At 41.8% G+C, this 114,691-nt stretch overlaps 4 protein-coding genes and 1 long non-coding RNA gene across 10 annotated transcripts; 3 read left to right on the top strand and 2 right to left on the bottom strand.

Annotated features, from left to right (window-relative positions):
• Positions 1-4,424: 4,424 nt before the first annotated feature.
• On the bottom strand, positions 4,425-8,731 carry pomk (protein O-mannose kinase). 2 transcript variants are annotated; one of them, XM_015974368.3, is made up of 5 exons: positions 8,638-8,731; positions 7,836-7,906; positions 7,672-7,750; positions 6,896-7,153; positions 4,425-5,412 (listed from the first exon to the last, which is right to left on the bottom strand). In XM_015974368.3, the coding sequence occupies exons 4-5, from the start codon at positions 7,145-7,147 to the stop codon at positions 4,642-4,644; spliced, it is 1,023 nt and encodes a 340-aa protein (XP_015829854.1). In that variant the 5' UTR covers positions 7,148-7,153; positions 7,672-7,750; positions 7,836-7,906; positions 8,638-8,731; the 3' UTR covers positions 4,425-4,641. The 2 variants fall into 2 exon arrangements, with proteins under 2 accessions (XP_015829854.1, XP_015829847.1); XM_015974361.3 differs by having other exon boundaries at positions 6,896-7,192.
• A 4,911-nt stretch (positions 8,732-13,642) lies between these two features.
• On the top strand, positions 13,643-56,524 carry pam (peptidylglycine alpha-amidating monooxygenase). 5 transcript variants are annotated; one of them, XM_015974340.3, is made up of 27 exons: positions 13,674-13,772; positions 16,098-16,212; positions 16,316-16,358; positions 16,634-16,681; positions 19,483-19,607; positions 21,573-21,690; positions 23,853-23,910; positions 26,555-26,642; positions 30,632-30,723; positions 30,978-31,061; positions 36,187-36,235; positions 36,538-36,605; positions 37,915-37,995; positions 38,079-38,155; positions 40,219-40,322; positions 42,141-42,328; positions 42,818-42,868; positions 46,927-47,056; positions 47,300-47,416; positions 47,507-47,579; positions 48,319-48,529; positions 51,788-51,991; positions 53,091-53,206; positions 53,416-53,512; positions 53,613-53,663; positions 54,182-54,424; positions 56,135-56,524. In XM_015974340.3, the coding sequence occupies exons 5-27, from the start codon at positions 19,516-19,518 to the stop codon at positions 56,311-56,313; spliced, it is 2,571 nt and encodes an 856-aa protein (XP_015829826.3). In that variant the 5' UTR covers positions 13,674-13,772; positions 16,098-16,212; positions 16,316-16,358; positions 16,634-16,681; positions 19,483-19,515; the 3' UTR covers positions 56,314-56,524. The 5 variants fall into 5 exon arrangements, with proteins under 5 accessions (XP_015829820.3, XP_015829826.3, XP_015829835.3 ...); XM_054744063.2 differs by lacking the exon at positions 13,674-13,772 and adding an exon at positions 15,887-15,924; XM_015974349.3 differs by lacking the exon at positions 16,098-16,212 and having other exon boundaries at positions 13,689-13,772.
• Positions 56,525-62,550: 6,026 nt separating this feature from the next.
• LOC107395051 (uncharacterized) lies at positions 62,551-64,084 on the bottom strand. The gene is made up of 4 exons (XR_001574080.3): positions 63,883-64,084; positions 63,517-63,676; positions 63,274-63,394; positions 62,551-62,775 (listed from the first exon to the last, which is right to left on the bottom strand). It is a non-coding gene; the product is annotated as an uncharacterized lncRNA (long non-coding RNA).
• A 2,408-nt stretch (positions 64,085-66,492) lies between these two features.
• On the top strand, positions 66,493-71,379 carry nfil3 (nuclear factor, interleukin 3 regulated). Its single transcript, XM_015974314.3, has 2 exons — positions 66,493-66,690; positions 69,680-71,379. Exon 2 carries the CDS (start codon positions 69,784-69,786, stop codon positions 70,906-70,908), a length of 1,125 nt encoding a protein of 374 aa, XP_015829800.1. The 5' UTR covers positions 66,493-66,690; positions 69,680-69,783; the 3' UTR covers positions 70,909-71,379.
• A 1,425-nt stretch (positions 71,380-72,804) lies between these two features.
• On the top strand, positions 72,805-89,103 carry auh (AU RNA binding protein/enoyl-CoA hydratase). Its single transcript, XM_015974302.3, has 10 exons — positions 72,805-73,365; positions 75,505-75,572; positions 80,182-80,269; positions 80,865-80,951; positions 81,217-81,309; positions 82,040-82,096; positions 82,570-82,757; positions 82,901-82,951; positions 83,550-83,597; positions 88,359-89,103. The coding sequence occupies exons 1-10, from the start codon at positions 73,038-73,040 to the stop codon at positions 88,434-88,436; spliced, it is 1,086 nt and encodes a 361-aa protein (XP_015829788.2). The 5' UTR covers positions 72,805-73,037; the 3' UTR covers positions 88,437-89,103.
• The last annotated feature ends 25,588 nt before the right edge of the window (positions 89,104-114,691 follow it).

The raw sequence follows: 114,691 nt of genomic DNA on the forward strand, positions 1-114,691 counted from the left end.
AATAATCTGTGCTTAAATCAATGAAGTTGAAATGAATATTGCTCTTACACTGATCCATTGCAGATCTTATGATCAGTGTGTGTTTGATTTAACAAGTTGATATTTATCTACTCTCATTCACATCTTCATAAGATACAAATTAAGTTTAAGATTCACCTCACATAGGTGTTTCAAGACATTCTCATTCACAGTGATAAAAACATCTTTGTAGCTGTAGAGGACTTAACTTTCTGAGGGATGTTGGTAAATACTCAGATACTTGTCAAATTCTGATTGGCCAAACTTGGCCAGAAATCATAACAAGGTAGTTTAATAAAACAAGAATTACTTCTCGAGTAATTCAGTTTCTGGCGGAGTTCCGAACCGGCCAAGTATAATCATTAGTTTAGAAAAGAATACAGTACTGAAAAATAAACAATTGATAAAGCAAGAAACCTCGTTAAATTACAAACGAGATAGATCATTTAGAGCATGGGAAGCGCTAAAGAAGGATCTTGAAATGCAGAATTGGGAGGAAGTATATGTAAGGGATGTCAACACTGCATATAAGTCCTTCATGAAAAAATTGATGAAATTATATAATAATAACTGTAAATTATTCAAAAGTAGTGGTAAAAGGGTAGATCAACCATGGATGACTAAAGGAATAAGAAATGCATGTGCAAAACAAACCTGCTGTATAGGAATTTTTTTAAATCACAGACAAGAGTAACAGAAGACCGATATAAAAAATAAAAAAATAAATTAATAGCAATAATTAGGAAAAGGAAAAAAGATTATTATGGTGAATTATTGGAAAAGAATAAGGCTAATACAAAGGCTACATGGGGAATAATAAATAGTGTGACGAACAGAAATAAAACTACATCTAAGGTACCAAATTACTTTGTCAAGGACAATGTAGACATTTATGATGTAAAAGAAATCTCTAATGAATTCAATGATTTTTTTGTAAATTTAGGGAGGAGTTTGATGGGTCATGACACTTTAATTGATGACAATTTGAATACAGTAGTAAATAATGTCAGTAGTAATTTCCTTTGCAAAGTAGAAAAAGAGGAAATATGAGAAATTGTAAAAAACTGTGGAAATAAGCGATCAACTGATTGTGAGGATTTGGACATGATGACTGTAAAGACCATAATAGAATCTGTTATTGATCCTTTTACTTATATATGTAATTTGTCACTTTCTACTGGAGTCTTCCCTGATGCTATGAAAATAGCAAAAGTGGTTCCACTGTTTAAGAATGGTGATAAACATAATTTCACAAATTATAGGCCAGTGTCACTACTTCCACAGTTTTCCAAAATACTAGAAAAAGTCTTTGCATCACGGTTGGATACATTTATTGAAAAAAATATGATTTTACATAATGAACAGTATGGATTCAGGACCCAACATTCAACAACAATGGCAATAATGGATTTAACAGAGAAAATATATGAAGCGATAGACAATAGAGAATACTTTATTAGTGTTTTTATTGACTTAAAGAAAGCTTTTGACGTTATCGATCATTCAAGGTTACTGCAAAAATTATATCAGTATGGAATACGAGGGGTTGCTCATCAATGGGTTAGAAGTTATTTAGATAACAGAAAGCAATATGTTCAGATAAATGGCATTACATCAGAGCTACGAAATATTGCTTATGGAGTGCCACAAGGGTCAGTCCTTGGACCAAAATTGTTCAACCTGTATATCAATGATTTGGTAAATGTGTCTGACAAACTAGGTTCTGTTTTGTTTGCAGATGATACAACATTGTTTTATTCAGGGTCTGATATAAATGAAGTAACTCATGTGATAAATATTGAACTGATAAAAGTTAAAAACTGGTTTGATATAAATAAATTAACACTTAATCTTAAAAAAACTAATTTCATTCTATTTAATGATAAAGAAAATATAGACGTAATATTAGAAATAGATAACATGGAAATTCAAAGGGTAAAAGAAATCAAATTTTTGGGAGTAATGATTGATGAAGCTCTAAGCTGGAAATCACATATAGGCTATATAAAAGGTAAAATGGCCAAAGCCATTGCAGTATTATATAGCGTAAAGTTTTTACTAAATAGTGAAGGATTGTTATTACTATACAATGCACTGATTCTGCCATACTTAAATTATTGTGTAGAAATCTGGGGAACTGCATATAGAACGTATACACAACCTTTGTTTGTTTTGCAGAAAAGAGCAATGAGAATTATAGACAACACTCATAGTACAGCTTCATCTAACCCATTATTTATAAAATATAAAGTAATTAAATTTCATGATTTGGTCAACTGGAGAATATTGCATATAATGTATAAAGCAAATAAAGGTACATTGCCAAAGAATATTCAGCATATATTTGAAAAGAGAGATAGCAGTTATTCGTTGAAGGGATTTGAAATCTTCAAAAAACCTAGATTTAGAACAATAATGAAGGAAATGGGCATATCTGTGAATGGTGTGAAGTTGTGGAATTGCCTGGACAGAGAATGGAAAGAGTCAAGAACTCTAAAAGTGTTCAGTCTACACATTAAATCACGTGTGTTGAGTGGATATGACAACGGACAATTGATGTGGACATAATAATTAACAAAAGTGAACAGTTACGGGACTGAAAGAACTGGTGAGGGACTGCACAAATATAAATTGATATTTAAGTTTAAAAAGGGGGCAGAAATAATAAGATTTTTCTTCCATCTGCTCCCTTTCATTCAAATATATTGTGTTTTCATGAATATTGTTTAGTATCTGTTGTGTTATTTTTTTTTGAATGAAATAAAGATTTTTAAAAAATTCCTTTTTAACTATTTACCTGACTGTCTGAATTAATGTGAAGTGTGTTTATAGTCCCTGAACAAGTAAAAGTAACTTTAATCTTCTGATTAAACATTCAGTGATCAATCAGATTGATATTTCATATTTATATGGAATCATCACATCGTATTGGTCATAATTAATTTGCAGTTGTCACGCTATAAAGTGTGACCGCTACAGTACCATGTTTTAGCTTAAAGCCAAACTGATTATCCAAGGAAATAATATACACAGTGATCCTGTCAAGTAGGATTTTTTTTCTATAACCTCGGATAAAATACTGGCTAGTGCAGATGCACTATAATAATAATCCAAGCAGGTCACCTTCCCAGATTTGTTCTTGATAACTTGGACAAGCAGAATTCCCATCGAGTCTGGTAGGATGCCATGAATCATAAAACGCGTAAAACAAAGAACTAAAAGGGGAGCTAGTCTTCGACTAGCACATTCCAAATATTCTACACTAATGCATTCATCAGGGAAGGGAAAATTACATAAACAGCTAATAAAATCAAATCCAAGTTTCTTTACCTCCTGCATCTGTCAGGGTCTGTGCAAATAGATGCTGATGCAACACTAACAAAAGCGCACTTATGTAGACACTCACTACTCCACAGACCTTTTGAGTATCAGACTGTAAAATGTTGCTGCTTCTACCTACTTAAAAGAATATTTTGCCATCATGATAACAGCTGTTTACACCCCACCGTAACCTACCACTGCTACAGCCCTGGGCTACTTGCTACCAGTAAACACTGACCTGGATGCAGTGGTGGTAGTTGCTGGTTATCTTATCCAGGCAAACCTGGAAGAATGTGCTCCACAAATGTTACCAAGAGGTGAGACTGATAGGGATTTAAAGCAACAGCACCGACTGGTCCATATTCAAGGATGGAAACGCGGATACCCACTCTTCCTCTGCCCTTTTATACATCAGATGCTGCAAGGATATGGTTTCCACAAAAATAACATGCACAACTTTCTTAACAATGACCCACGAATGAACTATAGCATCAGACACTTGCTCAAGGTCTGGTGCCACCCAACCGCCCTGTGTTGCTAGGTCAGACCACAAGAGGGGATTAGAGACCAGGTCAGTCTGTAGGAAGATTGAAAGCTACTTGACCAGCTCTGCTCCTGTCCTCTCTTTGACTCTTAAAACCTACAAAAAGTAAAATAAAAATACAGCAAAGTGTGATCCTTTCAAAAGATGTTTTATTTGTTTACAGAGAGAAAAGTCAGTGGTTCTGGACAGTGTTACCCTCTACAGAAGGCTTGTTGGAATATGCGGCCCTCCACTTCTTCTACAATAGTGCAATTTTGTCTCCTCAGCAGGCTGCTGAAGTAGAGTAACAATTTTAACATGTTTTTTTTATCAAAATGATGTTAAAATTTGAGCAGTGCAAATAAAAAAAATCACAATAAACTTTAGTTTGCATTTTTTCATGACAAAAATTAGGGCTGTCAAAGTTAACATGTTATTGCATTAACACATTCATTAATTCATGCAGACAAATATTACATCTTACTTAGAGCATGTCAACATGAAAGGAGGGAGAAAGTTTTAAACTCTTAAGTGTAAAAGAAGGCATGTCTGCTCTGTGAGTAAAACAGGCGTTACTGTCAACCAGACCGTGCACGCATCTCCAGGCTCCACCGTGACCAGTGCACAAAGTTACAAGTTAACTATGAAACTCATGTGATTAACAACTATTAAAACCTTCGGCCAACTGACAGCCCTAAAAATAATCATGTTTGTGGCCCATGAGAACTTCTACCTTGATGAATCTGGCCCTCCTACTGAAAGGTTTGTATAACCCTGCTCTAAAGCATCTCCCGAACACCAGAAGCGTCTTGCACCATGGCCCTGTAAACTGATCTGTACACTTTCAACACATCAAGAGCTGAAGGACGGAGTTTAGGGTCTTCCTTCTTGCAATCGTTGTGAATCTGAAAAAGGTGAAAGCGAACCAATTCTCCTTCGGGTGCCCTTCCCAATATGAACTGTGTCACATCTGGAATTTTCCAGATATCGGTCTTTTCATCATATGCAGGCATGGAATCATCTGAAAATAGCGTCCCATCATTTCTGACAGGCCAAAGCTGCTCTGGGGCAACAAAGTCCCCAGTGAGCTCTCGATGGCCACATTTTACCAGTAAACCTTTGGACCAGTTGACTTCGGGCAGCGCGTCCAGGTCGTTCACCACCACATGGAAGTCATTCGTTAGCAGGAACTGTGAGAGCGTTTTCTCCAGGCTGTTTGAGTCACACATTACTCGCCGCCCAGCTGGGCTGTTGTGAAGGTAATGAAGGATGGTGACATAATCTGTGGCTAGTCTCAGTCGTAAGGACCACGTGTTGTACTGCTGGTACTGCTGTTGTCTGAAAACATGTTCTAAGTTGAGCAGTGAGCCATGTGGGTGGTGCTGGGTAACAATAGAATAGTCTTCGAGGCAAAACCCCACCAACTGCACAACTAGTGAGCCCTGCAAGGCCTGCAGCATTGACAATCCATGAAGAAAGTCTTCCAGGTAATCCAGAGAGGCCAGCTTAGACAGAGCCACCTTGTGACCTGTCCACTCTGCAAGATAAACCTGAGGAGGAAAAAAAGGGGGGGTTGGTGAGCTCATAACATATACACCTCTAGACAGGATATGGGATAAATTTAACATGTGAGCTTTGTCAGATGATGAGCTTGTAGGGGCTGTGGCCATGTACAGGTGCATCTCAATAACAGGGACTTCTTTAGAATGAATTGCTACATCAAAGCTGCGTGAAATGAAGGCGATCAGACTGCAGCCCTGCTATGATGTCTTATGGCATTTTGACATCTGGACTGGCGCGGTCCGGTCTTGGTAGCATTGGCCCACCCCTGCGCGGCCAGGTTCTGTTTGCTTATTATTCTCAGGAAGGCGGATGTCTCCAAACATTTGGGCGGGGCAAAAGACGTGTGGAAAAGTCTGTGGTGTTTTCCTTTGTTAGTAAACAAAAGGAGGCCGTGAGCAGTGTTACTTTTGGAGACTCCGAAATGAAGCACACAGCTTCCTATTCTCTTACTGAGTGCTCCTCACAACAGTCTGTCCTCCTGGCTGGAGCTAGCCTAGTGAACTAGACCAAATTCTTGCTTTGCAAAGTTTGGTCTAGGCACGCTCCATTGGAACCTCCGCAGCTCCTAACAGGACTCTGGCTAGCCAATCACAGCTCTCTAGAGGGGTTTCAAACACATAAAGAGCTGTGATTGGTCCATAATGGTGGGCCAATCATAGCGCTCTATCTGCTTAGTGAACAAATCACAGAGCTTTATCCGCTTTGTGGGCCAATCACGGCACTCTGTATGCCTGGTGGGTGGGATGATGCAACAGAGTGAAACAAGAGTATGCCACATTCTCTGTCCAGTGGAATGCGGAGATCATTTGAAAGACAACGGTAGAACCCGCCCCACAACCGAGAGCCGTCAATGGAGCATGGCCAGACTAAATAATACATTTATTTAGTCTGGCTTGCCAGGCTAGGCTGGAGCAGAAGATCCCAGCAGCAGTGACAGAAGATGTTTACTCCACCACATGCAGACTGAAAATGAATCGCACATGCAGGAAGGCTCTGAGGGCTCATTCTACCCGCCAGTCAGAAGCTCCCGCTATAGATAGGCATGAACTTCAGCTGGCCAATCAGTCCGTAGAGGGTGTGTTGGGCTTAGCACAAAGCGGACCACTAGAGAGCAGGTTTAAAAAATGGTCAGCTGAGAACGAAAACCACACAGATTACCCAGATGTGAACACAATATACCTGACCAGGGCTGGGCCGTGCCGAACCAGATGTGAAAGCACCATTATAGACACCCTGGCTGCTTTTGAATTAGAAATGAGCTTATCCGACTGTTGGCTCTGGTGAGTCTCTCAATCAGATTCCGTTACATTATCAATCCCACAGGGAAAATAAAGGCTAGCTAATATAAATTACAAGTTCACGGTCATAGCTCACACTTTGTCTAATGCTTTCTGAGGTAACATATTGTCTGTGGCTGTGATAGATCCTAAAACATCCATAGCCTTTATACTCGAGTACAACTCCACCTACCTTCTTAACGGCTCCCTGGCCAATCACCTTTAGCTTGTGCACTTCTGCACGTATCTGTGAACACTGGAGCCAGGGAGTACAGTTCCTCATGGTAGTCAGTTTAAAATGTTGAGGGAGACAGCCTGCATGGGTGTGTCGCTGCTGCTTGTCCTGACTCAGATAAATCACTGCAGCACACAGAAGCAAAGCAGCGAGGCACAGCGCGAGTCCCGGGGCGTTGTGGGAGAAAACACCACTGCTGTGCTGACCCATGGTGATCTACTTCACATGGAAAGTGTTAGTTTGTGAAGGCACAATCTGCAGGTGGAAAAAACATTTAACATTTTACCTGCACAAAAATAAAATATAAAAAAATACAAGTGCAAAGTACTTTTATTTACATGCATTTTTTTTTCATAAAAGCAAACAGCAGATTTGACATGTCAATTTCAAACACTTTGTATGTGAATAAAAAGTAAAATAGTTATTTTACCAAGAAGTGAAGAACAGAATAAGTCTATGCCATGCACTCTTTGGAGTTTTATATTCAGGTGAGTTTTTTAAAAAAATCCAGGTTATCCAGTCAGTGATTCAGGCTGCTTCTAATGACCATCAACTAATTGATTTGATTATTAATTAATTAAAATTATGAATGTTTCATAAAAGAACCAAATAAAATGTTTCATTTGAGTTCATTTCCATTTCAACAACAAATTGTGTGATTTAGGATCTACCACAGACAGACAGGTGCATAAATAATAAAATGTTTTATTCCCAGTCATGGTAGTGTTCATCACCTTTCTTTCAGTTGACTTTACTCTGCGGAGGTTGAGAGCCGGGAGCAGAGGGAAACCATGGGCCAGCCTTCAGCAACCGCTGTGAAGAATAAAATCGTTATGCTGCTTTAGAGAAATAACTGTGAGTGTTAAAAGAGCGTGCATGTAAGAACAATTCAATTCACCAGGTAATCTGGGTCCAGACAGAACCTCATTTGGGTCTGGCTTCAGACTGCAGTCCATCATTTAGGGACCCCTGAGTTAGAAGGAAACATAAAGCTACAAAGGTCAGGAATGGTTTTAACTCAACTTGTAGAAACTATCAGCATGTACTTTCAGAAAAAAGAAAGAAGCTCGTCAGCACTGCAGCTCAGCTGCTGATCATCTCTGGCATGCAGATACTAAGGCTGAGTTGTGTATTTTTATTTTTTATTTTTTTTACCACGCTGAGAATAAGAGACTCGAAAGTTATGTCAGCAAAGACTCAGCGTTCTACTGATTCAGGAACTGGACCTCTGGTGCTGCACGCAGCTTCTACCTACAGCATCCTCACTTTCACAGCACAGCCTTTTCAGGTGGGGGCAATCTAATGCATCGTCATGTGTTTGTAGCGTTTTCCTCTGCACCAGTGTGCTCTGATGCACTGACCACATTTTAGCCCCTCTAATCTAATCTAATCTAATCCTACATTTTTACCCGGAGTCTTGACATCGTTTCGTGAGATCGAAGGAGCCAATCTCTCCAACGTATTAGAGTAAAACAGGGTAGAACCTATTTAGGGTTTTTAATCGAACAAACCTTTATTTATGATCCAGAAATCCTAAAGAAAACGTTTCATCCGGAGCTAAATCTGTTAAGACCTGGTTGTTTTGCAGCAGAAATATATATATAAACGTTATGCCCTAAGAACAAGCTTGAACATGGGTCTCCATCTATTGTGGAGACTAGAAATGTTTTATAATATAAATTTATGAAATTAAAGCTTACATGAGCAGACTTTACATGACATCTTTCTTCTTCGTCGGTTTTCTTCTTCGTTGGTGCGGATTGTAAGCAGTCTACTTCAGTGTTACCGTCACCTACTGGACTGGAATCTGGGACATAAATGGGTCGTCTTCCGAACTTAAATAATTTTCACCTTTATTTATACACGTGAATCTCATTGAGACACGAGCGACCTGACTAGTTTTTACTCAGTAAACAAAATGCCTCAGAGGGGCCTCTCCTCTCCTGACTGCATCTAATACAGTTATTGAACCGATTGCAGTATAAACATAACCCAGCTGGACATTTTGTTATTTTATGAAGTGTATGATTTAATACCTTGTATTGTGCCAAACCTTTTTGACTTGTACTTTATTTAATGTTACCTTTTTATGCTGTTTGGCCTATAAATCCCCTTCATGTCCTATCTACATGGGCAGGAATTAGAAAGGTTAAAAACTTCACTTTGTCATGTAGACCATAAACTGATACATTTAATTTTTCTATGTGATGGCTTTTGTGTTTTATCCTGTCAAGAGAAGAAAACTGTTATTATCAAGGATTTAGCCTAACCGTAACCATACTTCTCACTAAATATGCACATTAAATTTTTCCAAACAATTTGTAAGAAACACTTGAAACAGTGACAGTTCAGTCATGTGTGATGTATTACTCTGTTGGGATTGTGTAAATGGTTCCTGCTGCTAACTATTCAGTCAGAAAATTGTCTATAGAAAGAAAAATAGATAGGAAACACTGGTACTCACATCAGAGTTACCAAGTCAGTTGTTACTGATGCTTGGTGAAGGAGAAAAATAACATCTGTATTAAGAAGTATAAATATTTTTTAAAACGATAGATTTTTCTATGGTAGACAGAGTGTGACAAGGCAATGTGACAAGGCAATATTTCTCTAGATTAACATTTTAAAACGAATAAAAAACAGAAGTTAATCAGTGCTTTCAGAGCAGTAGGCCTATGCATTGAGATGAAAGACTGATTCATAACCTTTGGACAAGAAGCATGAATGGGGTAAAGCAACAAAAATAGATTTTAAAATAAATATTTTAATTATGATTTTGTAATAATTAAAAAGGGACAGATCAAGAACGAGGATAATTCTAATGACAAACTCTAAACATATCTTAGATAAATAATCCTCAAACAATTTCAATGATCTACAGATAATATCCTTTCCCACAATCCTGAGTAACTAGAGCCACATAAGAAATGAGTTGCACCCGAGCGTAAATGTGTAGCCGCCAAATTGGGTGGGTCTCCTCGTTCTCCAAATCCAGAGTGAGCAACTATGGGGAGCCTAAGTCTCCTCTCTTTCCAGTCGGCTCATGGGTCCCCGGAAGAACAAAAAAAAAAATGAATGCAAGTCAATGTGGCTAAAAGAGCTATTTTCAAATCCGCTTTGCCTTATGCGCTGGATCGCACATATGTTAGTAAGTAAATTAAGTAAGTAAATTTTATTTATATAGCACTTCTCACAGACATAGAATCACAAAGTGCTTCACATAGATCAAAACAAAATAAAACAAAGTCATAAAATCATAAATAGATTAACATCATAAAATCAAAATGATCTCAAAGCAGAATTAGATTAACATCAGAAAAAATAAAGCCATAAAATTATAAAATTTCATAAACAGATTAAAGAATAAAATCTGAGTTAAAAATAAGGAAATAAAGGGTTTAGTTAAAAGCAGCTTTAAATAAAAGGGTCTTCAGCTGTTTTTTAAAAGTGTTCAGACTGTCAACGCTGCGTAAAGATAAAGGAAGATCATTCCAGAGTCGGGATGCAACAGTCTGGAAGGTGTGATCACCTCCACTTTTGATCTGGACTTTGGAACTTGTAGAAGGTTCTGGTGTGTGGACCTGAGGGCTCGGGTTGGAGCATAAGGCTTTAACTGTTCAGTAAGGGTTAGCAGTAAGGGTTATAAGGAGGAGCTTGACCACGTAGAGCATTGAAAGTTATAGTCAGGATTCTAAAATGAACTCTAAAGTTAACGGGTAACCAGTGCAGAGACATTAGAAAAGGAGTGATGTTTGCCCTTCTGTTTGCTCCAGTTAGGAGCCTCGCTGCAGAGTTCTGGACCAACTGATGGCGGTCAAGGGCTTTTTTGTTAAAACATGTGAAAGGTGTGTTCCAGTAATCTAGACAGGAGGAAATAAAGGCATGGATAACCATTTCAAGTTCATGTTTTGACACCAAGCTTCACAGTTTGGAGATATTTCTTAAATGATAAAAACAGTTTCGGACCAAAGTTTTTGAGTGACCTTCAAGAGACATTGGTCAAAAACAACACCCAAATTCCTTAAGTTTGTCTTGACGGCAGAGGATAAATGACTACGTTTTAGACTAATCAGGGGAACCATGTTCTCAGGGGAAATGATCAGACATTCAGTCTTTTCAGAGTTTAACTGATGGAAGTTATCTTCTAGCCAGCTGGTGATAGCTGAAAGACACTCTAGTAATTCAGACAGTTTATAGAACTCAGAATCCTTAAAGGAACAGTACAGCTGAATATCATCTGCATATAGGTGATAAGAGACATTATGAAAAGAATCAAGATTCTGTCCAACAGGGTGTCTGTACAGCAGAAACAACAGTGGACCCAAAACAGAGCCTTGAGGTACCCCACAGAACAAATCAGTAGAATCTGACATAATTTGGTTTATACAGACACTGTAACTTCTGTTAGAAAGGTACGATTTAAACCAGTCCAGAACAGTTCCAGAGACCCCCACTGAGTCACCAAGTTTGTTACTTAAGGTGTTGTGATCAACAGTGTCAAACGCTGCAGAAAGATCCAACAATACTAACACTGTGACCTCCCCGTTGTCTGCATTCATCATGATGTCACTGGAAACTTTAAGCAAAGCTGTTTCTATTGAATGCTTTTTTACAAAAACCAGACTGGAATTTATCAAAATGGTTGTGTAGTTCCAGAAAAGTAATCAGTTGATCTGCCACAACCTTTTCCAATATTTTAGAGATAAAGGGTAATTTAGAAATGGGTCTGTAATTTTTAGGCTGAGATGAGTCCATACTTGGTTTTTTAAGCATTGGTTCAATAACTGCATGTTTGAAAACAGATGGTACAGAGCCAGATTGTAGGGATAAATTAATAAAATCTACAATGCATTGTCATGGTCCGTGGTGAGCTGCCTGCCTGTAACTCTGTTTTCTGCTGAGCATTGTCCACAGGCGGGCGTGTCTGAGAGCTACCAGCTGCAGCTGATCCCATCATCAAGGCCCAGGGAATTTAAGGAGCAGTGTGACACTTCACCACGCCGGATGATTTCTCTGTTTGGATAGCTCTAGCCTCTAACCTGCCTCGTATCTGTATCTGTATCTGTATCTGTATCTGTATCTGTATCTGTATCTGTATCTGTATCTCGTTCCAGTTAACCTGCCGCCTGAAATCCCTGAATGTCTTTCCCTGCTCTCCTTCAGGTTTCTCTCCACATTCCATCATCTCCAGAACCAACCTGGACTCCTGCATTCCAGACCACACTGCCTCCTCCCCTGGCTGCCCGCTCTCAGCCGCTCACCTGCCCTCATCAACCTCCGCTCCTCCATCTCTGGATAAATCAATTCTCTCACCTTCTGGATATCCTCTGCTCACCTGGACCTGACCAAAACCCTCCCTGTACATTCCACCGCTACCAAGAAACGGTAAGCTTAGCCTCAAGATAAAATCTCCATTATTCCACCGGTTATTCACTCTGTCTCCCTCCTCAGAACCTCCTCCTGGAATCCTGCTGCCAGTACTGAGCATCTTTGGTTCCCGTCCCTCCTTTAGCTCCTCATTTAAAAATAAACCATTTACACACTTGTTTCTGTGAAGTGATTCTGCATGTCGTGGGTCAAGAAATTGCCACCCAGCATGACATGCATGAGCCAATTTGGTTAACCATCCTGATTAAGGTAGTAGGAATGAAATCAGCAGGGCATGAGGTTGGTTTCATGTGTTTCTGAATGAGGCACATGTTCTGGAAATCTACAGGACTAAAGACAGACCAAGATTGAGGGAGGGGTTGGATGGGGGTAGGAAGTAGATGGGGTAGAAAAACTTGCCCTGATATTTCTGATATTATTCTTAAAGAATGCTAGAAAGTTGTTAGTCAGACCTTGAGTAAACTAGTTGTACTTCTATTTAAATTAAAAGTAATGAAGTGTGTTTCGACCACCCCAGTCATGTACTTTGAGATTCATCAGCTTATAAATGTTTGTAATTAGCATGACTACAAATCAGATGTCAGTATGACGCATATATGACATCACCACAGAATCTCCTCTGCTCTAGCGTAGCTGCTACTTACGAAATAGCCATATTTATGGTGTTTCTTTCCTTCCTGAAGTAATGATTTGAAGTTCGCTGAACTTACAGCCATTTTCTCTCTTTTTCTGTCTGGTTCGATGACGTCCCTTTAGTAGAGCACATTTGTAGTCCTGGACATATTTTCACACAAAACCTAAAATAACATTTCCCCCCCATTTGGAAAAAAAGCACTTTCTTTGTATCAAAACAATTCTTTTAAATTCCCGACACATGTGAAATCCATGGCACATAACAAACAGAATGAGAAAATAGCTCTTTTAGCCCCATTGACTTGAATAAATTTTTTTTGTTCTTCTGTGGACGGACCCATGGTCCAGAACTAGACCCGTTTTCTTCTGCAGCTTATGGTTGCACAACTGGCAGAAACAGATCACATGGTATTATTGACTTTTCTAGTCTACCTGTTGAGATTTTAGATTTTCATTTATTTAGTTTAAGTATATCAATAGTTTAATTGTCATGCCATATACCATATGTCTGACTTTATGAAAAAACATTGTAAAGTGGTATTTTTTTTTTAGTTGGGTAAGCAACCACCCACTGGAGGCGAATGGGGACCCATCCAGATGGCGACCCGCTGCTATGCCATCCCTTGTCCTCCACGCGTGTACGAACCATGGACCATATGACCGTCAAAAAATTTTTTAATTTCCGGTATTGGTCCACTGATGAAGGAAATGAGTCACCCTGCTTTTACTTTGAAAAGTTGGAGTGGTGACGTCACAGCTCCTCACCGACAAAACCCAGGCATCAGCAACAAAGACGTGAAACAGCCAACAACAGGTACGTCTTTGTTGTTATCATGCTATTATTACTAAACACACTTTTATTATTTTGTCTCCTAGTTTTAAATGCAGCCTGTGTTTATGTAATGGGCGCTGAGTCGCGTCCTTCAGTCTTTGAAACGAGGAAAAAACAAACCCGCAAAATAGCTAAAATTAGCTTATCGATACAGTATCAGCTACGCAGTAAATGAACACGATGGAAGCCCATTCATTAGCTGCGGGTTATAGCTCAGTAAGAACAGGTATTTTGTTACAGTTGTCTGTAAGTTTATTTGCTTCAGGCGTGTCGGGGTTGATGTGCATGTCTTCTGTTAAGACAAGCAGGAAACCCTCTGCTTTGAACACATCGAAGGGGTTAAAAAGAAACATATACAGCATATTTGGACCATTTTGTCTCTTTATTTAACACATTCAGATCTTATCTTATTTTGTACTCGTGCCACTTTGTCACCTGGATGAATGAAACCAAGAGACAGTCGTGACCACAGAGGTAGAGCAAATTATACATTTGTTCTTGACTGATTGCGCAATTCTTAATATTGCGTGAAGGCTCATAGCGGTGCTTGGGTTGAGCACGTACTCCCGAATGGAGGTGCCTTGTTTCCATAGTATCCTTTCTGCTCCTCAGAGGGTTGCTATGTTTGCACAGTACTGACCTTCGTCCTCTTTTTCTCTCTGGCATCTGCTTCTGTTAGCGGCGATGAGTCATCAGACGAGCAGATCTTTTTCATACATCCTCACTGATCTGCTGGCTTCACGTTTATATGCGACATGCAGCAAGTCCCAAATAAAAGAAAGAAGGTTTCGGCGTGAGCTTTTTGAATCAGAGGTCCCACCATCCTGCACACTTGCTCAGGTTCCTGCTCCAGCACACCTGCTCTAAAGACTGTAATTACTGTAGAATACAGCATGGTGAGGAGGTGATAAAGTTTCATCCATTCAGGTGTGCTGGAACATGACATGAAAAACTGGGCTTGGTGGCACCTGCTTTAAATGATATCAAGAACTGGGAAACTATTTGTACATCGTCTAGACTTTGGTAGTGTGTTTCTTTTCAATGGCACATTTGCAGGGCTGGTCAGCTCTACACTTCTGACATGATGTCAATGAATTTTACGATTTGATTTTGTGAGTTGAAATTTTAGTTGTGTAAATTTCTGGGTGGAAAAGTCAGCCCACTACTCATTATCTAAATAACAATCAATATCTTTAAACCTTTTAGATTGGGAAGATTATGTCTTATGTTAAAATCCCCAACATGATGCCCAATCGATGCCCAACCCTACAGGTGAGGCCGAAAACTTCTAGATATCGGCCTTGAAAGTCGGCTGCACATATAGGCCATTTGCAGACTGTGACCTCTACATAGTGGCATCAGTGTCTGCATTGGGAAAACCCATATTGGTCAATCTGTATAACTGTTAAAGTGTCCGGTTTCCCCCAGAAATGAGTTAAGTCTGGTGGCTTCGGCTGTCCTGGGGTGAGGGGTTGGGGGGATGGGGTGGCAACGTGTGTGTGTGTGTGTGTGTGTGTGTGTGTGTGTGTGGTGGTGGTGGTGGTGGTGGGGTGGGGGTGGGGTGGGGGATTTGCACACGTTTCGCTGCTGTTTATCAGCTGATGGAGGGCTCTAGTTTCGCGGCACCGTTCATGTCAGCGGACACGGTAGGGTCAGGGAGGGGGCGGGGCATGATGCCTAGCCTAGCGGGTGGGCAAGCAAAGCCTGGCGGGCCGCCAGGCTTATAAAGCGCTGGGGGAAACCCTGCTGTCATGTAAATGTGATAAATATTGCGAACCTTATATAATTTCTTCGATTTGAAACAGGTGGTTTAGTATGTAAGGGTAAGAAGTATTCGGAGCAGCTTACTGACTGGTTCCAAGTTGTTCTCCCAGAGTGTCTGGTGTGGAAATGCAAACATCTGCAACATTTGCATCAAGACCTTACGTGTCTTGTGATGTCTAACTTCTACTTGAATGTTTTTACGGATTTGTTCACACAAACCTCTGATCATCAACACAAAGTTATTCATCTGGAGTCTCAAATAACATTTAATTGCATTAATTTGTATAGTCACTCATGTTCTCTGACACACACTTCCTGTGTTTTTAGTTGTGAGTGTATGACGAACACCATCTCTATCGCTGAGAAACATGTGAGCATCAACTGTGGTCTGCTCTGAAAATCTGAAAGTAACATTTAGAAGTTGATCGAAGAGCGAATCACATAAGTAAAATGTGAAAACTAAATCACTTTAGGTACTGCATAACAACTGATGCTGGTTAATAGATATTTAGTTGGTTCATATAAATATTTCTGCCTTTTCAGGTAAGGTGGTAAAGAGAAAGTAAATGACAGAGCACCAGTCTGTGTGTCTGGATTCAATGAAGGACCGCAGCACATTAAAAGGATCTAAGTCCAGAATGTTTCATGTGGATAAAAGGTGCAGGCCAGTTTAGTTTCTGTTTATTCATTTCACCAAATGAACATGTTCATGTGTAACTTCTTCTTAAAGGTGACTGGACATCTTTTTTCTTGTTTTTAAGGATGTTTCAGTTCTCATCAGGAACTTCTTCAATTCTAACTAACGTAAGTCAACATTTAGGATTAAAGAAGCTCCTGGGATGAGAAGCAAAGCATCAACAACAAAGAATTAAGCTTCTCATCTTTAAATTAAAGTCTTACTCATCAACAGAACCATTTATTTCACACCAGTTTTTTCTTAAATAGCAACAAATAGCCAAGGTGGTCATACAGCAACACAAAACACACAACAGGTGTGGCAGAATTGATTAAAGTATTTCATGTAAAAATAAAATACTGCTCTTACTAATGTTGGTGCCATGTTTGTTTGATCATTTCAGTGTTAATGCACAGAAGAAGAGAGCAAGAAGGAGAAAAGGGGAACAGAAGTAAGTTTGGAAATATGTTCACATGCGTGTGTGTGACACAGCAAAACTGCACCCCAGAGCATCTTAGAAATAGTAATTATATTAATAAAACATCATTTAAAAATCCTGTTTGCTGTTCTCAGCCTAGTCAAACGTGTCTGACGGTGCCAGTTCCTGTCAGTAGGGATTTGTTTATCTTAGGAAATCATCAACCTGCTCTGACACTTGACATTGCATCGTGCACCAGTCAGCTGCTGACAGCGGAGAGAGTTGGTTCTATTTTGAACATAAAGAAATCTTTTGCAGTACCAGAATCAGAACCAGGGTAGGTGCTCTTCTGCCTGGATTGGCCTGGCGTTGAGAGGGAAGAAAGCAAACAATTAAAGGACAGGGCCAGTTGTCATTTCAGCGGTAAGGAAACCCGTTCACTCAAAAACCAAGCAAACAAGTTGAAGTTGAAGATTAAGACATGATAATAATCTGGATAGTAACCTGTGATGTTCTCAGTCATCCTTGTTGTGGTTTTTGTTGTTTTGCTCTGAGTCAACTCTTAAAGGCACAGTGTGTGATATTTTTACCTGTTTACTATCAAATCCTGTGTTTCCAGTTCACAAACTTGTCCTTTTTTACTAATATTTCTCACCAACATCAATTCTAAATATTCCTCTCAACTTCAAATTATACATTTTTATATACATAAATTGTGGTCGACGCTCCATGGTCATCCACCATCTTAAAATACAGTAGCTGTTTAGGGACATACAAGCGCCACGTTACTCGTTTGGACTATGACTGTAACCTGAAAGAACCAGCAGTGGGCAGCAGTGCGCCCTGGAAGCATGGAGTCTGCTAATTCAACTAAGAAATAGAAAAGGATAGCTACACTGTTGCTTTACATGTTAATTTGAATAAAAAAATTAAATCAAAAGACACATAAAATTTGTCAGTTCGTTATCATGTCCAACACAAGGAAGCCGCATATGTTCAGACCCCCGCCCGCTGGACGCTAGCCTCTGGTTAGTGTGTCTCTAACTCCCAAACTCACCTCAAGTTGTTCACCCGTCTTTTCCTAGTACCAGAACTCCCGATCCAGATCCAGTATGTCCGTACCAGAACTCCTGATCCAGTCACAACGTGTCAGTACCAGAACTCCCGATCCAGTCACAACGTGTCAGTACCAGAACTCCCGACCCGGTCCCAACGTGTCCGTTCCAAAATACTTCTACTCAGGTCTCCTCTCTTCCTGCAGCCTGCTGTCTTTCCCAACACGCTCCAGCGTTAGCCAGTGGCTAGTCAGCGTTGTTTACTTTATCTCCACAACACCTTACTAATGGCGATGTAGTTCTGCACGCGTTACAGAGACACTTCGGCACAGAGGGCTTCTTCTCAAACGTTACCTTTAGACTTTGGTCTCCTTTTGCTGGTAATCCGTGGGAGTTTACACACAGCATACACAGCGTCTCCCCAGCTCTAGCCATGGCTAACAAGTAGCTCGGTAGCTCGTGACGCCGATCTCCACCACGCCAGCCGTAAGCCACGATTAGCTGGTGGACAAGTCAGCAATGTTTACTTGATGTCCACAACGTGTCCCCGGCTCACCAACACTCCTTCACCAGCCATAGTTAACGATCAGCCAGTGATCGCTCCATATCCATATAAGCTGGTAGCGGCAGCCAGTTTGTTTACATCGAGCGGTCCGTGATCCACATGAAACGGGTGTTGTGGGAAATTATGTTCCCCTGAAATATTCTGTTTCCCTTAGGCAGTCAAGAGCAAATATTTCCAAATCCACAGAACTTATTGTCCATTATGAGGACTAAACTACCTCAAATAAAAGGTGGTTAAACTGAGTTAGATCACATAATTTTACATAACTTTCAAAAATGATGAATAAGCTTGCTGCAAAAGAGTGAACAAGAATGTTTTTACTGTATCTTTTTTATTTTTAGGAGGAAATACAGATAAGAAATCACAAGCATAACATTATTACATTACATTACATCATTTTCCCGTTAAAGTTTTTCACAAATGTTGTGAAAATAGCCAGAAGTGCGATCTCCCGACAGGGGAGGACAGAATATTTCCGGCAAACACATTTTCTCACAACACCTGACCTCCCGGCTGACGTCACCCCTCCTCCGTGTGTGAATCGTGACCGCTTCAATAACAGAACTAGCTTGCTTCCTTCAGGACCGGTAGGCTGATAAAACAGTCATAATTATAAATGCCTTTTTAAAGAGGTCGAGTAGCTTGTTTTAAGCTTTGTGTGGGTTAGGCTACACAGGTTGGAAATTGATTATACAGTCAAACTCATGAGTGGGCCACCGTAGCTGCAATACTTTCTCTGAACTGCACGGTGCTAAAGAGTCACATTTTTTCATCATGATTTCAATGGATTTCACACACGGGGCCTTTAAACTTCCTTCAGAGAGAGACAGTTTAATAGAAGTTTAACGCAAATTATTTTGTTTTATTTTCCGGATAACGGAGTTACTTATGCAACATCCGATTTCAGGCACTTAGCGGCGTGTTTTCTGTTTTCAAACCCCTAAAAGAGGTCGGGCCTGAAATTACACAAACTATTAAATTAGACAGATGGAGTTAGCTGGTTTCCCTGGTTGTTTTCTTGTTTGTCCAGCTTGGTGACTTTCAGTCAGTTTCTCCTGCTAGAGATTAGATTCATTTGATCATCTCAGTAAACGTAAACGTTCATGGGGGCTAATCTGGAATAGAGCTAAGAGAACAACTCTCAGACTCTGTTGTTTTCCTCTCGTTTTTCCATTTAAGTCTTGAAAGTTAAAGTTGTTGTTTCTCCTTTGCAGCCTTGAAGCAGACAAGCGATATCCACAAGTGTAATGGGAGACTCCATGTTGTATATGGTGCTGTTAGCGTTCATCCATCTCAGTCAGAGCCTAGATGTACAGAAAACCCTGTATGGGTCCAAATGGTAAGTAAAAGGCTTATTTCCTTCCATTGAGCAGTTAATAATATATGTTTATTTAAGATAATTTACTGCCCTAAGGGGGCATTTATTCATACTTCCTGGTTTAGTCACCATTTGTTAGCCTTAACAGTGAAACAGGAAGCGTCTGTTTCCATTCTTCTTAAACAGTAAAATTACAGGTCTTCTCCCACCCAGTCTCACTTAACTCAGTAACAAAGACATCACACTCTCAGTAGAACACACACGCACGCACGCACGCACGCACGCACACACACACACACACACACACACACACACACACACACACACACACACACACACACACACACACACACACACACACACACACACACACACAGTGTCCTCAGGGACACATATGATCCACCAGGTGCAGGGGGACCTGCCTGATTCCAACCACCACCCTCAGCAGCAGACCACACTGACTAGGATCAAACCGGTCTGATGTGGGTTTTCAGTGTAATTTATGTTTTGTTTGGTCTGCTTTTGTTAAACAAGTGCATTGATGTGAAAAGGAATTTCTCCTTGAGGACAAAATGTCTAATCAAATCAAATTAAAGTCAAAGTAAAGCCAACTACTGCAGCGAGCGAGCCGTTTCATCCCTCTTTAGCACTTCCTTTGTTTGAGCTTTTCTTGTGTTGTGTTACACCCCTGTGCTAACCACCATCAGATATGAAAACAGTGCAACACATGCACAATTACCATCAGATTACCACAAGACATATTTCATAAGAAAGCCATTTAATTACGAAACTCTTTGGAAAGTATCTTGTCAAAATTGACTTCTTGAAACCATATGAAATGTTAGCCTGGCAAGCCCTTTTATATATGAGAATAAAGGGCTGGGTGATATGGCTTTTTATTTATTTGTTTATTTATTTTATTTATGATTTGTTTTCTAAAACCCCCCCTAATTATTAAGAAAAGCAATAAGTACAAATGGAAAACAACTTAAAGCAAATTTTGAATTTATTTAATCAAAAGCATACCTTTGGCTATGTGCAAAGCACTTTGGTGATTATTCTCCACCGTGCCCCTTTCCTGTCATATGCGGTGCCTTGTGCAAAAGATTTGGATACAGTTAGCTGTTTTTTAGCTAAGGTGTGTTGGTCACTACAATTTAGTTTGTCTTGGAGTGACAGGCATTCTTCATATTCGGCTGGATGCCTCTGTTTCCGCTGTAGGAATAGGTTTGTGGTGTTGCTGCCTTTGACGGCGATGGGATTTAGGCAATTGTTGCAGCGTGAGGTCTCCGGCTCCATGTCTGTCGCAGCAAACCCTTACCAGTTCCAAACAACAGTTTTGTGTGTGCTATGATGTTGTTGCTTGCCATACTGCGATGTGAAACTAACCCTACGGAAGTGCCAAGGAGCCAAAAAGGCACCGTTACATAAAAACTAAATTTACTTATTTTTAAATCGCCCGCAACAAAAAAACTCTAATTAATTAATTAATTAATCGATTTATTGCCCAGGCCTATGAGAATATATAGTCTGGCCACGGTCTATTGACAGATCTCAGTCGTGGGGAATAATCTACGGTTGTCTTTCAAACTGTCTCCACATGCTATTGGACAATGTGACATACTCACCGCTACAGATGTCAGTCACGAGGCAGTCCACCATACACCGTCAAAGTACATGCAACAACATCCTTTTTTAAAATAAACTTTAGTACCTCTAACTGCTTTTGACTCAAAGGAAAGCTCAAGTCAAATACTGTATATGCCATAGCCCTCTCACACTACTGATAAGATATCACCCTAACCCACGCTAAAAGATCTGGTCTATTTTTTTTTAAGTTTTCTACATTTCATCATGTTTCTAGGAAGGTTTAGTAAATGTTGTTCTTATATTTAGCTACTAAATATTTGTTGTATTCTGTCAACTACTCAGTGTTTCCCTGTAAACCACGAAGCACCCCTCATTGTTTATCTGTTCCTCCCTAAGGTTTCAGGAAAATGTCCTAAAACTTAGTGATTTGGCATCCAGAAGCAACTCACAGCAGCTCCCAAATTCTCACAACTTCTCTGTGGATATTCGAATGCCTGGTGTTTTGCCAACTCAGGTGAGGCTTTTATTAAATTAAATGATATTACTTTGGGCAAACTGGGATGTTAAACGTCAGAAGTTCACTACAAAAAGTAAACTAATCCACTCAGTCCTGAATTACCGACAGAAGTGTTCATCTATTGTGAGTTCATGTTGGGCTTTTGTGTCTCCATATGTTAAAAAGAAAAACCTCCCAAGAGGCATTTTCTCATCATACTGCTCTGCTGACAAACAGAATCTGAATGTGGTTCTGCACTGCAGTTATAAGAAAGCCAGCTCATGTTTATGTAAATCATCCGGTCTGTTTTTAAAAATTGAGCTGTTTGCATCACATTTAGCAGGAAACATCAACATCTCCTAAGGGGTGTGGGTACTAAGCCTGGTTAGGACTCCAGACTTGTGGTCACTAGGTGTGACAGCGGATCATGAATGTTGAAACAGTGGGTCTGAAGTTGTTTTTTAGGTACCACGCCCTTCCTACAAAGCTCCATGCATTAGGCCTAATTTCTAAACCCTGACCCAGTTTGTTGTTCATTCCTTTTAAAGCAGCCGATATACTAAAAGACAGAAATACATCCCACAAACATCAGTAAGTTCTCAGATTGGCTTTTATGTTTGTTAAAATAATAATATTAATTGGTGCAAATCAAATTATTTTTAACAACACAATGAGTGATTTTACAGCAGCCTTGTTTTTTGACATTTCACCTTGTCGTTTGGTATAAAAAGAAAAAAAAATCTTATGTACAAAAAAAAGCACAACTTGCAATAAGGTGAAAGTTCTTAAATATAATCAAATTTTATCTGCCAGTGCGTTAAACAAAAGTTGCTTGGCTAGTTTTCGTAAAACTGGCAATTAAATCTAACATTAGACTTCTCTTTTTTTAATTGCTCATCCCATTAGTAGATTCCTTTACTCAAAACAAGAACATGTGATCACATTAAAGCTTATTTTAAGGACTTGCTGTTTTTTGTACATAAGAACATTTTTCCTTTTAGAATAAAAATACAGTAAAATGTCTAAAAACAAGGCCATCTCCTTGAAAACTATTTTTTGCTGTGTATCACATTGACAGTCTGTTTTTTCGATGTTGACTGTAGAAAGTATTGATTTCAACAGCCATAATAAAAACATAGATATACGTTTGGGTTATTTATGACAAAATGCTTTAGCCATTTATAAATAACTAGTTTTCCTTCTTACTGTCTGAACTTAAATAAACAAACATTGTGATGTTGTACCATTATCCCTTGTTTCTGTCGCACTTCTTTTGTTATTTTATTTTCAGTGTAATCAGACTTCATGTGCTTTACATTTACAATCATTTAGTTGTAGATGATGATAGTTTATGTGTTACTTTGGTTTTGTAACAACAAAATCAGCTAGCTACACTCAGATTCCATTTACAATAAAGCACTCCAGCGCCTCCATCTCATCAGGAAATTAAGGGATTTTAATGTCAGGAAAAACATTTTAACTAGGGTCTACCGGTCAATCATAGAATCCATTTTAATGTTTAACATTACATCCTGGTACATCTATCTCACTTGTAAACACAACAATAAACTGCAACGGATCACACATCAAGCAGGCTAAATAATTAGTTCACCACAAACCCCCTCTTTCCCTGCTGCATGAGCTCTCTGTGAGCAGGAAAGCCACGCTGACCACAGAGGAACCTTCTCATCCCCCCCACCAGTCCTTCAGTCTTCTCCCATCAGGCAGGAGATACAGAATCCCACTGTCCAAAAAAACTATCCATAAGAAAGCATTCATCCCATCAGCAATCACAGCCCTCAACAGACACAGAACTTCAATAACCCGCAAATGATTTTATGTGTTTTAGGCATATAGTTGCATCTTTGGTTTTATGGCTTTAAAGCTCATATTTGTGTTTTTAGTTTTTTTATGATTTTTTATTGTATTTACTGTTCTATGAAAGTGTGAATGATGAGATGATGATGAGCCATGTTGAAAGACAAATTTATGTAGCCACTTGGTGTCAGACAATAAAGTCATTCTATTCTATTCTAGCATAAATGACAACATCACAGTGCCAGCCTGCTGACTAAATAGATGCATAGCAGGAAACTGACATGTTTCTATGCTGTATTGTAGTTGATGGCTGCTCTGTATAACACTGTAATTATCATCGTGGTGTTGTTTTTGTATTTCAGTCAGACACTTACCTTTGTACCGCATTTCCTGTACCAACCAGTCAAGATGCATATATTGGTGAGTAAATCTGTTGTAGGGTTGTCACGGTATGAAAATTTAACCTCACGGTTATTGTGACCAAAATTATCACGGTTTTCGGTATTATCGCGGTATTTTTTAAACGGTGTTGCATATGTTCAGAAAGCATTGATAGTCCTGTTCTACACAAACTGAAATAGTTTTGAAAAGGTTTAACAGTGTTTATTAAACCTAAAATAACACAAAGCCTTAGCAAAAGTGCAACTTTTCACAAGTAAAGGAACACATAGCTTATTTTTCTGGAACATGTTACAGTAGTCAGTGCAGGTTTAAATTATACAAATCCAAACATTCAAAACATAAACAATATGTAAACAAATCAAAGAAACACCACTTGTTTTCTCATATACTTGTTTTCTTCATTATCAAAATGAAAATCTAAAACTCCAGTCCACACTTGACTTGAGCGCTGTACAAGTCAACCTTAAAAAATATGTATTTAAAATAAATAGCCACTTTAAACAAATTACTAAAATAACTACTACACTATGTAATCAAATCCAAATGTTCAAGTATAAATGGCATTGAATAAGTAAACAAATCAATGACAAGGAACTAATTGTATATTTCTCTTCATCATCAACAAATAAGATGCTTCATCCAGCAACAGGGTGTCCGTGACACGGTTTAAATGCTGGCAGAGGACGCTGTGGCTGCAGTATATAGTGACTCGTTGCATTCTCTCTCAACCAAAAGTCCTCACGTCATGCATTTCAGCTAAAATGCTAATGTTATCTTACCTTGCACTGGCTGTAGAGACGTGGGTGATCGTCACGCAGATGTGCCATTAGATTCGAAGTGTTGCTGCCTTTTGCAGACACTTGTTTCCTGCACGTTCTGCAAACGGGATAGCCGTCTTCCATTAACTGTCCCTCAGCGTTTTTCAGAAATCCAAAATATGCCCATACTTCCGATTTAGTCTTCTTTGAGGGTTGATGGATGTCCTGGGCGCTGCCGTCTCCTCCTTCGGCCATTATTTCAGCTTCAAAGTTTTGGTGCCGTTGCAAACTAAAAAGTGCGTGTGCGCGCCGCGGGAACTTCAGCTGAAGCGACGGTGGCTGGTAAGGGTCACCGCGCCGAAACCCCGGCCACGGTAAACCCACCGAGATAATTTAGTTTTTTAAAAACTGGACGGTTATTTTTATTGTCAACTTTTTTACCGGGTTTTACCGCTATACCGGTTACCGTGACAACCCTAATCTGTTGTATCATGTTCACTGTAATGTACAAACACCTGACATGTAGGACTAAAACATGTGCATTTATTTTAAAGAGCAAGTCACTCCCAAATAAACTTTTTTGCTGACAAACTTTATTATTATTATTATTATTATTATTGTTGTTGTTGTTGTTGTTGTTATTATTGTGTGTCTAAAAGTGTTGTAGACTTGTGTAGTCATTATTTAGGCATTTTACTGCATGTTATTCAAAATTTAAAAAATTCTGCCTAAAGCAGTCATTATCGTACCCTCTTCAGGTTAAAGCTCTGCACCACATTGAATCGGCCATTGCTGTTGGCTTAAGCCTAGTTTATGCTTCAGCTTCGGTACAGAGACACGCAACGCCATTATCGAGTCGAGCCCACTTTCTAAACGCCCGTCAAACGAGACGAAGAACGCAAGCTTGTGATTGGTCAGGATGCCGCTTTCGTCAACAGCACCCTCAAAAACAAAGAAAGTGGAAGATATCTAGCGGCAGACATGGAGCAGATTGAAGAATACCTCACAGAAAAACTCTAAGAATATGAACATTTTATTCAGCTGTGACTGGAGGAGTGTATGATGTGCAGCAAGCATTTTCTTTGTAGATAGAAATGATGGGAAACGTGGGTTTAGAGGTAGCGAGCACATGAAGACGTGGAAGAGAATGAAGGACAAATTTGTCCGTGTTAAAAAGTGTCTGAAATACAAAAACACAATATAAACACAATAGTAAATCTTGGACCGGATACGACAGATACCCCAAAACAGCGCTACGCCCTCTGTTGTCCTGGCGGGCAATTGCTTTTCAACACTCCCCAGGAGACGGAGAAGTCCGAGAGCAAAATGTCTCCGTCAATGTATGTGCGTCTCTCCATCGTGGAGCTGACTCAGAAGCATAAACTAGGCTTTAGAGGTACTGAGTGACATTGCCAGTATTATATCAGCTGCACCTCTCTGCACTGCAGTCGAGTCTCTGCCACACCTCCAGCTGGCTCTGCCACTTATGAAACAATAAGGCTCAGAGCTATTGGCCTCCTTCAAATAACACTTCCTCCTGCCTTTCCTCTGATGGAGAAGGTGGACAGAAGTCCTACAGTGGGCTGCTGTTTCTCTGTCTGCTCACTGATTGAGCTGTGTGTATGTATGTTGGTGAAGCTCTTGAGAGCGTGCATGAGGGTCTCAGCTCTCTGTCTGCTGGCCACGCCTCCTTTTTTTCAAACAGGAAATGTGGGTTGAGTAAGACTCCGGTTGGGGGTGACTTGCTCTTTAAATAGTTTAGGCTGGGGCTTTATGGTTTATGTCAAAGTCACAGTTAGACTTGTGGGATTAAGAGCTCAGATGGAGAAGAAGTTGATTAACTTAATAATGAATGACTTTTAATCAACATGACACCTCCTAACCCAAATGTATTTCTTCCTCAGTGGATTTTATACCTCATGCCAGTATGAACACAGTTCATCATATGCTGCTGTTTGGCTGCCGGACCCCTGTCTCCACCGCTGGTTATTGGTAATACGCAAATTACTATCAAAATACAAGCAGGAAGTGTCAAATTTTGTTTAAGATTAAATTCATTATTTAGATAACATCTTTGAGAAGATGGTGTATGACAAACCAGGGCTGATACATAAATAAATACACTTAAAGCCTGCTACCACTCCTTTAATCTATGCAGCTGTCTGCTTATCTGACTGCTATTCCATCCACAGCAAGAAGAGGACATTTCAAGATTTAAAAGAATCATTTAAACTATTTTTACTGCTAATCATCAAGGTTCATTATAACTGTGTTTAATTACTGAAATGAATTATTATTCTTTGGTTAATAATTATTTATGATAATCAGTAATGTTTAACTATGACAAGAATCATGTGCACTTAGTCCGCTCACACAGGTCACAATAACCAAGTTAAAGGTAACTTGCGCTCACATGATCTTTTCCCATAACACCAGAACTTTCTATCACCAGGGAGGCGTGTTTCTGAGGGTTTGTTAAACCGTCCTTCTACATGTCAAAACCTGATTCGTTAGAAATGATAATAGCCAACTTTTAAAACAGAACTCTCGTCATTTGCGAGTGAGTTCTAGAGAAGGTTGGGCAGCCGTTCTGGTGTTATGGGAAAAGATCATGTGAGCGCAAGTTACCTTTAACTTAGTTACTGTGACCTGTGTGAGCTGACTAAGCATAGCGTAATTTCAATTTGGGGGTGCATGGTTTATATGCAGGTAGCGGTGCTGCGGCTGCTTTATATAGCGACTCGTTGCATTCTCCCTCAACCCAAATCCTCGGATCACGCATTTTAGCTAAAATGCTAACGTTAGCTTGCCTTGCGTTGACTGTAGAGTTGTGGGTGATGGTCACGCAGATGTGTCATGAGATTTGAAGCGTTGCTGCCTTTCACAGACACTTTTTCTGCACGTGCTGCAAACAGGATAGCCGTCTTCTATCAACTGTCCCTCGGCATTCTTCAAATATCCAAAAGATGCCCATACTTCCCACTTTGTCTTCTTTGAGGGATAATAAATGTCCTGCGCGCTGCCGTCTCCTCCTTTGGTCATTATCTCAGCTTTAGCTTCAAGAAAGTTTTGGTTGTAAACATCAAAGTGTGCATGTACCGCCGGCGACTTCAGCAGATGATACGGTGGCTGGTAAGGGTCACCGCACCTACACCGCAGCCACGGTAATCCACCGAGATAATTTTTTTTTAAAAAACAAGACGGTTATTATTATAACTTTTTTACCGGGGTTTATCCCTACACCAGTTACGTCACAACCCTAGTTATAATGAACCTTGATGATTAGCAGTAAAAAGAGTTTATTTAAATGATTCTTTTAAATCTTGAAATGTCCTCTTCTTGCTGTGGATGGAATAGTAGTCAGATAAGCAGACAGCTGCATAGATTAAAGGAATGGTAGCAGACTTTAAGTCTCCTGTGAAGGACTATATTGCAAGTTGGAGTAGTAACCAGGGCAAGGTGACCCAGGCTGTGTATCTGACCTGTGAGTCTTAAAACTAGGCCATTATGTGACGTTACACACACACACACACACACACACACACACACACACACACACACACACACACACACACACACACACACACCACACACACACACACACACACACATATACATATATGTTGGTACTGCTGAGTGTAGTGTCACTCATGCAATTATCTATGCAGACTATAATTGAGTTAGTGTACTCACATGATAATGAAGTAATAATGCTGCTACAGGCCAGACTCTGAATCCTACTGCAGTTTTGTTTGCTGAGACATACATAAGAGAAACATGATATTATGCTCTGAGGTGTGGTCGAGGAGCTGCCTTTGTAAACTCCAGACTCAGTGTGTTTGCCCCTCTGGTAACGAAAGGAATATGCAGTTTTTAAGTTTGCATGATTAAAATCATCACCAAACACAATCAAACTATCATTATCAGCTGATTCAAGTTTTCGATGATGTAAGTTGTTGGTTCGGAGCTTCCTGGTGTATAGCTGGGAGGAACGTACACAGCTACTATCAGAGTGGCAGTGAAGGGAGAAGGATGTCGTAACTGCACTGTTGCTGTTGTAGCGACATGAATGGCCTCATTTGTGACCCAAAGGTCACACTTCCCCAGCTGGGTCACGCTGTCCTGGCTACACTTCTATTTACAGATTGTCCATCACAGGAGACATAAAGTCTGCTGTAAACCATCTTTAATCTGACTGCCTTTTATCTGACTGCTGTTCCGTCCGCAAGATGAAGGACACTTCAAGATTTAAAAGAATAATTTTTAATAAACTCTTTTCACTGTCCTATTACAAGGCTCATAAATAATCATCATGGTTCATTATAAATGTATTTAATTACTCAAATGAATTATTATTCTTGGGTTAATAATAATTATGATTTATGATAATCAGTAATGTTTAACAGTGTAAAGAAGGTCATCCACGCAGGACACTGAATTCAGGTTAAAGGTAACTGCTCTCACATGTCTTTGCTCCATAACCAAAGCTTTCTATCTCTGAGAGGGCATGTCCTGAGGTTTTTTAAAACCTAATCTCCTCAGTTCAAGTTCGGTTTCTTGAGCTCACCAAAAAGCTCTCCGTGGCACGAGAGTCCCAGAGGATCGAGACGGCCGCTCGAAGCCTCCACTAAGCTGTTCTGTCACGCCGATAGAGTTGCTCCAATAAACGCCACCTGCAACCAGCTGACGCAAAACTCCTTCAGAGTTATTGATTTTTGAGACGCAATCAGTTTCATCAATCGTTGTGACCCGGAGACATCTCAGGACCAATTTGGTCGCACCAAGGTTCTTCTACCCACCTCCTGCTTGGGGGTTCATCATCCCACCTGACATCTCGGATCCAGAAGGGGGTCTCCTAACTGGGTGAGGTAGACACTTCCGACAGATTGCGTCCGAATGCTGTTTCTTTAAGAAATAACTTAGTTCAGCTGCAAAACAACTCTTTCACCCAGAACGCGTTTTCTCTCTCTGATAGAAACCTTTCTGAGACCTCTCATTCACACATCCAAACACACACATTTTATTTTAGTTTTCATTCAGACACAGGTTGCTTTTAATACCAAGTTTTAATATCAAAGTTTTTATAAAATTATCATTTATAAATTGTCTTTTAAATTGTCATCTTTAAATTGTTAGCAATAAATTCTTAACTTTTTAAACCTGACTCTTCTTTGAAATGAAACACAGAATGGTGTATATTTGGTTATTGAACGAGCAAAGATTCCTTTTAAATCTTCTGATTTAATGAATAAACTTTTGCTATTAATTTAAATCTCTTAAATTAAATATTAATCTTTGGATTAAATATAGACCAAGCCAGTTGGTGTATGAACTTCTATCGATTATATAAATATATAAATATAAGTTCATAAGCCAAATTGTTTGATCTTTCTCAGAATCTGAATAGCACAGCGTTAAATTCTAGTTATGTAGATTGTCTCCGCTACACTGTATCACCATGTTGGTGTTATTATTCACACACAGTATACCTTTTAAGGACTTACTGGATCTGTCCACTGCTCTGTCTGCATTGGTGGGTGTTAGTCTGTCCAGATAGAGAGCAAAACTAGAGACTAGGTGGAGCCAGCTTTCAGTGAAAACACAACAGTGGTCTCATTCACACACTGTTTGCAATTGTAGCTATAAATAGTCCATTTTATTGTCCGTGAACTATGGAAAAGTGATGGAATACTCATGCTGGTTTATGTGGGTTAATTTTAAAGCTCTGGATCTCTTTACCTGCTTTCAAGGCCTGCATGTCAGCAGGGTGTTTCCTCAGCTTTTTCTCAGATTTTATCTCCAGCAACACCCCTTGTTGAAGAATAGATTTACAAAACCATAAAACCTTTTGGGTTTGGTTGTTGGTTGTCTATAAATAGCCTGTCATTGTTTGTTTTAGGTGTGCCTGTATGTTTTGTTCCTTCCAGATTCTGCAGTAAGCATTGGGAGTAATGTATTTCTTCTTATTTTGTTTTCTGCAGGGACTGCGGAAGTTCACAAGGTACTTGTAAGGATGAAGCCTCTATTATGTATGCCTGGGCACGGAATGCACCTCCAACAAAACTACCCAAAGGTAAGACTCACATAGGTGATTGATAACCTATTTTATTACACCTCTTCTCTAACTTAAAGTTATATGCTAGCATGTGACTTGGTCTAGCCCATAGACTTCACTAGGATTGGCCCCAGGACTGGAGGAAGGAACACGTAGGCCCCCCCCCCAAAAAATCTGTTTAATTATTTTTATGTTATTTTATTTGGTTTAGTTTGTTTGTTGTCTTTACTTTGATATGATTTCTGAACAGATTGTTTTTGTCTTTTCATCAGATGTTGGTTTTAGAGTTGGAAAAAATTCAGGAATGGCCTATTTTGTGCTGCAGATTCATTATGGAGACGTCAGCTCCTTCAGAGGTAAGTGCTAAAAAGTATTCAGTTCTTACATGATCAAAAATTCTGTTAATAATGTAATGTCAGTAACAAGACTTTTTTCAAGAAAGACTTTCCCTCTGAAAAGTAATAAATGAAACAAATGAAGCTTTGTTTTACAGAGGAAATCAGTCTTTTTGTCATAAATTTTTATGTAAGGTACATTACTGAGCACAGGTTTAAAAAAACAGATTATTTCGTTTTACAAAGCTTTTATTTTATTTTATCTTATTTGTATGTATTGATAGTTTTTGCTTGTATTTGTCTGATATATGTACAGTATATGCTTTAAAAAAAGAAAAAAGAAGACCAATAATGTCCCAGCATCAGATGAACAGTGTAAACGAGTAGAAAGCATCTTGAAGGACCTGACTGAAGATTCAGTTTCTCAGATGTCCATTCTTTGGATTTTGACCATCATTGCTGAGCTTGTAGTAATCCACCAGTAGGAGGTGGTTCTGGTGGTACCAGACCGCAAAGTCCTATGTCATTCATCCACACTCTCTGCCATCTTCACATGTGAAGTCACCAGAGAATGTTCTCTTCCTTAACATTCATTTCGATGTGTCACTATGGGATACGCCCCTCAGCGGATTCCTCAGAAGCACTTATCTCAATATGCCAATCCTGATTGGCCAGTGACCGTGACGTATGCGTCACCTACTATAAGAAGCGAGCGTCCCAACGCCCGCGTCATTCAATCACCTCTTCTCGCTTCGGTGGTCGCTTATCTCTCAGGTAAGTTAGCTCAACTGTTCACAGACGGAGCCAGCTAATATTTTCTCTCCATCGCTGAACGCTAACTTACTGTCCTGACCTTCACCATAGGTTCGGGGCACAGCACACCCCAGTGCACCTGTTCACACCAGTTAGTTCACATGGGAGCCGCTCCTCCCACCAGAGGAGTTGATGGCGCAGGAGCTCGCCTCTGTACCTGCAGGAAAAAAATCTCGAGCAAAGACCCACACAAGGTCTGCTCTGGCTGCCTTGGGCTGGAACATGCCCAGCTAGCATTAGAAGTTCCCGGGTCATGTGAGAGCTGTGCTTGCTTCACCCTGAAGAGCCTTCGCCGGCGGCTAACGCTTCAAGCTAGCCTGTCGGGGAAGGACCCATGCCTGCCGGCCCCTGGGCCACCGCCTGGGGACGCCGACAAACATGCCCTCCCGGAACCGTGTGCCGAGCCCGTCTGGGGCTCCCAGCTCGAGCTGGCAGTTCCGAGCCAACCCGTCAAGGACGTGTTGGAGTTGGACTACGGAGATGACGAGGACACCTCGGAACTCCTCATTTCAGAAGAGGACGAGGATGATGACGTTTTTCTCCCCCTCGCTCAGGCTTTTATGCCTAGCTTTCCGTCCTCTCCCCAGGAATGAAGCGGTTTCTCCGGCCGCCCACCTGGACATGCAGTCAGTCTGCAGATGCGCTGCAACCAGGCTCAACATCCCCTGGCCCACCGTGGTCACTGAAGCTGTCAGATCCCACTACGAGGGAAAGAAGCTTCCTCAGGCCACAAGGGCGGCAAAGCCTCTTCTGCCCGCCTTCCCGGAGCTCCTCGAAGAGGTTAGATCATCCTGCGACAAACACCCTTTCAGCTCCAGGTCTCCTGTCCAAGAAGCCTCCTCGCTGGACTTCGTTGGTATGCATAAGCCGATGGAACTGCTGGTTGCAGCCCACCTGCACCCACGGCTCTCTGCAATGTCCTCCAGACCTCCCGCTCTCCCTGCAAAGACGGACCGCTTCCAGTCGGTGCTAAATGAGAGGGCGTACAAGGCTGCCGCCTGCCTGGTTTGAGCTTTGAATGTCTCCTCCATGCTCTCAGCGTACCAAGCCAAGCTCTGTGAAGACATGAATACGAAACAGGACCCGGAGGTGTGGGAGGAAATCACCGTGCTGACAGACATCTGCTTGCGGGTGCAGTGCTGTGCAGTCCAGGCCACGGGTAAAGCCCTGAGCATGATGGTGCTTCAGGAACGTATACGATGGCTGAACCTCACCAACCTCTCTGATAGAGAGAAGGAGGACATTTTGGACATGCCAATTGTGCCTGAAGGAATTTTTGGCCGGGGGACCGGTATTCGCCCGATCCGGGATCAGAGGGCCCTGAACCAATCCCTGAGAAAGTACAAATTCAAAATACTCGCTCTCAACCCTTTTGCATCTGATTCACCAGAATGACTGGTTCACTACAATCGACCTGAGGGACGCATACTTTCACATTCCCGTGTACCCTCCACACAGGAAATATCTGAGGTTTGCCTTTCAGGGAATGTGTTACGAATACACCGTGCTCCCCTTCGACCTCTCGCTGAGCCCAAGGGTGTTTTCCAGGTGTACAGAGGCGGCAATTGCCCCACTGAGAGAGGGGGGCGTTCGACTGGCCACTTATTTAGACGACTGGCTTCTGTTGGCACGGTCCAGAGAGGAGGCCACGTCACACACGTTGGTTGTGATCCATCACTTGTGTGGTCTGGGTTTCAGAATAAACTTGCAGTAAAGTGTTTTACTCCCTTCTCAGAAAATAACCTTTCTAGGTCTGAATCTGGACTCAGAGGCGTTCACGGCCCGTCTCTTGGCACTGCGCGTGAACGTGCTCTCAATCTGCCTGGCGCTCTTCTGCCTACACAGTTCGGTGCGGTTTGCATTGTGCCTCAGACATCTGGGTCTCATGGCGTCGGCTATTTCTGTAGTACCACTTGGCTGTCCACACATGAGAGATATTCAACGCTGGGTGGCTTCTTTGGGACTTTCTCCAGCGTGCCACAGAGCGCACAGGGTGACGGTCTCTGCAGCGTGCGTCCCCTCCCTCTTGGCACAGCGGATGTCTTTGGGGTTGGTTCTCGTGAGGAAAGTGGTCACAACGGATGCAAGCCTGTCAGGTTGGGGGGGGGGGGGGGTCTCCTGGAAGGTCGCTCTGTCAAAGGTGTGTGGAGCAGAGAGCTCTGGGGAACACACATAAATTATTTGGAACTCCTCGTGGTCTTTCTAGCCCTGAGGCGCTTCCTGCCATTTCTCTCTGGCCATTATGTCCTAGTGAGAACAGACAACACCACGACTGTGGCTTATATAAACCACCAGGGCGGGCTGCGCTCCATGCCGTTACACACGCTGGCACGCAGACTGATCCAATGGTGCAGCAGACGTTTTCTCTCGATCAGAGCCACCCACGTCTGGGGTGTTCTGAATCGGGGGGCGGATCTGTTGTCCAGAGGGATACCCCTGTACAGGGATTGGAGCCTGCATCCAGCAGTGTTGGAACAAATTTGGATCCGGTTCGGCAAAGCCGTATTGGATCTTTTTGCCTCCAAGGAGAATGCTCAGTGTCCACTGTCTTTCTCCCTGCGTGACCAAGACGCTCCACTCGGCATGGACGCGCTGGCGCACGACTGGCCATCGGCACTGCTTCATGCTTTTCCCCCAGTGGCCTTGATACCACCCACCTTGCTGAGGGTACGAGCTCAGCGCCACACACTCATTCTGGTGGCCCCATACTGGCCAGCCATGCATTGGTTGGTGAACATTTTCCAGCTCCTAGAGGGCCAACCTTGGAAATTGCCACCTCGCAGGAACCTAGTGTCCCAAGCTGGCAGCTCAATCTTCCATCTTCATGGAGGGTGTTTGAAGCTTGGTGCCAGGGCAGGGATATCTCACCCTCCCAGTGCCCAGTAAATGTCATTCTGTCTTTCCTGCAAGAATTGATGGATGGGAAGAAGGCTTTCTCCACCATTAAAGTGTACCTAGCAGCCATTTCCGCCCAACGCTCGGGTTTTAGGAAGAAATTGGCAAGTCAACACCCCCTGGTGTGTAGCTTCATGAGGGGTGCACTCAGGCTTCTCCCTGTGTCTCGACCCCTGGTGCCCTCATGGGATCTGTCCTTGGTGCTGAAGGCCCTCTCCGGGCCTCCATTTGAGCCTATGGATGGCCTGGACCTTAAGATACTGTCTCTTAAGGTGGTGCTACTCCTGGCTTTGGTATCTGCAAAGCAAGTCAGTGACTTACAGGCTCTCTCTGTGCTCCCATCCTGCACCCAGTTTGCACCAGATGACATGAGGGTGTCCCTGAAGCCCAACCCTGCCTTTGTGCCTAAGGTAGTGGGCTCCTTTTCTCCTCACAGCTTTCTACCCACCACCCTTCTCCTCTCCTAAGGAGGAGCAGTTGCACAAGTTGTGTCCGAATCGCGCGCTCAAGGAGTATGTTAATCGGACAGGGAACTTTCGCATGGGGGACCAGCTTTTTGTGTCATGGGGAGGACCTTGTAAGGGAAAACCTGTCACAATGCAGCAGCTTTCCCACTGGATTGTGGAGGCTATTTCTCTGGCTTACTCCTGTCAGGGCATTCAGGCAGCTGTAGGGCTCAGGGCCCATTCTACTAGGGGCCTGTCTGCTTCTTGGGACCTTTTTCAAGAGCTGTCTGTCCAGGAGATTTGTGCTGCAACAAGTTGGGCTTCTCCACTTGCATTTGCACGCTTCTATAAGCTTGAAGTCTCTGTCCTTGCTATGACCCACACGATTCTGGGTGTGGGGTCCTCAGCAGGCCAAGACGTACCCCTGTAGGTTGGTGATCGCTGGATAAGCTGTCTGGCAGTACGGGAGTCTCCATATCCCATAGTGAGACATTGAAACGAATGTTAAGAAAGAGAACTTTAGGTTACTATTGTAACCCCGGTTCTCTGAGTAACGTGAGTGAGATGTCTTACTAGACAACCCTTCTTGCTGGGCGAAGCAAGAAGAGGTGTTTATCTTGAATGACGCACGCTTTGGGACGCTTGCTACTTATAGTAGCAGGTGACGCGTACGTCACGGTCACTGGCCAATCAGGATTGGCGTATTGAGATACGTGCTTCTGAGGAATCCGCGGAGGGGCGTATCCCATAGTGAGACATCTCACTCATGTTACTCAGAGAACCGGAGTTACGACAGTAACCTAAAGTTTTAAATACAGAGTTGACCCTGACTCTGTAGCACTCAGGGTGGAAGCCAGAACCTTCTTGTGGTACCCCGTAGTACAGATCAGTTTGTCAGACACTCAGTCCTGTAACATAGTACAGGTGATTGGTGAGGCAGTTGGACCAATAATGTTGGAAAGAAAATTAATACACCCTCTACTGTCTTACAGATCATCACATAGACTGCTCCGGACTAAGTTTAAAAATGACTACTAAACCGTAAGTTTGGACTAAGTGGAGTCCATGTTTGAGTTAAATTCTGGGAATCATTTCAGTGCTGTGCAAAAGCAACCACATGTTTGTGTTTTTTATTTTTTACTTGTAATCTTTAAAAAAATATTTTGCTCCATGCATCCTAAGTGCCTGCTTCTCTTGTCACCTGTATAGTGTTAGAACCGGACAGTCTACTGTTGGGGTGTTCACAGAAATGTACACAGACATGATTGTTCAGTCAGTTGTCATGTGGGACATTAAAGCTCACATTTTACTAACCAGTTTTGTTTTAATTTTCCTTCCTAAAGGCAGCCGTTCATTGCTGGCATGTACCTGCTCATTTCTATGGACACGGTCATCCTTCCAGGAAAAAGAGGTGTGCCTTTTGCCCATTTTTATAGTTGTCTAAATTAGGATGCTTTTCTTCTATCATTGCTGGCTTCTGTCATGGTGGTATGTATGAACCTAACAAGAGTGTTATGTTATGATTTGAGCAATTTATTTATCTAAAAACTGTGCTTCCCTTTCCATGACAATGAACTCAATCTCAAAAAGTTAATTTCCATTCAATTTGTGAGGAAGACTGCAGAGGAAACATGGTGAGGAGACTTTTTTGAGGATGGTCTGATATTAAGAAAGCATAGAGGCCTTTTCTCTCAGTGCCCTAAAACCAATTGGGGACAGGCTGAGATTCTGCAAAAGGTTGAGAGATTGGACTACCGAGGCCTGGGAGAAAGTCGTTTATTTATTTATTTTTGACGAGTTCCTTTTCAGATTTCCATAATCATCAGAATTGCAGATGACACCACAGTGACTGTTTTATTGAGGATGGAGATGGTTCCACCCACAGGAATGAGGTCCAGGTTCTGTACAGATAGAACACAAACAACATCATGACTCTTAACACTAGGCACCCACCCCCTTTTTAGAAATAGTAAGAGAAAGAGTTTTGAATAAATACACAAGTGCGTAATGAATGGAGGACCCAGGGAAGTGCGGCAGTTCTGCGAGACCAACCAATGGATGGGTTCCAAAAGTGTTATTGGTGGGGTTTTTTAGACAAATGTGAGAGAACCAATTTATTAATTTTTTTCATTGTTAGATTTTTGTTAAGAGGCATGAAAAAATGTTTTACGTAAGTTAATTTGTTTTCCAAATCCATTATAGCAGCTTCAAAGAAGCGCTTGTAGGTGACCTATTGTCCCACCATGAGAAGGTTCTCCATTACAGTGGGGCTGCTTAGCTGTAGACAGATGAGGCCAACAGTGACTGCTTACCTTTCCACCTCACAGCGCATCAAATCAACATGAACCATCAAGAACATCTTTCATCATGCTAACAAATTATTTCATCACCCTGCCTTCTGGGAGGTGTTATGGGACATAAAAAGCTGAAAAAGCAGATTCAAATAACAGTTTTTTTTTCTTGTTGCCTTTAAAATAACTTTATAAACTTTTAGTCTCATTCATACTCCACTAAAACAATAGAAGTAGAAGAAAAAGAAGAAGAAAAATACATTTTTTGTTATATGGCGCCTCTCAAGATAAAAATTACGAGGTGCAATAGAGGCATTAATCTACAGTACGCCTGGCCAAAACAGAACTGAACTGAACTGAAATGCATAAAATGAAAGGACATGGACTATAAAATAATGCCAGTCTTAAATGAATGTTTTCTTTTTGTAGTGACAAATTCAGATGTTGCTTGTGATTATACTTCATATCCAATCTACCCGTTTGCCTTCAGGACACACACACACAGCCTTGGTGAGTCACGTTAGTAGAATCATTGTTTCTGATTTTGTTCATGTCCATGAATTAATGTGTGGATAGGGGATTTGTTTTCACAGGTAAAGTAGTAAGTGGCTACAGGATTCGGAACGGAAAGTGGAGCCTGATTGGACGACAATCTCCACAGTTACCTCAGGTAAGTAACCTCTGCTCAAAGCGCTTCTGCATATGAACTTTAGCTTAATGGGAGTTTTGCTAGCCTCCCAAAAAACACACAATGACAGATGTAACGATTAAATTAACATATTATTTAATGAACCATAAGATGTGAGATTCCATAGGAAATATGAAATCAATCTTATGGATATTTGGATAACTTGAACCATAAGTTTGGAACTTTTTATTGCAGGGATTATGTAACCACTTCGTATTAACTCAGAGACAAAAGAAAGAGAGTCAAGTTTTAAAAGTTTAAAGATTTATTACTAAACAAATTAAAACTAGACTAACTTTAAACACTAAAAGTATGGTGCAACTAAGGTGAAGTGAGACGGAGAATGGTGTAGTCTGGAATGTTGTTCAGAACCAGCAAATCTGGAGAAATGATTAGTTCTAATGGGAGTGAAGAGGATGTTTTGCACTAAGCTTTTGGTTTGGAGATTCATAACTCACATTGAGATGCCATTCTGTCGGTCTGCGTACCCTTGGCAAAAGTCCCTGTCTGGATCAGGAGGTGTAGAGGTCCAGCTTGGACCTTTCTGGAGCCGAAGCCCGTAGCACAGCCGCGGCTGCTGACCAGTCCTGTCTTGAGGTCACGACAGTTTTATTGGCATCTAGCAAGACCCAAAAAGGGGTCAACGGTTCAGCTTTTATTCTGAAAGGAACCGTTGCAGCAGTTGGAACAGAAACAGATTTATCCAGCTTGTCGTTGGTTCTTTCGGCTGAAGAGGAAAGTTACGGATTGGCCACTCCGACAACTTCTCTAGAACGCTTTGAACTGAAGTTTAAGGTGACGTGGGCATAGTTTTATAATTTGGATGTTTTGATTTACGGTTGAATCAAAAAGGGACAGATTTACCAAGTACCACCAAAACCATGCCTCCGTCAGATCTGGAAGAGTCTGACTGGGTCAGAAAAGGAAATGTGTCATGTGACTTAACATTACGTGGATCAGTCTCTAGTGGAAACATTTAAAGTTATATTACTTATTATAACTACTGATTATAAACATTTTCATTTCACAAATTGGTTCACATTTTATTATTTGACTAACACTTTGTTTGATTAGCTTATTAAAAATAGAGTTCTTCTGATTTATTAAAAGAAAGAGTCCTTTGTCTTCATTCTTCTCTTGAGCTGGAAGTTTAGAAGCAAATGCATGAGACCTTGAGTAATATCTCATGAAGATTAGTTCTGTGTCAGAGACTTCTGGTTTTGCTTTGAGCAGAGAAAAACAGAGCAGGGCCTTTTAGGTCAGAAATGGACGCTACACAGAGATGATTGAACATCCTGTGGAAATAAAAAAGATCAGTTCTAATCTTAAAAACCCGCCTAATCTAAGGCTAATGGGCTCGACACACGGGAGGCGACATCGCCTCTCCTCCATTCATTTTCAATGAGACATGCGCGACAAAGCGATAATCGCGGGTCTCCCTCCTACCAAGCCAAACGCGAAAAACGTGTGTGTGAAATTTTGCGCTCGTGCACGTGTCGTGCACAGGTGACCCAGCGACGCGATCCCAGAAAGTTGAAATATTTTCAACTTTTCATCGCTATCGCTCGGACGAGGACCAATCAACGGAGGTTTCATTCACTGACCAATGAGCGGACAGGATGCTCCGTACACCTCTGAGCAAACATGAAGGAGAAGTTGATTATTATTATGTTTTATATAGTAAAATCAGAAGTAAGATTTCACATAACTCTAGCAGCATCTTGTGAAACATCACTTTTTTTTAACTCTGAACCGCTTAAATAACCTTAATTCCCTCCAACCTGACACAGCCAAACAAAACAACGGAAGTTTCAATTTCGCCATGGAACAGAACGCGTAGACGGCTTTGCCGCTGGCCGCTGCCGCGGATCGCCTCCCGTGTGTCAGGTAATAAAAGCGACAGTGACAAATTTAGCTTATCGCGGTCGTTTGTCACCTCCCGTGTGTCGAGCCCATAAATTTGGCTTTGTTTTGTAGAGTCTTACACTAACAGAAAGGGGATGTGTTTGTTTCTTTGCTAAGGGATGAATGTGTTTTTTGTTTAGGCGTTCTATCCTGCTAACAGAGAGGTGAATGTACAGTACGGTGACACAATTGCTGCCAGATGTGTGTTTACTGGTGAGGGCAGATCTTCCAAAACATACATTGGGTGAGTTTTACAAAACTTTATAAAAAAAAAAAAAAAAAAGAACAAAAAGTGGGTGAATATGCTTTTTGATCTGGTCATTTTTGCCCATTCTGCATTTTGAACATGTTTCTTCATTTATAATAAGATCTTCATCAACATTAGTCTGACAAATCAGGATGAAAGTGAGACAGATGCAGAAAAAACAGTAAAAATCTATGAAGTTGTTTTTGTTTTCTAGCTTGTAAGCACCAAGGGGCTGCTGTGTCATTATTTAGGAAATCTGGTGTCTATTTCAACGTCTACATTTCAAAACATCTCCTCTTTATGAAGCATTTAAAAAAATCTTTCTTATTAAATATGTTTATGTCTAGAGGGTGCAACTACAGAAAAAATCTGTTTTCACATTTATTCTGATAGTGTGATTGGGACAATTGGTGAAATCTGGTTCTGCTGTGTAAATATCAATAATAGATTTACAGGTTTTGGATTTAATAATCATTGCTTGTGAAATTTAGCATGCAGGTATGTAGAAAACACGTTTGCTCTTCACACTATATGAAACACTTAGAAATGCTTTAAAATTGAATTAACCCTCCCACTGTCCTAATGGGTGTGACCCCGCGAGGAAAGTTGACCATTGAGCAGGATTGATGGTTTATCCCTTGAGGTCCACGTGGCAGGGGTGAGGAGTGAGGAGTGAGCACCACCTCACCCCTGCCACGTGGACCCAAGGGATAAACCATCAATCCTGCTCAATGGTCAACTTTCCTCACGGGGTCACACCCATTAGGACAGTGGGAGGGTTAAGAAACGTTTTGTCACTTATATTTTTATGTTGCCTGGCAAGCCACGTTTCAATTCCGGTTCCTATCGATTCTCGTTTTTGATTCTTTGAAGAGGCAGGGTTCAAAAACATTACATATTTTAAATTAGCTAACCATAGGTCTTACTTGGTGAAATAGTCTGAACTTCTTCAACTTTTCACAAGACACACCATGCCGGCAAATCAGCGTCATATTACCACAGTGGTGTTTCTAATAAATGCACCGTGCTGGCATGGCGATGTGCAAATTTTGCGACATTCGTTCTGCCTCGCTTGGTAGTAATATTGCGGTAATTGCCTGTACGCCGATTGTTCCTTGGCACAACAGAGGGCGGTATCATAATCTTGTAGGGAGCTACTGCCGAACAGCCGGCAACTATATTGAAAATAAAAGTAAACACGGGCTGTAAGTTTTGCTTTTCAAATAAAATCAGCTGAGACGGCAAACAGGAGTGCTGAGAACGCCCCCATACCCCTTTTATACCGCCATCGCGTAATCTTTTGTCAATAGGACACGATTGCACCACATTATCGCCTCACTCTGACCACTTATAAACAACCTAAGGCTCTCATATGACGCCACAACGTTGCAGCAAATTGAGGGCATTGTTTTGTAAAAACGGCTTTTGTTTCTGACCACAATGTCTAAGCCTCCTGCTTACAACCCAAGAATCCTCTAGGGTGAGAGGCAAAACTTCTTCAAGATAACCAGACAAGTCCAGCTGTTTTTAACTAAACCCTCAGGATGATCATGTGCAGGATGAATGAGAATCTACACCTACATGTTGCAGCAACATGTCAGTCAAAAGGGCAACTGAAACTTACATGTAGCTGCTATCAGTAACAATTGAACACATTTAAACAAGCTCTCAATAAACTAAATAGTGCAGAAAATAGAACTATACCTTAAGAGAAAAAAAAGTCATAATATTTCCTTTTAAAGCTGAAAACTAGAAACCAGTACCATTGTTGTCTGTATTCTTACTTAGTTTTGTGTGCTTGTTTTCTTGTCGCAGTGGTACCTCAGCTGATGAAATGTGCAACTTCTATATAATGTATTACATGGAAAGCAAACATGCCATTCCCTTTATGAACTGCATGGAACCGGGCTCTAAGGAACTGTTTAGATCAATCCCTGCAGAGGCAAATGTTCCCATCACGGTCCCTCAAATGAATTCTAAGATGCATATGGAGCACACTGCAGGTACAATCTTTCACTTCAGTCTTTCATTTGTTCCTAATGTTTCTTTTCTGCACAAGAGTATCTATTTCAAAATTATACTAATGTAGTATTTTAAACCTAAACTATGAGAGTAGTAAGCCATGTACACAGGAAGTCTGAGAAGTTCTCTGTGTAAAAGCTCATCTCAGATAACTGGATAGTTTGTAGGTGTTGGTCGCCAGAAGGTTACATGATTCATTCGATGTTGGAAGCAAATAAAAGTTGGGTTCTATGTGCCAAGGATGCACCATGGCTTAGCCTGGAGAAAGGTCTCTTGAATCTGCTTTCTTCTCTATTTTGATACTCCATGTTTTTCTTCAGCGGGTTGTCTTCACCATGTCTATGTGCATAAATGTACTGAGTTGCTACCATCTGATTGGTTGACAGAGTTAACAAGCGGTAGTTCTGGTCATTAAGGGTATATTCAAATTCACACAAAATGAAAACTAAAATTTCTTTTTATTTTTCAAGATGAAACGCCACTCTTGAACACCTGCGATGAAGACAAGGTTCTGGATCAGGGTATGTTCAAAGTCTTGACGTAAACAAACCACACGCATTCTCCAAAAGGGTAATTTCCTTACATTCTAACAGAACTGCATCTGAAACAATGAAAAATAGCAAACTTATAGCAAATAGGGTAAACTTAGCTTGATACAAGAAATTCATAAAAATTTAATTTGCTAAATGAAGCTTTTAAATGATAATTTCCATGAAACTGTGTAAAAAAAAACGTTTTGTCATATTGAGACTACGCCTCAAATCACATCTTGTTTTCTCTAAATACCAGAGTCTTCCCACCCTGGAACTCTGTTTTCACATGGTCTGTATGCTGTAGATATTTAGCTGCTTTAAAAGTAAATTGTTGGGTAAATATGCTTCTGAGGAGTTCTGGGGCCTCATTTATCAAGCTTGCTTACGCACAAAACGGGGTTGAAAAACTGCTTAAGCAACTTTCCACGCAAACTTTGGGATTTATGAAAAAAAAACTTAGCGGAAAAATGTGCGCAACTTTAAGTTGACTAAGGACCTTGCTTACACACATGTTGGACATGGAGAGCACCTGCAGTGCTGCTGCTGAGAAGGATAAAATTATGAAATCCTGCAGCATTATCACTTGTACTGCTTCATTTTCACATAAAACAAGACCCCCCACACGCACACACAAGCGCGTACACACACATGCACACACACACACACACACACACACACACACACACACACCCTGAAGCGCAGAATACGGAATGCCAAATATCCGCAGGGGGACAGATTGAGACAGAATGTCATGCGTCTGTGACAGTGTGTGTCCTGTGGCCCAATTGATCATGCGCCCTGGCTACTTGGACAAGGGAGATCTCCATCTGGCTGACTGGTTAGCGCGCGTGACTTTCACCTGGGAGTCTGGGGATAGAATCCTGATCGGGTAATTTTTTTTATATCCGCCACAGATCTCTCTGAAGAATTCACAACATTGACGGCTTCAGCAACGCTGTGCCACTCCGTGGATTTTCTCTTATTTGTTTTGCAAAAACACTTCCTTTCATTTCTCCACCTCACCCACAAGTACCTGAATTTCTGCTTGTGAAATAGTGCTTCCTTGATCTGCCTTGATCTGCGGTTGTGATCGAAATGCTGCAACAGCCGGCTTATGTAAATGCATGAGATCCACAAGGCACTTTGCATCGACCATTTATGGCAGAAAGTGGGCGTGGTGAGGGCGGGATGTGACTAAAAATGCAGCTGAGAAACTTTCTAGATAGTTTCTGATTTATGAAGCGGAGATTGCGTGCAGCTGTGCGTACTCCATGTTTGATAGATAACAAACCTGCTTGGCGTAAGAACATTTTTTTTGCTGAGCTTAAGTACGGTTTTAGTAAGGATTCTACGCAATGTTTGATAAATGAGAATCAAGTTTGCTGGAACAGGGACCCAAGCCAGGATCTCAGTGGGTTAAAACTGTTGGAGACAAAAAGCAAACAGGTTTCATGGAGGAGTTTTAAAATGTCATCAAACATTTAGGAGGATTCGAAATCTCCTCTTGCAGATTGCAAGGCTTCATTTTGATGTTGGAATTTTTTTTACACGTTTCAAGAGAAAACTTATCTCAAAGCAGGCACAGGCAGGGATAATGAGGCAGACGCTGCTTGTAATAAATAGTGAAAAATCACAGTGTAGCCTACTTTTGCTTTTGGCAAATTTATTAAGATTGTTGTTATTCAAATCTAGTGTTAAACTCCATAATAGAAGCTATATGTTTGGTTTGAACAGATCTGTTTAAAGTTGTTCTGACCTGAGATAGTTATTCAAAATACTCCAACTTCCAAATTGATGATGACAAAATTTCTAGCTGCTAACCTTAAAGTGACTGTGTGTATTATCCTTGGCAATAGGGGGCAGTACATACCTAAATCATTGCAAGCAAGTGGTATTTTTGTGTTTGAGTAAAGCCCAAACCCAATACTCGCATGTCCACCCTTGCGCATTTCAATTGCGCGACCCCGACCAGAAGTGCGAGTGCGTAGGGTGTCCCGATTCTCAAGTGCAGAAGTTGATCACACTTCTTTTGCGCCCTTGATCCGCACTTCACACAAGTCTGCGTCAATGCGATGATTTTCAGACGATTAGTTGATGCTCTGAAACTTTAAAGCAGCAATGAATGTAAATGTATTTCAAATAATTGTTTGGTTGTTTGTAGGGCTGAAACGATTCCTCGAGTACCTCGAATAATTCGAGTACAAAAAATCCTCGAGTCAAATTCTCTGCCTCGAGGATTCGTTTAATTCATATTTAATTAATTCGTGGCTTTGCAGTCGCCCGTGGTCATGTTTCACCCGGACTGAAATAAGTGACGCACATGCCCACTGGACTGCACACGCGAGTAGCGAATGTAACTTAACTTTCTCTTAAGCCATGGCGGACAACGTGGACCCCGGTGGAGTGCGAAAAAGACAGAAAATGTCAAGATGTGGGACCATTTTTCACGTCGTTAGGCGGAAAACGTACTCCAGTGTAAATACTGTAAAATGGATTTAGCCTAGCACAACACCACATCCTCCATGCTGCTGCAGCGCCTGTAAATGTCACTTCTGCAAGCGGACTCGGAGCCTCTACAAGATAATGCATTTTAGCCTGTTTTTCTATATATTCTGCGGACACTGTGCGACTTTTTCGTTTGTAGCACTTAGTTTCAGCTCACACCGTACGTCTGGTAGCAACACGTCGGACTTAAAATGTGCTAAAAAATAGCATTTTTACACAAAACGTCGGACTTTTTATTGTGTTATTGATGTTTGTTGTCCCTCGGGATTGCTGCAGGAGGACATGGGTATTTATGAGAGGAAAACGAAAGAAAGTAAATAAATGTTTTGTGATCAGTATAATTTGACAAAACCACAGCAAACATGCTTTCTCGACAATCCTTGTTATTGTGTGAGTAAAAACGTGTTGAAATTAAAACGGACGTGTGTTAATAGGGAAACAGCCGGCGAGCTGTTTGCGCATGCACCGTGAGCGGTTCTGGTTCTGTTTGGGCCGCAGCCGCTCGCAGCGCTACTTCAACAGTTATCCTCCTAGTTTCTGTCTGGCTTGCAGGCTAGCAGATTCTCGCACGAGGGGAAAATCGGCTCAGGTTGTTTACTTATTTTTTGCACAGCCATTTATTTACTTTGAAGTAAAGTTGAAGTGCTGAAGTTTTGAAAACTAATTTTGAATAAAACTTGAAGAATAACTGGCAATTGCTTGCTCATTTTAACAGGTCTTTCATAATTATAACATGCTATTTGATATAATGGTTTACAAATACAAAAGGGTAATTTATTAGAGTACTCGATTAATCGAAAAAAATATTCGATAGAGTACTCGATTACAAAAATATTCGATAGCTGCAGCCCTAGTTGTTTGTTTGACAGTTCTTAATAAAGGTTTTTAAAAAAGTATCACAGGGACCAGCATCCCGGCATGCTTTGCGGTCGATGACGCAATGCTCCCTGTCTCTCTCAATTGGGCAATTATTTGCACACTTGTGCACTCGAAGTCTTACTGCACACTTTTTCTAAGTGCACTTTGCTGAAGACCGCAGGGCGCAGTGCGAGTACTGGGATTGGACCTAAGACTTGCTCCTATTTTTATGGATATATGTTACGAAGCCATCTGTATTTTCTTTCCTCACAGGAACTTTTATTTTTAAGAAATGAGATGCTAAATAAAAAGGAGTTCATTCTGACATCTTAGTACAAAACTGAGTTTATAATACACTTATTAATGGATAGACTGTAGATGTGCCCCTATTTTAGAGGTGATGCACTCATGTGTTAGGGTTTTTTCACACCAGGATGTTCCAGGGGGACTCGATCGGATGGGGAATGCCTGAAAATATAACACCTCTGTTTGGTTTGCCTTTACACCGTGTTGTTTATAGCAATCCATCCCATCGGGTCAATGCCACTTACAGGTCCTCTCTCTCTGTTTATATATATAAAAAACTGTGTGTGTGTGTGTGTGTGTGTGTGTGTGTGTGTGTGTGTGTGTGTGTGTGTGTTGAAATTCCCTGAGTGAACTGACTGGTGTGTTTCTCTTTGTAGATTATCATCTGGAGCAGGTCTCATCATGGCCACAGAGTTCTCTTCAGCTGGGTCAGGTTTCAGGACTTGCTCTTGACTCCAATTCTAACCTGGTCATTTTTCACAGAGGTGACCACCGCTGGGGGATGGAGTAAGTGGCTTGTTTTCTTGACAGATCCAATTCTATATTTATAGATTTTGTTGAAAGACTTCAGTACATATTGTTTTTAGGAAAGACTTTGTGTAAAGAGTTTTAGCGAGGTATCTCTCTGCCGCTATCATTTACATAAATGTCAGTACAAAACTATTTGTAGGTCCTGTGGAAATAAAACAGAATGAAAAGTAACAAACCTGGTTTATTTATTTACTTGTGAGTGTGTGCTTGTGTTTTCAGTTCTTTTAACAATCAGGCCAGGTACCTGCAGAGGTCCCTGGGACCTATTCAGCAGTCCACTATTTTAGCTGTTGACCCGTCCAATGGCAGAATCCTGAAGGCTTCTGGCAGAAACATGTAAGAATGCGTTTCAGTGTTTTAGTCATACTATTGTAAGTATTACAGAGACAATGGTTGTTTGATAATGAATAATTTTGTGGTTTTTAGGTTTTACTTGCCCCATGGTATAACTACAGACAAGGACAATAACTACTGGGTGACTGATGTTGCTCTTCATCAGGTATGGTCTAATCTGACTGACTATTAGGGCTGCAGCCACTGAATAAACGAATAATATTCTACTAATGTTGTTCTTTTCCACTGCTGGATAATTTAACAGACTTTATTATCACCATGTTTTAGTCATGCTAGCAATTACTGATTTATAATAACTGTTATTGTTTGTTGACTTCCCTCTGAACTGGAAGCACAAGTGTTTACACATCTGAATAACTAGCAGGTTTTACTAATTAAAGTCAGTTTGCTGTATGTTTTTACTTTCCCTAAATGTCCTTATTAATCAAAACCTTTGATGTTTTTAGTTGCACTAAGTTCAGGTTAATGCAATTTGAATTATTTATATCATGTGAGACCATTTCATGGCGCTGTTCTAAAAGAACAGTTCTAACCTGAAATCCAAATGCACGCTATCCAGTTCATCCCAGTTCATTCAATACTAAATCAATCCAGTTAAAGTTGCTTTTAATCCACCTACATACAGTTCACTTCAAGTCCACTCGTTTACAATTAGAAAACAATCAAATTCAGTAAATCATAACAGCCGCTCGTTCATTTTGAAACATGGACTGCAGTACCCACATTTGACCACAGGGTGTCGTTCTTAATGTTTACTTCCTTCATTGACTGTAACGCTCTGCTCTCTGGTTCTCCCAGGAAGATTATAGCTCATCTAAAGATGATTCTAAATTCAGCTGCAGGGGTCATAATACGTCTGTTCTCTTGCTTTGTAACTTTTTCAGGTGTTGAAAGTGGACAGTGATGGTAGAGACAGAATCTTACTGGCTCTGGGAGAAGCTTTCACTCCAGGAAGTGACATCAACCACTTCTGCAAACCCACGGATGTTGCTGTAGACACAGAGACTGGGGACATCTTTGTGTCTGACGGCTACTGTAACGCCAGAATATTGAAGTTTTCTGCTGATGGCAAATACCTGTCTCAGTGGGGTGCAGGTATGCTGACTGGGCTCATGAAGGGAAACTAATGACCCAACAAATGTGTGTTCATTTTAAACTGGTGTAATCCCGTCTCTCGTCTCGTCTTCCTCCGCTTATCCGGGTCCGGGTCGCGGGGGCAGCATCCCAACTAGGGAGCTCCAGGCCGTCCTCTCCCCGGCCTTGTCCACCAGCTCCTCCGGCAGGACCCCAAGGCGTTCCCGGACCAGATTGGAGATGTAACCTCTCCAACGTGTCCTGGGTCGACCCGGGGGCCTTCTGCCGGCAGGACATGCCCGAAACACCTCCCCGGGGAGGCGTCCAGGAGGCATCCTGACCAGATGCCCAAACCACCTCAACTGGCTCCTTTCGATCCGGAGGAGCAGCGGTTCTACTCCGAGTCCCTCCCGAATGTCCGAGCTCCTCACCCTATCTCTAAGGCTGAGCCCGGCCACCCTACGGAGGAAACTCATTTCGGCCGCTTGTATCCGCGATCTCGTTCTTTCGGTCATTACCCAAAGCTCATGACCATAGGTGAGGATTGGGACGTAGATCGACCGGTAAATCGAGAGCCTGGCTTTCTGGCTCAGCTCCCTCTTCCCCACGACAGATCGGCTCAGCGTCCGCATCACTGCAGACGCCGAACCAATCCGCCTGTCGATCTCCCGATCCCTCCTACCCTCACTCGTGAACAAGACCCCGAGATACTTAAACTCCTCCACTTGAGGTAGGACCTCTCCCCCGACCCGGAGGTGGCAAGCCACCCTTTTCCGGTCGAGAACCATGGTCTCAGATTTGGAGGTGCTGATCCTCATCCCAGCCGCTTCACATTCGGCCGCGAACCTACCCAGCAAGAGCTGAAGGTCAGAGCTGGATGAAGCTAGGAGGACCACATCATCCGCAAAAAGCAGAGACGAGATTCTCCTGCCACCAAACTCGACACACTCCACACCACGGCTGCGTCTAGAAATTCTGTCCATAAAAGTGATGAACAGAACCGGTGACAAAGGGCAGCCCTGGCGGAGTCCAACCCTCACTGGGAACAGGTCCGACTTACTACCGGCTATGCGGACCAAACTCACGCTCCTCTGGTAAAGGGACTGAATGGCCCTTAACAGAAAGCCACCCACCCCATACTCCTGGAGCGTCCCCCACAGGGTGCCCCTGGGGACACGGTCATAAGCCTTCTCCAAATCCACAAAACACATGTGGATTGGTTGGGCAAACTCCCATGCCCCCTCCATCACCCTTGCAAGGGTATAGAGCTGGTCCACAGTTCCACGGCCAGGACGAAAACCACATTGCTCCTCCTCTATCTGAGATTCAACTATCGATCGGACCCTCCTCTCCAGTACCTTGGAGTAGACCTTTCCAGGGAGGCTGAGGAGTGTGATCCCCCTATAGTTGGAACACACCCTCAGGTCACCCTTCTTAAAGATGGGGACCACCACCCCGGTCTGCCACTCCCTAGGAACTGCCCCCGATGACCACGCAATGTTGTAGAGACGTGTCAACCATGACAGCCCTACAACATCCATAGCCTTGAGATACCCAGGACGAACCTCATCCGCCCCCGGGGCTCCGCCGCTGTGTAGTTGTTTGACTACCTCAGCAACTTCTGCCCCCGAGATCGGACAGTCCATCCCCAGGCCTCCCAGCTCTGGTTCCTCCTCGGAATGCGCATTGGTGGGATTGAGGAGCTCCTCAAAGTATTCCTTCCACCGTCCGACTATAGCCTCAGTTGACGTCAGCAGCTCCCCATCCCCACTGTAAACAGTGTGAGCGAGTTGCTGCCTTCCTCTCCTGAGGCGCCGGACAGTTTGCCAGAACCTCTTTGGAGCCGATCGATAGTCTTTCTCCATGGCCTCACCAAACTCCTCCCACGCCCGAGATTTTGCCTCGGCAACTGCCACTGCTGCACCCCGCTTGGCTATCCGGTACCTGTCTGCTGCCTCCGGAGACCCACAGACCAGCCACGCCCTGTAGGCCTCCTTCTTCAGCCTGACGGCTCCCCGAACCTCTGGTGTCCACCAGCGGGTACGGGGGTTGCCACCACGACTGGCACCGGCCACCTTACGGCCACAGCTAGCAACAGCCGCCTCGACAATCGCAGAGTGGAACAAGGCCCACTCGGACTCAATGTCCCCCACTGCTCTCGGGACGTGGTCAAAGCTCTGCCGGAGGTGGGAGTTGAAGACCGTCTTGACAGGTTCTTCTGCCAGGTGTTCCCAGCAGACCCTCACTATGCGTTTGGGTCTGCCAGGTCTACGCGGCATGTTCCCTTGCCATCTGATCCAACTCACCACCAGGTGGTGATCAGTTGACAGCTCCGCCCCTCTCTTCACTCGGGTGTCCAAAACATACGGCCGCAGGTCAGATGATACGACTACAAAATCTATCATCGACCTGTGACCTAGGCTGCCCTGGTACCAAGTGTACCGGTGGGCATCCTTATGTTCGAACATGGTGTTCGTTATGGCCAAACTGCGGCTTGCACAGAAGTCCAATAACAAAACACCGCTCGAGTTCAGATTAGGTGGGCCGTTCCTCCCAATCACACCCCTCCAGGTCAAGCTGTCATTGCCCACCTGAGCATTGAAGTCCCCCAGCAGGACAATGGAGTCCCCTGATGGAGCACTATCTAGCACTCGTCCCAGGGACTCCAAAAAGGGTGGGTACTCTGAACTGATATTTGGCCCATAAGCACAAACAACAGTCAGGACCCGTTCCCCGACCCGAAGGCGCAGGGAAGCTACCCTCTTGTCCCCCGGGGTAAACCCCAACACACAGGCAGAGAGTCTCGGAGCTAACAAAAAGCCAACCCCAGCCCTCCGCCTCTCACCCGGAGCAACTCCAGCAAAGTAGAGTGTCCAACCCCTCTCCAGGTCTCGGGTTCCAGAGCCAATGCAATGTGTCGAGGTGAGTCCGACTATATCTAGCCGGTACCGCTCAACCTCTGCCACAAGCTCCGGCTCCTTCCCCGCCAGCGAGGTGACGTTCCATGTCCCAAAAACTAGTTTTCTTGTCTGGGGATTGGACCGCCAAGGCTCCCGCCTTGGTCTGCCACCCGATCATTTTAAACTGGTGTAATCCATTATTAGTTTTCTAAATCTATTTTATTTCCCTCAACCTCAGTTTTTTTTGGGGTCTTTTATGTTAAATAATATTTGTCGTACTCAGAACCTTTGACCAAAGCTGTATACTAGTACTGCTAATGTAATAAATAACACAACTGGCACATTTTCATGCCTGTTATCCTATTATTTTTATATAAAGGTTCATCAGACCGAAGAAGACAGACACCCTTCCAGATCCCCCACAGTCTGGTCTTCCTTCCTGACAGAAAAGAAGTGTGTGTAGCTGACAGAGAGAATGGACGCATCCAGTGCTTCATCGCTGAAACAGGACAGTTTGTCAAGGAAATAAAAAAAGACGAGTTTGGAGGGAAATTGTTTGCCATCACCTATAGCCCTGTTGGAGGTATGAACTAATGTTGAGACATAGAACATGTCTCTTTAATGACACATTACCATTGAATAGTAAAACACACCAGTAGTGACTGTGAGGATCATTTTTGTGTCTGGACTTTTTTTTTGTGTCTCAGATTTCATTTTAGAGTTTTCTCAGTTAAAATTTAAATAATTAATTTTACAAGATTTTTATCTGCTTTAGACCATAATGACTTCATGATGTGTGTTATGGTCACATGCTGGGAGGTGCGAGGTGGAGTGAAACTGGGAATTAGAGCTGTTGTGTGTGTGTGGAGAGTTGAAACTGATTTTGAGTTGAAAGATAAAAAACAAAGAAAATAAGTCTAGCTGGCCGAAAAAATGGCAAATATCTCTCGCCCCCAGTTCACACCGGGTGCATCTATGACATGTTACAGCAGCAGCCTGATTTCCTCACGTGCTTCACATTGGGAGTGTGTCAGACACATTCTTATATTATATTTATAATATATTTATTATATTTCGGTCTGTAAAACGGACGTATGATTTATAATGTTGGGTTTCTCATCTGCCAGGTTAAAACCTTTGTGCTCCATGCTGGCAAACACATTGTTGCTCTACTGAAAGATGCAGGAAGCAAATAAGCCCTCGGTCACTGGTAAAGACGCTCTGTGCCACGGCCGTTGAATCACACCAAAGACCATACTGACTTTAGAGCCGGACTGCTGCTGTAACGCACCACAGAAGCTCCTGATGTGAATTTCTGTTTCCTGACGTGTCTATAAATCTACATATTTAAAATATGCAATGATTTAAAGTGAAAAAGTTTTCAGTCATCTTTAAAATATCAATAAAACTAGACTTTTTTTTTTGTTAATTCTTCCTCCAAATGGGTCATGCATTGTTCACATCGTGCTCCGATGAGCATCGGTAAACCATTTTTAGCATTTTCTTTTTAACAAAAAAACAAAAAAAAGTGTTTGATGATAGCTTAGCTTAAATGAATTTCTTTTCCTATAGTTGTAGGATTATTTAGATGTGTGCTAATAAAAAAGCTCCTTTTAAGTGCATTAACCTGGTTTCTCCCCCTTTCTGTTTGTCTCTGTGGCTCCTCTGCCTCACCCTTTAAGATGGGCTGATCTTTGCAGTAAATGGAGAATCACTGTATCACTCCGCTCCTCTCAGAGGCTTTGTGATCAATTATTCAACCAACAGAATTCTGGATACATTCATCCCAAACAAAAAGGTAAACACACTTAGGTGTACTGTGATTTACCTCGTTTGGATTAGCCAAAGGATAAGGTCAGTAATACATGTTTGTTTTTGAGTGTGATCACAACCCAGATTTTTATATAAGCCGGTCTTTAAAACAAGGCTTAACCCTCAGGCATTAGTTCAGATTGCTAACCTCAGAAGGTTTAAGTGACATTATAATTCTTTTTCCTTTTCCAACAGGAGTTTAAAATGCCTCATGATATTGTTTTATCTGTGGATGGAAGCGTCTTTGTCGGGGATGCAGGCAGTAATTCTGTTTTCAAGTTTACTGCTGAGAGTAAGTTCATCTCCATTCAGTAACTTCCTGCTGTAGTGCTTACATCAGTGTGTGTGTGCCACCCCACCCCCCCAATAAACTTTTTTATAATGGTTTCCAGAGTTTCATCGATCTGTTAAAAAAGCTGGAATCGAAATCCAAGAACTTTTTGGTAAGGTCTGCAAGTTTTAACTTGATTTTGTAGATTTATTTCACCCACCATTATTCATAGAATGTTAAAAAGTAAATGAATAATATTATCTCCAACAAGTTTGCACTCACTTTATCTTTGTCATTAACGCCATGTTCAAAATACTGTGAGATGAAATGAGACTTTTGTGTTGGAACAATAATAATTAGTACAAGGTCACTCCTACAGTCACACAGTACCTAATAAATAATGAATTTATTTTTTCATTGTAAACATAATTGTAATAATTTTTTTAAATGTTTTTTATATTTAAATTTTTTGTTTTTGCGAAGCGTATCGTGATTTTTATGTTGAGAAGCGCTATATAGATTGTTTCCTTTCTTTCTTTCTTTCTTTCTTTCTTTCTTTCTTTGTTTCTTTCAAGAAAATCACAAATGCGTGTGGACGGTTAGATGTTCTGGCTTGACGGAGCATCCTACTGAAACACCCATAAAAAATCCCAAAGTAATCACTGATCTTGATGTTTTCTCTACATGTAGAAATGGAGTCTTTGGTTCAGAGCAAGCTGAAGCAAGATCTCAACATTTCAAAGCCAGCTTTGGTCCAGGAGAAGCAAATTGTTGGACAGAAAGATCACCCATTGGTGGAAATGGAAGAGAGGAAAAGCAGACCAATGTTAAACAAGGAGAAGGGTGTGCTTCCTGCCATAATCACCACCTTGCTTCTTATTCCTCTACTGCTTGTTGTCTTCCTGGGAGTCTTTATGTGCTGGAGGAAAAACAGTATGTATGACATCTAATTAGCAACATAATTTATACGTATAAAGATCATTTAAGTTAAAAAAATAACTATGGTGACTTTTAACACCAGTAACTATTATCATCCCTTACTGATTACCAGTGGGTCTTAGCAAAAATATCTACTAGCAACAGGGAAGCAAGGATATGGAGGTCTGATGATATGGGCTTGTGTTGCAGCTCCATGCAGTTAATGTTTGGATGTGAAATTCTTTGTTTAACTGTTAATATTCAAGAGTCACTCGAGCCCTTTTTACAAGACACACCGTGCCGGCAAATCAGCGTAACATTACTGGCAAATTTTGCAGCATTCGTTCTGCCTCACTTGGTAGTAATATTGTGGTAATTGTCTGTCTCATAAACGGTGATGCGCCTTGTCGCAACAGAGGGAGGTGTCATGATCACGAGACTGCACGGGGACTGTGGAGGACAGACACCTTTAGGCATGAGTGCGGCTTTGATCACGATAAAAAGCAAGTTATGTCCAAAATAAACGGATGTCTGCAGTAGTGCAGAGACCACCTCCATACCCCTTTATGCCACCACTGCGTAATCTTTTGTGAAAAAGACCTGATTGCACAACGCCACGGTCTGACTTCTTATAAACAACCTAAGGCTCCCTGATGCCGCATCAGTGTTGAGTCAAATTGACTGCACTGTTTTGTAAAAACAGCTTCGGTGTATTTACATGTGCATCAGTAAACCAAACCATCGCCCTAAATTGACTGACATCATTTTTTTGAAATGCATGTTAACACATTAATCTGGCTCAGTTAAAAAATCAGCACAATTATTCTGCCATGTGAGCCGGGCCTAAAGTCCAGTCTATAACTCAATTGAGAGCGGGGCTTAGAGATGTGATTGCTGTGTCCGAGCCTTAGGAGAGGGCGAGGCAGGAAGCAGCATAATTTACTGGGTGAAAAAGTAATTGCCACCCTTGTTAAAAAATCACCAAACTGTGGTGTTTCACACCTGAGTTCAATTTCTGTAGCCACCCCCAAGCCTGGTTACCGCCACACCTGTTTCAATCAAGAAATCACTTAAACATGAGCTGCCTGACACAGAGAAGTAGACCAAAAGCACCTCAAAAGCTAGACATCATGCCAAGATCCAAAGAAATTCAAGAACAAATGAGAACAAAAGTAACTGAGATTTATCAGTCTGGTAAAGGTTATAAAGTCATTTCTAAAGCTTTGGGACTCCAGCGAACCACAGTGAGAGCCATTATCCACAAATGGCAACAACATGGAACAGCCTCCATCACTGCTGGACTGGATTGACATTATTAATGAAATATATGTGATGGAGAGACTGACTTTCTCACTAAGACTTGCAACTGATGAATGTCAGAAATACTGGAAAAAATGGAACCTGTATCTGACTCAGACTCATAGTATTTCAAGACTGTAATGTCAAAGCAAACGCAAAAAGATTTTCACCTTCTCCCGTATGTAACTGTACCTTAAGTGGCTGTGAGGCCCTAACAACATGTTGTGACTTGTTTTAGATGCTCTGTACACTGGTTTAGTGAGGTATACGTATATGTTTGTTTCTTTTTCTTGCTTCTTTCTAACATAAAACTATCAATAAAAAGAAAGTTTGAAGAACCTTAGGAGAGCTGATTGAAGCTAAACGGGTGCCTGTGAAAGCCACCCTGAAGCTCACAGGCACTAACACGGTTTTCTCTCTGTTCAGGTAAAACTGTGGGTTCCCTGAACCTGGGAAAATTCTTTGCATCTAACAAGGGATACAGTCGTCAGGGTTTTGACCAGCTGAGTACCGAAGGCAGCGACCAGGAGAGGAATGTTGAGGACAGCAGCGACTCTGACAACGAGGAGTACTCTGCGCTGCCTCCTCCTCATTCATCTTCTTAGGTAACCTAGCGGCACAGGTGCCACTCTTCTGCTTAGGTTCCTCAGATGTGGTTCTTCACTGTGTTTGTAACTGTTGTGTATGCTGCCAATCCTGCTATTTATTGTAAATATTTAAATGTGGCATTGTATCTAAGAAAATTTTATTAGACATGCACACGACCCTGATGACAGTTATAGTTCTATTTTTCTCTTAGTAAAATTGCTTTTATGGAAGCTTTTAGTACAATTCAGAAAACCAGGCGCGCTTGCTGAACAGGTCATTCACAAAACATACTGTTGCTCATAAATATGCATCATTCTGCATCAGCATGTTTTGAAAAAATAGCAAACATAGTATTTCAAGAGATTTTTTGAATGTTTACAACATAAATTCCATTGGATTTATTTTTTATTCTTCACATGGCGTTCTGAATAGAACTGTATTTATGTTTTCTTCCTTGCTTTGTTTTTACAACATGTCAATATCAAACGTAGTTTGAAATGAAGCTGGGTTTATTTGGCAAAATTATGTCATTTGTTATGGTCCAAACAAATATTTTCATGGTGCCAGTTAAAAGTATAAAATGTAGTTCTTCTTGAAAAGATCAGGACTTATATGACATAATTTCAGCAAGAGTATTTATGCTGATTAATTTACATTTCACTTGTAATTTTGTTATTTTTCATGTCTTTGTTTTAATTTCTTAATGTGAAAAAGCAACTTATGTTTTCCTCATGAGCATTTATTTTAAAGAAAAACCCATGGCTGCCAAAACAATATGGCCGACATGCCAAGCTTTTTTAGTATTTAACTTGTTCTCATACTCATATACAAATATTGAAAAGTGCACACACACGCTAACCTTTTGTATGTTCTAAACTACTGAGTGCAGCTGCAGCACATGCTGCTAATTGAAATGATGTTAATCTAATTTAATGAATGCCACATCTCAGTATGAGAACAGCGGGTGAAGTGAAAGAGCTTGACTCATGAAAGAAGCAAAATGGTTAACTAAAACCTACAACGATTCAATTCCTTCCTTCCTTTTAACCAGTATTTGTAAAAACTTAGGTAATTAAGTCTGAGTAAAATTAATTCAGATTTCACTCTCCAAATGATCCAACTTTCCTGTAATACTTTCATGAATTCGTTTTAGAATTTTACTCAAACACAATTATTAATGTCAGGTATGAAGTGAACTAAATGTTTTTTGGTATTTTAGAGAGAAAACAATGAGTAGAAGAAGAATCAGGTGATGCCTATCAAATAGCCTGAGTATTAAATCATTATTAATAAGAAGTGAAGTAAATGCACAGATTACAGCAACAGAAATTATACACAAAATGGAAAACAGCCTATTTTTTCCTACAGTTTATCTATTACATTTGTTATCTTAAGGTTTTAATTAGGAATTGCAAACATTCTTTATTCTGATGTCAAAGGCCTTAATGAGACCCTGAACATCCCCCCTTAAACCCACACACTTTTGTTCTAGATCGATGAAGGTGTGTGATTTTCTACTCTTTTTTTTAGAGGCTTGGAACTGAATAGAGAAAATTACACATTGCTGCCTTAAAAACAGCCCCTAAAAATGGTTGCATACAGATTTCAGAGTTAAGCTGCATTCATTCCAGTCCAGCATAAAAAACACAACAGCACTTGTGACTTTCTGGATCAGGAACGCAGTTTTGGTATTTTACACATATTTTAATAAACTTGTCCTGGAAATGTTTACATCTTAGCCTTAAACTCATTATGCACAGTACTTAAAGCTTGAGATTTGAGGTTTAGCCACACATAATTTGCACCAAACCGTACATGTTTGATGCCACTTCATTTGTCATCTTGTCTGTGTTTCTACATCACCTAGCCCCGCCCACTGAGAACAGGAAGTGACTTGTTTTACTCATGGACATCTTTGACATTCTGAGTGTATATGTGTGTAAGATATGTGTTCATGTTGCTTTGTTTTACTTTCCACAAAGATTCCTCACCTCACCACGGCACTAGATACCGGCATTAATCTATCGTGTATTTTTTTATGTGCACTAAAATAGTTAGGAAATATTTTCATTTGCCCCCGAACAGTAGCTCTTTTGGAATAAAGGTGCCAGTTGAGGATGATTATCATCGAACAAACGCCTTTCAAAGGTTTTAACCTACAAAGTGGTCAGTGGTCTAAAGATGAATGAGGATTTAAAGGTACCAAGAGCTTTAGTCTTTGCCAACGTCATCCTGTTTGAATGGAGTAAGTGCGTGAATACATCTGATTCACTTTCTGAAAGCACATCTCAGTTGAGCGAGACAGTGAATAGAACTTTTAAAATTCACAATTACAAGATTAAAATGTGCCCACATTCTGATGCTTAATGCAGGACTGGACGCAAACACCTAAACTAAATTGTAACCCTTCTAAATACATGTAAATGTCACTATAACCTTATTGCTAATTCCCTTACCATGAAACAGGAAGTCTTTTTGCTCCCAGAGACATTAGCCAAACTGACTGATTACTTTGGCTCCTGACAAGAAGGTATTTTTGTGCCCTAAGAAAAGCTTGCAATGCACCACACGACATTCCCAGAATACGAACGCATAAACACAGTGGCGCTCAGGGCCCTTGAATGCTGTTCTTTCTGTTCTCATTAAAAAAATTATATTTCTGACTTTGAACCAATGTTTATTCATCTGTTCTTACTTTGATAGGAGGTCTGAATTTAAGTTTTCCTTAACTGCATGCTATAGATGTTTAGCTAAGCTGTCACTTGTGGGCTACATTATATTTGTTATGGCACTAGTTTTAGTGCAAGAGTACTATTTTGAGTAACCATGAAATTTATGTAATAAAGTGTAATAATAAAGTGTCTGCAAAGTATCACGGTGTCATAGAAGTTGTTCATCAAACCCCTGCTATCAAACTGTATTTAATGCAAAAGAGACGTCAAAAGGTCACCAGTGTGACACAGGACCTACACGTATAATGACCTACCAGGTGTATTTACCTAACTGTAGGAGAAAGGTGAGTGGGAGTTTGGCGTGGAACAGTCGTACCTGTATTGAATCCCACTGCCATTGTTACTGGCCCTTGAGTTGCAGAGTTGGAGTTTAGGTCTGAGTTAATCTCATACCCATGTTTGTAGAAAGATCAAGTTACTGAGATAAACCAGAATATGATGCCTTCAGTACTGGGAAACAGTAGATGCGGGTTTGGTTCCCCAGAGAACCCTTGAAGGGAGAAAGTCTCATGGTAGTGGAGGTCCAGTTCTTGGGAGCATAACCGCCTGTGTAGCAGGATGATTGTGGCCATCTTGGCTTTTTAAATGGCTACTTTGGCGGATTGAATATCAACTTTCTAAATTTGACGACGTTTTCCTAGTATCAGTAGCTCAGTTTTATTGTAGTATTCATGTTTTTGGACTAGGAAGAAACCAGTGCACCCAGAGGTGTACACATGTATACATACCGTAAATCCTCTAATACAGGCCGGTATTCAATTAAAGGCCGGGTCTCCAATTTTGGCCGGGTCTCCAATTGTGGCCGGTGTCGGAGTCAGCGGAGGTGAATAATGGCCGGTCTCTTATTGTGGCTGGGTGGAATGTGGTAACAAGCGAGTATGAGAGTCTCAGCGGCAGGGTTATAGTCCCCAAATCAACCAGCAGGAGGCAATAGACTTCACACAGACCTTTATTAGGCTTTTTCTTCAACGCTTTGTAACACTACAGACACGATCCTCTATCACGCTCCTACCACACAGAGTCACGGTGTCAGTTAACCATGCTAATTCAACCCGCTCCACAGAACACACATCACCTTCCCTGTGGCTTACATAACACTCACACAACACGCAAATCAGCACATAGGAACTAGCAGAACGATAGGAAACACATATAACACAATACCCAGAATGCACCTGGCTTACAACCCCAGCCAGGTCATTACACTATCAAGTTCAAAGAGAACGTGCACACTCTGGAGAGCAGCAGTAGGGGTTGTATGAACTAGTCAACTTCACTATAGTGACTTTTTATGCCTGTCGTCGACTAGTCGCTGTCACGTGATAATGACCGGCAAGATGCAGCCCTCGGAAAAGACAGCAGCCTGCTGTCAGCAGGTGACAAGCTCCTGCGCTCGGGGGGTGGGGGTGGGGGCAACGCGCTGTGCCAGACCGTAGGTACTGACACGCGATCGTTCATGTCGGTTCATTTCCTTTAATGTTTTCTGTCTTTTATTTGCGCCTGATGTGTATCGCTGTTGTGGAGCGGGGCGCTTCACCTTGTCCTCCGACGCACAGATCACTGATACGGCCTCCAAGCAGGGAGTGCTCCGCTGTTTTCGCGGTCGGTAGATCTGCCTCCTGAGCACGGCCACAGTAACAATCAGGTGTCGCCACCTCAAAAACTAATTTAACATGCGATCGTTCATGTCGGCTCATTTCCTTTAATGTTTTCTGTCTTTTATTTGCGCCTGATGCGTTTCGCTGCATGCTGTGGAGCGGGGCGCTGCGCGCATCACCTTGTCCTCAGACGCACTGATCACTGATACGGCCGCCAAACAGCAAGCGCTCTGCTGTTTTTGCGGTCGGTAGATCTTTTAGAACTGCAGTTCAAAGGTAACTCATGAGGTGAATAAATATGAACCCAGGTAGCAGTTTTTCTTTAGGATTGAGAGGAGATGCAGGAAGATAATAAACAGACAGGACAGAAAAATAGTCAAATAAAAACAAGTTAGTTTTTGTACCTGGTGGTTGCAACAAACAGACACCACTGAAGGTCATCAGAAGTGAGGAACAGAAAATGAAATAATTATTTTAATGTTTAGAGCAGCAGGAACTCCGAGAGGCTGCAGGCGCATCAGTGAGTTTGCGGCCGCTGCGCAGGGGGAGGGGGGAGAGGGCTGAAGCAGGGGGAGGGGGAAGAGGGCTGAAGCAGGGGGAGGGGGGAGATTGCTGAAGCAGAAACTATCGTTGTTAAAAGAAATGTGTTTAACTTTGAAAATGTGGGCGCAATTTTAATTGTCAAAAACTCCAGCGAACCATTAGTTCATTTTGCTCAAAAAGAAATAGAGACCTGCCTCTAATACTGGCCCTCCTTCCAATAAAGGCCTGGAGCTTGATGAGCTTGAGTCAAATACAGGCCCGGGCCTGTATTAGAGGATTTACGGTGTATAGAGAAAATACAAAGTCCTCCCGAGAGCTCCACAAGCCGATAGTCGGAACCCAGCTCCACCAACATGTTCTATTTCAACCCATTTTCTAAAGTGCAGCATTATGTTAAATGCACTGGGTTTTACCCTATTACATTTAAATGTCATGGTTAAACAGTACATGTTAAAATCTAAGCTCAGCTCGGCAGTGACCTAAAATACATAAATATAATTTTACTTACCGAAATAAATGAAGTGGAGACTCCTTGGATGCTCTATTAGTGCAATTAATGCCACATCAAGTCATTTTGTCCAACAATTGCACAAAAAATATCCAAAACAGAATGCACAAATGCTACAACTAATGGTCTAAATTGAGAGACTGAAAATGACGGAACAGTTTTCAGGCTGAGGCCTTTCCACGGAGCTAGCTCTGCGGTCACGTGGGTCTGATGCTCATTAATTATACAGAATTTTAGGCTTTTAATACACTTAAACAGAAGAGTGAGAAAAAAATGCACCCCCCTCAGAGTTGTCATGAGTATAAACTAGATCAATTAAACCTAAAACATGTTTTGGAACCAGGCTGTAAACATGTTTATTTCTGCTGTGAAATTGGTATTTTTAACATGGGAGTCAATGAGGATTTGCTCACTTTTGACACCAGCCTCCAGCGGATGAGGGTTAATTTATTTCACTTCCGCATTGGCCTCAATTTCTGTCCTGCATTGTGGGGGCTTGACTGTGATGCACAATGTCCAAGTCTATTTAAAAGTGTCACTATTTGTGAAGAACCGGTTAAATGCCGCACAGTTAGACCAAGAGACAATGACTTAGGTGTCTGCTTACGTCCCTTTGTTGCCAGATACACAAGGTCTTGACAAACTGATAAGATTTTTAGGTGCAGATCATCTTCAGTGTCAACATACTGGTCTACTGATGTTCCTTCAGTAGCACCCACAATCCCGGAAACAAGACTGAATAATTCATGTGGCACAACAGATTTAGCTACTGTGAGGTTTAGATCATCTGATGTGGGAGGCCATGGGCACGTCACACCAGGAGAGTCAGCCAGAAGTCTCTTTAATAACAATGCTGCCGCATGAAGAGTCCTTGTGCCGTCTGGAGTTCTCCGACCCTCTTGAGGTGTGTTCCTCATCACTGTCAGTTTGGCATACCTCACTAGAGAATGTTGTGGCTGACAGAACAGCTAACCTGTCTATCACCTTTTCTGTTGACAGCGTCTCCACAAAACCAGCTCAAAGATGTTGCGCTTGCTAGGGGCATGAAACACCAGCTGAAGGAAGACATTGATCAACCTCCTCTTCAATGTGTCTTGCCTGAAAAACATAAATACAGTAAAAGTTTGTTATAAGGATTCAAATAAGAAAATATTCACATTGGTTTTTAATTGACATATTTTAAAACGTTCTAACACTTTCTAATACTCCCCAACAGGCTGCAAAGTTACTGAAGGAACAGTTGGCGGGAGTGTCTCACTGGTTTAAGAACAACCCATTTGACCGTGAACTACAGCAAAACTGTGAAAATACTGAAATAGTCAGTAGCAGAACATATTACAGTTTCCTGTAGTTTGAAGCATCAACACCTTCATGTTGTTCCATCTTTTAGTTCTTTTTAAAACACAGAAAGGTTTTATTTACCTGCAACGTTTCGTTTGCAGCTGCAAACTTCGTCAGGCTGCAATGCAAACGACAACAGCCGCAAACGAAACGTTGCAGGTAAATAAAACCTTTCTGTGTTTTAAAAAGAACTAAAAGATGGAATTAGAATTTCAACACAGCAAGAACACACCAAAGACCTTCATGTTGTTTTACCAGATCTGAAAATGACCTCGTCAGCTGGCTCATTCTCAGTGCTTCCTGGTTCACAATCAGTCTCTGGCGAATGATCCTCTCACAGAAGGTCTTGTACCCAACATGAAATCTGGGCTCATTTCTGAAAACACAAAACCCAGACAGAAAATACTGCAATTGCTTGATGACATACATCCAGGGAAATTCTGAATACAAATGCAATAACAAAAACAGCAACAACAATACTTTTAATACAAAACTTACAGTTGTTTGTCTGTTGTTGATGTGGATCTAGACAGGAAGATGGTGTGCTGTCTGTAGCAGCATTTGTGGTACAGAACCTCCAGAGACACACAATCTTTGTCTTTGATGTGTAACAGAATGCTTTCATCTTGCTTGATCTTATCAGCTTTCTGCAACTGGCCTTCAATTTATGAATACATTTTCAGTTTGTGCAGGAAAATGAAGAGAGCCACTATGTTGTCACATTTACATTTCTGTGTGTGTGTGTGTGTGTGTGTGTGTGTGTGTGTGTGTGTGTGTGTGTGTGTGTGTGTGTGTGTGTGTGTGTGTGTGTGTGTGTGTGTGTGTGTGTGTGTGAGAGAGAGAGAGAGAGAGAGTGTTACCTACCAGCAGAAGATGTTTCAGCCTGAACCAAATGTGCTCTCTGGCATTTTCCATGAACATTTACATACTTCTAAACTTTTATGCAGATTATGCGCAGGGCTGAGTTTTTTCTTTGGAGTTTCTTTTCTGTGTTCCTCTGTTTTCTGATGTTGTCTCCTCTTCACATGCAATACGTTTCCCAGCTTGCTCTACGCGTCCCTTATCAATAAAACGTCTATAGCAGGTGGGGTGAAAGGCAGCATCGTCGGGAATATTCTCAAATTCTATATCACGGTAACGTTGATACACTTCTGCTAACGCTGGACTCACTATGCAATCAAAGCCACTTTGTGAGGGATACTCTGTAACGACTCCATCGTGTAAATGTAAAATCCTGTACCTGCTCATGCTTCACGGATGCTATATGCATGTAGCACAACTTTTGAACCTGTTTGCTCGTTTTTGTTGGATTTTCCGGTGACTTTTCTTGGTCCTTGCTCTTGCTGCAACTTTCCAAATCCACGGTGTCTGCCGTGTTGGAATGTGTTTACTAAAATCGTGCACCGCATTGGTTCAAAACTGTCACGTGACAGCCGCTTCACTACTTTCTCATTCCGCTCAAAACAAGCTAGTTCCAAATTAAAACAACGATCGTAATAAACACGGCAACATTTCCCAGCCAGGAGTACTTTTACTTTTGAAACCTGCACGAGTGTACTATTGTTATGAAGCAAAGAGCAAGTCGTCTCAAGAGGTCGGAACGAGGTTCAATTTCTAAAAATATTTTCTCTGTTCGCCTTAGTGGCCTAAATGTTCAAGTCCTCCTTGAATAGCATCTATCAAAGGCCCGCAGAACGTGAAGGTTGAAGGCGCTTAACTTTATCTTGAGCTGTGCTGTTGAGGGTACCAGCCGTCCCATTTGCAGGAGTATTAGTACTTCGTTGCTCCCCACCTCAGTAAACATTACTGTAATAAATGTTTACAACTTTGACACATTTGAATAAATGTTATTTAAGAAATCTTTGACATAGTTTTGATTTATATCTTGTTTACCTAATCGCATGTTTTTACTATTTCTTTTTTTTTTTTTACATTTTTTTTATTGTGGCCCCTTAAAAGTGACCAAAGGTGACAGATCATTTGCTGCTGTGGCCCCCAGACTCTGGAACTCTCTCCCTCTGAGCCTGAGATCAGTGGACTCAGTGGTCTCCTTTAAAAAGCAGCTGAAGACTCACTTGTTCAAGCTGGCTTTTGTATGACCTTCTTCACCACTCTCTCTTTATTCTGCTCTCCCCACCTATTCCACCTTCCTCAGGATCCACTGATTTCCCTCTTCCCTATTCACTCTCTTTCTTAACGTTTTTTCCTTTTAAATCGTAATTGCTTATTTTTGCTAATTTTAAATATATTTTTAAACATTTTCTAAATGCTTTTTTTAAAATGTTTTTACATTTTTATATTTTGTTTTTGTGAAGCGCCTCGTGATTTTTATCTTGAGAGGCGCTATAGAAATGATATTTTAAGCCCTCCCTACAGGACACGTCGTTTGTAATCGTAGGATGCCCAAGGAAGATCCCGCCTTTCTCGCCTCTTATTGGCTAGAAGGGCTCTACTATGACCGTCTTCCCTTGCTAAATGCAGACTGTCCCACTGCCACCAACAGAACAGCTGTTTGGGGGAGTTTTGTAAAGAAAATGTCAGAAAGCAGAAACTGTCCCGTTTTGAAATATGTTTTATGTTTCTTAATTTAAAAACAAACAGAAAAACGTAAAATGTTAACTTATAATAAATCTTGTTACATTTATCATCCTGTTGGACTTATTTTATATGCATTAGCTCTCAAGCATTGAAGCCATGGTACATAGGATATATGTGTGCCTTACCTGGATATGAAACATAATAAAGCTGTGTGCAGCAGGTCTGTTTCTGTTTCTCATCTAGAATAATGAACATTTGTGAAAAACGGGGCTAAATCATAATCAGCTTAGCTTTGAATTAAATGTCGATACACATTTAAACAGATGATGAGAGATGTGCTAACTTGTTAACAGCCTATTAAAGTGAAGACATAAGATAGCCAACAGGTGTAAAGTCAGTCTAGTGTGATAAAATGCAACAAGATTTCAGAATCAGAAGGGTTTTGTAGCCAAATGTGTGAGAATTAAAACATTAGGAAATTGCTGCGGTACTTGTAAAAAAAAGGGTAAGGTAAATTAGAATTAAGAAATAAACACAATGAATTGATAATATAGGGCATCAATAATTAGAGAAGCAGCTACTTTACACAAGTCAACTTTACTCCATTTGATGTTTTTCAGGTTCTTTTATAAAAGAAACGGAAGCTGGTTTGTTGCAAAAAAAGGACAGAATGGTTATTATGAAAATATAAAACCCCTACGGCGAGGGAGATGGTTTCCTCTTACATAAAATAGCCAATCGTAGGAGAGTCCTTCCAGCCAATCAGAGGCAAGAAAGGCGGGTACATTCCTTGGACGTCCTACGATTCCAAATGACGTTTACAGAAAGGCACAGATTTCAAGCTTCCGCTTCAAGGGTCAGCAGCCTACTCTCATTTGCTAAAGTTGGAAAATGCTGCGCTCTGATTGGCCACAGCATACGTCTTTAACCTCCCGCTGCCAATACATTTTACCAGTGACCTACTGACACAGATCCGTGAGTCACTGGCCACCTTGAGAGGAAAAAATCCAAGGAAGCGGACCGAGCTAGTTAAGGAACTTATAGTTTCTATTGATAATCCCTTCCTAAGCGACCATCTGTGCTTCAAACGAGATGGAAACCAAGACCAAACTAATCGATCTGGCGGTAGAAAAGGTACAGATTTTCTTTGGGTTAATAATAAGTGGTTAAGACAGAGGTTGTGCCCTGATCAAATGCATGTACGTGCTGTAAGAACGCCCCAGCTCATGTTTCTGAAGTGTTTTCATCCATAAATGTGGTTTATGACGCGAGAGGGGTGGAAGCATGTTGTCTCCGTGTGCGGATCTATTGCGTGCTGCTGCTAGTTAAATCTGATCAAAGCTGGTTAAGAATCGTTACTTGGTTATTCCAGGTGAGTTGTGGTTCACGTGTTTCGACTGTGTTAGTTGTTGGATTCAAGGAAAGGAAAGCTTCTCCACGTAGTTGTTGCCTATAACTCTTTTGGGCGTCAGCCGCCACTCATGAGTAAGCAACTCTATGATGTCATGTTGAAAAGGTCTTGGCGCAACCCGTTATGATATTCATTTTGATCTTTCATATTTCACCGATACAACGATATTCTGAGGCTGCTGTGTCCACGTGACCTACTGTTTCATGATGACTGCAGCAAGGTAAAGAGGAGAGGTGTTTGGTGTAATAACAACGTGAATCTGGGGCAACGCGATAATGAGGGCCTGTTACCCGACGCAACTTGCTGCTCAAATCAGTCGCGCGTGCGCAGTCGCGTCTCAGTGGAAACTACGTAAGCACGTTGGACGTCTGGTTTAAGACCGTTCTAATGTATGGAATATGTATTTATAGCGTTCTGACGCTAACCAGGTCAGGTTGGTTAGTTATACTAGCTAGTTAAGATAGTGGTGGGTCTCTTTTATGAGCTTATTATTATCTGAACTAACCATCAGGTGTGTCTGAAAGAGCCTGCACTCGGGTAAAGATCAGACCTGACCTACTGAAACAAATATGAACCCAGTGGTGGACCTAGGGTTTTTCTGAGTATGGGCCATCAAGGAGGGGCCAAGTATTAGTTCAACATCCACACACATCATCTCTGGTTTTGGTAAGGTTGATACATTTAAATACATTAAGGTTGATACATTGTGTCATCTCAGGTTGATACATTTAACCATAACTGTGTTGAAACACAAAAATGTACTTTTTATTGCATTTTTTTAATGTCGGGAAAAATTACACACAACATTTGCCGTCTCCAGGTCAGGGACCAGGTCCTGGGGTCTTGTTAACAAATCAGGGGGAAATGGAGCAGTAGGCAAATTAGTGTCCATTTTGAAAAAGTTCCCTGGGAACATTTGCAGCTTATTTCATGACCTTGATAACTTTTATTGCAGCATTTTAAAAAAAGCTGCAAAATCAGATATTTTAGGCTGCAATAAGGCTGGGTGATATGGCCTAAAATCAACATCACGATATATTGAGGATTTCTCCTCGATATCGATAAATGGACGATAACTACAGGTATGCGCAGACACAAAAGTTGTCCACTAGATGGGGCATTAGCTCAGGTGGTAGAGCGGGTTGCCTCATGATCGGAGGGTCATGGGTTCGATTCCAGCTCCCGCCAGGGGTATCCTGCTGTTGTGTCCTTGGGCAAGACACTTTACCCAACTTGCCTGTGTTAGTGGTGGTCAGAGGGGCCGACGGCGCCAAATGGCAGCCTCGCCTCTGTCAGACCTCCCCAGGGCGGCTGTGGCTACAAGTAGCTTACCATCACTAGCAGTGTGTAAATGTGAGAGTGTGTGAAAGCATCTTTGGGTGTCTAGAAAAGCGCTTTATAAGTTCAATGCATTATTATTATGTTGAGTCACATTTTTACAAGGTGGTACAGCTTCTTAAAGGGACAGGAACGTTGCCAACCTACACACATCATTTCATTTTTTTACTATCAAATTTATTGACAATGGGAACAATTATCAAAATAACTGTCAGAAATTTTGATAACGATACATGTTCGATTTATTGCCCAGCCCTAGGCTGCAATCATGGAAAATGTTTGTGAACTCCTGGAGGGATTGGTGTTCCGCTCAATGCTGACCCAGTATTTAGCATTAGGTGCAAAGCAACAAACAACTGTGCCCAAAAAGAGAAAAAATGCCTACATCTGAGAATAACTAAAAGCCGTCCTAGTTTCTGTTGCTCAGGAAAACATATGATTGTATTTACTGCAAAGAACACGGCCGAAGCCTGCTAGTAACTGTGCTTATGTCATTAAAGCATTGCTGTTGTGAATTTAGCAGCTAAAACTATTGCAAATTATAATATTAGTGTGGTAAAACAAATTTTATGTTGGCTAACTCAGGCTTAACTGACGTTTAGGGTAATGCCCTCTCCTATTTTTTACTATATGTGACCTAAGAATAACATTGATGTCATATATTTGCCTTTGAGAGTGGTTGCATTATGTCTGTGCTGCATTTGTGTCAGCTCAGGCTTACTGGATGTTGAGGGAAAAGGTAAGAAAAAAGCAACAAATTGTCTCCTTTTATACATTCTAAGTTCCAGAGCAATTCAGATAACCTGCAGTACATGTAACTGTGGTAAACATGTGGGCCAAACCATGACAACAAACTGTCTAAATCTGCTCCTGAGTGTGTTGGAGCAGCTGCCAAACTGAATTTTAGGCGTTCTCAAAGCATGAATAGACTAGCGGGGGCTGCTTTGTTTTAGTTACCCAGATGTCTTGGCGTAAGGCGAACAAACGTGAAAAAGTAGGATTTAGTGAAGGGAGATGTTGACCTGGAGCTCTTAGAAGACACCCTGGTCCAGAATAACACCAGTGTTCCTACATTCGCTCTGGAGGCCATGTTAATGCCATCCACAGGAAGGACTACAGGTTGTTCACAAGGAACTCCGATCCAGAAAACACAACCTCTGAAAATTCAGACTCTTTCAGGATTTAAGACATTGCCGTAGATTCGTCTGGCCTCTTGGATAAATATACCTAACCCACATCCACCCTCAGGTTTTAACATTTGACTAAAAAGGGTCTGAACTCTTGTAGTCATGGAGATTCAAAATGATAACTTGGTTACTGTGTTATTTTCACCCTGGGATCATAAAAGTCTTTTTTTTTTCTCTCTCTTTGCAGACTTCCTCATCTGCGCTGGACTGATTCTTATCGGGGGGAGTCACCGATACAACATTGATATATGGAGTACAGTTAAAGATCTGAATGTCTCAAACATCAATAATATGCAATCAGTTAAGCAAGAAATAGATTTGAGTGAACCCTACAGTGGGACCGATGACCTGTTGCTTGGACCTGATGCAGACTTAATAGGCCACAACATTCCTGCAGGTTCTTTCAAAGCCAGATCTGCATGTCGCAGAAAACGGGAGTTTATCCCCGAGGAGAAGAAGGACACAGTTTACTGGGAGAGGCGGCGTAAAAACAATGAGGCTGCTAAGCGTTCAAGGGAGAAGCGGCGCATAAATGACATGGTGCTTGAGAACAAGTTGATGGCTCTTGGAGAGGAAAACGCCTCCCTAAAGGCAGAACTGCTGTTGCTGAAGCTCAAGTTTGGCCTCGTGAGCTCGGCAGCTTACGCACAAGAAGTTCAGAAGCTCTGTAGCCCCTCCGCTCTCAGCTCCTTTCAGGATTTTATTCCAGCCAGTTCAAACCACAGCTCGGATCAGGGAGACGTGGAGCCTTCACAGCTGCGTAGCAGCTGCATATCAGTTATCAAACACTCACCGCTCACTCCTGAGATTTGTTCCACAACACAGGAAGGCTTTGCTATCTGCAGGACAACAGATCTCAAGCAAGAACCAGCAGAAAATGTCAGCCCTGCACAGGAAGGGAGTAGCACACACGAACTGTATAAAAACTGCACGACCAGTAAGTTGTTGGACATCTACGCCCAGCCCGTGTCATCGGCACAGATTACCAGGTCATCCAGTAACTCACCCAGCAGCTCGTATGATAGCGTTGTAAGCAAATCATCAGATGGTGAAGATGAGCAGCAGGTTCCAAGGGGGTTGGCCCGACCTGCAGCTCACCCAAAGAGTGTCATCGTCTCCACTCACAAAGTGCCAGATCCCTGTTCCTCAGCTTTGCCCCATAAACTGCGCATCAAATCAAGAAGCGTTCAAATCAAAGTGGAGCCCGTTGATCATGAGTACGAGTCGTTTGGAAAGTCCTCCTCTCCTGTCAGTGTTTCTGAGGGACAAGGCTGTCGCACCATCCTGGACTCCTCAGAGTACACCCAGCCCTGTCATTGCCCTTTATCCGTCCAGGTCACCAACATGCAAGACTGGAGCATCAGTGAAACACGGTGTTACTGCAGGGTGGCTGCCAGGGCAGTGAACCAATCCTGAGCTTCAGCTCAATCACACCACTGTAGGTGGTAAAGAATCTTTCTATGCACTAGCATGCTGAGGACTTGTGTAGAAACCTGCAAGGGTCAGGCAAAAGCACCATCAAAACTTTGTGACTGACCTTCATATTTTGGATTTTCTCTGTAGAAGTTGTTGCACTGTTGTTCACAATTCAGTTGAACATTATTTTATTATGTTAAAATTTTAAAGATGAGTTAAACTCTTGCCAGAGACTAATAGTGGAGAATCTAGAGAAGCAGGCACCACTGTGCAAAAGCAAGAGGAGGTACTGCATAAACTTTTGATACATGAATTAGGTGTGGCACACCTATTTTAATACCAGAGTTTATCCCGTGCCACTGGGTTGAGACTCTGATAATCTGCTGGCGCTGTTAGTAAGCCAATCAAACTGGAAACAAATTAATGAAATGAACAAAATATTTACTTCCTGTTTGGTCTCTTTTTTTTTTTTACCCAGTTTTTATTGAAATTACTGCAAATAAGTGAGACGAGAAAAGAAAGTGTCACAAATTGATGATGGAGCACTGTTATTATTCTAGAATAAGAAAGGCAAGAATGGGAATTGTTGGAACTCTTGGCTGTTTTCTATATTCTGTGTGTGTGTTTCTTTTTCTTTGGTAAATGTAATTCCCACCTGCTGCCACTTTTCTTTGTTTATGTTGACACACCTGCTGCCATTGATAATTGTTCTGCTTATTTTTAATGGCTGTGAAAGGCTGCGTCCTTCCTGTGAGGGGATGAAGGCTTGCCACGATTTGCCTTATAGCAGGAAGTCCAGACCAATATGTTGGCATTTCCAACGTTGATGATTTTTTTTTTAGCAGTTCTTTGGTTCAGAACATGGATGGTCTTGTGGGGATATCTTTAGGGATGTGCTCAGAGCTCTAAGATAAAGCAGTTCTTCTTTACTATTGTCTGAAACGTCCTAATGTTTCTAGTTCATTAAGACTTGGTGAGCAGAACCCAGCCGAGAAGCCTCTCTGCCCAAAGAGTTTTATTGCTTGTTGCACCTGTCCAACAGTGTGTGACGAGAACAAACTTTAACACACTTGCAATAGGAACCTTTTAATGGTTTTTCAAAGGCCCTTCTAACATTTCCTGTTAATTTTTGTTTGATAAAGAATTGGTTATTTGTATTATTTTTAGTAAATGTGTTAAATTATGCATCTCAAATGAAACAAGTGTGTGTCAAAGCTGGAGGAACAATAATAGTGGTGATGTCTCTTGTGTCCAGCAGACTCCAGGTTTACTGTATTGGTGAGTTTTTGCTTACAATAAATGTCTTGTCACTGAATTTGTCCTCCAAGCTTTTATTTTTCTTACATCAAAACCATAAAATTATTATTGTCATTGATGCAAAACATGAATGTTAATTATCCTCACAGGCAACTTTAATTTACATGGAATAAGAGAAACGCTTTAATCTAATAACGTGGTTTCCAGGATTTAACATCTAATAGTAAGGTCTGAGAAAATATGTTGGGTATATTTTGAGGCTTTGTGTCTGGCCTCTTGTGTCTCGTCTTGTTTAAGATCCACCCCAGCCAATAGTGGACGTTTATGTTGTTGCTCTCCAACGAGTGTCTCTAGTCTATATAATTATCTGCTCAGAACTACAACACAAGAACAGATCTACATTATGTTAAAGCTAAAATCAACTCCATCACGGTTTGTGATGGACCCCTAAAATGAAAATTAGAGGTAGAAATGTGTCCACACACTGGAAATTATTTTTACTTAGAACCACATTTTACACTTTTAGCATAAACTGCATGGCCAAACTGTCCAGGAGCTGTGACTGACACACACCTGTAGATCAAAACAGGAGAATATCACAGATGTGTGACAGGCTACATGATTAGTAGTGTTGCTCATTCCATGGAGGCACAATCCTTAAATGTGAATGTGACCTTTCCAAAATATTAAATCGTACAATCGGCAATCCTTCCACTTAAAATTAACCACATTTTTAACTTGTTTAGTTGTTCTAAAAATAGCTCTATATGGTAATTTAAGAAGAAAACAAACACTGGATGTAAATCAAATCTTACATTTTTCTGGAGGTTTTCGATACATTTACATGTTAGAAATCAGACTTGAACAGGAGGATGTTATTTTTTTCCGCTGTGATTTTCTCCACCGCTTTCACGTCACGTGATCACTGCTGTCACGTGATTGGGTTCAGAGTTCAAGGAGCATCAATAATCATCATGGCGACCGTGGTGGGACGTTTCGCCCTGTGGCGAGCCTGTCGCGTGCAGGCAATGGACCGGGAAAGGGCGGCCAGGGCCGCCTACTTCTGCTCCAGACAATACGTTTTTCCAGATAAAGTTTTCCCTCCTAGTCGGCCCAGCGGAGACGCTGCGGCTACTCGCCATTACAGCTCCGACTCCACGGATGACCTGAGAGTCCGGTACCTGGATGGTAATGACTCTGGTAAGTTTATCCACGAGTCTCCGTTAACTGTGATGCGGTTCTGCCTAGCGCTCATCAGGGAAACAACTCAAGACTGACCCTAGGTTATTCAGAATGGAAACACGGGCACGGTTGTGAATATTTCTGTTCTCCGTGTTGTCAGACTGCTCAAACTGTTGAACCAATCAGGTTGTTGCATTTGAAGTAAAAAGCTGAATTGTAATTAGTAATATGAGCACATCGGGTACTTCACCACGGAACAAAGTTCCCCGCCCCTTTTTGGGGGGCGTTCCAATCTGATAGGGGTCAATACCAACTTATCATTTTATTCCATGTAGAAAAATGAAAAGGGATCAAAAGGCTTGACAGCGTTTTTGTGGTGCAAAATAAAACTGCTAAATGCAAATCCTAAAAGTGGAGGTTTCATCTAGCTCGACAAGCTGAAGAATCTATGGTTGTCTTTTTCAGTGTCTGCATGTTTTTGGACAACAAACAAGGTGATATACCCACGTTCATTTCACATGGTGCTGAGTCCCATGCTGTCCTGCTCTGAACATGAGATAGTCATCTACACCTTCATCTCCTCACGCTTGGACTACTGCAACTCTCTTTTCACGTGTCTGAGCAGAACTTCCCTGAACCGTCTACAGGTGGTTCAGAACGCCTGTGCTCGGCTTCTGACCAAGTCCTCCAAACACACCCACATCACCAGGCTTCTCCTCCAGCTTCACTGGCTGCCAGTCAACTTCAGGATTCATTTCAAGATCCTGGTTCTGGTCTATAGGGCTTTACATGAACAAGCACCATCTTACATTGGTGATCTTCTTAGTCCCTACACCCCCAGCAGGTCCCTGAGGTCCAGTGACCAAAGCCTACTGGTTGTGCAGCACCAGGCTAAAGACCAAAGGTGACCGATCATTTGCTGCTGTGGCCCCCAGACTCTGGAACTCTCTCCCCATGAGCCTGAGATCAGTGGACTCAGTGGTCTCCTTTAAAAAGCAGCTGAAGACTCACTTGTTCAGGTTGGCTTTGGTAACCTTCAGCTCATCCTCTTCTTCCTCACTGGCTTCTTTTCTTGGTGCTGCTTCTACCAATTCTGTCTTTATCAGGATCCCATGATTACCTTTTTTTCTTCATTCTTTTCCTCATGTTTTTTATGTAGATTTATTTTTTGTTATATTTCTTGATCTATTTTAATTTTGTCCTTTGAAGTGCCTCATGATTTTTATCTTGAGAGGCGCTATAAAAAATTGTTTCTTCACCGCTATAAATGTCAGTCAGTGGGGCAGTCTGCCACACACCATCAAAGAAGACGCAAATGCGTCTTTGTTCTAAATAAATGACTTAAAGCATTTTTCCGGACTATTTCTCTTATTCACCATCTAGTGGCTGGCGAGAATATCACACAAATCGTCTGTCGATCCATTTTTTTAAGATGGTGACTTTATGTTATTTATGTCCTTCTGTAGCCTACAAACAGAGCTCAAACATGCTGCTTTACAAGTATTATTCTCATGTCATGCTATGTTCTTATATATTTATATTTTAAAGACTTACTTGTCCTTGAAAAGTTCATCAACTCTGCATCAGCCAAGGTATTCCTTAAATTTGAAGCGCATAAACGGTAGTCTAACGCTATTGGTTAGCTCTGGTCAGCACTCAGTTTCCTATTGCACGGAGCTCTGCTGGGCAGCGGGCGTGCTTAGCAAAAAATAAATCAAAAGGTGATGTATTGCATACATTATATCACAGTACATGATGAGACGATCACTTTTACTGATTTCTAAAAAATCAAACATAATTTCTGAAAGGATAAAAGTCCGGAAAGCTACTTTAAGTACCACTATCTGCTGCTGACTCAACAAAGACCCAAGTCTAAATAGGCCAACGTTGATGCCAAAGCCGTTTCCTGCTGAAGCGTCTATGGAGCATGGCTAGACCAACATGTAGAGCAAACTCATTTAATCTCAGCCACTGTCTCTCTAGATTTCTAGGCTAGGTCTGATGTTTTACACAAGCTGGTAGAAAATATATAATCTAATAAGTTACTAGTATGCTTCGTTTGAGTTTCAAACATGAAGTGTAAGTTATTTTACTAAATGCCTTGTATGTCACATTCTCATAAAAACACTTTTATTTATTATTACATTTGTTTTTCAGGTATTGTTGTTGTTGGAATAAATCGACCCAAAGCCAAAAATTCTATTAGCAAAAATCTGGTCAAGTTGGTAAGTATTGGATTTAACCTTTTTAAATGTTGCTTTTATGATGAAAATGAATCATTTAATGATTGAAACCAGTATAATGTGAAATTTAACATATGTTTGGAGGTGTTTGGTTACTAGGGCTGTAACAATATTAGCAATATCATGATATCGCCATAGTAAAATGGCCACAATATCGTCATGGTTTTGTCACGATATTGTACAGTAAGTCTTGAGGTAAAAATAACACTTTTCAGTCTGCTCCACAGGAGCATAGCAAATTAAAATACATGGACCATGAACCTTTGCTTCTGCGTCATTGGCCAGTACTCCAATGGGATTTTGTGCAGCCCACACAGCCTGGTATTTTAGTGCCCGGGTATTTTTATTTATTGAATGGGCTGTTTAATAATGCCTTTATTTAATTCCGTACTTGTGTTGTCATTTCTTTTATGAATATATATTGAGATGTTACTAAGATTTTGCACTTTATGGCTTTTCAGGCTGTTCAAAATGTCACAGTGATAAAGTTAATAACAAATGTACCAATGACCAGTCAGAGTAATTTAATTTGACAGGTTTATTATTGTGAGCATAGCCACAATATAGTGAGCTTCCCCACAATATCGCAATAAATATTGTATCGTATTTGGATATTGTTACACCCCTAGTGGTTACTATCCAATAGTTTGTATTTGAGGTTGACCAATATTGTTTTTTCTACTGCTGATACAGATGCCAATATGTAAAGGCCATGGTTCGCCGATGGCCGATTTGTGCTTTCAATTTGAAAGGCAGATATCTAGACATCTTCCACCTTATTTTTATGCTAAAATGTCAGTAATAACATCAGTTCATGCACAAAATGTCAGAAGCTAAATTAGTGTTTAATTACTGTTTTTAGCCAGCTGTTACATCTTAATTTTGTGCAGTGGTCAGTGTTCAAATCAGACATCTAGCTAAATTTAATCAAACAAATCAGTAAACTGACCAAGTATTAAATACAGGTCCTTCTAAAAACAATTTGCATATTGTGATAAAGTTAATAATTTTCTGTAATGTACTGATAAACATTAGACTTTCATATATATTAGATTAAGTAGTTGAAGCCTTTTATTGTTTCTAATATTGATTATTTTGGCATACAGCTCATGAAAACCCAAAATTCCTACAATTCCTATCTCAAAAAATAGCTATTAACCTAATCATCTGAATCAACTAATTAACTCTAAAACACCTGCAAAAGATTCCTGAGGCTTTTAAGAACTCCCAGCCTGGTTCATTACTCAAAACCACAATCATGGGTAAGACTGCCGACCTGACTGCTGTCCAGAAGGCCATCATTGACACCCTCAAGCAAGAGGGTAAGACACAGAAAGAAATTTCTGAACGAATAGGCTGTTCCCAGAGTGCTGTATCAAGGCACCTCAGTGGGAAGTCTGTGGGAAGGAAAAAGTGTGACAGAAAACGCTGCACAACGAGAAGAGGTGACCGGACCCTGAGGAAGATTGTGGAGAAGGACTGATTCCAGACCTTGGGGGACCTGCGGAAGCAGTGGACTGAGTCTAGAGTAGAAACATCCAGAGCCACCATGTACAGGTGTGTGCAGGAAATGGGATACAGGTGCCGCATTCCTCAGGTCAAACCACTTTTGAACCAGAAACAGCGGCAGAAGCGCCTGACCTGGGTTACAGAGAAGCAGCACTGGACTGTTGCTCAGTGGTCCAAAGTACTTTTTTGGATGAAAGCAAATTTTGCATGTCATTCGGAAATCAAGGTGCCAGAGTCTGGAGGAAGACTGGGCAGAGGGAAATGCCAAAATGCCTGAAGTCCAGTGTCAAGTACCCACAGTCAGTGATGGTCTGGGGTGCCATGTCAGCAGCTGGTGTTGGTCCACTGTGTTTTATCAAGGGCAGGGTCAATGCTGCTAGCTATCACGAGATTTTGGAGCATCTGCTGAAAAGCTTTATGGAGATGAAGATTTCATCTTTCAGCACGGCCTGGCACCTGCTCACAGTGCCAAACCCACTGGTAAATGCTTTACTGACCATTTATGTGCTCAATTGGCCTGCCAACTCTCCTGACCTGAACCCCACAGAGAATCTGTGAGATATTGTGAAGAGAAAGTTGAGAGACGCAAAACCCAACACTAGGGCTGCTCAATTAATCGAATTTTAATCCCAATTACGATCTGAGTTTTGAACGATTATAAAAACAAAACAAGCCGATTATTTGCTCCTCCCACTTGTGCTGCCCTGAGTTGCAAATGAAGCGCTTCTCCCACAGTGTTGCCAACTTAGCGACTTTGACGCTATTTCTAGCAGCTTTTCAGACCCCCTTCTTGACTTTTTAAATCCTAAAAATACCTAGCGACCACCTCAGAAACATCTCTGGTAACCCGTAGCTGCTTTCAGGATAACTGTCGTTGACATTTCTTGCAGGTTAGCTAAACACTCCGCCTGCGCTCCCGACCGTTCTTCAGGACATTAGGAAAGGGAATGATGTAGTGATGTGTCAGTCGCTATAGAAACGGCTCTCAGAGCCGGCTCCCTGTTGGATTAACCAGAGTGAGTGACACACACCGTACCTGCGGGCTCCTGAGCTGCTAAAAACAGCTAAATGTGTGCGTGCTAAACACACGTACAGCTTGCCCATGATTGCTGTGAAACCGGGTTAGGGGGTGCAGCTGTGGTTGGGACAATTATTACATTAACTGATGGACTTGTAAATAAATAATTTATAAATAAGGTAGAAATAGATAGAAATAAGTTCCTCACGCTGATAAATAATAACTAATCTCTCTGAGGACACGGTGCTAGTGCACGCTCCAACAGCACCTTGACACGACTCAATAAATGTTATGCAACATTTTATGAAAATCAATTTATTTGCATTTATTTGTTATAAATGCCACTGTATAATTCTTGCTGTCAGTATTTGCAAGATATTGGTATTTGGGTCTGTACTGGTTAGACTTAAATGAGTTAAACCAAGGTCTATAGCCCTTGGGTCATAAGCAATGAGCTATAAGTATATTGGTCTTTTTATACTGGGAATCAGGAGTTATTTTAGTGATCATCTTATTTCTTATTTAATTTTGTCCTGATTGTGCCCTGAGCAATTTTATGACAGAATAAAAACAAATAAAATCAACATAAATTGAAAAATCGTCTTAAATAATCGATCTCAATTTCAGTCACCATAATCGTGATTATTATTTTTGCCATAATCGAGCAGCCCTACCCAACACTGAATGAGCTTAAGGTCGCTATTGAAGCATCCTGGGCCTCCAGAACACCTCAGCAGTGCCACAGGCTGATTGCCTCCATGCCACGCTGCATTGAAGCAGTCATTTTGGCAAAAGGATTCCTGACCAAGTATTGAGTGCATAACTGACCATAATTATTTGAAGGTTGACTTTGTTTGTATTAAAAACACTTTTCTTTTATTGGTTGGATGAAATATGCAAATTTTTTGAGATAGGAATTTTGGGTTATCATGAGCTGTATGCCACAATCATCAATATTAAAAACAATAAAAGGCTTGAGCTACTTCAGTTGTGTGTAATGAATCTAATATATATGAAAGTCTAATGTTTATTAGTACATTACAGACAATAATGAACTTCATCACAATATGCAAATTTTTTGAGAAGGACCTTCAAAACTGGCAGAGGTGTGGACTTGAGTCACATGACTTGGACTCGAGTCATTATTTCAATGACTTCTGACTTGACTTGATAAAATCTATAGACTTTTGACTTGACTTGGACTTGAATCGACTTGCATCTGTTGACTTGATGATGACTTGAGCATATTTGATATTTTAGCACAAAAGTGACAAGACATGGACAAAAATCATAAATCATTCTTGGTTCTGGGTTAGATCTTGTTCTGCTAACTGCAGCAGCACTTTGTTTATAATCAGTTTCAGTTGTACTTTCTGCTTGTTTCAGCAAATAAATCTTTTAGAAGATTTATTTCTGGAATTTAATTATTATCATTGTCATTAAATTGAAGTTGGACAAATGACTTGATTATCATTTGAAAAATCAAAGTTAAGGACTTATACCGTTACTTGACTTGGACTTCCACATCATTGACTTTGGACTCGACTTGGACTTGGTTGTCTTTGACTTGGACTTGACTTGAGACTTGACTGGAAAGACTTGTGACTTGCAAAGCAGTGACTTGGTCACACTTCTGAAAACTGGTAAAAGAATTTTAGTTGTAAATCATTTTTGGAGCATTTAATAAAGCATATGTTATTCAGGAATATTAAAATACACTTAAATTCTGCAGCAGCACCGGGCTGCCCGGGTATGTGCCTGACTTTAAATCGGCTTAACTAAGGAGTTATATCGCCCGACCGCATAGGGATGACTAGAAACTAGGGGTAGATATTGGGCTTCTAGTCATCCCCATGCGGTTAGTCGCAACTAATAAATCACATAATATTCTATTAAAAAAATTTAGACGTTAAACTTTTATTCATTTATTAAAAAACATGTTTAGGTGCTATTTCATGTGTACCAAAGTGTCTTACTTTAATGGTGATACACACTGTAACATAACATAACACAATACAATATCTGTATGTAGGTTCTAATCCAAAGTCCTATTTGTTCATACAGATGTTTGAGACTGTAGAGAGCATCAAGAAGAACAATAAAGTCAGAAGTGTGATCTTATGCAGTTTGGTCCCTGGTATCTTCTGTGCAGGTATGCTTTCTCTGGCTATTGCCGATGTCAGTACATTTTTATAGTTTGAAAGTGTTGTTTTTAATGTTCTACCATTCATTTTAAAAATGAATTTCCCTAATTTTGTATATATTTTTATTCATAAGGACCAGGATGGATTAATTTTACAGAGGAAACAGAAATTTTTACTATATAATATGACTAATCATCCATTTTGCAGTTTGTTCATGTGATGTAAACAGCAGATTTGTCATGCCCCTCCAGCCTCCTTTGATGCGCACGCACACACACACACACACACACACACACACACGCACGCACACACTCACGCACGCACACACACACACACACACAACAAAAGAACCCACCATATTCGGGTAGAAGAATGGGTCGCTGAGGGTCATGTGGGTGCACAACCTTCAGTTCACACAGCTGCTCTCTGTTCCTTGTTTCAGAAAGTTAGAAGTTAACGTCGTGTGTGTGTGTGTGTGTGTGTGTGTGTGTGTGTGTGTGTGTGTGTGTGTGTGTGTGTGTGTGTGTGTGTGTGTGTGTGTGTGTGTGTGTGTGTGTGTGTGTGTGTGTGTGTGTGTGTGTGTGTGTGTGCATGTGCACGTAGGTGCAGACCTGAAGGAGAGGGGAAAGATGCACCAGAGTGAAGTGGGACCATTTGTATCCAAAGCCAGAACTCTCATCACAGAGCTGGGTACGGACTCTTAACATCATTAACATAAATCCATTAAAAACAAGCTCTTTGATGAGCCCGTGGTCTCTAAAGTGAAACGAGGGATTTATTTAGTTAGGATTATTCCTCTGGATGTTCACCATTTCTGCTTTAACAAAAACACAAGATGCTTCTAAATGCTAATTGGTTTTTGGAGGTTTCTTTGACATGACTGCTTTTTATTGAACACATGCAGAGTGTGCAGAGTGGATGACATGTACTGAACCGTTCTGGTGTTTTTGTTCAGGTAACCTTCCAGTACCAACAATTGCTGCAATTGATGGAGCTGCTTTAGGAGGAGGCTTGGAAATGGCCCTTGCTTGTGACATCAGAATCTCCTGTAAGACACAATGGACTTTATATTGGGTCAGCTAAGTCTCCTCTATCTTAGTACAGTTAGAATCAGATTAGCAGTGCAAGACACTCATGACCCTGTGTGTGTTTTACCAATTAGTGAACAGTAACACACCAATCAACAGGGTATCCACATGCACGCTGCAGTAAGGAGATGTACAAGACTTACAGCCAGATGGGCAGAATTGATGTTCTGGACATGAGTCCAATCTGGGTCCAATCTTGGCCTCAGATTATCATTCATGCTTAGTCAAGATCTGTATCCATTATTCATGCAAGTAGGAGCTAAAAAGGTCTTCTGACAAATGTATGTGGAGCAGAACTGCAACAGTTTGTCTGCAGCTTCTGTATCAAACCTGTTCATTCACTGGGATTATCCAGAACCCACAGATTGTTCTGAGGATGTCATTTGTTCTTTTCATGAGTTAAATTCTACTTCTCCTCACTTCATCAAATACTTTTTATGAAACAAAATGATTCAAAGAAAAACACAAATTAATCATTTTGATTACTTTTATTTTGGAAAATTATCTTAAAATAAATGTTATGAAGACACGTTAGCTTTACTTTTACCGCCTTTTTGTTGAAGTTGAATCTTTATAGTTCCACTGCTTGTTAGAAAGGGTTTAAAATTGTTTTGTACTTACTATTTGTGCTTGTTTAAAAAGCCTCAAGATTATTATTATTACTAAATACAATAATTCTCTTTTCTTTAGCCAGCACTGCAAAACTGGGCCTGGTCGAAACAAAACTTGCAATAATCCCAGGAGCAGGTAAGATATAGCTTTATTTATAGTCTCATTTTACAGATTAATAAAAAAAATGTAAATGAGAAAAAAATTAAAGATTAGATCTTTTTTTTTAAAGAGACGCTATTTCCAGGGTTTTTGCTTCTAGAGAAAAGAACGTGTAGAGATGGCCTCGATCCCCAGTGAGTCGTGGTGGATGGCTGCTTATACTGAGCCAGGATCCTCTGGAGGTTTCTTCCTGTTACAAGGAAGTTTTCCTCTCCACTGTCGCTTTATGCTTGCTTAGTATGAGGATTGCTGACACCAGCCAGTGACTTGGTGCAATCTGCTGGGTTCCTTATATAGGAAACTTTTTTCTGATTGGCTTAATGAACTGACCTGCATTGGAATGTTTATCATGTGAAGTGCCTTGAGACGACTCTTGCCGTGATTTGGCGCTATATAAATAAACTTGAATTGAATTGAATTGTTCCATGAGGTAGATCTTCTGTTTGTAGGTGGAACACAGCGCCTCCCCAGGGTCATAGGTGTCTCTCTGGCCAAGGAGCTCATTTTTGCTGCCAGGGTGGTGGATGGAGACGAGGCATGTCGCCTGGGGCTGGTCAATCATTCTGTGGAGCAGAACGACAGTGGAGATGCTGCGTATTTGCGGGCTCTAGAGCTCGCTCGTGAGATTAACCCTCAGGTAATAAAAATGTACTGGTGTTTTTTTTTTTTTAATATGCACGTGAGTTAAAAGGCAGTGAAATATGGGACTGGACAGACAGATTTATATCATCTAACCTTGTAACCTGCTATGATTTGAGTCTCTGATTTCTGCTCTTACAGGGCCCGATTGCAGTAAGGATGGCAAAACTAGCAATAAACCAGGGAATAGAGGTGAGTTGTCAGCCAGTGAAGACCACTTTTACACCAGTGCTGCTTTGTTGTTGTTTTTAACCGTTGGCATATTTAAATATAGGCACATGAAAGGAAGGAAGTCTGGCATTCCCTCGTGTGGCTCTTTTAATGTTCATTAAATGGCCTTTATTTGATATAGCGCCTTCTAGAGTCCTAGAACCCCCCGAGGCACTTTTCTACCGTCATTCACCCATGCGCACACACATTCACACCCTGCTGCTGATGAGCTACAATGTAGCCACAGCTGCCCTGGGATGCACTGACAGAGGCGAGGCACTGGAGCCACCGATCCCTCCAACCATCACCAGCAGGTAGTGCCTTAGTACTCATAATTTTCTGGGACCATATCACCCACGCCTGACATCCAGTAAAATATTTGTTTTGATATTTTATTGATGGGAGAGGCGTTTTATTCAATAATTTAAGGATGAAGCATCACCAGTCCAAAAATAACCAGCATTTCGGGCATTAACTATAAAGTGTTAAAAGAGTTATAGTCGGTGGCTCCAGAGAAAGTTACTCAGTCTTTCCTGCTTCATCATTAATCTTCATTGAGGGATGCCTTGTTCCCTTTCAGGTGGATTTATCTACAGGTCTGGCTATTGAAGAGGCATGCTATGCTCAGGTGAGGATTTAATATGCTCTGTAAATTAAGTTTTGGTTTAAAATTCAACAAGCTGAAGTATCAAGACGTTTTAGGATTGTTAAAAGCACAGAAAGTTTTAAATATCTCCACAAAATAAAAAATGGAGGAAAACCTTGCACCACGACAGAAAGGGGCTGCTGCCCACAGGAAAGGAGAAAACTAGTGAAGTACTTTGAAGGAATCTGGAAGATTTCACAAACACGCTCTGCCTTTACGTGGGTGGAGAGTCGTGACTGCTGTTTGTGCTTATAGACCAAACAGCAGGTCAGATTACCCACCATAGTTGGAAACCTTGGACGAGGCACTGGAGAGCTCTCCTTTGAGTGACTCCTTTGTTTCCTCGATCTGAACCCAAGTGGTGCCCTGTTATTAGACATCCATGCCAGTCACGGATTGTCCATGCTAAACACCGTGTTTAATAACCGTGCCCATATGTGCTCTTGGCACCGGGATACTTTAGGCTGCTGCTCGATGATCAACTCTGTTGTCTCATCTGAGTTATGGTCACATGTCTTGGACACTCGGGTAAAGAGTGGGGCAGAGTGACCACTGCTTGGTGGCAGGCCCAAACTCCTCTTGTTCACAAATGATCACTGTTGTAGTGTTTTAGTCACGTGTTTGACCAGTCACAGAAATGGCCACCAGTGTGCTACAACCTAACTCTTTTAAAATAAATCCCAGTATATTGATCTGGGCACTGGAAGATTTGAGGACGCTTGAGGAGAAAGGCATGATGAGATAATTTCATAATATTGTAACATTTCTGCTGCATTAAAGAGTCAGAACAGCAGTTTGCCTCTTAGCAGTGGTTTATTAAAGTTTTCAAGCAAACAGCTGAGATGAAGTTGCATTTACGTGGAGCTGTAGCTCTTTCTAAACATGATCGTAGTTTGCAGGTGTGAGTATAGTGTTTGTGGACTTGGAAAAGGCATTTGACAGTGTCCCATAGTGCTGGAGTATGGGGTACCAGGCCCCATGATAGGCTGTTCGGTCCCTGTAGATCCGTGTCAGAACTTGGTCTGCATAACTGGCAGTAAGCCGGGCTCATTCCTGGTGAGAGTTGGACTTTGCCCAGGCTTTCCTTTGCCACAGATTCTGTGCATAATTTTTATGGACAGAATTTCAGCAAGTTGATGGGATCCAATTGATGGCCTGAAGGTCAGGTCTCCGCTTTTGCAGACAATATGGTCCTGTTGGCCTCATCAGACTGTGATCTCTTACTTTCGCTGGAGCAGTTCACAGCCAAGTGTGGTACGACCTAGATGAGAATCTGCACCTCCAAGTCCGAGACCATGATCATGGGTTGGAAAAGAGTAGAATACCTTCTCCAGGTAATGGACGACGTCCTGCCCAAAGTGGAGGAGTTTTGGTATCTTGAATGAGGGAAAGATGGAGAGTGAGATCGATAGGTGGATTGGTTTTGTGTCTGCAGTGATGTGAGTGTTATACCAATCTGTTGTAGTGAAGAGAGAGCTGAGCTGGAAGGCAAAGCTCTCAATTAACCGGTCGATCTACGTTCCTGCCCTCACCTATGGTTACAAGCTTTGGGTAGTGACCGAAAGATCGAGATTGCAGTTACAACCGGCTGAAATTAGTTTTCTCTACAGGGTGTCTGGGCTCTCCCTGAGAGAGAGATTGTAAAGCTTGACCATCCAGAAGGGGTTCATAGTAGACCCGCTCCTTCTCCACATCAAGAGGAGCCATTTGAAGTGACTTAGGCATCTGATTTAGGTTGCCTCCTGGTAGGGCTGGGCGATATGACGATTTTAGACCGTTTTACGATCTACACATCTGACGGTCTGTCATTTTTGAGAGACCGTTTTATCACGATTCACAGCTCTGCTGTTGAATTTCTGCCTCTGAATGAAAAGGGAACTTACCCCAGGCGAATGACACGCCTTTGTTTGACCCTTAACCAATCAGAGTGAGTCATAGTAATATATTAGTGCCCCGCTTGTTTTCACCTGTGTGTGAACAAACATGGCTTCGGCCGCGGCTGAGCAACAACGAGGTTTTCGTTCCGAAGAGGAACGCAGGGTTTCCTTAGCGCGCGGCGCTAACAACTTAGCGACGTTACATGTCTCGGAGAAAGCGTAAAAACACGTTGGACGCTTCTTCTGAAGCAGGAAAATAACACTTCTTAAGCAGAGCACGACGTCACCTCGGCTCGTTCACCCTCTGCCGAGCCGGACTGAGCTCGGTCACTGGGTCGCTGGAGCTGCCCCGTGACTGCCTGATGGAAAACCAGCGGGTTTCATCAGACTCGTAAAGTTTTTTGTTTTTGCTGGGGACCACCTACCGCTCCCTCCTGCAGTCTTCCCCTATTACAATTTAAAATGATTCTGTAAACTCCGTGTATCAATAGAAACAATCTCTGCCTCTGCCAGCTGCAGTAAATGTAGTTTCCAAATAATAAGAGGTGCATTCATCTGTGTATCTCCTTTGATCCACATTAGTGATATTTTCAGCACCAGAACAGTGAAGCAAAGAAAGATTCCTGAGTTTGTTAGTAATTTTATTTATTAGGTGCTTCTAACCTGTTCTATTTTTCTCTGAAATGAGATCAAATCAGTGCTTCTATGGGTTGTCTCCAATCTGCACTGGAAAATTTTAATTTATTTAGAGACTTGTTGCAGAAAATATTCAGAATGCGCAGTTTTTTGCTACCACAAGCGATCTCTGGTCCAGCCGCACATCAGAGCCGTATTTGAGCTTAACTATCCACTACATGAGCAACTGGGAGCTACATAGTATTTTGAACAAGTTAATGTTTGCACAATACGTTTGCAATTGACATGTTTGCACTTTAAATATGTTTACGATTTTAATTTATGTTAAGTTACTTGAAAAACGAGAAAAACTGATTTTTGTAATTGTTTCTCTCAGAGCTTTTATCATCTCTGGTGTGAGTTTAAAATATAAGCATGTTAGCACTGTGCTGATTATCCCTAATATGAATAAATGTTTATTTATTCAATGTTTCTCTTCTTTAATACACAATTGAAGTTATGCTATTCATGGATAAAAAATCGTGATAAAATCGAAATCGTGATAAAATATTGGAAAAATCGTGATATTCTATTTTTGCCATATCGCCCAGCCCTACCTCCTGGATGCCTCCTTGGTGAGGTGTTCCAGGTACATCCAATTGGGAGGAGACCCAAGGGAAGACACATGACACAATGGTGGAACTGTTTTTCTTGGCTGGCTTGGGAACATCTGACCCCGGGTTTCCACGGGAGCCGTCAGCAGCACGTTACTGCAGCAGCACGTCTTGCTCGCGTAAGCTGCTGCTTGGCCCTTCCCACGAGACGCGAAGCAGCAGGGGAGCAGCTGTCACCGACCGAGCACGAAGTCACACGAGTGACTTCGTCAGTAAACACAACAAATAGCAGGAGAAAACTACAACATGGTTTGTGTTTTATGTTCTGTCTGTTTTATAATCGCCAATACGGACCTGAAAAACAAAGGAGACCGCTAGCTAGGTGATAACTTCTCACGGGGACGCACAGTTAGTAACCTTTTTTAAAAGTAAAGCAACCGGAAGGCAGTACGTTCTTTATTCTGAAAATCTCGGGAGCTTCTCTCCATTTCCGCGTCCGATTTCCTGTCTTTCCTTCCCCAAAAATGTCGAACTTGACCCGTTTCAGAGGCGTCGCGCGTAGAAAATAGAACCGGCGCGTAAAGGCCGCGACATGCTGCTCCTGAGACGCGGCCGACTTGCGCTGCTGACGGCTCCAGTGGAAAAGGTTCTGTTGACCACAGCGGTTCCTATCAGCAGCTATGACGTGCTGCTGCAGTAACGTGCTGCTGACGGCTCCTGTGGAAAGCCGGGATTTGAACTCCTCTGGAGTGGCCAGGGAGAGGGAAGTGTGGGCCTCTGCTTAGGCTGCTGCCCCAGTGACCCTACCCTGGATAAGCAGAGGGAATGGATGGGTGGATGGATAATTTGTCTTGTGTTGAGAATCACCTTCCACCATGACCTGGAGAATACTGTTCATTGGTAGTTTGGCAAGCCAGACTAAATTAAAATATTATTTAGTTTTGCAACGCTCCATGGATGCCTCTCAGTGTTGGGGCAGGTTCTACCATTGTCTTTCAAATGATCTTCGCATGCTACCGGACAAGGAACAACGTGACATACTCACCGCAATGGATGTCAGTCAACGAGGCAGTCCGCTGTTGAAGAAGGTGAAAATACATCCCATTTCTAAATTATCGACTTAAATACATCTATCTGCTCCTGATTCTAATTAAGTCCAAGTCCAAATAGTCCAAAATTGATGTAAAAGCCATTTCAAACAAGCTGTTGCCATCTTGTTCCACTCTGTTGCATCATCCCGCCCATCAAACCAATAGAGTGCCTTGATTGGCCCACCAGAATGCTGCTAGGTAGCCGTGGAGGTTCCAGTGGATCATTCCCAGACCAAACTTTGCAAAGCATGAGTTTGGTCTACTTCACTAGGAGATTCATTGGCTGTTCCATTTGGCCTGTAAGCTAAAATCTGTGGCTTGCAAAGTTTTTCCATTTCCTGTTTAAAAAGAATGGATACAGGTTTTGTAATTTGACCTCATTTTGTACTTGTGATGCAAACCTGCAACCCTTTAGGTTTGTTGTGATTTCAGCAGAGAACAGTGGGCCTCAGGAAAGTGAGGGTGTAGAAACTTTAGGTAATTTTCAGGTAAAGATTTTTGTGGTTTTGAACTGTCACAAACGCACACCTGCATATTGTTTTAAAGGTGATACCAACTAAAGACCGATTGGAAGGGCTTGCTGCATTCAAGGAGAAGAGGCCTCCATTTTACAAGGGGGAGTGAGAGCAGAGCTATCCTGATGAGATCCAGAAAAGATCTCTCATCAACACAACAACCTGTACAGAACCCACATGTCCTGTTTTAACTTATTGATGTGTAAATCATGAATTTCTTCCACTGGAATATTTTGCTGGGGAAATATTAACACAAAGTAGTTATTAACCAAACGAAACTGATGTAGAAATTAGTAGAATGTTCATTTATTTGAATGCTGCAGGCAAATAGTTTTTTTTTTTTCATTTTACTAAAAAATGGAAATGGAGATTTGATTTAGATTATTTTTTTCTAACCTAACTAAGTGCTTCATGACACACATTCTCCAAGTAAAAAACCAGCACCATTACACACTAATAAAACACATCAAAGCTCACACTGTCCGATCATCTTGTATCTGATGCTTTATTCGATCAATGCATGATCATGTAATGGTAGTAAAGGGTCGGCCACCCTCGGATCTGCTCTGAGGTGTATTATGGCCTCTCCACTCTGAATATACAAGTCAGAAAACACTCCAGCTCATTTAAAAAGTGTTTCTGTCTAATATTTTCATATTTGATTCTTCTATAAACCAGAATCAAACCTCTTAGCTTTTATGAAACTTTAAAACGATCTAATACTGATGCTTCCCTGCTGACTTCATTATTTTATCTGAATAAAGTCACAACTTGTAGTTCTGTGGTGTCTTTGTGCTGATTTTCATAAGTGGGGCTTAAGTCAAAATCCTGCTAGATGTATTAAAGATGTTATAATTAATAAATTAATTGGCTCTATAAAAACAGATTTAGTATTATTGCACCTGAGTTGGACTTAAAGCCATTTTTCATGTGTGGATTTCAGTAATAGAGACTGACCGATATGTTTTTTTAAGGCCGATACTGATTTTTAAAGATTTTTGTTGTCGTGCAATATAAATTAAATAAATCAATTTTTTAAAATATTTATTGAACTTCAAATATAAAACAAACTCAAAACATTAACAATGTGCAAACTGTTTCAGAACAATAGAAAGTCAAATCGATTCAAGTTTTTTTTAAGTGTTTAAAATAAAGAAAATCAAACAGTACCCAGAATAATGGTGCACAATAGTGGCTGGTCGAGGTAGAATCTTCAAGTAAATAAAAATCACAAAGTAAAGCACACTACCACATTGTAGTAAAAGATTAAATCTAAACTATAGATAAAAACTAGTGCAAACATTAAACACCAAACTTTAAGGGAAATTCCACTCAGAAGTAAAATGTGGTCTGTTTGATTTCCCAGAGTTAAAGAGAGAAAAAGGATTTTGTAGCTAACAAGCTCAGTTCTCCTGATCTGAAGCAGTACATTTTGCTGTAGCTTAGCATAAAGCAATGTAAGTTAAAGGAAGGTTCTATGCTAGAACTGTGGAGGCAGCTGGCTACACAGGTGCCTGTTTAAAAAAATGTATTTGCTTTAAAAACTATTTTTGGCTGATGGCTGATACAGAAAAAGTTTAATATATCGGCTCCATAAAATGTTCTTTCTTTTTAGCTTTCATGTGCTTAGTATAACATCTTGCCAATGGACTACAGTTGAAAAGTTGCCTGCTGGCTAACACTGGCACATTTACAGAAATGTTGATTGATGGGCACTGACCTTAAATAAATAAATGAAATGAAATGATATATCGGTCGGCCTTTAAAAATACAACCATTACCCTAATAATAATAATAAAATAATCATTTATGCTTCATTTTTCTCTGAAGAATCAACTTTGTGGGATGGAACTTTTTCCTGGACTTTTTTATAGAGTTTCTAATGACACCAGGTGGTAAGATTATAACTACTGCACTGGATCTTATATTGTTTTAAAGTAAACATTAAACCTTTGATTTGTAGGACAGAGACAGCCAACTGTTCTGGGACATCCGCACACTTTAACCCACTCTTTTGAGAAGGATAATTTCTGCTTGTTTTATAAAGCAGTTGTTTTATTCAGATAACGATTAACACTGGTTCTGTGTTTTTAGATCAACTCCTTATGTGAGCCACTGAAGCTTACATCAAAAATTCACAGCTAAAGTGTTCTTTAATTTACCATCATTTCCAAAAAAGAAATGGACAAATGAGTTTTTAGATGAGGAGCAGATTTCTAAATTTTACTTGTTCTTGCAATATTTTTATTTTTGTAAAGGAGAGATGATGAAAACTGATTTGTGTTAAATCCAGGTTTCATTTTACTGTTGTTGACTGTACATGGGAACCTGTGCCAATAAGGGGATTCTGTAGTCATAAATAACAGACTATACTGGCACATTTTCAAAAGTCGACAAAGCGCTTTTGAAAAGATTTTCTAGTCCAGTGATTCTCAACCTGGGGTTCACGACCCCCCGAGTGGATCTCGGATTGCAGGAGGTCTAGTCTGTGCTGAGGTTCACAAATTTAAATTTAGTAAACATTACATTTATAAAATTCCCAAAACTCATCCTGTATTATGACTAAATCTCTGTATGAGACTATTAAATATAAATACCACATATTTTATACACTTGGTGACACACAAAAGGAAAGAAAGCTATAGTTACCGACCTATCCTTTGAGCCCCAATGCCCCCCAATTTGGGGGCAAACAAGTAGCAGCAAAAGGTCTGACCCAAGGGTCATTTTTCTTTCTTTCTTTCTTTCTTTCTTTCTTTCTTTCTTTCTTTCTTTCTTTACAGACCATTTTCATAACATTCCTGTACACAATATACACAGTATCACTACTGCATAAATTAGATCTGTGAAAGGGACTCCAAGAAGCTGAAACAGCTTATTTAAGTTTCCCATGATGATTAGATTACAAAAATGCATTCTCATAAACCTGACTTTTATCAGAAAATCATCAGAAAAAAACAATTAGTCAAATCAAACCATACATGCCACAGAAAAAAGTTTTGAGTCCATTAATCAATTACAATTCTAGCACTCAGGTGATGTCAGCAAGATATTGCCACTATGTGTTCATACAATATGTATTTAACATTTCCATCTTCAAGAGAGTTTTAAATTTACTAATTGTTTTACATTTCTTCACTCAAGTTATTCCATGTTTGTACTCCTCTGGATGTAATACAATGATATTTCCTGTTGGTTCTAATCAAAGGTGTCTTATAAATAAATGTTCCACGTAAAGTATAATTTCCATCCCTTAGTTGAAACCACTTCTGGACACTGTAAGAGTCTTCCTGGTTAAGTATTTTAAACATAAGTTGTGCTATTCTATAAGATCTTTAAACTTGAGAATTTTTAATTTAACAAATAGTGAATGAGTATGTTGACTATATATTCTGCATTAGCCACTATTCGTATTCAAATTCTCCCCACAACAAACTAAGGTAGCATCGTCTGCAAACAAAATGGGTAAAAGCTCAATGCATGCCTCCCTTAAATTATTTATATACAAGATAAACAAAAAGGGCCCCAACACTGACCCCTGGGGAACTCCATTCTTGATTCTCTGTGTGTGGGATTTAATTTCCTGCGTTTGCACATACTGTCCCCTATTTTCCACAGAACTCTTTGCAACACCTCTAATTCCACAACTATTTAGTTTCTTCAGTAACAAGTTATGATCCACGGTATCAAACGCTTTTTTTAAGTCAAGAAAAACTCTTATCGAATATTCTTTTTTTTTTTCTATTGCTGTTACTATATTCTCTGTAAAGTCGATGAGTGAATGTGTTGCTGTCCTTTTTCTCTGATATCCATATTGTTGTTCACACAATATGTTGTGTGTTGTAATAAAGTTTGCCAGCCTTATAAGGAATAATTTTTCTGATATTTTGGAAAATTGTGGTAGTAATGAGACCGGCCTATAATTTGAAAGTAGCTGTTTATTGCCAGATTTAAATATAGGTATGACTTTAGCTATTTCCATCTTGTGGGGAAATACACCTGTTTGCAGTGATAGATTACAAATGTGAGCAATAGGTTTTGATGTACAATCTATTATGTCTTTAATTAGAAACATTTGGAGTCCATCACAATCAGTGGATTTCTTATTTTTAAATTAGTTAATATCAATAATTTATTTTTCATCTGTTTCTCTTATAAATATGGTCTCCTCAATATTTATGGTCTTACCCTCTATGTTCCCATTTTGCTGGGAGTCAACAATATCCCTTGATAATTCAGGACCCACATTCACAAAAAATGAATTAAATTCATTTGCTATTATATTTGCATCACCGGTCACTGTGTTGTTGTTGTCCAAAAGTTCTGTTGGGTAATTTTTGTCACTGCAGCTATGTTTAATAATAGTGTTCAGTATTTTCCAAATTTCCTTTACATTACTTTTATTTTCCTCCAAAATCTTACTGTAATGAGCTTTTTTACTGTTTCTCAATATTGTAATTAATTAATTAATTTATTTATTTTTATAGTTTAACTCACTCTAGAGTTTTTTCCTTAAACATTTTTCGATATAACGTATTTTTCTTCTTACATGCTTGGAGTATTCCTTTTGTTACCCATGGTTTTTCCCTCTGATTTTGTTTCCCAGTTTTTATTTGGACAATGCTTCTCAAACATCTTTTTTATTTTTATTTTTTTGTGTGTGTGTGTCCTGTCTGGCTGTGAAGCAAACAGAATTAATGTCTGAATGCTTGTGACAAGCCTTACAGATTTACTCTCAGGTGGAGCATCAAAGCGTCTGCTTTTAATGTCACGCCTGATACTTAAAACTTTATTGTTATTGTTGTTGAATGCTTTTTAATTCCGACCAGACACGGAGACAGAGGTGAAAGAGAAAGGAAAAGACAAAAGATGGGGGTTCCACAAAAATAAACAATAATGAACAAGAATCTGCTTCTAGATCTGCAGAAAGACAGAAGAAAAAAAAAACAAAAAAATGGGACACAACAACAATACAACAGGAGCAAGTTATCACTGTATCAACTTGATGAAGAAATATATAATCAACATTGTTTAACTGAACAATCACACGATAATAAATCACAGTGCATTAAGTGCCCACCATAGCCTTAAGACCTGTGTTGAACATGCCCAAGTCCATACTTATGAGAGCACCATGTGAGCACCTGTGTGTGTACACGTGCTTGTATATGTAAGGTTTCTCTATAGGAGCGGCCAATAGAGGGTGTGAGGGGCCACATATCTGCCCCCTAAAGATGTGCAGGAGATGGAGGGAGCTCCAAGTCCCAGAGATCCAGGAGCTGCCCCAGAGCACAGGAACTCCAGGGAGACTGCGACCAGAAAAGCCCCCAATCCCCTTGAGAGGCGCAGGGGATCGCCCCGGGGGGCCACAACTAGCGGCCGGCAGAGTCCAGGGAGATATCGGCGGCAAGCCCACAGGCCCGCCCGCAGCCTCCCACCCCCTAGCCGGCCGAGCCCGGGACCCAATGACCCGGGACCCAGGGGCGACCACCCCCGCTGGGGACCCAGCAGAGCCCAGTGACCCAGACCCCACCAGGCAGCCACCAGGATTGGTCAGGCAGATGCCAAAATCTTAAACTCCCTGACCCGGGAGCCACGACCCAGGCAGACCAAGGCACCGCACTCCACACCAGGTGTGGCAGGGAGAGGGGAGACGAAGATCTATATCATCACAAGAAGTCCCAGGAGATGGGAGGAGTCAAAGGTCCCACCTGACATATACAGTCATACACAAACACAGTCACACATTCCCTCCCTCATGCTCACACATGCACATACAACCAAAGACTTACAAAAATGCACGCTGGACACCCACTCATGCTCCCCATACACACCCTATTCACTATGGCCCCGATACTGCTGCACATGGGGTACAACCATCACCGGTTCCAAGAGTTCGACCCTTTCTGCTGGGGTGATGATGAGCAGGCTCCCCCACCCAACGCTGAGCACAGCAACCCACCACCCCAGACCCCAACCAGACGGCCAGATCTCCCTCCTAGCCTCCAGCCCCGAGAAGCCAAGCGACAACAGAGGTGTGCTAAGACCCCTAGTCTCCCTCCGCCTGCTCCAATATGGTGTTAGTGAGTGTTGATGAGGTGTATTCCATGGCTGTGGTGAGCGGGCAGTGCGTGCATCGTCTGGCCTATGCCACCACACCACCCCACTTGCACCCACAGCCCTCTGTGTCTAAGTGCAGTTTAAAATTGGAAGTGAGCACCGGCACTCGGGATGAGGCTGAGAAATCCCCCTGCCAAGTGCCGTTGGATGTGCTCACTCCCACTTCTCAAACATCTTTAACAAAGTCGACAAAAAAACTTCATAGGCTACATTTACATTGTCGACATAGACACCCCTCCAATCGTACTTCTTAAGTTCCTCTTTAAAATTATGTATTGCCTTCCGTGTTATACATCTTGCCATATACTTCTCGTTTCTCCTCTGTATCATACTATAGTTCTGGATAATTATAAAAACTGGAAGATGATCGCTTACGTCACTTATTATTAACCCACTCAAAACTGTCCTGTCTACAACATTTGTAAATATGTTATCAATAAGGGTGGCACTATGCCTTGTTTTCCTGCTTGGCTGAATTATTGTAGGAAACAGTCCCAGACTGTACATTTCATCTATAAACTCAGCTGTCGAATTATGTTTCTTGGGGTTCAAAAAATCAATGTTAAATTCACCACAAATAAAGACTTGCTTAGTACCATTACTGTTAATTAATTCAGACAACCTGTCCTTGAAAATGTCTACACATGATCCAGGTTTTCTATACACACAACAAATAGTGTTTTTTGACTTCCACATATTAACCTCCACTGTAACAGACTCCATAATATTGTCCATTACAAATGACATTTTTCAACATATCGGCTTTTATACCTTTCATCAACATATAAGGCAACACCTCCTCCCTTTGAAGTTTTCCTGTTTGTGAAATAACTAACATATCCTTTAATCTGCATGTCATCTGCTTGTTCGTCGTTCAACCAAGTTTCCAATATTGCTATTACTGTGAACTTCTTGCCAAGCTCTCTGAGACAATCTTCTATTTTTGAGACATTCAGGTTCAGTCTCCTGCTATTAAAGTGTATAATTGATATAAGGTCATCCGTTGTTACCTTTTCAATAAATTGTTCTTCTGTGTAATAATTACATTTATTCAGTTTGTTGCTACAAAAGTTATTTTCTGGGTCAATATCATTGTCAAAATCTCCCATGAAAGAAAATAAATTACCCAAAGAAAATTAAGTAAATAGAACAACACCCACTAAAAAATCAAAATAAATTAGAACATGACCATCAAAACTTTTACCTTATCACTTAATTTTTCCAGTTGCTTGATATCTCTGATCCAGAACCCATGACTATTTTCAGGAGCACCTTTCTGTTTGATGAACACCTTACAATTCATAGTCCAGGTAGACTCTACGAACAACATAATCATTAATAACTAAATGTTAACTGTGTGTGTGTGTGTGTGTGTGTGTGTGTGTGTGTGTGTGTGTGTGTGTGTGTGTGTGAGAGAGAAAAATTGTCTTAATATGTTTGTGTAGACAAATTTGGCTGGTCAACACAGTGGAGAAAACCCTAATACTTGGTTTTAGAGGTATGGTATGAATGAGCATTTAGTTTGGGTTAGGAATAGAACAGCTTTGGTTAGGGTAGAGGTTAGGCATAGTGGAGTCACTGAAGTGATTAATAATAATAAATAATAATACATCAAACTTATATAGCGCTTTTCAGTACACTCAGACGATTTCATGCACTCTCACATTAACAACTCAAAGAAAATTCCACAAGTAAACGTGTGTGTGTGTATGTGTGTGTGTGTTTGTGTGTGTGTGAAAGAAAGAAATTTGTCTATAAAGTCAAATGTGTAAAACAAAGTAAATAAAAAGAACGAAAAATTAAAATTTGTTTACAATTGCTCTTCATTTGTGTGTGTGCACGTTTTGTTAAGGAGGCCCAGGCTTGTCTTTCAGTCAAGTAGGTCCTCAAAGTAAAAGGCTTGAAGACCGATGATCTAATCTAATCCAACATGGGCACCTGAATAATTTATTTTGTAGTTTTACTAGTAAACTGATACCAGCTTTCTTTAGAACCATTGAAGAGTCACCATTGCTGAACTCAAAGCTTTTCTTCTATGTAAACCTCATCTTCTTCAGGTTCAGGAGTTAGGGTGATCTCCAGTGGAGACAGGTTTGGTCATCCTGATCATATTGACCTGGCCTTAATCCACTCCTCAAGGGCCACCATCCAGGTTTGTTTTTGTTGTTTCCCTGCTCAAAAACACTTATTCAACTGTTCAGTAAATCATCAAGCTCTGCAGAGTTCTGATTAAAATCAAGTGTGATGAAGCAGAGAAACCAAAATATACAGGAAAGTGGCCCTGAAGGACCAGGATTGGACACCACTGCCTTATCCAATCCCAGAACCATACAGAGATACAGAGACACATGTTCACAACTAAAATCAACATAAAAGCTGTAATTAACGTAAGCTGCCAGTTTTGGATTGTGGGAGGATACCCCACACATGGATAGAGAGGATTTGCATTTGTCATTCTGTTTACCTTAAGGTAACCTTGCTAACATAGCACAAACTTTCTTATGAAAGAGTGGAGAAAAGTGTACCAATCTGCTACTTGTTATGGGGCTGTGCATCACTGTAGGTTCTGTTCAGTTTAGTCAAAACTGATTCACCACAAAATTCTTCTCAGGGCACTTAACCTAAAGTGAAAATTAGTTATGGTGTTTGAGTCCCTTACAGATTCCTCCCCAGCAGCTCCAGGCTTTCTGAAGGTTTTTGACAGTTATTATTTGAATGTTTTTGTTTGTGTAGCCACACTGACCAGTGATTCGCTGAGACATAAAAGGGTTTTGAGGCGAGATGGTAAGAAAAACAACTTGTTTTCTTCTTTTTAAGTAATATTAAAAATGTCACGTTTAAAAAAGTCTTGGAGTACAGAAAAATATCCCTAATTTGAGTTTAGGGGGAAATGCATACATTTCAGGGTAGTTCTATACCATATCATTGTGACTGTTGCTAGTTTAAAAAAACAATATGGTGAATGTCCCCTTTGGGGCAGAAAGCATGCAACCTTGGCTCCTCAGACTTTGATGGTCCTTCGGTTAATTCCATTGGGAGAATGCCATGCCGATGCTACTTTTCTGGCGTACTTTCCTACTTTAAGTCCTGTGCCTGCCAATGATGTCAAGCCATGGCAACACCACTCGGCCAAAACATACCGTATGACATCTTTATTTAACCCTTTGATGCATGAATTAGGAAATCTTCAACCATGATTTTTGTAACAATTTTTTTCATTCATCTTTAGGTGTGAATGAAACAAATTTCAACAAATATTTTTTGTAAAATTAATTATAATTTTATAATAAAATTATAAATTTTATAATTTTATAATAATAATTTACAAATAATTTATTACATGTCCACCTCAGTGGACAACATGCATTCTGAGCATGAAATATGTTGGCTTGGCTTACTGAAGTCCAAATGGAGGGGCTCAAATGCAATAAAGTCTTCAACAGCTGTGCTTAATAGCAAAAACAAATAAATGACAATTTTGAGTACCTGTCCACTGTAGTGACCATTATGCATCAAAGGGTTAATTCAGTTTTTTTTACACAGGTTTTGGGAGTTTAGCAGTTTTATTCTTACATTCATGTTTCTTACTGCGTAAATGAATTTGAACATGATAATATAACTTCCATAGGTCATATGTCCAGCCAATCATCTAGTGGGACATCATTGGCAGGCACAGAACCCTGGCCTGCCAGAAGGAAGCACGGCATCTAATATGGCGTCGCCCAGAGACTGAGACACTCTCATGTATTGTAGACCCGATTTTTATGGTTATATGTTACAAAGCCGCCATTATTTTTTTTTCATCTTTGTATTCATTTTCAACATTTTGATGGATATTTTCAGAGGTTAACGGTAAAACTACACATTGGTTAAGTTGTAATCATTCTACAGTTGATACAAAACATGTTTATGAAGTTATTTGCACTAAATCCCTCCCACAAGAAGCAATTTCAGCAGTTTTACTCTTGACTGTTTCAGTCACTTCCAGAATGAGCCATTTCAGGGCTCTGTCACTTTAAGAAAATAAGTTGGAGATGGCCATGCCCACCCATCCCCCACTCTGGCTGCAATAAGCTGAGAAGCTCAAAGATCCAGGAGAAGCTCAGAGTAGAGTAGCTCCTCCAGCAACAGCTCTCCTGCATGTGAGAGGTGGTTCTATTCTACATTACCCGTTTGTGACATCACAATCCATGACCTATTGAAACGAGTTGTTTTAGCTCATAATTCCTAAAACCAAACACTGACAGAAAACGCATGAAGGTCTTTTATTCATATTTGGAGTGTTTATAGAGGTAGTAGAGACCAACATGGCAGCACTAAAGGAGTGTTGTGTAATATGTCTCCTTTAATTTATTCTCCGCAAAAGCAACCCTTTTCTAAGAAAAACACAGAATCAGCAGCTGTAGCTTAAGCCCTGTATTCTGTAACAGTTGTCTTTTAACTGTTTTTAGCACTAATATATTTAATTTTTATCATTAAATCTGTCCGAAACAGTGAACTAAGATCCACTAGATCATTCAAATGAATTAATCATTGAATTCAAGTTATGTAGCCTCTGATACAACTCCCTCTGTGTTGGTAAAAGTGTCAAGGCCGCATCTACGTTTTTTCTTATTATTCTTTGGTTTTTACTCACCTAACAGTAAACAATCTCTTTCCCATTTTAAAAGCGGCCTCTAGAGCTCATTTAGATTTGGTTTCCATGAGGTTATAAGTAAAAGGTACATATATGAGCCTGAAAAGCGACGGTTGAGGCCCTGGCCAGCAGCTGCATGCAGGCCTGCCCTGTGGCTTCATGTTGCCGCCGCAGAGAACCTACCATCCGAATATTTGTCTCCACTGTGGCTGGCCTCCTTCCGGCAGATGTCCCATTTGTAAACCGAGGGTAATCCCACCACAAGTAAGAGTTGCGTAAAGAAGGACCCGTTTCCCAATATTGGAGGCCTGGACCCCAGCCTTTTCTCATGGGAAGTGTTTTACGTGTAAATTTAAAGTTATTTTTGAGGAGCGCTCTTTGTCACCGCAGAATAGACTGGTAGACGTTGCTCTTCCTCTTGTCACGCACAAAGTCTTTCTGCATAAAACCACCTTTCAAAAGGTGGTTTTATGCCTCAAATCCCAAAGAAAAATAAACAAATTCTTCTTTTAAAGAGTTTATTAACTAAACGTTAAAATCATCAACAGAAATGACACAAGTTTGCATTATACAGTAGCATACAGTAGTTTTAAACTCATACTTTGACTCAGTTTGCATAATTTCATTACATATCTCTACTGAGTAAAGGCAAATTCTTGTAAAGTGGTCTTCATCATCAGTTCTTCATGTTTTCCTGAGGTATTTTCAAGTATTCCTTTGAAATTTGGTTGTTGATTTTTCAACCTGTCCTTGTAATCATGACAGTGTGGAGCTCAACTGAAAAAGAACAAATGTATAATTGGTGATATTCATATTCCTACATCTCTTGGACCTTTATTTCTTAGGATTAGTTCATTCCTCAAACTTCAAGCAGGGAGATGATTCATCTTTCATTTGATCATAAGCTTGACAAACTATCAGCTGTTTGGAATTCATCTTGTCTGAAATAAAGGATTTGTTTCAGTTTGCCAAACTGTACTATTGATAATTGGGTTTGTGAAAATTACCAAAATAATAGGAACAAAGTGGGTCTTTGGGACATCAAAGGCTGATTGGCAATTAAATAAACAACAAAAAGCAGTTCTCTCATACACTGCCTGGCCAAAAAAGGTTGCCACCACAAAAAAGGTCACACACTCTATGTTGTTGGACCGTCTTTAGCGTTGATAACGGCACACATTCGCTGTGGCATTGTTTCGGTAAGCTTCTTCAATATCACCAGATTTATCTCCATCCAGTGTTGCATTAATGTGTCACCAAGATCTTGCATTGATGATGGTAGAGTCTGACCGCTGCACAAAGTCTTCTCCAGCACATCCCAGAGATTCTCAATGGGGTTAAGCTCTGGACTCTGTGGTGGCCAATCCATGTGTGAAAATGATGTCTCATGCTCCCTGAACCACTCATTCACTATCTGACTCTGATGAATCCTGGCATTGTCATCTTGGAATATACCCGTGCCATCAGGGAAGATGGAATAACCTGGTCATTCAGTATATTCAGTTAGTCAGCTGACCTGATTCTTGGAGCACAACTTGTTGCTGAACCTAGACCTGACCAACTGCAGCAACCCCAGATCATAGAACCGCCCCCACAGGCATGTACAGTAGGCACATGAGTAGGCACTAGGCATGATGGTGCATCACTTCATCTGCCTCTCTTCTTACCCTGATGCACCATCACTCTGGAACAGGGTCCATCTGGACTCATCAGACCACATGACCTTCTTCCATTGCTCCAGAGTCCAATCTTTATGCTCCCTTAAACTAATTTTAGTCATTTTGCAATGCTTCTCCGCTTGATGCATGTCAGTGATCTGACCCTTCTCAAACAGTCTAACATTTTCTCCATGACCACCAGATGTATCTTTCCATGTGGTTGTTTAAGAAATGAGAAGCAACTCATTGCACCAGTTGTAGTTAAATAACTTGTTAACAGCAGAAAAATATTAGCCTGGCCTGTCAGACTCGTCCTCTGTTGAATTCTGCACAGAGAAAGAGTCTGGTAACTCACAGGCAGAGAGGCGCTTGAGGAGCGGGACGAGGCAGCTCAAAAATAACCAATCAGAAAAAAGACAGAAATGCCGACTGTACCAGGCGACGCTGTAGTTTTGTAGCTGTAGTAAAAAAGGCGTCTGGCAACGGGACAAACATCTTTTTTTAGGGGAAGAAATGCTTTTAGCACTTCTACTTGTTGTGGTTTTAAAGACATTCAAGAAATTTAGAACAGAGGAAAGAGCCGCAGCGAACTCTGCCGCTGTCTTCGTTGTTTATGAGAAACTGAGCGTCGCTGTGTGTAACGTCCGCGATGCAGTTGTTTTCTTTTAGCTGTAGTCAACAATGGCGTCTGGCAACAACGCAAACATATTTCTTTACAAGAAATGCTTTAAGCACTTCTACTTGTTGTGGTTTTAAAGACGTGTTCAAGTCATTTAGAACAGAGGAAAAAGCCGCAGCGAACCCCGCTTCAGTCGCCATGTTTATGACAAACTCGGCGTTATGGTGTGTGATGTACGATACTCAGAGCTGATTGGCTCAGTTAGAATTCTCACGGGGTGTGGTTATTTGAATAGGAGAGTTCCCAGACCCTTTCTCTGTGCACAATTAAACAGAGGAGGAGTCTGGCAGGCCAGGCTAGAGAAACATTCACCCATGCAGCAATTATCCAATAGCAGGCTCGTACCTGTTTGTCAGTTCTTTTTTTTTTGTACAGGCAGTGTAGAATATGATGCAAAGGTCCATTTATTTCAATAATTCATTTTAGACTGAGAGACCATCTAAAGGCTCAGGAACCCTTTGCAGGTGTTCTGGATTCATTAGCTGATTAGAGTGTGTAATGAAACGAAACATTACAACTTTATTGAAAATGACCAATAGGATGTGATTTTCCATATAAATATGAAACATCAACCTGATTGATCTTTGAATGTTTAATCAGAAGATTCTAGTGTTCTTTATTTCTTCAGGGACCGTAAACACACTTCTTATTAATTCAGACAGAGTCAGGTATATAGTTTCTAAAAATTAATTTAATTATTTGTCCTAAACTAACGATTATACATGACAAGATATGAATAATGAGATGTGATGTAATGGATATGAGGTGGCTTCATGTGATGTGTGAAATTTTGTAATGGAAGCTAGATGTTTTAGCAAAACCATTCTTTGTATCTGAGAGAATTAGTGAAGCCTGGGTTGTAAAAGACGTTGGATGTTTGTTTATAAACTAGAGAGTTGTTTATTTAAACTCATCAGACGCCAGTGCAGGCTATGATACCCTGGTTTGAGTTGCTCCCGGCGGTCAGGAGGGGTGCGGTCCGAGTGGTGAGGTCACCAGACATCGAAACCACAATACTCAGAGATTAGTAGCTTCCTCTGAGTTCAGCTTCCCCGGCCATGAGATGCAACCCTGAGTCTGCAGATTAGGTGTCTAAGGTGTGAAGTAGCTCTGAAAAGAGCTGTTGTGTCTGTAAATAACTTGCAGCCTCACAGAGAGGCTTTGACTGGAGGTCAAAGAAGATGGTTTTAAAAAGGCTTCTTCCCCGATTTGGCCGAATCGGGAATCAACTGGAAACTGAATAAACTGGGAAGTAATTCCTGTTTTATTAAACTCATTGTTTATAAACTCTGAGCAAGTTTGAGGGTTTTACCAAAAATCCGTCAGAAAGCCACGCCTTCTTCAGATACAAAGATGGTAGACACTTGTGAATGAGAATGTTTTAAAACACTTATGTGAAGTAAATATTAATAAGTAACTTATTGTAATGTGTATGGTAAATGGCCTGTATTTGATATAGCGCCTTCTAGAATCCTGGAACCCCCCAAGGCGCTTTACAACACAACCAGTCATTCACCCATTCACACACACATTCACACACTGGTGGGGATGAGCTACGATGTAGCCACAGCTGCCCTGGGGCGCACTGACAGAGGCAAGGCTGCCGAGCACTGGCGCCACCGGTCCCTCCGACCACCACCAGCGGGCAACGTGGGTTAAGTGTCTTGCCCAAGGACACAACGACAGCAACAGACTGAGCAGGGCTCGAACCTGCAACCTTCCGATTTCGGGGCGAGCACTTAACTCCTGTGCCACCCTATGAGTGTAGATATTGATTAACTTGTTAAATCAAACACATCCTGATCTGGTGTAGATAAGATCTGAAATGGATCATTGCAGGAACAATGTTTATTTTAAAGCCATTATTGGTTTAAGCACAGATTATTCAAACATTTGATTTAAACATCATGTTCATTCCACACATGTGATTATTGTAACTTATAACTGTAAAGTCACATAGGAACTTCGAGTAGGTTTACTTTATTCAGAGTGAGGAATGCTGAAGTCTGGCTTTTACGCAGAGATTGCAGAACTTTTGCAGGAGACCTTGAGTGGGAATGTTCATGTCTCCTTGGGGAACAATAATTGTGGCAAAGGTTTGTTTTGGGAGTCTGAGGCCAGACAGACGGTGTTGTCCGGTCTGTACCTGAAAGGTTATCTTGTGTGATCAATATTCAGGTGCAAATTGACCACTTGGATATGTAACAAGTGTGACAATTTGAGTCTAGAATATTGAACCTTTTCATAATATTATAATAGATATTTTGAATTTTAGATTTTCATAAGCTGTAAGCCATAATCTTCACAATTTATACAAATAAAGGTAGCTTGAAATATCTGGCATTGCATGGAATGAGTCTACTTCATATATTAGTTTCACTTTTTACGTTGCATTACTGACAAATTAACTTTTGCACCATATTCTAAACTTCTGAGTTTCACCTGTAAATATTAGTCAATAATTGCAATAAGAATAAACCAGTTTCTTTAACAGTAGTTAATAAATATTGAACTAGTTAAACGATTACAGTATAATTCGAACCAGGTCTCACAAAAAACTCTACAACTGAGGCCCAAAACAGATTACTGCTGATGAGAGACAGATTTGTATTCCTCATCACACTCAAGAACAGTTTCATCGTTACTAAAACTCAGGATCATAAATACTCCACAAAGCTTTCTGGAGATGAGATGATTATATGAAACCAAAGAAAAAAATTCATAATTTTTATGAATTATCCTAAAAGTTGAGCTTTTTGAAGACTACGACATCTAGACATAGGCATCCAAATACATAAAACGTAGTTTAAATTAATTTGAAAAAAGACAGATTATGCCATTAGATATTTAATGAAATCATTCTGTGGGTAATAATGTTTGATAGATGATAAGCCGGATCTCCTGACCCTATCACTGAAAACAAAAATTTTTTTTATTTATTAAAGCTTGTTTGTAGATATCATTAAACTTTACTTGTGCTGCCACCTAGTGGTTTTCTATTTCTTCAACACTAATTTGCTCCCAAAAATATTAATAGACTGGAATTCTTATTTGTCAGATCCTATCTCAATTCACAGAGAAACCTTCAAAACATTGTGTGGATAATAATAGTTTTATTTGTAAAGCGTATTTGAGTAGTTGTCAAAAGCACTTTAGAAAACATATGCATTATTATTATTATTATTTGATATTAGACAAACCACATTTAACGCATAGGTGCGTTTACAAACACAGCTTAAATTCAATATCAGAAATGCCTCAGATGGTACAACTGAAAAGACTCCAAAAGGGCAGAGAAATCTGAGCAGCTATTTGGTGCACAAACACAGAGAGGTGGTTCTGTCACCAACATGAACTTCCAACATCTTCCACTGTGGGTGGCTCCAGGACAGGGAGTGTCCAAGCTCCAAGTGGTTAGCTTAGTGAACTAGACCAAATTCTTACTTTGCAAAGAATAAATAATGCATTTATTTAGTCTGGCTTGCCAGGCTAGCAAGTGGTACCACTCAACCACACACACACACACACACACACACACACACACACACACACACACACACACACACACACACACACACACACACACACACACACACACAGTTTATTCATAACATCCTCCTTTGTCTTACATTTTCTTGCTGTGTGGTGTTGATTTCAGAAGAAATCCTGTGGATTTCCTAAAATCCTAAAATGTGGGTTGAAAGACAATCTTAACAGGGAAATGATCAGGATGAATGAGCAAAAGGATGGTTCAGGTTAAACTTGTCAGGGTGGTGAGGTAGGACCCTGGAGCAGGTGAGGAATCCATGGGAGGCAGACAGGTAAACTCAAAGTAATTTGGTAAACAACTGGAACACTGGAAACAGAAGGAACACTAGAAAAACTCACAACTGAGGAGACGCTGGGATGAAAAACGGTCTGGTAAAATAACAAAACAAGAGACATGGACAAGTGAGGACAGAAACCAGGGAGGTGAATCCTGGACAAGGAACAAGGGAGTAGGTTATTAGTATTTTCAGGAGTGGATGATTAAAACTGTTATAGTGAATCTGCAAACAAAATAGGATTTGAATGCAAACACTCACCCCTCTTGTCCTCTCAGTATGTCTTCCATGGACATGCGTCCACCGGAACCAGGAACCCACATTGCCAGAGGAAACAAAATAGTGCCAAACACTAGTTGCTGTTTTCTAGATCCAAACGCTCTTTATTGTCCGTGACTTCAAATTATGTTTTATTTTTGGGATTCCTTCTCTGGTTTTATTGAGCGGTGCTGCATCAGCCATCAAGCAGCTCCCAGGACTTAAAAGGAGGAACGCAGCAGACAGTCGAGGAGATCCTGGATTAGCCGGAGATTCTCCCTAGCTCACGGACACGTTTTGCTACCGGTACCTATCGGGTTTAAGGTTATTTACACCGTTACCGTTTTGGGTTTAAGGTTGTTGCTAGAGATCCAGGAGTAGCCTGAGATTCTCCCTCGCTCATTATTTGTTTAAGGTTTTCTACTAAGGATCCAGGATTAGCCTGGGTTCCTTCTGAGCGTGTTTCACACGCCTTGCTAATGGTAAAGCCTTTTGTGGGGTGTTTGCTATGTGGTTTTGACTTAATTATCCTCTTTAGAAGGATTTAACTGGCTGAACGTCAGTTTCTGATCTCGGTGGTTTTCTTTTATCCCCATAGGACTTTGAGCCGGGGATATTTATCGTTTAGGTGGTTGTCATCTTAGTTTGGCAGAAAGCCTTTTCATAAGCAGTTAGTCTGCTTATGTTTTCAGTTTCCACCTTATTTTGCACCGTTCTTGTTAAACCTTATTTTTACCGTTCAGACACGAACACCTTGTGTTAATAAATCCTTTTGTTTTTACTCTAACCTCCTCGTCCTTAATCCACTCACACACACCTACACCTATTTTCTTGTGTTAGTCCCCTCATCCTCCTAGACCTTCAGAAGGGGCGTAACAGGGTATAATTGTTGTTCTTCACATAAGAATAGTACTTGACAACTTTCTTTGCACAGCTGGAGGACTTTAAACACAACTGTCCTAACTAGATAACATTTACCCAAATGTGATGCTGCGCCACCTTGTGGCGTGTTACCAACATTACCTACAGAAAACCAACCATACACCAACTGTTTCATGCTTTACAGCAGGGGTGTCAAACTCAAATTCACACTGGGCTAAAATGAAAATCTTGGACGAAGTCGCGGGCCATACTTTATATATTTTAAAATTGTGACGGCAAATTTGCACATTTTCTTTATCAACATATATGCAATTTTGAACCTTTTAATTTGGAAACAAACTTATTTCTGCATTAACACTGAATGTGGAATAACCAAATGACACACGAGCAAGTCAATATTAAATAAAAGGCATCAGTGATATTCATTCCTTGTGCTATATTCAGCATTTTTAAAATCTATTCAGGATTTATGTTTTCTTGTTGTTTATTCATTTTTCTTATTTTTTATTCTCCTTTTGTTCTCCTGTAATAAGTGTCATCACTGCTGTGACGTCTAGCTTTCCCCACTGAGGAACAATAAAGGGATTTTCTATTCTATTCATCTATCTGCAGCCTTTCCGGTTCCTGTTTACTGTAGGTTAAATATTTTCTCACGGGCCAAAAACAAAATAAAATATAATTTTATCTTAAATGAAAATGCAATATCTCACCTGTTAACTTTCATGTTTTGGAGCAGAAAAAGCATAAAACCAACATATTTAAAGCTCAGTTTGCTCCACTGGTTTACTGTGATGCTCACCTGTTCCAGCCAGATACCTGCATCATGGGGTTGATCTGAGCTGAGGAGGAGACTCCTGTTGTTTTGTTCTTCTTCATCATAATAATGACAACATTAGATGACAACAGGTGCTCACATCGGTTTGTGCTGCTGAACATGTCTGAGCAGCTTGACCACGTTGTTGTGTGTCGGGGAGGAAACACAACGACAGCAGCCACAGAGTCATGCTGATATGAGCGTGTCGCTGCTCGCTGGAGTTATATCTGCTCTGTCTGGAAGTTAGTTGGAAATCTTTCTCTTTCAGTCGTGAACACATTACTGAGTGGTTAAAATCTCAGTTTCTGGGCTTCAACGTCGGCAAATAGCTGAGTAAACTCGGCGCTGAGTGAGAAGAGTGTTTAGTTTGTCCGAGACAGCGGAGCTGCCGACACCGGCAGCAGACGCTGGAAAAAACACAAAGGATGGTGCGCTTCGGCTCCGCGCTAACGCTGCTAAGCATCATGGGAGTTGTAGTCTTTGCGGTAAAACCGGCCAGCGGGTCAGTTTTAACATATTTCTGATAATTGTCTCGCGGGCCACATAGAAATGCTCCGCAGATCACGTCCGGCCCGCGGGCCTTATGTCTGACACGTGCTTTACAGCCAGAAAAAAAATAATTCACTATTTTCTTTCTAAGCACACATAAAAAGGTGCATCCAATGATTGCTCTGTGGGTATTTTACATTCACAGTCAAATTCAAGAATGGCTATGTGTATTTATGAGTGTTTGTAAATAAATATAACAGTGATAGGAACATGTTACGTGTGTGTGTGTGTGTGTGTGTGTGTGTGTGTGTGTGTGTGTGTGTGTGTGTGTTCTTGTACTTACTACCTAATGAGGACCGTCATGAGGTTTAACCAACAGAGTGAGGTCATTTTTCAAATTCAGGACATTTTTGTGGTCCTCACTTTTTGGAGGTAACTTTTTAGAACAAGATTAAAAAATTTTTTGAATCAAGATATTTTCCCAATCCCACCTGCTTGAGTCAACTCTTGGACTGGACTGAACACCCCCACCTCTTCAGCCACTGACCCACCTTCTTTTGAAGTAGCATTAGAATTACTGCCTCTGCTGTCAGAAGATTCATCACTTTCCAAGTCTCTCACATCACATTTGTCTCAAGTCCTCCTGCCTACATCGTTGGTCATATACTGGATGTTCAGGATCCGGGCCATGGTCTCCAGTTCCTGGACCTTGATTTTACTTGGGACTTTTATGCAGCTCATTCTTACATGGACGTATTAATTGTTCATCATGTGTCTCTGCTGTAACCAATAATTATCTTCACACATTAAGACTTTCTCAGCATGCCCACTAAGTGTCTCCAAACAGACAGATACAAATGAAGTTTCACACATTTCCTCTTTCATGCCAACCGCTGATAAGTGTGAAGCTTTGCCTGGAAGAGATGATTGCCAGGATTTTGCACACACTGACTCTTCATACAGGAGACCATTGTCTAGGAGTCCACCAGTAAGAAACCTACAGAGATGCACTACAAGATGTCTTGGGCAGTCTGCAGAAACCAATGTGATATCAAGAAGTCCCACCAGTCTAGATTGAGAACTTAAGCACTGATGAATGCAGCACAAGAACAGGCACAAGAGTACTACCAGTCAGCATACTACTAAAGTATCTTTGAATTTGAATAACCAAGCTAAACATACGGCAAAAGTGCCACAGAGACAGTCCAGCACATAGTAGCAGAAAGTATGATGCAGGCAGTCAAAGAGCACATGGAGTGCAATGACCAAAATGTTGGTAGGGTGCAGCAACATCTGTGCTGAATAAGGATCAAAGGTTCTTCTTTAAAAGAGGAAGAAATGGCCAGGTTTAAGATCCTGGAGGCCTTTCAGTTCCAGACCAAGATCATCATGACCAAGTTACATTCCCTCCTAAGCCTTTGTCAGGTTCGTTGGCAGATCTGAAGCGTGACTGAGAGTTCTGTTGCCCAGACGCGGAGAGACGGAGATAACCGGCGTGGTTATTTCCTGTAGGTGTAGCTTGAGGGTTTAGAGGGCTGGTAAGCCTGGAGACTCGATGCAAAGTCTGGTGAGAATGATGACTGAGCAATGAATGAAACGCCGGCACTTCCTTAAGTAGTGTCGGCGTGATGACGTCAGTCGCCACGTTAGTGGCAGGAATGAATGGAATGCAGTCAGCTGGAGGAGTTCATGACAGGAACCCCCCCCCCCCCCCCCCCCCCCTCTAGGGACGGCACTCGAAGTCCCAGGACGGCGGGCCCAGAAGTCTGTTAGCAGGGCAGGATCGACAAACGAGCTCGTGGGCTCCCAAGAGCGTTCCTCAGGCCCGTACCCCTCCCAGTCCACGAGGTACTGCCAACCTCGTCCCCGGCGGCGGGCGTCCAGTATCCTGCGGACCGTGTAGGTGCGATCCGCCTCAACACCGCGGGGCGGAGGCACCCGGACCGGTGGAGGGTGGAGAGGAGAGGAGATCACCGGCTTAAGCTGGGAGACGTGAAAGACCGGGTGGATCCGGAGAGTAGCCGGGAGGCGTAGACGACAGGTGACTGGATTGATGACCTTGAGGACAGGGAACGGACCCAGGAAGCGAGGAGTAAGCTTCCGGGAGCCAGCCGGCATCCTCAGGTCAGCGGAGGAGAGCCACACCTGGTCGCCAGACCGGAAGACGGGGCCAGGCCGGTGGCGGCGGCGATGCTGACGGGCATACTCCGTGTTGGCCCGGGTGATGGCCGCACGGGCCCGGATCCAGGCGAGCTGACAGCGGCGGACCAGCGTCTGGGCAGCAGGGACCTCCACCTCGGGCACCTGATGGTCAAACAGAGGAGGCTGATAACCGAAACAGGTCTCGAAGGGAGACAGACTCGTGGCAGAGGAGGTCTGGAGGTTGTGTGACAGCTCCGCCCACAGGAGGAAGCGGGGCCAGGTGGTCGGCTGGGACGAAGCGAAGCAGCGCAGGTAGCGTCCAAGCTGCTGGTTAGCTCTCTCTGTCTGACCGTTTGTCTGCGGGTGATACCCAGAGGACAGACTGGTGGAAGCACCGACCAGGCGACAGAACGCTTTCCAGAAGCGTGAGACGAACTGGGGTCCTCGGTCGGAAACCACGTCCTGAGGGAAACCATGGAGCCGCACCACCTGTTCCAGGAGCAGTTCGGCCGTTCTCTTGGCAGTGGGGAGGCCGACCAGGGCCACTAAGTGCACGGCCTTGGAGAAACGGTCCGTGATAGTCATTATAGTGTCCAGGTGGTCGACTGCCGGCAGTCCCGTGACAAAGTCCAGCCCAATGTGTGACCACGGCCGTTTGGGCACAGGGAGAGGCTGCAACTCTCCAGCGCCGGGTCGGTTGGAGGACTTGGAGCGAGCACACACATCACATGCAGCTGTAAACTCGCGGACGTCCTTCCTCATGGACGGCCACCAGAGAGCCCGACGGAGGAACTGGAGGGTACGGGCTTGTCCTTGATGTCCCGCGAGCCGCGAACAATGCCCCCACGTGAGCGCCTCTTGCCGGCAGGAGGCGGGAACGTAGAGACGGTTCGGTGGGGTCTCCGGCGGCGCTGGATCGCCAGGAAGGGCCGCCTGTATGGACTGCTCCAACGGCCATTGGAGGGAGGCTAGGAAGCGTTGAGTTGGCAGAATGGTCCGAGGCTCCGGGGGGCGGCATCTGGTGCGAAACGCCGAGAGAGAGCGTCCGCCTTGAGGTTCTTGGAGCCGGGCCGGTAGGCGATATGGAAGTGGTACGGCTCGAAAAAGAGGGCCCACCGAGCCTGACGTGGGTTGAGCTGGCGGGCAGTCTGTAGATGAATGAGATTCTGGTGGTCGGTCCAGATCAGAAAGGGATCGGTGGTCCCCAGGAGCCACTGCCTCCATTCCTCCAGCGCCCATTTTATTGCCAGCAGCTCTCTGTCGCCGACCCCGTAGTTCTGCTGTGTGGGGGAAAACTTCCGGGAGAAGTAGGCACATGGGTGGAGCTTAGAGTCTGGACCCCGTTGCGAGAGAACGGCCCCCGCTCCCACATCTGAGGCGTCCACCTCCACGACGAAGGGCCGGGTCTGGTCCGGGTGGAGGAGGATGGGTTCCTTAGTGAAATGTCCGACCAGCTCATGGAAAGCACGGACAGCCTCTGGAGTAAGGCGAAAAGGGCGAGGCTGATTGGTGGTTTTGGTGAGTGAGGTCAGTGGTGCTGCGAGGGAGCTGAAGTTGCGTATAAACCTCCGGTAAAAGTTCGAGAAACCCAGGAAGCTTTGCAGCTGCTTCAGGGTCGTGGGTAGAGGCCACTGAGCTACGGCCTGAACCTTCTGGGGGTCCATCTTCAGGCCCTGGGAGGAGATGGTAAAACCCAGGAAGGAGGTGGACTCCTGGTGAAACGCACACTTCTCCAGTTTGCAGTAAAGTCCATGGTCCAGGAGGCGGGACAGAACCGCTCGAACATGACGGATGTGCTCTTCGGCCGTGCGGGAGTAGATGAGGATGTCATCTAGATAGACAAAGACCCAGCGGCCCAACATGTCTCTCAGCACATCTGTAATGAACCGCTGGAAGACGGCGGGACTGTTGCAGAGTCCAAAAGGCATCACCAAATATTCATAGTGGCCAGTGGGCGTGATAAAAGCGGTCTTCCACTCCTCACCTTCCTTAATACGGATGAGGTTATAGGCGCTGCGCAGATCCAGTTTAGTGAACACTGCGGCTTGTGTGATGGCGTCCAGAGCGGTGCCCATGAGAGGGAGAGGGTGACGGTCCCTGATCGTTATTTTATTTAACCCTCGATAGTCTATGCAGGGCCGGAGAAACCCCTCCTTCTTCTTAACAAAGAAAAACCCCGCGGCCCCGGGGGATGTTGAGGGTCGGATGAATCCCTTCTGCAGGGCATCAGTTATATAATTGTCCATAGCCCGGGTTTCCGCCGGAGAGAGGGAGAACAGGCGACCCCGAGGGGGGGTGGTGCCGGGCTGGAGCCTGATCTCCAGGTCGTAGGGTCGGTGAGGAGGTAACCTGGTAGTGGGTTCTTTAGCGAAGACCTGAGCGAGGTCGTGGTATTGAGGAGGGATGAGCGTCAGGTCTACGTCTGTGGGAGTGGCTGCTCTGGTCCGAGGTGCAGGGGAGTCCCGGTGGTTATGGCAACCCGTGCCCCAGGCCAGGACTTTACTGGTGGACCAGGAGATGTGAGGCTCATGGCGGCAGAACCAGGAATGACCCAGGATGAGTGGTGTAGCCGGAGCCTGGATGACCAGGAAGTGGAGGGTCTCCAGGTGTTGGTCAATAGTCATGTGGAGACCCTGAGTTCGGTGGGTGAGAGGGTACGGCATGATGGGCCGGCCGTCCACAGAGGTCACGGGAATGGGTCGGTCGAGGGCGGTGAGGGGTATCTTGAGCCGAGTAACCAGTCCGTGATCGATAAAACACTCCGCAGCCCCAGTGTCTAAAAGTGCCTCCAGTCTGGTCGGGCCTTGGTCCAGGTGGAGGGAGACCGGGAGAGTGGTTCGGTGTGGAGCCGGAAAGGTGGAGACTCCGGGCGGGACAGCTCCTACTCCGACCCGGAGGGACCTTTTCCCGGTCGTTTTGGGCACGTGCCACGGTGGTGACCCAAATCTCCACAGTAAGCGCATCTTCCCTCCTGGTAGCGCCGTGCCCGTTCCTCAGGGGGAAGATGTCCCAGCTGCATCGGCTCCTCCGTCAGTTGGTGAGCCGGCCGGCGGGGTGACGTCCTGGTGTGTACGGGGGCTGACATGGTGCTCGGCCGGTTCAGGATGCAGCGGTCCAGTTGGAGAGCCAGATCCACTGCCAGGTCCAGGGAGGTTGGGACCTCGTGCCCGATCATGCCCTCCCGGATTCTCGGTGACAGTCCCTCCAGGTAAATGGCCTTTAGGGCGGCGTCATCCCACCTCAACCGAGCTGCTGTCGTCCGGAAGCGAGAGGTGTACTGAGCCGCCGTTTGGGAGCCCTGGCGAAGCTGAAGCAGCCGCGTCTCGTCCGAGACCTTGCTGTTGGGGTGCACAAAAGTCTTTTTCATCTCCTTTACAAAAGTCTCATAGTCATTGCAGGCAGGAGATTTCTGATTGTAAAGAGGCGCCGCCCATTCACCGGCTCGACCTGTCAGCAGTGAGGTCAGCAGGGCGACACGAGAGCAGGATGTGGGGTAACGTGCCGGTTGGCACTCGAAAGTCATGGCCAGGGTTGCCAACATGCCCTCCGGGGATCCCCTGGTTCCGTCCCACTTCTCTGGAAGGCTGAGGCGTGGTTCCATCCTGTCAGGAACAGCTGCGGTCTGACGTTGCAGAGTGGTGGTCAGCTGGAGTACTAGCTCGGTGAGTGACTCGATCTTAGTTGCTTGGTGATCAGCTATGGCACGGAGCTGGTTCATTTCTGCCGTATGCTGATCCAAGGTTGCGCGCTGTTGAGCCACTTCGGCACGCAAACGCGCGAACTCCGCTGGGTCAACTTTGGGCTCAGTCATCCTGTCAGGTTCGTTGGCAGATCTGAAGCGTGACTGAGAGTTCTGTTGCCCAGACGCGGAGAGACGGAGATAACCGGCGTGGTTATTTCCTGTAGGTGTAGCTTGAGGGTTTAGAGGGCTGGTAAGCCTGGAGACTCGATGCAAAGTCTGGTGAGAACGATGACTGAGCAATGAATGAAACGCCGGCACTTCCTTAAGTAGTGTCGGCGTGATGACGTCAGTCGCCACGTTAGTGGCAGGAATGAATGGAATGCAGTCAGCTGGAGGAGTTCGTGACAGCCTTCTACCGAGGTCAGCTATGAGAATAGAATAGATTAGAATAAAATGGACTTTATTGATCCCACAGTGGGAAAATTCACTTGTTACAGCAGTACCAACACTTAAGAGAATAATTTGAAGAAAAATGAAAACAATTGTATGTGTATATATTGTGTTTTAACATGCTTTCGACTCTGTTCAGCACTGGCTTTTGGCCAACAAACTTCCTAATAAATCAAAAACCTGCCCCTTACTGTTGTAGCGGTTAATGAACTACATATAGGAATTAAAGGCTGTTGCTATTCAGCTTATGTTTTAATTCCTAAGAAAGATCAAACAAATTAATGAATGAAACTTACATGCATGTATACAAATACGGATATATGTATATGTAACGTGATGAAGGTCCTCTAATTTGTGGCAAAGGTCACATTTACCCAGCTGGGTCAAGCTGGGTCAAACAGTACATTTAAATCCACAGATTAACCCAAGGAGCCGCGATGTCTGCAAGATCATATCCATATCTGCTGCTGTTCCATCCCAGGAAGAGGACACATCAAGTTACGATGATAATAATTAGATAATAATTAATAAAACTCGTTGATTTTATTACTGTTTAACATAATCTCATAAGTGATCACATGGTTCTGTATAAAGGTATTTTAATTACATAAAATGAATTTATGCTTTGGGTATAATAACAATTATTATTATTATAATGATAATGAGGACAGTAAAAGATGTGTTCAGCATATCAGAAGGTCAAGTTCACCTTATCCAGCTAACACAGAGT

Source organism: Nothobranchius furzeri, chromosome 6, assembly GCF_043380555.1.
Source record: "Nothobranchius furzeri strain GRZ-AD chromosome 6, NfurGRZ-RIMD1, whole genome shotgun sequence".
Classification (NCBI taxonomy): Eukaryota; Metazoa; Chordata; class Actinopteri; order Cyprinodontiformes; family Nothobranchiidae; genus Nothobranchius; species Nothobranchius furzeri.

What these genes read in the sequence shown, in the direction of transcription:
- pam (XM_015974334.3), top strand. Translation starts at nt 19,516, where the DNA reads ATGGGAGACTCCATGTTGTATATGGTGCTGTTAGCGTTCATCCATCTC. An exon ending in CTGGTGTTTTGCCAACTCAG is followed by an intron (nt 21,691 to 23,852) that starts GTGAGGCTTTTA and finishes TTTGTATTTCAG; the next exon opens with TCAGACACTTACCTTTGTAC. An exon ending in CATCCTTCCAGGAAAAAGAG is followed by an intron (nt 36,606 to 37,914) that starts GTGTGCCTTTTG and finishes TTCTTTTTGTAG; the next exon opens with TGACAAATTCAGATGTTGCT.
- auh (XM_015974302.3), top strand. Translation starts at nt 73,038, where the DNA reads ATGTTATTTTTTTCCGCTGTGATTTTCTCCACCGCTTTCACGTCACGT. An exon ending in CCTGGATGGTAATGACTCTG is followed by an intron (nt 73,366 to 75,504) that starts GTAAGTTTATCC and finishes TTTGTTTTTCAG; the next exon opens with GTATTGTTGTTGTTGGAATA. An exon ending in AAGAGGCATGCTATGCTCAG is followed by an intron (nt 83,598 to 88,358) that starts GTGAGGATTTAA and finishes ATTGTTTTAAAG; the next exon opens with GTGATACCAACTAAAGACCG.
- pomk (XM_015974368.3), bottom strand. Translation starts at nt 7,147, where the DNA reads ATGGGTCAGCACAGCAGTGGTGTTTTCTCCCACAACGCCCCGGGACTC. An exon ending in GCCAGGGAGCCGTTAAGAAG is followed by an intron (nt 5,413 to 6,895) that starts GTAGGTGGAGTT and finishes TTTCCTCCTCAG; the next exon opens with GTTTATCTTGCAGAGTGGAC.
- nfil3 (XM_015974314.3), top strand. Translation starts at nt 69,784, where the DNA reads ATGCAATCAGTTAAGCAAGAAATAGATTTGAGTGAACCCTACAGTGGG.